This window comes from Magnolia sinica, chromosome 13 (assembly GCF_029962835.1).
Source record: "Magnolia sinica isolate HGM2019 chromosome 13, MsV1, whole genome shotgun sequence".
Classification (NCBI taxonomy): domain Eukaryota; kingdom Viridiplantae; phylum Streptophyta; class Magnoliopsida; order Magnoliales; family Magnoliaceae; genus Magnolia; species Magnolia sinica.
In genome coordinates, this window is record NC_080585.1 from 36365146 (window position 1) to 36500664 (window position 135519).

General features: G+C 39.0%; 1 protein-coding gene across 12 annotated transcripts; it reads right to left on the bottom strand.

Annotated features, from left to right (window-relative positions):
- Nucleotides 1-12132: 12132 nt before the first annotated feature.
- LOC131223581 (eukaryotic translation initiation factor 3 subunit I-like) lies at nucleotides 12133-71873 on the bottom strand. Of its 12 annotated transcripts, none has more exons than XR_009160558.1 (11): nucleotides 71764-71873; nucleotides 71456-71676; nucleotides 66988-67203; nucleotides 66505-66632; nucleotides 63359-63478; nucleotides 63147-63236; nucleotides 34013-34099; nucleotides 33815-33894; nucleotides 29215-29356; nucleotides 21856-22092; nucleotides 12133-12249 (listed from the first exon to the last, which is right to left on the bottom strand). XR_009160558.1 is itself a non-coding variant. In XM_058219017.1 (9 exons), exons 2-9 carry the CDS (start codon nucleotides 71637-71639, stop codon nucleotides 29335-29337), a joined length of 927 nt encoding a protein of 308 aa, XP_058075000.1. In that variant the 5' UTR covers nucleotides 71640-71676; nucleotides 71764-71873; the 3' UTR covers nucleotides 29073-29334. The 12 variants fall into 12 exon arrangements, 2 of the variants coding, with proteins under 2 accessions (XP_058075000.1, XP_058074999.1); XR_009160556.1 differs by having other exon boundaries at nucleotides 12133-12255; XR_009160555.1 differs by lacking the exon at nucleotides 12133-12249 and adding an exon at nucleotides 12257-12578.
- Between the last annotated feature and the right edge of the window lie 63646 nt (nucleotides 71874-135519).

Sequence of the window (135519 nt, forward strand, 5' to 3'; positions counted from 1 at the left end):
GCCAATTAACTATGACAGCGAAAGCGCGATCAATTAGGCAAAAAAAAAGGTTTATCACTCAAGTACTAAGCATATTGATGTTCGTCATCATTTAATCCGACATGTGCTGGAGGAAGGCAGCGTGACTCTAGAGAAGATCCATACAAGTGTGAATCCGACCAACATGCTTACAAAAGTAGTTCTCGCAGTGAAGTTCTAATTATGTTCGACTTCTCTAGGCTTGGCGAATGTTTGATGAAGAAGAAGTGGGCGCGAGAAGCAACAATGAAGCTATGATGAAAGGCGATTAGAGATGATGACGGTAGCGAAGCAATGGTGCATGAAGAATGAATCAATGGTGGAGATTGTTGAATGGATGTCTTCAATTTGTGGGGCATCGATCGATCGACAACCTTACTCGATTGATCAGACCTCCTTAAATTTGGACAGATTGCTCACTGGACAATTTAGACGATGTTCGATCGATCAAACTTTTAGGTCGACCAATCCACAATATTCAAAAAATAACTTTAACTCTCTAGATGTCTTTAGCATAATTCGATCGCTCAAACTAGTGCATACTTGATCGATCTGAGGGAGCTCAATCGATATCGATCCATTGATTGTTCGATCGATGGCACACATGGTTCTGCGTAACTGCATGATTTGTTTCCTATTTCGATTGTAACGCTATAAATATCAAGTGTAATCGGGATTAGGGAATGCTAAAACATTCTTAAGAGTTCTAGAGAGAAAAAGTTTGGGTTTTTGGAGATTCGAGGGGGTTCTCGTCATCGTAAGTGATCCATCTCTTGTATATTGCTTTCATGGTGGATCGTTTGTCGCTTCGTGCCGTGATTTTTTCCCGCGAGGGTTTTTCACGTGAAACCTGTGTATTCTCTATGTGCTTGGATTACATTTGATTTACATTTGATTTCCTTTTGTTTGATTTGAACTTGGGTTTACTTTCCCCTAACATCTACTCCTTTTGAGTTTTTCGTTCTTCCGAATATTATTTTATGGACATTTTCGGCTTAGTCTACACCAGATTTGAGGATCAAAACAAGAGTTTTTGAGTGAAATTTAAATAATAATAATAATAATAATAATAATAATAATAATAATAATAATGAAGCCTTGGTACACAATCTGTGGAAAATACAAAAGAATAAGGTTTCAAAAATCCTTTTATTTTAATTTTTAATTATTACTAGAATCGACTCGAAACAACATTTTACACCCAAATCGATCAAATCATACTTGATTTGTTCTTTCTTCGGGCATTGTTGTATTTTTTTCATTTTTCTATTTACACTAGAATTTTTGGAAATTTTTAAATTTCTTTTTTAACTTTTTTTCAAACAGAAGCCGTAATGATGCATTTAGAGACTTTTCCGACCACATCTACACCAGTTCTAATGATGGAGGTACCAATATTCAAAACCACGATCCAGCAACTAAGATCCCAACTGCTCAATTGGTTTTATTAAGCATGTCTTATCAATCATCTCAATAAGTTTTGTTGTCCATCAAAAATAAGAAATGCTCCACACGGATTTGTACTATTAGGAAAAGAATGGTCAAATTGGAATACCATTTGGCCTGCCTCCACCACTATAAGTAAATGGTAGTTAGATAAAGTCCATGCAAAAATATGTAAATCTACTCCATTGCGATTTCTTTACGCATTTTATAGAAGCTTCTGAAGTTCAAAATCATAGAAGGACCAACATTTACAATCTACCAAGCTATGTTGGAAAAAATTGTGGTGGACGAGGACATGGAAAATGGGGAGATGTCTTGTTTGACATAAATGCATAAAACATATGGTGAGAATTAACTGGAACTGTAGGCTGCAGATTGCGTACTAACGCTGCCAATAGGCAGGTAGCTACTGGACAATGCTATGTGGGGCCCACCATGATATCTGTGCTCTATTCGCACCATCCATCTATTTTTTTCAGATCATTTTAGGGTATGAGACCAAAAATGAGACAGATCCAAATATCAAGTGGATCACACTATAAGAAAACAGTGGTGATTGAATGCCCTACCATTAAAAACTTCCTAGGGCTCACTGTAATGTTTATTTTTTATCCAACATGTTGATTAGATTACAAAGACCTATTTTCCATCCAACATGTTGATAAGATTACAAAGACCTGGACACAAATATCAGTTTCATCTAAAACTTTTATGGCCCCGAAGAAGTTTTTAATAGGGGCGTTCAATCACTGATGTTTCCGGTGGTGTGGTCTACATGAGATTTGGATCTGCTTAATTTCATGCCCTAAAATGATATGGAAAAATGGATTAATGGCGTGGACAAAACAAATACATCACAGTGCACTGTCTGGCAACTAATAGCGTCAGTAGTCAATCCATGTTCCGTACGGTAGACACTAACTAAAGTATCATTAACTCATCAGAGATAATCAACCATCCTTAGTGGCACGGAAGAAATGAAGGAAAAATAGCAGTTTCAAAATTTAAATAGATATGATCACTTGAAGCAACTCAGCATTTGTTGTACCCTATTTTTGTCCATTCTGAAAAAAACCAAGAGGAGAGCGACACGTGGCATTGTATAAGAAATAAATAATGAAAAGATCTTCAAGATACATGGAACGTGTTTTTTTGTTTTTTTTAATTTTGCAGAATCATAACATGTGTAAGTTCAATTTTACACGTCAGTGGGTGGATGGTCAACGGAGTGAAAGGGTTGAGTTACTCAAAAGTCTGGCGAGCGAAGAGAGAAACGTGGTTGAGCAGTCCCAAGTACAAAAGGCGACCAAGAGGAGAAAAGCTTGGGCGACAGAACAGGAATAGTCATAAAAGAAAAACGTAAAGAATGATTTAGAGAAAAAAAATATTTACTATTGTAACCATTGCAATAATGGAACAATGATCTGTAAGAATAAGCTGCATAGTGATCTATCCAAAAGGATGACAACCGCAAGTGCAAGAGTGTGATATAGTTTTAACTTGGTGAGACCGAGATCGAATCCATATAAACTTATATTTGTGCAATTTCTAAAATACTTTATAACTAGAACTAAAACTAAAACTAACTATGAAATTGAATTTTTAATAGTAATAATTGAAACTAATATAATTTTGCAGGAAAACCAATAGAGAAAAATACTAGAGCACCAAGGATCCACTTATAGTCATTTTAAATGTCACTTTCAATTAGATAACTCAACTGAAATCTAAGTCATGTCCTATTCAGCTAAATAATTGTGCAGTTAATTCATCATTCATAAACCAAAATAGATCTGAACATTAATTTATTCAGTTCTCACATAAAGCACCAAAGTATTGATCGCGGGGAATTCAAAGCATATATCGTACCCTTAGTATATGATAAATCAATGGATTTTACATAATAATCCCTTACAAAATAGATAAGCAATCAATCTTAGCTTTCATAAGCATCCAAAGTGTTCATAGTCAACAATGGATCAAAGTAAAAGCTTCATTCAAACCAATATCAATGAATTGTTCAACATTCAAATCAAATAACTTAAATCAAAGTAAATTAGAACATTAAAAATCACTACAAGTTTCACCTCTTAGCCCTAACTAAGATATTTAGCCAACCATAGACATGATTGAACTAAAGTCTTAGAAAAACATGAAAAAAACTTAAAACTAAAAGATTGGCGAGGAAGAACGGCTCCGTAGACACTCTGCTACTTCTTGCTCTCTCTCCCAAACCTGAATCATACTCAAAAAAGCCTAAATCACCCCTTTAAATAGGGAAAGTCGCACCAATTCCGAACTGACTTCGAATTTACGCACTTTTGTTATGCTTCGATCAAACCGACGATTACCTTCGATCGCACTGAGTCCAGCTAAAATTTTCCTTTGGTTGCAGCCATACTTTGAATAGTACCTCTGTTAACCTTTAATACACTGTCGGATGCAATAAATGTGCAACCATTTGTTTCTAAAACCCCCCTAAGTTTTTCTTTAGCTATATGCCATGCCTGACATTACCTAGAGTCTGTACAACTTCGTCAAACATCCTCACCTTAATGGTCTCTATTCCGATAGCCTTGCATGATGTGTCATTGCCCATCAAAACACTTCCACCATCATAGGATTTATCGAAATTAGATACGAGCATCTTAAGTCTAAAATCCAAGTGTCTAAGAGACGACACATACCTAAAGAGACCGAGAGTAGGTCTCCTTCTGAGTTCTCTTCTACTATACTTGACGATTCACCTATGTTCCCTTTTCCTTTGGCTTTTAGGTCATCCTTCCATTTTTGGCAGTCTCTCTTGAAATGCCCCTTAATGCTGCAATAGAAGCATCTGCCCTTTGCATTCGATTTTGTTTTGGACATTTTCTTCTTGTTAGACCAAGATCGCTCCACGAATCGCCTACGTCCCTAACCCCCTTTTGCGACTAACCCTTTCCACCTGAGATTCCCAATCCACCAACTTCTTCGTCATCTTGTTGGAAACGAGCGTTGCGGTGATCTCTTCAAGCTTCACTATATTCTTCCCATACGACAAATTAGTGACGAGATGAACATATGACGATGGAAGCAATGCTAGAAGTAGCACCGCTTTATCTTCATCATTGACCATCTCTTCAAGCCTTACCAACTCGCTATAGACCTTTGTAAATTTGTTCATGTGCTCCAAGAGATCCGATCATTTCTTCAGTTTTAACCCAAAAAGTAGTTTCTTCACAAATAACTTATTTATTAGGGACTTCAACATGTACAAGCCTTCTGGCTTCTTCCACATCTCCAGGGGAGATTCCTCATCTAGGACATTGTACATAACCTCATCCGACATGCACAAACGGATGGTGCTCATAGCTCTCTCCCCATATCGCTCCAGTCATCATCCGAGATATTCTCAGGTTTTGTTTCCAATAACGCCTTGCTCAACCCTTGTTAATCTAGAATATTCTTGACCTTCCGCTACCATAAAATAAAATCGTTCTTCTCGTCAAATTTCTATATATCGAATTTTGATCCTGACATCTTCATTAAATCCCGAATGTCCAAGCTAACGCCCTGATACCACTTTGTTGGTATCACAGGTTAATGCCCTGATACCATCTATTAGAGTAAATCAGCTCCTTATCACACCACAACAACGTAAACCCGAGCCACAACAAACCCGAATCAAACCCTAAGTATTACAAATTCGAATCTAACACCACCGCAAATCTGTGCACTTCGTGGAAGCATGATAAACAAAAATAAAATAATATAATAAAGTAGATAACCAAACCAAAAACAATCAACTACAAAACACATAATATTTTACATGGAAAATACTTGCAGAAAAAAAAAATCACAACAAAAAGCAACAGAGATCTCAAATATAATTAAAACATTTATATCACTCACCTTCTTCGATTACAGGATCGCCCAATCACCCCTTACAATGCACACCTCTAAGAAACCCTAGATCCCTTGAGAAATCTTTCTCAAACCCCTTATAAGTATAAAAAATCATTTCCCTTAGCAAAACCCTTACCCCTTAAGAGAAAACAATCGTATATGTTAAAGTCCTAATCTAAACCGAACTTAAATACCCTTATTTGCACAAATTTGCACAAAACTAATGATCGCACCATAGTCAACCATTGGTTGACTGTGAATCATCACAATGAGGCACGATCGACCCCAGAATTCCACAGTTGATTGTGAACTACACAATGAGTTACGGTTGACCCATAGATTCCCTGGTCAACCGTACTTCTTGCAAAATGCAAGTTATCTGCACAAAAATCTAGGACTCAAAATGGCAAACTCTCTAACATTCTCGCGAGCCCTTATAGAAATATTTCACCAAATGAAGCAATTGCCATTGTGCCCATCGAGAATGAGGTTGTCTAGATCTTTTTCCCAAAAGGCCAAATCTCTTTCAATTCAATGGTTCTTGTCTATCAAGGTTTACATGCTATTGCCAACTAGGTAGACCTAGTATGGTTCAAAGGAAATATTCCTAGGCACTCCATTACAACTTGGAATGTCTTTCTGGGAAGGCCTAAAATGAAAGACTTGTTGCTTGCTCATAATATCATTAATGAAGATTATTGCCTCTTCTGCTCATCCTATAGAATCCACTAAACATATATTTCTTACTTACCCTTACATCTACTAGGTTTAGGAATGAATCCTTTAAAAATCCGCTCTCCCTCAATAGTCGCTCTACCTCATAGTCACTCTCCCTTAATCGCCCTTGTGGTTAATAGCCTTGTGAAGCATTTTGTATTGAACCTGTTTCCACCTTATTGAGCAAATTCCATTTTCTGACCCTTGCCTAGCATATTTGGAGGGCTCATAATAAATTTCAATTTAATTCCACCTCCCTTCCAAATGTTCTCCTTAGGCATATTTTTGAGGAAGTGAGGTCTCGTGGAATCTCTGTCTTGAGACCTTCCATTACAATGATATCTCTAACAAGTATCTCCACAACTGGGAACTTGTCAACTACTATTCATCATCCCTACAAAGTGCCCATTCCTTGTGTTTCTATCCTCCCAGGTGACTCAGGAGTTCATTGGTCCATTGCCTATGTCGAGATTAGCAGCACCACGGTTGGGCTCCCTTATTTTTCACCTGCCTCTAAAATCGCATGGTGAGTAATCTTTGAGGTTGATAATCAGGGCCCAAAGATCAGAGCCTTCCCGTTTTGTTATATGGCCTTCTCAGACTTTCCTCTCCTGTGGTTTCAAGCATTGATTGCAATATCAATAATATCAATCAATCCAATATTATTGGTATCAACAATCAACAATAACAAATATTGCTAGAGTATCTAAAATCCCTGATATCACAATGTATCGCTGGATATCCTAAAATATAAAAGATATTGTGATGTATTGCTCAATATCATCATTGTTCCCTTTGTATTTTTTTAATGTATAGACAATACATGTCAATACTGACAGATATCATCGATGTTGTCAGGGAAATCACAAATGTCTTCACAAAAACTGCAAAATACTCAATTTTTCACATTTTTCCTTCATCCTTCCCGCTTCTAAATACTTACAGGGTGGATTTCAGTCCATCCTGCTAAATCTTTTAGGAGAAAAATAAGATTTTCAAGCCGCAACCAAAATCGAAGTTGATTTAGGGCCGATTTTTATTCGGTGAGTATTTTTGCATTCTGATCCTTTTTTTAACCATACCAAATCAATGCCAAAATATTAGAAATGCTTGATTCTTTATGTTTTGAATGGAAAATCAAGTATTTGAACCTTCGATTTCGAGATTTGAGGATAAGTGGTCCGATTTAGGAGAAATTTGAAAATAAAAATAAACATTCCCTAATTTTCTCCCAAATTTGTTGCAATCTATTAGTCCTAACACGAAATCAAACATTAGTGAAGCCTAATATACTCATTAATGTAGTTTTGGAGAATTTTTTAAAAAATATTATTCTTAATTAAAAAATAGTTAAAATATTAAAAAAAAAATAAAAAATAAAAAAAAAAAAAATCGAAGTTTCACTTCTATCAGTCATAAATTGGGCCCAATTTCAAAATTGTAAGAGCGTATGATGAAATCATCACCGCATACTCTCTAATTTTAGGACTTGGGGTAGGTAGTCTGATTTGGGAAAAAATTGAATTTTCTACAATTTCTCCCAAATTAGATACAATTTTACTGTCCAAACATGAAATCGAACATGTATGAGGCCTGATCTACTGATTCATGTGGTTTTAGAGAATTTTCAACTACACCATAGAGCAGTGGGAATGGAATGACTACCGTTAAAACCTTCTTAGGGTCCATTGTGAAGTTTATTTGTCATCTAACCTCTTCATAAGATCACATAAACCTGGATGAAGGGAAAATACAAAAATCAGTTTAAGAGGCTTATGTGGCCCCACTTAAGCCTTAGATCTGGCTTGTTTTTAGTCCTTTTCCGTAAAATGATATGGAAAAATGAATGGACGGTGTGGATAAAACATATACATCACGGTATGCCCCATAGAGCCATTTGATGGACCGTCATATGTAGATATACCGATTACCGAGTGGGGTTAGCACGCAATCCCACCCGGATTTGGGGGAGCAGATCAGGTTGCGTGGCTAGACTCCCTACTGAAGTTTTTGTGGGTCCACCATGATGTGTGTGTTGTATCCACACCGTCCACCCATTTGGAGAGATCATTTTTGGGTATTATCCAAAGAATGAGGCAGATCCAAAGCTGGAGTGGACCCCACCATAGAAAATAGTAGGGAGAGTGACACCCACCGTTGAAACCTTCCTAAGGTCCACCATGATATTTATTTGAGATACAACCTGTTCATGTGTTAACGCAGACATGAAAGGAGGGAAAAAAATATCAGCTTAATTGAAAACTTTTGTGGCCCTTGGAAGTTTTTAATGGTGGGCGTCACTCTCCCCACTGTTTTCTGTGGTGGGGTCCACTCAAGGTTTGGATCCGACTCATTCTTTGGATCATGCCCTAAAATGATTTCTCCAAATGGATGAATGGTGTGGATACAACACATACATCATGATGGGACCCACAGAACTTGGTGACGTCACTTTAGTAGCGAGACTGGCTATAGCTAATCCGCATCCGAATATGGGGTTTAGCGGACTGCGTGATGTGCCACATGCCACTTACCTTGGCCCTAACCGTGGGGCACACCTTGATGTATGTATCCTTTATCCACTCTGTTCATCCGTTTTTTCAAATCATTACGGGGCATTATACAAAAAATGAAGTAAATCCAATTATCAAGTAGGTCATATAGTAGGAAATAGTGGTGAGTGACATTAATGGGCCAAGAAAGTTCTAGGCCACGTGAGATTTGGATCATCCTCATTTTTGGGATCAATCCCTAAAATGATTTGGAAAAATGGATGGACGGCGTGGATAAAAAACATACATTATGATGGGGCCACACAATACCATCTAATAGCTAAGGGCTATTGACATCATTAGTATGCAATCTAGATCCACCGAGGTGGCTGGGACCCTAACTGTGAGGCCCATGACGATGTATGTGACTACGTTCATGCTATCCATCCATATTGAAAGCTCATTTTTGGGCATGATCCAAAAAATTGAAGCAGATCCAAATCTAGATGGGCCATGGGACAAGAAAAGTTGTAAATGATCATTAAAAGTTTCATGCGAGCTACAAAAGCTTTGTTTTAAGATGATATTTGTGGGGTCTCTTCATCTAGGTGTTTTTTACCTTATCAACAGGTTGGTAAATAAACATTTTGATTAAATCCATGAAGATTTTAATGGTAGTAATTCAATCATGATTGTTTCATAAGGGCAAATGTGTCAAATTAACATATTCCAAACATTTCAGATGTTAGTTAACAAAAGGGTTGTTCTAAATTCAATACTAGTTTTCGACTTCAGATTCAGACTTTAGATTCTGATTTCAGATTCATACTTCAACTTCAGATTTAACAAACAGGCCCTAAGACCTTGTCTATTTGAGTTGTTCTGGTTGGAAGTTGATGGATTTACATCATTAATGAAGGAATGGTGCACTTTCTTACAGATTGATGGAAGAGTTGGGTTTAGCTTATTTTGATGGAAGAGTTGGGTTTAGCTTATTTCAAAAGCTTAGGCTGCTCAAATCCAAAATCAGCATATAGAGGAAGGAGGTCTAAGGCAAGAGGGAGGCAGAGATATACTCTGTTCTTCTTGAAATCCAATCACTTAAAATAAAGGAGGGAGGGGAGCTATCAAAGGAGGAGGAGGAAGAGGGTTAAACAGTTAAGTTGGCCCTTGAGTACAGCAAAAGGATGAAGGAAGAAGAAATAAAATAGAGGCAACACTCCAGAGTGACCTGGCTAAAGGAAGCAAGAAGAACATGTAGTTCTTTCATAGCATGGTTTCAACATGGGCAAGATCCAACAAAATCTCTAGTGTGTTGGTGGATGAAAGAAGGATCAAAGACAAAAATCAATTGTGCAATGCAATAGCAAATTTTACTAGGAGTTGCTGCCTATAGAGAGGTGGGTCTGACCGAGGCTAGATAACTTGAGCTTTAATTAGTTGTCAAAGGGGAATTTGACTCGTTGGAGGCACTGATCTTCGAGGAGGCAGTTGACTCGCTGGGCAAAGATAAGGCACCAAGGCAAGACAGACTTTCCTCCATCTTTCTTCAAGGTCTTTCGGGGGAATATGAAGGGTTGCGTGGTAAACTTTGTCGCATAATTTCTTGAGTGACCTTTTAGCTACTAAGATAGGAACGTCCTTCATTAACATTATTCTGAAGGAGGGTACTGACAGCCTTGGTGACTTAGGTCGATAAGCCTCATCAGTACTACATAAAAATTCTTAGCCAAATTTTTTGCTCAAAGGTTCAGAACGGGTATAGGGAGGGTCATTTCGGATGCATAAGTTGCTTTTGCCATGGGAAGGCAAATCCTGGACAGTGCTCTCATCGCCCATGAGTGCATTGATTTGAGGCATAGAGGGGGCATGAATGGAGGTGCGTGTAAGCCGAATATTAAGAAGGCTTATGGCCACGTTGATTGGGATTTCCTAGACTACATGTTATTAGACCATTTAGGATGTGGGGGAGAAGTGGAGAAAATAAATCCACATGTGCGTTGGGTCGGCTAAGTTTTCAGTTTTAGTAAATGGGCCTCCAAAAGGTTTTTTTCGGGCTTCAAACGCTTGAGACAAGGGGATCCTCTTTCCCCTTATCTTTTTGTGATGGTTGTTGAGGTATTGAGCAAGATGCTAGAGAGAGGATGTTCAGTGGGCTTGATCAGTGGGTTCAAGATAAATCACTCTTACTTCCATATCTCTTACCCCTAATACGTCAATGACACTTCTGTTTTATGATGCGAATGCGAGAAAGGTGGACAACCTTAAAAACATTGTCAAGTGCATTGAGGTGGTGTCTGGGCTAATGGTTAACAGAGCACAATGATAAGGATTTGTGTCTACGGACGAGGTCGCTAATATTGGGTGGGTGCTTGATTGTAGGGTAGGGGAGTTCCCCTCATCCTATCTTGGACTTATGCACGGGCAAGCCAGCTACACACCTATGGGATAGAGTGATAGAGAGGATGGAAGGAAGTTGTCGGGGTTGGAAAAGCAGGCATCTATCTTTGGGGAGTAGACTAACTCTTATCAAAGCTGCAATGGCTAATCTTCTGCCTAGAAAAGCTTAGGAAGGCGAGAAGGGACTTCCTATGGCAAGGGGCAGAGGAAAGGAACAAATTCCACTTTAGGTGGGATGAGGTGTGCCAGCTGATTGGGGAGGGGGGGGCTTAGGAAGGTGGAAGTTATGAACTCTGCGTTGCTCAGCAAGTGGTGGTGGTGCTTTGGTCTAGGGGATGATAATCTTTAGAGGACAGTTATTGCCAGAAAATATGGGATGAGCAATGAGGGCCGGTGGACCAAAGAAGCCTCCTTATATAGGGCATCAGCAGTGTGGAAGGCGCTTGCTAAAATGGGACCTTCATTCAAGGAAGGGATTGGCTTCTTAGTTGGGGATGGGAAAAGGATGATATTATGATATGGAGGAAGGAAAGCTCAGGTCAGTTCTCGGTCTATTCTTTCTTCAAGATGTTGCACGAATTCGCACAAGGGAATCAAGGGGACTGGCCATTTTCTTTTCTTTGGTAATGTGGGGCGCCCACAAAGGGGGGGCCTACGCTTGGTTGGTGGAGAGGAACAAGGTACTGATGATGGATAACCTACAAAAAAGGAATATGTAACTTACCAATGTTTTGTGTGATTTGTACAAGAAATGAGGAGACGGTCAACCTATTTTCATCCTTTGCCCCTTTGCCAAGGAAATGTGAGACAAGTTATTTGATCTATTTAGAGTCTCATGGTTTCTTCCAAGGTCTGTCGAAGAATTCTTTCCAACATGGTCCGAAGGGGAGTAGATAAAAAGAGAGCTCTTTGAGATCTCTCTCCTCCAGCAGTCTTTGGGCTATATGGGAGGAAATCAAAGTGGCGGGATAATAGAAGTGTTTAGGAGGGCCAAGGCAGACATTATTGGTTGGGTTTCATGTATTGACTCCTTTGATAGTTTTGATCTTCCCCCCATGTATTGGGCGTCATTGACTCGTAAATATCCTTCTTTTCTTTTGCAATAAAAAATTTCCATTACCTTTCCAAAAAGAAGACACCAAGCACTTGCTTTGCAATTAATCCAAGCATTGGATCAGGCTCCAACATCCATCGAACCAGATTCTTCATAATCTTGGAAACATCAGGCATGGATCCCATTTAAAATCTGTAACCACATGGAGAATGGCCTGTGCAATTCCCTGTTCGGACTCTGCATCTTAAACCATAAGCTTGTCTCAGGTGGAAAAGGCCTTTTTATTGGCACAGATACGTACATGTAACTCTAGAAAATAATAGTATAGAAATATTTACAGAAAATTCTACATTTGGTGAAATGGAAAAAGTAGCACAATGCATATGGACAAAGAGAACTTCTATTAGACTGAAGCTTAGTAGCACAAAACAGAGGAACACCACATAATAAGATGTAGAGACTGACTTCTGCACTCCATATATCTATATCAGTTCATAATTCCACTGAAGTACCTCTACAGCCATGTAATGTAATATGGACTTCCAACAACTCAGTAAACCTTTCACCTAGAATTTTCAGAATATGGACATTAGAGATGATAACAGTTCCAAATAAGCAGACCATATGTTACTTTCCACAAAATAAATAAATAATGATGAGAAGATTTTTGACTTCTGCTTCTTGTTAAGTGTCTCACATCATGAGCCATTTCCAAAAATAATGAAAATCCTTTATCTGTACTTATAGTTATCAAGGCAGAGTTGGGGCTTCTAAAAAGACTGTCCACAATACAATCCAATAAGGAATGACTAGTTGACTCCAATATAAAGGTGTTGAAAAACACATGTTAGAGGTAAAGAGTATCCTCCAACCACTGTGATGAGTTTCTAACACATGTTATGTCAGGCAAGCTGCCAATGGAGATCAAAACCTCAAACCCAAGGCAGTTCTACTTGGCAACAACATTATTTTTACTTTACGAATAAGTGAATTAGCATTCCAATCTGTTTCAATAGCAAGATATTTTCAAAGTCGCAATTTGAACCTCTCTGATATCCATAACATAAAATTAATATGATTAACAGAGGGATTCTAGCATATGACTTTGTGAACGACCCAAGAAGTCACAACAGCTCTCAGGATTACAGATTCAGATAATTAGAACAAACCATTCAGCTCTCTATACCACCTTCCTTTCTTAAACAACTGCAATGTCATTTTTATTCAAACAAGAAAAGAAAAGGAAAAAAAAAAAAAAAAATCCTCGAAATTTGGATACATACTACACTTCCAAACTGTCAGGTGGTGCCAGAACGGTATTTGAAAAGGCACAGAGAGAGAGAGAGAGATGCAGAAGAACATCCTTTCGAAGTTTTAACTTAACACTTTTGAGCTGTTAGAGATATTGCTGCTATCTCAGGACTAGTGGTCCAAAAGGTGTCCCGCAGATATTTGCATGGCAATGAAACGAGTAAATCAATCATCTCAGTTAAGACATAGTACAATACAGCTTACAAAATAGTCATATGAATACTCGTTTACCTATAACATTTAACTCTTGAAGAGTTGTTTCTCCCATCTTGCATCAATTATCCTGTAGATTTTCTGTGATCGGATATTTTCCTTGATCACCAGTTTTTTTCTCAGTTCATAACATCATATCCAAAATCCTTACTACACCTTTTATCTCCATCATCCATCTTAAGGACCTTCGCTAGGGGCTCTATACCTTTTAATGCATCTTCCAACTTCATAGAGAACTCCTCACAGCTAGTAATATAACGATACTTTCTGTCACACCTTAATGCAACCCAAGATGGGATGAAAAGATCAAAGGAAGATAAACAAAATTGTAGGAAAGAACCCTAAGAATCCTCTAGCCAAATGCTAGAGATTGCGAAACCCCCTCTCGAAGTCTTCTTTGGAAAGAACAACAACAACAAAAAAGAAAGGGAACCCAACTATTTATTTCTTCATGTCAAAAAAAGAAAATACACATCCCAAGTGCAGCCTTACATAGGCATAGCAGAGAAAAATAGTATCCAAATCACATAACCTTGGGTTGCTTTGGAAGTAACTCAATAGACTATCAAATGCAACCAATTTCATATGATTCTGACATTGCTTGGTGCCTAAAAAGTGGCCCACTAGAAAAATGACGAAAATACAAAGAAAATTATTAATTAATTCATGACCAAATCTAACCTTAAAAATCGACATAGAATAATTAAACCCTATAAATTTAATGGCCCCTTCATTGATCCCATAGGCCCACAGTGCAAGCTGATCATTTATCTCATCAAATTTATCATCAGACCGTTGATCTGGTCCAGGTCATCAATCAAGACAATCTGAAAATTTGGACGGGTCAAACCTTTGATCAACCAGCTTGTATGGCCATTTGTTACATCATACCCTTCTCCTTCAGTGTCATATATTTTTAATTTAGCTGACAACTGCTCATATAGTTCAACATCCCTGCTGGAGGAACCTTGGGTCTTGTCAAGCTCTCAAGTCTATGTGCGGAGGAGGCAAAACACAAAATCCATGTCTGCAGTGGTTCTTCTTTTCTTGTGTGCTTTCTCATTAGGCTAAGCAGTCACATGTGATTATAGATGATGGTTGTGATCAACCTACCGCTATCAACAATTTCTGTCACATGTATAATATTCCCTTGTCATGTAGCATTGAATCAATGCAGTGAGTTGGGCAATGAATCCAATAAGGGGTCGTTTGGGAGCATGTATTCAGTGGTAATTGTTGTGAACCAGCAATTTCGGTGTGTTTGGGAGTGTATTTGGCGTGAATTGGATTATTGGAATCTAATTCACACCAAATACATCAAAAGCCCCTTGTTTTGAAAACATAACAAGACCTTGTGATTCCAAATCACATCAATTACAATTCGCACAGATTCCAATGCATATAAAATACATGCTCATAATTTGGAGTGCCTATTTATTTGCTAAAAGGTGGGGAAAAGAATATATGTATATATATATATATATATATATATATATATATATATATATATAAAAGCCCCAACAGTAAAAATCTGAACATTGGGCATCATGCCATCGCATAATGTGTATGCAATGGCATACTCACATAAGCAATCACAAAACCATGGCACAGTATGCGATGGCATACTTTAATTTTCGCATATGTGATTTTGATGGCCCATTTTGCATATGCGGTCGCATATGACAACACTGCACGCAAGAAATAAGCTTTCATTTTCTTTCATTCTCGTTCACAAATTTTGCTTGCGGTTGCATTTTACATATGCGGTCGCATATGACAAACACTGCATGCAAGAAATAAGCTTTCATTTTCTTATGTTCTCGTTGGCAAATTTTTCTTTCTTCCCCTTTATTCTGCAAAAAATTTCAATAGACCCAAATATTTTGTAGTAGTAACATTGGGGGGGTTTTCAAGTATCACCTTGATCATTACCTTTCCGTTTTCTTTGATACTTGCCACCAGATCGTCCTCCACCTCTTCTTTCTCTGGAATATAACGCCTTCCACATCCTCCGTTAGCTGAATTTCTATTATTAGAATTGCCTGCACCACCATTCTCCTTTTCTTTTGACAAATTCAGCTTAATGTGAAATGCGTTCTCAATAGAATTTTCACAGGATCTATTAGTCTATCTTCATGTGACAGAAGAGATCCCGATAACACTCACTAATGGGCCAAGTGCTCAGGTCTTTGGACCTCCAATTGCAACCACAACATGATCATATTTCATAGGCAAACTCCACCAAAAAATTCAACAACCCTTTGATCAGATAAATTTTCACCATAAATTCCTATTTGATTCACAATTTCCAGCACACTGGAAAAATAATCTAGCATAGAAGCACTATCTTTCATATTCAAATTCTCTAACTTTCTACAAAGAGTTAGGGCCTGTTTGGTCCGTGGGATTAAATGGTATGGAATTGTATTAGATGGGATTAACACCATTATTGCACAATGATTGCATGTCTGGGAATACCATGGTATTTTGGTCATCCAATCCCATGTTTGGGATAAAATTCTTGCTATGGGAAAAACACTGGAATAAGCAAAACCCTGTTTGGTGGACCATGGAATTGTAATCAACAAGCCAAATTCACAACGGATGTTGGTCACTTGTACACGTATATGAGTAGAATGCCACATGTAAAGGGCGTATATGGATGGACGGCATGGATAAAACATACGCGTCAATGTGGGGCCCACATGTTTAGTGGATTTCAAAATCCATAGAAATCCTGCATGGTACCAAATGTAATTCCATCCCAACCCTTCCCATCCTCCCCAAACGCTGGATGGAATTTGCACGAGACAAATGCAATTCCATCCCACCTAATCCCATCTAATACCATGCACCAAACACCTCCTTAGAGTTTAACAGTCAAAACCTCGGCATCACCATGGTACTCTTTATGCAAAGCATCCCATGCCTCTTTAAATTTGGTTGCTGCCGAAATTCAAGGGTAGATGGTTTCATCCACAGGTTGGTGGATGAAAAAGAGTGATTTAGGATCCTTCCGACTTCTTTGAGATTTTCTGCAGAAAAATCAGCAACATCATAGCCTTTCTCCACAATTCCCACAAATCTTGTGAGAGAAAAGAGTCCTCATCTTTGTGCTCCAAAAATCACAATCATCAGCTTTGAAAATCAGGATCGTCCATTGAGAAGGATTGATCCCAACGTTGTTGCTTGCCATCTCTCTTCTCCATTTGCTTTAATACCATTTGACACAAATGTGGGCTCAATTCTCTTCTCTATTTAACTGTTAAGATTAATAGAGATTTGAACACTAGACAGGTGAATATTGTTCTCCTAAGATAAAATGATTACAGCAGTACACAACCAAAAAACAAAGCTTCAGTAATGAAGAAAGAGAGTAGAGAAGTATCTTCCTACTCTCTACTCAATGGGAGAATGTAAAGACTTTCGAGCTGAATATCTCTTGAATTACACTTGAAAAATTGAGTTTACAATTCTTTATATGGACTAAACACATTAACAAAAACACCCATGTTTAAGCAACAAACTAACAAAGTAACAAGCATTACACTAATATATCTCAACAGCTTAACAGCTCCAAGACCTGGTTAGGGAATTATTCACCAAGAATTATTAAATAATAACAAGAAAAATACTCCAAAATTGACAATTTCTGTATTAGAGTAAGCTAGCTCCAACAATATCTCACATTGTTGGACCACAGGTTCTCATGCATAGCATTCCTAATATCCGGATCAAGGATGATCCTCTTTAGAGTAGAAGTTACCATTGTCTTCTATTTTTCTTTTTTAAATGGTAAACCCAAACTTAGTTTGCCTTTCAAAAAAAAAAAAAAAAAAAGCCCAAAACTTTTAAAACTGCAAAAAGAAAAAATACAAAAAGGCACAGATGTGATGAGAGATCATCTCACCAGAAAGAAGAAGCCACAACGAGAAGGGAACCAGCCTCCCCTCAGAGCTGAAAAGAAAAACCACAACTACTCATACAAGAGCATAAGAACCAATGATCATCCATCACTTCTGGGTAGTGGACAAAGTAATTTTGTTACCAAAGCAGGATGGAGATCCCACTGGTATACAGGTCAAGGATAGCCCAACTTGCTGCTGGAAACTGGATCTTCTGCTTGAGACTCCTCCAGCATTGTTCTATCTAGAAATATTCTTGCATTTCTTTCTAACCAGATGCCCCATATAAAAGTAAACAAGACCATCATCCAGATGTTATTTCCCCAAGGGTGGGAAAGCCCTTTTGGCCAACCCGCAAAGAGGTCTAAGAGGGATTGTTCAAGGACCAAGGCACCCCGAAAAGGTTAAAGAAATGGCTCCAAATGGCAACGGCAAGCTTGCAATGTAGGAAGAGATGGTCTCCAAATTCCTCACTGTCCTTGGGCATAGCACACCTATTTATGAAAGCCCCCCAACTATCCAATAATGCTATTATCCTCATCACCCCTCAACGATCCTCTAATGCATTTTTCTTCTTCCATTCCCAATGCTCTCTTCACCTCATGTCCACCACATTACTTTACACGAATATCCTTATCTCCATTGGAATATTTTCACAGCCTTAACCCATTGCATGCCCCCATGACAGTAATTGCACATCAAATGGTATTAACTTCCATCTATCAGCATCCCATTCTATCATCCAATTTCCGATTAACTAAGCAGCACTGTTTTTTACATCTCAGATTCTACATCTAAACCTGAATAGTGAATGGGATTGTGCATTGTTGTATTTATAAATCACCACTAACAGCTAAAAAAGCTCCAAAAGATGGATCCAAAATACACGCATCTAAAACAGCAAATGCATCAGTTCATATGTTTGGAATATATACTCCATACATAATCTTAAATATCATCATCATAGCTGGTGTACAGATATTTGATGTCAGCTTTACAAATCTAGTTTCTCCAAATCATTCCTAAGGCATATCCTTGGTAGGTAGACAAACCCTCTATCCATTCACACCACCATGATCTAGGTCCTTTTAGGTCCTGTCATTCTCTTTTCACGCCCTTCAACCGTAATCAATATTCCCTTCTTACCTAAGCCGTTTCAGGTTTTTGTTGAACATAAGTTGTTCACAAGTCAGATGATGGTGTACCTGCATCAAGACCCACCCAAGGGGGTCAGGTTCAGGCTCGAGGTATTGCCAGATTTGAATACCATACCTGAGGTACTGGAACAAATCCGATTAGGTTTGGGTACCCATCAAGTCTAGAGAGAGAGAGAGAGAGAGAGAGAGAGAGATTAATATCTATTTATCATATTAATGTATATATTAAATAAAAAATTAACAGGGTACTGACAGGTTCCGGATTACGTAGCTAGCCCAACCCAATTCTTAAACAAGTCTGAATGATGGACCCAAACACGATCCGATTTTTAAACATTTCCACATTTCCAATTTTAGTATCCAGGTCCTTTCATAATTGGTCAGATATTCAGGTACCTGTTGACAGCCCTATCGGCACATAACCATACCATCTCCATTATTTTGTTTCTTATTAGGTCTTCTCCTAAGCATAGTTTTGAAACTGGGTGACTCAACTAGAGACTCGACCGAGTTAACTCGACTCGGTCAAATTTTGTTCCAAGTCAATAGGAAACTCGCTCTTGAGCTTTCACTCAATAAGGCTTGTCAAGTCGGCTAGGGGACTTGGCCGACTTGATGCGATTCATAATGACTCGAGTCACACAGCGAGTGAACCATTAAAATAAAATTGCAATATGCAAAAGCCAAACCTACAATCTAACGTAGGAGGGGTAACCCCTCTAACCAGCGTAACAAAACACAACTTTGTGCAATTTCTACCTACTTTTAACATATTGAACAGTATATAAATATTTGATTTTTCACTATTATAAACACTTTGATTTTAATTATTACACATCGAGTCAAGTCAAGTAAAGACTCGGTTGAGTCTTTGAGTCAACTCAACCCAACTAGACATTGGCTAAGTTTTCAATTTTTTGAACTATATTCCTGGGTTGCTTCATATTACCTCATTTTTCAACCTTCCTACAATTCACACATCCATCCTCATCTCTACAACACTCAACCTCTGCTCATGTGGCAATCATAATGGCCCTAGACTTTTCCCCAGGTAGCATAGCCAGCCAAAAAGTCTTCTTATAAAAATTTCCTTAGGCAGTCAAACAGTGTTCTCGTAATTTTTTTTCTCTTTTTTTTTTCTTTTTTTTTTTTTTTTTTTTTGAAGATTGAATATATTCAATAAGGGAGCCGAAACAACCCAAAAGCAAACAAAACAAGACCAGCAAACAAAACAAAAGAACAAAAGCAAAAGCAAACCTAAAACCACCATACAACTCTATGTAACATGAACAGACAGCAGAATACAACTTGAGCCAAAGAGGAGCACATTAGCCCAGAAGAGAAGATACTAAGGAGCTATTGCAGAGGCTGGGGACAAGGGACCAATCCTTCAAATCCTGGAAGAGAAGATTTAACCCTTTCAGAGGATGAGGGGGAATCATAAAAGCAGTGCTGATTCCTTTCTCTCCAAATTGCCCAAAGGGTGGCCAAGGCTGCCAAAAACCAGATTGCGCAGAAGTCTTCAAATCACTTCAAGCGAAAAGGAAACTTGGGATTGAGAAAGGCATAACCCATTGATGCTGATATTTGAGCAAAACTGAAGACCAAACTTTCCTTGCAAAAGGACAGTGCAAGAAAAGATGGTTAATGGATTTTGTATCTTCATATCATAGAAGACAGACATTGGGGAGAACCATTCCGCAGCGCTGCAGGTTGTTGACTGTGAGGGCCCTTCCTCTAGCAAGCAACTGAATGAAAGCATGTTAGGGGGAGCACCTGAAGACCAAAAAAAGGAAGGATAGGCCACAGGCAAGGTGGAAGGAGGCGCACTAATGAGAGCCGAGAATGACTTGCATGAGAAATTGCCAGAGGGAGACAAGGACCAAGAGAAGGAATCCATCACCCTTGCTAGAGGACGAGAACCCTGAAGAAGTTTCAAAAGATCCAGCAAAGCAACTGTCTCGAGCTCCATTAGATTTCTCCTACACAGTAGGCAACGGACTCCTAAACCAACAAAGGAGAAGCAGTTAGCCACCGAGATGGAGAGATCATGAGAAAGATTGGCCAAACCAAGGAAATCAGAAACAAGGGGATTGTCTGAAATCCAGTGCTCTAGCCAAAACCTAATCTTGGTCCCATTACCCAAACCAAAGGAGATTCCCTCCCGAACTGGGACTTGAGGCTGCAGATGACTTTCCAAACAGAAGACACTCTATAAAGAGACGAATCCCTGGTGAACCATCAACTATCCACCTTCCTCAATACCATATTTGGAAGCAACTATATCTCTCCACCATGATCTTTCCCTCTGTCCCAAAACACCAAAGCCATTTCACCAACAAAGAAGAATTAACATCAGCTAGGATTCTAATGTCCGCACCCACTTCCAGAAAGGGTTTGTAAACCTCTGACCAGCTTAGGAGATGATACTTGTGGCTGTCAGAGTTGCCATTCCAAAGAAAATCTCTTCTAAGTTTATCAATTCTGCGTAAAATGGACTTTGGGCAACAGAGAAAAACAGTAGGAAGGGAGGATAGACATGAAAACTTTAATCAAGGTGAGTCTCCCTCTGATAGACAGATAACGAGATTTCCAAGGAGACAGTTTCCGCTCCATTCTTTCTAAGAGCACGTCCCAGAGGTGGTTGGCAAGCTTGCCAATGCATAAAGGCCCAAATAGGAGGAAGGAAAAGAACCAGCGTTACACCCGAGCACCTCCATGAAACTAGAAAGAGAAGAGGAAGAGAAATTAATTCCAAGTATTTCGCTTTTGAAGAAATTAATTTTGAGACCAGAAATAACTTCAAAACAGTGAATAACCATCCTTAAATTGGACACAGCCGAGACAAAAGCATCATAGAAAAGCAGAGTATATGGACCACCTAAAAGGCTAATGGGGCAAAAGTCCTTCAAATCAGTGGCACCATCAACCTTAGGGATTCAAACAATAAAAGAGGCCCCCATAGCTCTAGAGAGGGAACAGATTCAGGGAAAAAATCCAAAATAAAATCCACCACATCCTTTTTAATAACATCCTAAAATTGCTGAAAGAAAGCTGAGGGAAACCCGTCGGGCCCTAGAGACTTATCGCTACATAGAGAGAAAACAACAGATTTAATTTTCACTTCTGAGACAGGGGATTCAAGAGCTGAATTATCCTCTGCAGAGGTAAGGGGGAAATCCAGGTTATCCAATCTGGGCCTTGGCCAACTTTCAGCAGATAACAGAGGAATAAAAGGATACTATGTCATCAGTTACCTGCCGATGATCCTCAGATTTAAAGCCATTGACAATTATGCTACTGATCTTGCTTGATTAAGCCCTTGCACCGGCCATGGCGTGAAAATTGTTGGTGTTTTTGTCTCCAGCTTTCAACCAAAGAGCTCAAGACCTTTGCCTCCATTTGATCTCCTACTGCCTAACCAATCTAGCATAATCAACCCTAAGAATGTCCTCGAGAGATCTCTCTTCTTCCAAGAGGGAAGACAATTCCTCCTGCACATCCAACAATCGAGTAGATGTACGCAAGCTAGCAACAACAGCCTCGAGATTGTCCTGAGAATCCTCTCTCCAGTTAATCAAGTTGAGTTTTAGAAGTTTAAGTTTTCAACTCGGAACATAAGTTGGACTACCAGAAACAGAAAAAAGACACCCACTAGTTAGAAACCAGAGAATGAAAGCTTTCCGGTTCAAACTAAGAGAGCTTGAATCTAAATAGCTTAGGACCCCAGCTTTCCTTGACAGAGTCGAGCAAGATTGGGCAATGGTCCAAGACAGGATGAGGGCCCCCCCATTCTCATAAAAATTTCCCTTAAATTTAATAGGAATGCAGCAAGCATGCATGTACACAACACTCCAAGGGTACATCTCCACAGCATCCATCCCAATGTTTTAAATAGCGTATAGCGTGCCGCATAGTGTTCACCCCACTAGAGTGAGGAGTAAGCTACAAAGCATGTAGCTTGCACTACACACCACTTGATTGTTATTCAAAGTTGCACTTGGTTGCAAAATTTTCATTATATTCTACACCAAATAAGACTGAAAATAATGAAATTTAACAAAATTTCTTGATATTTGGTGCAACCAAAGACAACCTATAGAATAGGAAAGGGCAATGAGTAAGTATAAAGGTAAAGAAAGAGCAACAAACTGATTTAATACTGCTACTTATATTATTTTACCAAAAGCATTAAAAGATTAACTAATTTTTATTGAAGAATAGAAAATCGTAATAAATCATTAAAAATATTAATTGATTTTGATGTTGTAGTGAAAAATAACTAGTAATGTAAGCTATGTAGCGTGTAGTGTAATCTATGTAACGTGTGGCATATGCAAAATATCATTTAGGCTACATGGGACTTGAGCTATTTCCATGAACTACGTCGTGTCAAGGCTAAGCTACGCACACACTACATAGCATAGATATTTAAAACAGTGATCCATCCAACCTAATCCTATTGAAAACATATTCATAAATCACCACATCCTTTTGAAAAATAGAGCTAGGTAAAAAAGACAAATCACTTTGAGTATTCTCTTCACGTGTTGATTTAAGTTTTTAACTAAAGGCCCGTCTCTATAACTATCCCCATTAAAATTGTACTCTAAATGCTCCATCTTAGTTCTGTTATTTTTTAAGCCCCTAGAATCTAGAACTTTCCTCCAAACCTCTAATTTGGCATTTGCCTCCTCTCTAATCTCATTGACCAACACATAGATCTGTCAAAAACATGCACCTAGGCACCATATCATGGACGCTAGCTATTATTTCATCAAAAACAAGTTCATAAAAAGTAAGGGACTTTATATTGAACCCTAATGAATGCCCATTGCTACATGAACTCATCGGTCACAACCCATTCGAAATCTTGATATGGCACTCTTTTATATATATATATATATATATATATCTACAATGATGTCCATATATCCTCCCGAGACACATTTCCTCCTCATCACCCACCACATAACTTCTCTAGGTACTCTATCACATGCTTTCTCCAAAATCCATTAAAACCATGAATAGATTCTTCCTCCTCTCTATCCTTTTCCATTAATTGTCTAACTAGAAAAATAGATTTGATTGTTGATCTCCATAGCATGAATCCAAACTGATTATCAGATTTCCTTGTTTCTCATCTTAGTCTTTGATCCACCACCCTCCCAGAGCTTCACAATGTGACTCATATTTTTGATCCCCGATTGTTGATGCAAATTTGTGCATCTCCTTTGTTCATGTAAATAGGTATCATGATGCTTTTACTCCACCCATCCGGCATCTCCTTTGACTACAAATTTCATTCACAAGAGCTTAATTTCCATGGATGATGAGATTGATTAGTGAGATTCATGCATATAATGATGGGAACATTTAGATCATCTCAAGGTTGATAGAAGGGGTGAGCAGATGGAAACAGCTTGGGTGATGAGCAGATTGGGTGATGACCCCAACACAGGTGGTGTTGGGCACTGTGGGGCCCACAGTGCTGTATGCATTTTATATACATGTTGTCCAACTGTTTTGCCAGCTCATTTTAGGGCATGAGCCCAAAAATGAAGCATGTCTGAAGCTCAAGCGGACCCCACCACAGGAAATAGTGGGGATAATGACACCCATCGTTAAAAACTTCCTAGGGCCCGCCATAATGTCTATTTGCCATCCAACATGTTGATAAGGTTACGCAGACGTGAATGAAAGGAAAATATAAATATCAACTTGATCCAAAACTTTTGTGGCCCTTAAGAAATTTTTTATGGTGGGCATTCAATCACCACTGTTTCATGTGATGTCGTCTACTTGAGTTCGGAATTACTTCTTTTTGGGCTCATGACCTAAAATAAGCTGGGAAAATGGATGGACAAAGTGGATAAAACACATACATCATGGTGGGTCCCACAGCACTGAATGGTATTGGGGTCACCACCCAATTTGCTTCCCAAGCATACTAGGCCAAGTATCTGTGCAAGAACCTCTCACTAAACTCAAGAAAAAGATGCCAAACAGGAAAAATTAAATAAGGAAATGAAAAACTTCTATACAATGGGAAAGTGAGATGGTTGATATGTAGGCAAGAACTTGCATACATGGCAATAAGTAATTCAAGATAAACTGCCCAAATTATGTCTTACTTTAGATATATCACGAACCAAAACTTAAGATTATTTGATTAGATTATTTGATTATCTAACCGTAGGATTGTTGGACATTTAAGGGACAATTAAAAATGAAAACCATAAAATAGTCCTGTTTCATCAAACAAGTGTCCACACATCAGTGATTAGGATTGTTCAAGTAATGTGATTTGAGGATTGCGGCTTAGTTGAGAAGGACGTGGACAGTGTTCGAAATATCGGTATCGCACAATGTATCGCACCCTTGGGATACAGATACGTATCGGTTATCACACGGGATATATCGTTTGTATTGCATAGTTTATCGCACTTTTTGGGAAACATGGGGAAACATTGGGAAAATGGTTGAATTTTTTAATGAAACTTTGAGGATTGTTAAAAAGGCCCTTAATACACACTTTTAAATCATAATATCTCAAAAAAAAATATGCACATAATAAATTTCCTTTGTATAGGTTCCTAAGTTATGCGATGTTTAACTAAACTATCGCAACTATTTTTAAATTGAACGGTGTAGATATTGATCCAATATGATTTAATATGATCTCTAAAAATAGATGAACGGTGTAGATATAATAAATACATCACTTTGGGCCCATGTAACTTTGATCTCCTTTGAACTGTTCGTGCAACTGGAGCTCGAGGAGCATCAATGCTCGTCTTTGCACGTCACGGACGCGGATTGCGTCCTATCCCTGCCCGTCTCTAGCCCCGAACGGGCAGTTCTGTGGGTTGGGCCCACCTTGAATGTATGTGATCTATCCACACCATCCATTCGTTTTTCCATCTAATTTAAGGGGTTGAGCCAAAAATTGAATCATATCCAAAGATCAAGTGGACCATACCAGAGGAAACAGCAGGGATAATGATATCCACCGTTGAAACCTTGTTAGGCCCAACAATGATGTTTATTTGTCATCCAACCTATTCATAAGATCGTACAAACATGGATGAAGGGAAAAAATAAATATAAACTTGATCCAAAATTTATGTGGCCCCAAAGAAATTTTCAACGGTAGACGTTCAATTCAACTGTTTCCTATGGTGTGGTCCATTTGAACATTGTATATGTTTCATTTTTGGGTTGAAGCCCTAAATTATCTATTAAAATAGATGGACGGAGCAGATAAAATACATAAATCATGGTGGACCATACAGATTTTACTCAGCACACTAAGCGTAGTGAGTTACTCCGTACGGTAATTGGATTGCGTACTGAGTTACTCAATATGCTTTTATCATACTGAGTAAACTCAGTTGGGCCTACTATGAATTTATGTGGTTTATCCACACCGTCCATCCATTTTTACAGATAATTTTAGGGGTTGATCCCAAAATTAAAGTAAATACAAAGCTCAAGTGGACCATTACATAGGAAACAGTGTGGAATAATGATTTCCACCGTTGAAACCTTCCTAGTGTCTAAAGTAATTTTTATTTGTCATCCAACCTGTTCGTAAGATCACAAAGACATGGATGAAGAGAAACCATAAACTTCAGCTTGATCCAAAACTTCTTTGGCCTCCAAAATTTTTTTAATGGTAGAGGTTCAATCAAACTGTTTCCTGTGGTGTGGTCCACTTGAGATTTTAATTTGCTTCGTTTTTAGGTCAAGCCCTAAAATTATCTTTTAACATAGATTAACAGAGTGGATAAAATAAATAAATAACAGTGGACCCCACACAGTTTACTCAGTACCCTAAGGGTACTGAGTTACTCAGTACGCAATCCGCTACCAGCACGGATTACTGAAGTCACGTCACCAAGTTACGTGGGTCCCACCACGATGTATTTTTTCTATCCACACAGTCCATCCATTTGAACAGATCATTTTAGGGGTGAGCCAAAGAATGAGTCAGATCCAGAGCTCGAGTGGACCCCACCACAGAAAACAGTGGAGAGAGTGACGTTCACCATTAAAAATTTCTTGAGGGCCACAAGAGATGGATGATTAAGATGATATTTGTGTTTTCCATTATTCCATATCTTTCTGGACTTACGAACAGATTAGATCACAAATAAACATTATGATGGGACCTCAAGAATGCTACGAGTTTCAATGGTGGGCGTCACTCTCTCCGCTTTTTTCTGTGGTGGGGTCCACTAAAGATTTATATCTACATCATTGTTTGTGTCATGACCTAAAAAATTATTTCCAAATTAATGAACGGTGTAGATACGACACACACATTACCGTAGGACCCACAGAACATGGACACCACTTTATATGATTGTACATTGAGTAACTCAGTACGCTTAGCATACTACGTAAACTCATGTGAGGTCCACCACGATTTATGTATTTTATCTGCTCCGCCCATACATTTTAATAGATAATTTTAGGGCTTTAGCCCAAAAATAAACCATATACAATGTTTAAATGGGCCACACCTTACAAAACAGTTGAATTGAACATCCACCGTTAAAATACCATTTTTGGCCACAAAAGTATTAAATTTAGATGACTAATAAACATCACTGCAGGGCCCATATGATCTTATTAAATTCGTATTTTCCTTTAATCCACGTTCATATGATCTTATTAATGGTTCCGATGACTGATAAACATCACTCCAAGGGCCAGAAAGGTTTCAACGGTGGAAATCAGTGTCACCACTGTTTCCTGTGGTATGATCCACTTCCCGTTCTAATTTTTAGTATCAACCCATTAATTTAGATGGGAAAACAGATGGACGGTGTGGATAGACCACATACATTAAAGGTGGGCCCCAACTGAGTTTACTGAGTACGATAGGAGCGTGCTCGGTAAACCACACCCACGTCGATCCCCATTTTCACCCCTCCCGCCCCATCTTCTTCATTTTCCCTCTCTCTCTCTCTCTCTCTCTCTCTCTCTCTCTCTCTCTCTCTCTCTCTCTTCTAATTCAAAATTTTTTGATTTTCCACAACCCACGGCATCGGGGTGGGTTGTATTGGTGATATCGGCGATATCGACGATGTATCACATGATGTCGACGATATATCGCACGATATCGACGATAATATCGTACGATATCTGAAGTTTTGGATTTTTGGTATCTTCCGGGTGTTATCGGTGGAGTTTCGTCTCACACTGGTGCGATACCGATAATATCTATCGATATTTCAAACACTAGATGTGGATCACCGCAATGGTAGTGTGTTGATGTGTCGGGCATTGTGGGACCTAACATGATGTATGTGTTTATTCACACGGTCCATCTCTTTTTCCAACTCATTTTCGGGCATGAATCCAAAAATGAATATCTGAAGCTCAAGTGGACCATACAAAAGGAAACAGTAGGGATAAGTACACCCACTGCTGAAACCTTTCTAGGGCCCACTGTAACGTTTATTTGTCATCCAACCTGTTGATAATGTCAGTCAAACCTAGATGAAAGGAAAACAAAAATATCAGCCTGATCCAAAACTTTTGTGGCCCCCAAGAAGTTTTTAATGGTAAGCATTCAATCACTACTTTTTCCTGTGTTGTGGTCCACTTGAGCTTCAAATCTGCTTCATTTTTTTGGTTCATGCACGAAAATGTGGGCGCAAAACAGATGGACGGCATGTATATAAAACACATACATCACGTTGGGCCCAACAGCACCCAAGACATCAACACACCGCCAGTGGTGGTGTTGGCAACACCACCTGATCTGAGTCCTAGTTGACAGTAAGTTCCATAGTTTAATTGGTCTAGTCTGAGTCAATTGTGCCGCATGTACAATTTCTGAGCGCCTACGTATCAGGCATCATACATAGCTGGAATATCAAATAACTTGGCATTTATACCCACCATTATTGATAGATACACCCTCTTTTTCCTATTACAGGTAATAGGACAGTAGAAAACCACTAATCAGGGTAAGAGGAATTGATATACATGCCCACCATTATTAAGAGTAGGAGCCTAATGGTTCTAGGCTCGTCCATCCCAGATGATGAACCAGTACTCATGAACATGCCCAGCCCGCTGGAAAACCACATTGAAAGATGTTTTCGCCCAAAAAAAAAAAAAAATTTAGGTGGGCTTCCAAATTTATGACCCATCTAGACACACTTTCATAAAAGGTGATGCCTAAACAGCGTCTTAAGTCAAACCCTAATTTGTGTTGTGTGTTTGGATGCACTCTTGCATAACCCCATTTCATACCCCCCCTTACCAAAATGGGCGTTGAAAAGCTAACTCTACCAAAAATAATCGGATTGGTTTTGGTTCAGCCAACTGAAAGGCAGGCGAGGTCCTTACTCATGCGTCATAGGTAGACTCACAACAAATGCAGTGAAAATCCACCGTGGAGTGTGTGTGTGTGTGTGTGTGTGTGTGTGTGTGTGTGTTGAGTGAAAATCCAATGCAAGCGTGAAAGCTCCTTCTACATAAGGGCCTCTACGCGAATTGAACATATTGTCGAGCACGTTACGTAACATACCATGACGGGCTGGATCGAGGCCCGGTCCACTTACAGTCAGAAGAAAGAAGAGGCACGTAGTACCTACCAATCAGTGACGGTGGCTGTAAATGGTGGGTCCCTCCAAGGAACCTTTCTTGGCCTTCCTCTTCTTTGTATTTCTTCTCATCTCTGTTCCACCGTTCACCTTTCCTCAAAAACTATTTCTTTAAGAAGCCTTCAGGGAAGCCCTAAAAAAAAAAAAAAAACCTAATGAAAGAGAAGAACAAAACGAGGAAGGGAATTCTTGGGTTTTATGAAGGAAAAGAAATCTCACCCAAATCGAAACGATCCACCTCCCCTGTTGAGGAAATTTCGTGGCAGATGAATCGGAATCTGATCGGACTATTATTTTTTTAAGACAATATATATTTTTTAAAAGATTAAATAAAAAATTACAAAATATGAGTGGATCGTCACATCTTACAAAAATACTCTTAAAACTTTGATAGTCAGGGACGAGTGATGGTTGATACGTATGCACCATGCACGTGGCAAACAAGTCACTCAAATTAAACCGTCCAAATGGTGGGCCTCTATTTAGAGACATGAAATAAAAACCAACAAAATAACATTGATATGATTTTAGACTGGCAGGTTGGTGGGCCTTTAGATGGATGGTTGTGATGAAATATAGCCAATGAACAAATTCAACTCACAAATAAGAGGTTGCAATCGCCCCATCAAATCATCCAGGTTTTTGTGACCTTAACAGCTTGGATGGCAAATAACCATTACACACCCTGGGAAGTTTTCAACGGTGGGCCGTTCAACCACCACTGCATCTGCTTTATGTTTTTGGGTGGACGGTGTAGATCTATAATACATACATCAAGGTGGGCCCCACACTAAGGGGGCACCGTCTTGGGTGAGGCCATGGCCGCACCCAATCTGCTCCCACCCACTGAGAATAAAAACCCTAAAATCAAACCGTCCATAGGTCCCACCGGAACGTCCGTTTGAGCAATTACTGGTCCCACCGGAACGTCCGTTTGAGCAATTACTGGTCCCACTCATCACTGAGCCTGACCAAAGTGGGGCCAATGTCATCCAAGCCGTTGATCTGATTAAACATTCAAACTTGATGAGCTACCTCCAACACCTTCAAGATTGGGAAGATCCTGACCTTTTGTATATTTCCCACGACAAGAAAGCAGTGCAGATGTCTGTATTTGAACATGGTGGCCCATCATACTCAGGTCTCGGGTCATCCAAACATGCCACTACAACCCTACAATCCCGGAAATACACATATTGTCGATTTGGATGAATGGGAGATCCCACCGTGGATAGAGCATGCATCAGACTGACCAGACCGGCCAATCTTAGGCGATTTCTGTGATAGTCGCCCAAGGTCATAGCACAATAGACAAATATAGAACTGACATTTATGGATGCCCATCCTCATGTCACCATATAGCAAATACGGGCTTGCTCAAGTTTGTGCAAGATCAGGACCATTCCTCAGGAAAGGGCCATGGGCACCGTGCCACAGCCAGAAACTCAGGCACAAGTAGTTTATAAATTTCTTTCAACTTTATTTTACCAGATTTTGCAGTTCAATCTTGTAAAGCTTCATAGTTCTTCATGTAAATATCATCATTGGGAGTTGACATTTGGATCAAACACTAGATGCTGGTGGTATCCAGCTTCTCATGATCCTGATCAAACACCAGCTGGGTACTGCCATGGATGGAAGGCCTCCAACAAACTTCATCAATTGGGCAACTCCTCGCAATCAATCCATTTGTGGGGTTATGGGCAATGGCAATAGGTCTCGTTTGGATGGATGGGATTGTTCACTGCCATCTTTAGGTCTGGTGATTGGCCTGAATGGAACGACAATAGCTCCAGCTGAGCATCAAGCAATTACTCTTATCACATGTACATATTTTTAAAAAATAATAAATAAATAAACATGGAATAAATTTTTTTCCAGTAACAAATTATAAAGGAATGATGTCCCTAGTGCTAAAGAAGTGGCCGTTCGTGCAGAATATAGCGGCTCCAGAAAAGCAGCCAAATTCCTGCCTAATTGTGGGCCTGGTCCCAGAGAGGAGGGAAAATAACCGTCTGAATATAACCCCAAAAATCCCTTGTTTGAGGGGGTGTTTCAGTCCCCATTCAAGATGACTTCTTTCCACGCTCTGGTCGAAGATTGTGACTCTGATCCATTACACCCTCCATTTGAAAGATGATCAAAGTTGGTATCTGATAACATTGTGTGTGAAATGTGGCTACATCTTGATATTAAAGTAATCTTGGTCAAAGTGGTGCAACCGCACATATCCGTCTTCACCGCCACTTGAGAAACTATTCAATTAAGAAGAAATGAAATAAGATCACTATATGGTTATCTTTTAAAAGGGGGGGGAAAGGGACTAGAGAGGTATTATATCTAATCCCATTCCAATCACAGTAAAAATGATTTATTGTATCAAGTAAACACTGCCTTACTTAAGCAAGTTCTCTTTCCGTCACGGAGGTGCAAAAGAAAGGAGAACAAGGTTTATCAACAAGAGGATGTATACATTGATGCATGAGTATGTTTATACATGTTTATGAGATGGGGACATCACGCGCACGCACGCCGCCCCCTACGCACGTACGTAGGGAGAGGGAGGGCCTCACCGTCGATCTGGATGGTGATGACTTCCAAGGAGGGCCTCCTAATTAGAAGACGGAGTTTGGTTCATTGAAGTGGGCCCGATAGTAAAGTAAAGCCCATCATGGGATCTCATGATCGAGGCCCACTAGTCGATTAAGTTTATATTTTAGGTTTTGATTATTTATGTTATTTAGAATATCATGAACGCTTTAGATTTTTTTGGTTAGTTTTTGTTTTGGTTTACTTCATCGCCAAGTAATAGGTTGCACACATGGCACGAGTTTTGGGGTATAGGATTTTTCCTATAAACAGGCACCCCTTGTAGTTCTTTTGATTCATTGAAGTTTAATAAAAATTCCTGCAAGTTTTTTTCTACTCTCTGAGTTTCTGAGTTATGGAAAAATTCAAATGGGTACAAAGCCACATCTATCCCCATCCGCCCCTACCCTCTTCCATCCATATATCTCACCTTCTACAGTCATCCTCGCCTCGAATCCATCAGTTTTGCAGCGGATCTTCTCCCTACAGTCAGTTTCCAGAATCTGGCCCCACAGGAGGGTTGAAACTTCGGCGGAGCACCGCACACATCCCGTAGTTCGGATCGCCCTAAAAGTTTGGAGGTTTGGAGCCCACCCCTAGCCGATCAAGGCCAAAGAATCGGTTTCCGGGTGTGGGACCCACTCGCACGTGCGGCCAGGCTAGTGCGCACGTGCGCTAGGCCCTAGCCCGCTGTCCGCTCGCAGGATTTGTCTCCCAGTTCAGGTTTTCTCTTATTTTCCCATTTTCATACCTTTTTTCATAAACCCTAACCCTAAATTGCATTACCCTTAATTTATTTGCCCTTTTTTTTTCACCCTAGGGTTCCTTGAGTTGAAATTAGTGAATCCCTTGGATTAGGGACTGATTACTGTGCATGTGTGGATGATTATTTCTTATCTTTGAGTGTCGTTTGGTTTATAATTTTTATTGATCCGGCCATAACATGTGTAGGCTTGGACCCACATAGATTCCCCTTAATTGAATGTTTGGACTTTCATGTGGGATATGGAATTTGTGTAATTGTTTCTAAACTAACGTGATCTTAAGCCTGAAATCTCGCACATCATATTTGAATTTCATGTCCTGCATCATTATGGGTTTAATGGGTTTAATGGGTTTAATGTTATGTACTATTTCTTACATTTATGCATGCACGAATATGTCTATGCATGTTACCGTGTTTAATGTTATGTATCGTTTCTTGCATACATGCATGCACAAATATATCTATATATGTTAATGTGTTTAATGTTATGTAATGCAAGGTATCTTTTCATATCAATAATGTCCTGGTGTTGTGATAGCATTGCCAATGAAACACTTCAATTTTAGGTTCTCTTTAGAATCCAGATTCATGAAGTTGTCAGGTAGGGTTGCAACTGGGCTGGCTCACCCACTCCCAGGCCAACCCCATCCTTAGGGCCCTTATGTCGTTGGTAGGCACAGGTCCGCCTTGGTTTGAATTTAAGACTTAATTGAAGTAGGTTTGGGTTTTATCTCTTTCCATAGACCGACAGGTTGACCAGGCCTAGGTACAGTTCCTTCTATGTGAGGTTTGGACATGGGTCTTGAGGTAGTATGTTAGGCAAGGGCACCCTTCAACCCAATCCAGATGCAACCCTAATGTCGGTGTCATGACAAATGAGATTTCATCTGAAAACTGATCTCTGCAACAGATGGCAATACTTTCTACAGACAATGCTGGTGTTTCCCCGTACAAGATAGACAAGCCAGTGGCTTTTCTAGAAAAGGGGACAGGCCTCTTAGGGGATCAGCTGCCACAGAGATTGGTGAACCAAGCCAGTAAAGGAAACTGTTGATTATAGGGTATTTTGGCCATTCAAATGCTTCACAGCATTACGGTTTCAAGTCTCCATCCTTTATTCTTCTATCAAGCTCCAACAGATTTGCATTACTGGTGTATTTTGAGATGGAAAAGTGAAAACTGAACAGTATTTACATACTTGTGGGTATCTCTATAGGACTAGGACTGAAAACTTACCTTCTCCCATCGGGATTGAATGCTAGCGCATTTATTGGTCCAAAGTGCCCTTTGACACCCCCGATTTCTTCCTGAAGAATCTGTTAAAAGGCAAATGGAGAAAACCAGAAATTATTATTCTCCATGTGTTGACGAGGCCAACAACAAACATGGTGCCTATACAATGGTAAAGGATATGCATACAGGAAGAGGATTCACCTTGTGGAAGAATTTTGCTTCAAACTTCCCTGCACGACGGTCTGTTGTGGTAACATGCAATGCATCTTGACCGCCTCCAATCACCACCTGGAAAAAAAAAAAAAGCAGGGACCAATGGTAATTCCTAAGAAAATAAGGCAGAGAGATCAAGGTAATTAAACAACAGTTGCGATGCATGAGCAGTCCCATTGCTAGTCCCTCTTACTCAAGGAGATCCAATGCTCCTGTAAGCATTAGATTGTTGTGCCTGAACTTTCTATACCATAAATTGCATGTATGATCTAAAACATTCACTGATGGGGGCAACCATAAATACAACAAGGACCAAAAATCAAAATGATCAGACAATTCTAACCATTTAGAAATGATCAGCATATCATATGGTCCAAAATAACAACCATCACACAATATTAAGGTTCAAAATGGTGCACCAAAAGCGCAGAAGTCCAGTTGATGACTTTTGTACCTCGATTGTTACATGGAAAGCATTTGTCCACCATTGTGATTTATGTTCTAAGAGGAGATGAAATTAAATTGCAGAAATTTTCCTTAGAATAACTTCTCTCTCTTTCCTTCTTTTTTTTCCTGGATGAATAGCTTCAACTATTTAAAAACAAATATATACATATATATATATATATATATATATATATATATATATATATATATATATATATATATATACATATATATATATATGGTACTCTGAGGTCGACCTCATGGGAGCTTCCCATGAGGTCGAGCTGTGTGGGCCCCACCGTGATGTGTGTCGAACATCAACACCGTGCATTTGATGGGTCCCCTTTAGGTTACGGGATATCCCAAAAATCAGCCGTATATGGAACGCAGGTAGGCCATACCATCTAAAACCATGTGAAGACATGCCTAAAACAAATAAAAGCACTTGGTGGGGCCCTCCTGTGTTTTGGTTGTAGCTGAAACTTGGTTTGACCCTCATCCAAGTGGGACACACAATGGATGGGCTGGATTTGTGAACCACATCTCTATGGGCTCAATAAATGATTATGAATGTTTTAATGGGAGGGTAACCCCTCTCAACTGTTGTATGTGGTGTGGCCCACTCAATAAATGATTTTTAAGCCCGTGGCCCCCCCCCCCCAAACAAAAAAAAAAAAAGAGAGAGAGCCACCTGGGTTGACTAGGGACTACTATCAAAATTTAATTTGAACTAGACCACCAGAGGGGAGACCAAATTTCATGGCTTTTTCACAACACAATCCACAATGTCCCATCATCTAGCACTGATGATTGCTCAGGATGCATGAAACTCACTGTCAAATCTGCACCATTCTATTATCAATTCCCTTGATTTATCAAACACTCCAAAATACTAAAAGACCAGGCCCTAAAGACTCTACGATTTTTCTCTAGGCATAGGGAACATACGATTGTGAGGGACAACCTTCCACAAAGCTCCCTAAGAGGATCATGCCAAATTTACCCACCCTGCAAGCAAAATGGTTTTGTTTTTCATGCTTTCTTCAGACAAACTTCTTTCAAGTGTCACATTGATCAGGAAGCCTACCTAGCTCCAGTATTATATAGAAGACATAGCATGTTATGAATCTATGAAATTTGAATTATACTAACAGAAAGTGGTTGTTCATATTATAGGAAATGGATAAGGATTGGAAAATGGTTCGTATTTGTGTTAAAATGTTAAAATATCTTAGGATGCATTATTTATGTTTCCATGAATTACGTTGACATAGACTGTGGTTGGAGAAATAGTTCGATGGCTCCTGCCGATGCTATTCTTTACAAAGTGCCTCTGTACGAAGGTCCCTTTGGTTAGAAGGCAAGCACAGGATGTCAGGATCTTTTATGCGTGAGGTGTATGATAAGGTAGTGAACCTGATACTGGATTTCTGAAAATTGAAAAGAAAGCTTCAGGGCATTCCTATGCTATTGCGCAGATCAAATGGGGAAGAGGTTTCACTATTATGCCATGGGTTTCCATAGCCATAAGCATGAGATGACCTTCTAATTGGCAGGTTCAAACTAAATTTTGAAGGCAGTTTCGTTGGAAACACAGGTCTGGCTGGTATAGATGGTTTGTTCAGATCTCAAACTAAAAGGTTTACTGGACCTTGGGGACAATGTCACCTGAATACTGCAGATTGCAGAAGCCACAAAGTCATTGAAAGGAGCGAGAACTGCCAGCAACCATCACTTCTGGTCCCTGATAATTGAAGGCGACTCTGAAAATGAGATTAAACAGGCCAAACAGGTTCTGCATGCTTGGAGTTTTAGGGCCTGTTTGGTTTACCAATTACAGTAGCAATGTGCTGTAATGTGTGGGGAATGAGTAATGATTATCATTACTATGGTAGTTGGAAGTAAAACAGGGTAGTGGCCATACGCATTACTCGTCTCTCACTCTGCTTCCAAAATGTAAAGTACCTTCCCTGGTTAGATACACTTGATGTAATTTAATCAATGTGTTATATCCACACCGTCCATCCATTTCGCAATATCATTTCAGAACATTTCCCAAAAAATGACGAAGATCAAAAGCTCAAGCAAACCACACTGTGAGCATTCAATCCCCACTGCTAGCTATGGTGTGGTCCATTTCCACTTTGGATCTGCCTCGTTTTTTGTCTCATTCCATAAAATGATCACATAAGGTGGATGGACGGTTGGATAGTGATTCTGAAGGATTACAGTGATTTGACAGTTGGCAAATCCAATCACAGGTAAGATGCAACGATGTGAGTTTTGCACCACATTACTGTGGTAGTCCCCGAACTAATAGGTTTCAGATTTAATAGTTATATTCTATGATATATGTGGTTAATATATCTTCAAGCCAATGGGCTCTTTTATTATGTTTGCTTGTGCTATCTTAATAAAACTCTGATGCTATTCACCAAAGAAATTGAAAAAAATAAAAATAAAAATTCACATCCCTTATTACGATTTAATTATGCAACTTTACTTTGAAATTTTGCAAAATGCCTTGGTACAGATTTTGCAAACCAAAGGGGGAATATGTAGAGTCAAAAAGGTAAAAAAGAAAAGGCATAACTATTGAGAATCAAAGATTCCCGATGTTTCTTAATATCAGTGAGCTTGATGCAGTCTAGTTGAGGAATCAATGAGATCTTGAATTTGATACCTGAAACGCTAGAAAGGACAAAGAACACACACCACACAAGAATTACTTTTTTCTATGGAAAGATGAACCACACGAATACTTTAGAGAGGAATAAAGAACTTACTAATGTCAAAGGCCTGCACTAGATACAAGAAATTGAATAACTTCACAAAACTAAGAAGAAAAGTGTAATGCTTCCCCTTTGTCTAGCTAGGCAAACTGGCAGCTCACCAGTGGGATAAGGGGGTGGAGAGAATCGAAAGAGGCCACCATAAAGCAAGCCGCTCTCCCTTGGGGTTAGGCTTACCCTGATTAAGTCTTCCCTTTCCAATCTCCCTCTCTACTTAATGTCCTTATTTCAAAGTCCTAAGGTTGTTATTGAGCACACTAACAAGTTGAGAAAAGATTTCCCCTAGCAAGAAGGTGCCTCTAAAGGTAAATTTCATTTGCTAAATTGAAAAGAGGTCTGTTGTCCTTATGAAGAGGGGGGATGCTGGAATCAGTTTTTTAAATAGCTACGCTATGTAGTGTGTAGCTTACGCTACGTAGTGGAGCTTAGCCTTAACGCCACGTAGCTTATGAAAATAGCTTAAGTCATGTGTAGCCTACACTACGTGATCATTTGCATACGCTACATGCTACATAGATTACGCTACACACTATGTAGCTCACATTACAAGTTAGTTTTCACAACAACATCAAAATCAATTAATGTTTTCAATGATTTGTTACATTTTTTCTATTTTCAATAAAAATTAGTAATCTTTTCAATGCTTTTAGTAAAATAATATACGTAACAATATTAAATCAGTTTCATTGCTCTTTCTTTACCTTTATACTTAATCATTGCCCTTTTCTATTACTTTAGGTTGTGTTTGATTGCACCAATTATCAGTAAATTCTGTTAAATTTCATTATTAATCAATCTAATTTGGTGTAGAATATCATGAAATTGGTGCAACCAAGCGCAACCTTGATTAAAAATTTAGAAGTAGCGTGTAGCTACGCTACACGCTATGTAGCTTACATCTCACGCTTCAGAGTGAACATTATGCTACGCGTTATTCGCTATTTAAAACATTGGTTGGAATTAGGTGTTTGGAGATGGTTAATGCCGCCATGTTGGACAAGCGAGCCTAGCGTTTTGGGGTGGATGTCTCCAGTTTGTGGAGGAAAGTCATTGCGGCCACATATGCTAATGGATCAGAGACACCTCCCTTTATCGTGCCTCCTCTCTTTAGAAGGTTGTAGTGCGGGTGGCCCCTAAGGTGTTTGATGGCTTCATTTTTGTTGTGGGTAGGGAACGAGGGTGAGGTCTTGGGACGACATTTGGTGCGGGGACTCTTCGCTAAAATCATCTTTCCAGTTTTAGCTAGTCTTTGCCCTATGGCAAACATTTCAATAGCTAGTTGTTTCTCTAGTTTGGACTCTTGGGGTGTTTGGGTTCCACCCTGTCGGAGGGATTTATATCTCTGGATTCGATAAATTGTTTCGCCTTCTCTCTCTTTTGCAGGGGATCTCGACTTCGCTAGCAGTAGAAGATTCTCAACTCTGGAGCTTTGGAAAGTCTAGCAGATTCTCAGTTCGTTCTTTCTACATGCTTTTATCTCGGCCCAAGCATGGGAGAGATCATCATCACACTTCGTATGTTTGGTCTTATGCACTCCTCCAAAAATCTCTGCCTATACTAGGCTTGCTAGGAGGAATAGGATCCTCACTGCATATAAACAATCTTCGAAAAAGATCGATGGTTCTCCCAAATGCTAGCCTTTTATGCTTGAGTGCTAAGGAGTTTGTCGATCATCTCTTCATTCCCTACTCTTTCTCCATAATGGTGTGGTTCAGTATCCTCCGATCCTCGAGTGTCTCGTGGGTAGAGCTGGGCATCGGATTGGGTCCAACTCCACTCGGTCCAGATTATACATGGCCCAACCCGAACTCGAACCAATCCGGGACAGAGTCCGAGCCATCTAACTCGGACCGACCCGAACCCCTGCTGGCCTGAACCGATCCGAGTACAACTCGATCAGGAAAACCGAGTCGGATCGGATTGGGCAAGGTTCGGATCGGTCCTTTTCTGGGTTGAAATTGTACACGTCCAACCCAGATTTGCACACCCGGCACAATTGATGGAATGAGAGTTCGCTATACGTACTTCAAGAACAAATCACATGTCCAACCCAGATTTGTACACATCCAAACCTTGGTCACATTTCAGTCCGGATCTGCACACGGTCCAACTTGGGTCTGCACACCTCTAGCCCAGATCGTACATCCACTTCAAATCGACACATGTTTGGCTCAGATTACACTTCTGGATCTACAATCATCCAGCTCAGTTCACATGTCCAAGTTAGCTTCCACACTTACAATGCAAATAACCAATTTACTTTCTGCACACCAAGAAGAGGAACATACATTCCCTAAATGGAAATGAGCACTCAAGATTTAGGAATTCACAAAAGACGGCAAAAACCCGAGAGAAGAAAAATAGAGAAAGGAAGTGAGAGAAAATCAGGTCCGCCGAATCAGCCTTGTAGAAATCATGGCATAGTGAGGAAAAGAGAGGGAAAAAAGAGGAGACAAAGATAAGTAGTGAAAAATAAGGGACAATGTGTCCACATATCTCCATTCCCTTGCTTTTATTAATGGAGTTTTCATCAATGAAGAAAGTGCCCCCACTAGCACAATGTCCATGTACACGTGCTGTCTCATGCGTCCCACATTATGTACTATAAAATGAAAAAAGAAAATAAACCATGTCTAAAATCAAAAGTAAATAAACCTAACATGCACATACTGACATATAGATTAGGTAAAACTTCCATACATTCAATACACTATACATGATGAATGCCTTTGTGGCATGTAACTAAATGAACCTAGTCCATAATAGTAACTCCATCCTCCACTTCCACCTTCGTCGCCAGATTTTTCTTTCGGTTCTCTTTTTACTGATTCAACTACAGGAGAACTCTTGGCCGACTCCAAGCTGGATGTGTTCAATAAATGATTGTTCACCTCTGCCGAATCGGATGATGGGGATTCCTTCACATCGTCCTCATTCATAGATGTAAGAAGTTTTTTCATACGCTTTTTATGATCCGATTTATACGGGATTTCCAACCGCCTATAAAATGCTGCAAGACTTTTAAGAAACTTTGATGGTTTACTTGTGCCTTTAGCATCATGTTATCTCGGAGGTGGATATTGTTGTCTGGTACTTCTTGATTTGGATGCCATTTGCAAGCTTTCTTTGACAGCCTCTTTATAATCCCGTTCTTCTTATTCCCTTAAAATTCTCTCTTGTTCTTCTTCTCTACTAACTATGGAAGGCCTGGAACCAGAGCCAGAGGCACTTCCTCTACTTAACCCTTCTTCATTTATAATAGGCCTACTTCTATATATTCTTTGGTTAATTGTATTGGTTGTAGTTGCAGGGTGAGGGGTGTAATAAGTCTTCGTATTTAGGTCGAGAATGGCTCTAAATAAATCTCGAACTTCCTTTGGAGCTTTGCTACATGGTGCGGTGTCTCCACCCCGACAAGTCAAATGTAATTTGAGCCGATTTGTTTTGTTGACAAACTGTTTTCCACACAACTTACATTTCAACTTTATCTTTCCAACCTAAGAGTAGACTTGGACTCCATAATCCCAAATATTCATCGATACATCATCTTCCGATGACATATCTAGTGTATATCTGGTTAGGTTAGGACAAGATATATAAATATTAAAAAAAATTTAAGTTATGAATGAACGCAATTACCCAATAATATAATAAGATATTTAAATAACATTATCTAATTAAATAGTACTAATGAAAAAAGTAAAATATTCATGCACCCACAAAATTACAAATAACATAATATAACAGAAATAGAAGGCATCAAAATCATATTGCAGCTGCAGGTACTGTGTCATCAATCTTGTCACTCTCCTCTTCATAGAACTCTTCATCAATAGAGTTCTCTTTCCCCCACATCGGACGCAGCCAATCCTGAGTACGAATGAGCGCTTCAACCGATTCAGGTGTAAGTGAGCTTCTATACTTGCTTACGACCCTACTCCCCGTACTAAAAGCAGATTCTAAAGCCACAGTTGAAATTAGAATTGATAATATGTCGCGTGCCATTAACGAGAGCACAGGGTATTGTAAATTCCCAGATCTCATCCTCTACCACTCCAAAATATCAAAATCATCGCCTTTGGATTTTAGAACTAAAAGATCCTCCTTGAGATAGTCTTCAAGTTCTGATCTAGGCATCAGTATTTGAGTCTCTTTTAGTTGTACATAATAAGAGATGAAATCATCTACCGTGTCTTCTTGCGGTTCATCAACAGCAAAACTAGAACCCACATGAGGAGATCGTTCTTTTGCAGCACACATACAAATTATACAATTCAGTAACTACACCAGAAATCTTTTCGGCCTTAGCAACACCCATCACATCGTACAACTTATTACATATGAAGTCAACCATAATCATCTTGTATTGGGGATCAAGAACGACCGTAATACCCATTACCAGACTACACTCAGACCAATACTTATCAAACTTTACTTGCATACCCATGATCAAGTGTAAAAAGTCCTGTCCACCACAGCTTTTGCGCAAGGCAGCTTTTGCGCAAGGCATCTTTTGCCTTCCAAAGTTCAGGCAGAAATATATTTGTTGTTGGATACTTGTAGCCCGAAAATTTCTTCATTTGAAATGGTCTTTCATCTGAAATAATTAACTTGGCCGTCCATCTGAAATAGATGGACACTGACGGACCCACTCCAGATTGCGAAAATGAAAGTGTTTGTTACCTTGCCACACTTCTCACTTTTTTATAACACTTTGAAATATGTTTCTTCAACGTTGTGGTCGAACCATCTACTTGCTTAGTGTACTGACCCTTGCAATGCTTGCATTGTATCTTCACTTGGCTGTTCTTCAAGGTTACTTCTTCAAAATCTTCCCACACTGCCAACCTCTTTTTCGTTTTTCCCCCAACATGTGACTGTGTGGTACTAGTATCAATGACGTCGACGGGCACCTCTTCATGTTCAAGACCTAATCCTTCATCTTCAAGGATCATCGGTGATGTAATTGACCGACCACCCAAGGCCAAGGACGGGGTATTGGAAAGACCCTCACTTTCCATCTGATAGTTGAAATATACTAAATCATATTAACATTAGCAATCTAATGCTAACAGAGTTATATTAAATCCTAAATTAGTTACCCATCCAAGATTGGATAGAGTGTAATACATTCATATTCTCATTTAAACGTTCGCGCCGAAAATTCAACAGCATCTACTCATGCTTCTCCAGATAAGTTGATCTTACGTTACATTCCAATGCTAAATATCTAAAGCAATGTAAAGAAATTTGACATTGGATACGAAACGGAAAAAACATATCCAGAGAGAAACGAGGAGAAGGACTGCGGATCATGAATGAACATTTAAACAGATTATATGAAAGCATACTATCCAACCTTGAACTATCCAAAAATGGGACAATTTGAGCGATTTCTATGCCACCAAAAAACACCATATCTATGTATGGCCACATAGAAATCCTCAAACAGGTAACTAATTATCTAACTTACAAATCACAATCACAAGTCACAACTATAAGCTAACAAGTCACAATAATAATTTAAGAAGAAAAAATGTAATACATATTAAGCTAACTATATACAATGCACAATAAAGAGAAAAGCAAAAAAGCAATGTAATACAATTAGTTAATGAGAAACCGAATCTAATGTCCTCGTCAATTTCACTAGATCATTTTAAGATGTGTAAGCCCAAAAATAAGTTAGATCCAATAACTTTAATGATATTTTAGCTTAAACAGATGGACTTTCAATTCAAGTTTTCAAGGGTTTTTTTTTTTTTTTTTTTGAAACCTCATAAATCCGAGTTTTCAAGCTTTTCAAACCATGATCAGCATAACCTCATAAATTCGTCAAATTTTTTAACCAAGCAGCTTGGCCTTTTTTTTCTTTTTCCTTTTTCCTTGTATGTGTGATTAAGGGCCTGTTTGCTAGTAGGACACAAAATATGGCAGGGACATTTGCAGCCAAGTTGTAATTAGTGTACCTTTTCTCAACACTTCATTTGTCTTATAGTGCTTGAAGTTTTACATGAGAATCTTTCAAATATTGTTAATTATACTATGGTGTGATTGGTAAAGGACAAACGATATGAAGAAAAAGTTAAACTAAGTGCACCTTTGAATAGGATGTTCATGCATGCCTACATTTTACACTTCTCATTCCCTTCTTAGCTATCAATCCGTCATCAGTGAATTTGTTGAGAGATCTCATTGATTTTTACACTTTTGTTTCACAGCATCTCAGTTCAGAATTGTTGTTCAAGAACCACTTTTGTACTTCATTTATTTTTCTTTCTTTCTTTTTTGAGATTTTGGGGAAAGGGTGGCAATGAGCCAGGTAGCCAGTCCCACCTAACTCAAGTGGGGTTTGGGCCTGCTAATCAAGCCTGTAGGGGGCTGGAGCAGGGCTCAGGCCATCTCAATTTCATTCTGGTGAGGCTCAGCTTGCTATTTTAAGCCTTTACAGGCTTAAGCCCTACCTTCCATGTTGGGACAGATACAGCATGGGCTTGTCCCGGCCCATTGACACCCTGCTTTTTAGTGCTTGATGCACCAAGGTATTTCTTCCACAAAACTTGCATCAGTTCAACTTCTGTTGTAGAAGGATGACAGCAAAACATTTGTGATTTTTAGAGGATTGCTAAGGATGCATACCCAATTTTGTTATTTTAGTACTATATCCATATTTTCTTACATCACTATATTGCATTACGATGTTAGCTACACATTGATTATTTGTCCCAAGTAACCTTCGACTTTGATCAATATAAAGTGGTGTCTTGTAGTTTAATATGTCAAAGTCACTTGAGGTTAAAGTTTACTTTCAGACCTAAAATGCCACAATCTCTAACATCAGTCCATCAAAAATATTTTCTTTTTCTTTTCTTTTCTTTTTTTTTTTTTTTTTTTTTTTTTTTTTTTTTTTTTTTTTTTGTAATGTGCAAAGATCCTGAGAAACCAATCTTTTGCAACTTAGAAAAAAAAAAGTTAACAAGCACTCTAGCTCCATACATCTGGCACATGTACAAGATCCACTGTTCATCCCTTTTTCAATTAGTATTAGCACTAAAGAGAAAAGAGGATATGCTAAACGGTCAGCCTATCAGGCCTACCATAGAAGAGTCATACCCCAAAGTTGCACCACTCAGTCAATCCTAGCAGCTGGCTGGAGGTCTTTGGCTGATTTAACACTGACATTTGCTAGACTCTCCTAACTATCCATTTGTAATCATCAAAAGTCTAATACAATCAGTGTGATTTTCATGGCACAACTCATCCACGGTAGGGTTGTGCAGATGAACAGTCGGTCCTACTCCTACCTGCAGAGCAATAGCACAGATCTTGTACACAAATGCCATAAGCACGAATACACTGTTAATCGCTTGATAAGAAATTTGGATACAAGATCACTTATCTAAAATAAAACATGGGTACATGATTCCACATCCACAACTAAACGGAGCAGAGCTCAAAATAAAATAAAATAATCATTTAAACAATATTGAAGCTAACAGATCATTAAAATAATCATTTAAACAATATTGAAGCTGGGAGTATTTCCAGACCCTCATGCATTCAAAAAAACCAAAATTGCAAAAATAGAGAATCCACCATAAATATAAAAGAATGATAAATTGAAGAAGAGGAGAGGAAAAATTACCTAGTGGGTTCGGATCGAGCGTTGAAGAAGAAGAGGAGAGGAATAAGATCGGGCAGGCGCCAGGCAGCGCTCGTTCGTTCGGGCGGGACGGACGAATGGCCGGACGAGCGGGATATGGGCGTCAAGCAAAGGAGAGGAAGAAGATCGAGCGTTGAAGAAGAAGAGGAGAGGAAGAAGATCGATCGGGCAGCGGCGTTCGTTCGGTAGGGTAAGGAAATCGGGTAAGAGATTTAGGGTAAAAAATATATATATATTTATACTAACCGACTACCAGCTCCGGGTCGGGTCGGGTTATCGGATCGGATCTATCCGGATACACCATTATCCGAACCCAAGCCGAAAAACGATCGGATCTGGATAGATAGACTCGATCAGGCCCGATCTTGGCTGTCGGTTCTGTTCGGAACAGGTCGGATCGGGTCCAAGATGCCCACCTCTATAGAGGAGTGTTCTAAAGGATTTAGACAAGGATTTTACTATGGGTTCAAGTCTAATCTCTAAAACAAGGTAGAGAACAAGTTTATCTTCTTCATTGAGGTTGGAATCCTCTTTCAAGTGATAAATCACAAAGAAGATGACTTAGATCTCATGGATATAGAGGCTAGGAATGTGGAATATGAGTGAGGAATCTCTTAAGTGTCTATTCCACTAAAAGCCCATCCAAATACCCAAGGTTCATATGCCATTTATAGAGGAACCAAGTTCCAGCAATAGGGGGGATGACCATTTCGATCGATCAATCTGAGCCTTTAATCAATTGATTGGGCAATGCATCGATTGATCGTTAGAAATCTCGCATTTAGTGAATTTGTTTCTGGACGATTTAGGCTACATTCGATCGATCAGACTGGTCTATTGATCGATTGATCGAAATGATTTCCGGACAAAAACTTGCTGGACAATTTCAGCTTTGGTCGATCGATCAGGCAGGTCCATCGATCGATCGATCACGTCATCAATCGATGGGAGGTCCGTTCGATCGACAACCCTAGAAAGTCTGCTGTTTTGGGCAGTTTGGTTTATAACAACTTTGCACCTCTTTTAGCCTTGTTATGTTCCAATTTTGGCTCCTAAGGTTATGAATGATCAAACAAGGTTTACCTATAAAGGTGAAGATCATCTAGAAGTTGATGGTTGTTTTGGGTCAAGGGTTAGGGTCACCAATAGCCTTATCATGTTCCAATTTTGGCTCATAAGGCTCTGGCTATGATCAAACAAGGTTTACGTATAAAGGTGATGATCATGTAGAGGTTAAGGATTGTTTTGGGTTAAGGGTTAGGGTCACCAAGGCACTTCATATACCTTTTCTTTACTCCTTGATGCTCCACGTCCTCTTGTGTCTTTGGTCTTCAGCTTCCAAGGGCGTAACTGACTTCCTAACACATGAACTCGTGTGATTGACAAACAAGGTACACAAATAAGTGCACTAATATATCAATCATGCCTAGCATAGAACAAATGTGCAACGAATGATGAGCACTTGTCCCTTTGGTTAAAAAATCAGCAAGTTGGTCATCAGAGTTTTGATATGACATTTAAATGTCTTTTGACGCCACCTTTTACGGATAAAATGACAATCAACCTTAATGTGCTTGTTGTGCTCATGATAAGCTGGGTTAGAGGAGATGTGAATACTAGTGAGATTGTCTCGATTAAGAGTCATGGGAAGAAGAGATGGGAAGGCCCAACTCATCCAGCAAGGTTTCCAACCATGAACCATAGCTTGATATTTGGGTTCATATAACAACAGATTGCATCTTCCTTTTCCATGTCATTACATGTCTACAAACCACAATATAAAGTTCAGAAGTAGATCAGCAATATGAAAGATACCCAACCTAATTTGCATCCGTATAGGCAGACTCTTGCCATTTTCAAGGTAGAGGTGGTGACCTGTTCAGTCAGAGTGTACATTGGCTGAGCACCAAGAAGCCCACTCTTCTGAAGAACAAGAGTATATCCTTTGGGAGATTACAATGTCGCTCCTACGTCTTGCAACTTTAATCCGTAAAATATATAGCAGAGGGAGCCAAGATACTTAATATCAAGCTTCATAATAAGGAGAGACTTCAATGACTGAATGGCTCTAATATCATTTCTCATTTCAATTATGTCATCCACATGGACAATGACCAGAGAAAGACCCATGCCATGCTTAAAGAAAGGCTTATGATTGAGATGACTTTGAGAGTATCCAGACTTTAATATTGCACGACCGAAGAGCGTAAACTGTTTGTGGGGATTGCTTGAGACCATTAGTGGTGTTACAGAGCTTATGAACGCTTTCTCAGCTGTCGGGAGAAAGCCAAGGGCAGGTGTCATATACACTTGTTGCTGCAGATTGCAATGAAAGAAAAAATTTCACATCAAGTCGATGGAGGGTATTAGCAATTGGTAACCAAAGAGAGTAGAACACACCCAGAATTTAACGTGACAATATGGCAAAAGTCTCATGGAAATCAATATCCCACTATGAGTAAATCCATTCGCCACAAGATGAGCTTTATAGTAGTTGACTTCTTCATGAGGGTTATGTTTGATGGTGAAGACTCACTTACATCCGTCTGCTGTTTTTGGGGACGTAACTGAACTATGTCCCAAGTCTTTTTTATTATTATTATATTATTTTTTTGGTCTAGGGCAATGATCTCCTCTAGCAAGGAGAAGAAAAAAAAAAAAATCATCTTATGAAGTGGGAGGATGTATGTAGGCTAAAAGAGTTAGTAGGTATCGGGGTTAGAAGTTTGGGTCCTATCAATGAGGCACTCTTGGGTAAGTGGATGTGTTGTTGGGAGATCTATTAAAAGAGGCTGCTTTATGGAAGGGGGTTATAGTTAGGAAGTATGTGGTGGAGAGGGATGGTGGTGGCCTAATAGCTCCTCTTTGTACAAAGCGGCAGGGGGTATGGAGGGCTATTTTGAAAAGGAAGTAGTGAAGGAGGGGGTTGGTTTTGGGATGGGGATTGGCTTGAGGGTTGGTTTTGGAAAGATGTGTTGTTGGGAGATCGAAAGTTGCAAGATCTATTCCCCAATCTAGTTCGTGTGGTTACGGATTTTGGCATCACAGTTGATTAATGTTCTTCGCTCCAAGGGTCTCACAACTCAGGAGGTCTGACTTTGTGTTGAAGGAATCTTCATTATGTGCAATGTAAAGAAGTGGCGGCTTTATTGAAGCGTCTATGAGGGGTTGTCCTTTTAGAAGAGGATGATTTGGTGAGATGGAATGCAACCAAGTCGGGAAAGTTCTCGGTGAAGAGGTGGTCCTGTCAGCGGTGGGAAAGCGCATTCTTTCTCTCTTTGCTCCTATGGGGCGCCATCAAAGGTGGCAGCTTTTGCATGGCTGGTGATTGGAATAGCGTACTAACGATTGACAACCTAAGAGGGGTTTATATATTGTGAACATGTGTCCCTAATGCTTTAAAGTGACGAGTCGGCCAATCGCCTTTTCATGCATCGCTCGTTCTCTAGGAAGGCCTGGGATAGATTTTTTGGGATTTTCGGAGTAACATGTGTAATGCCTAAGTCCATCGAAGAGTTCTTTAGGCAGTGGCATGGAGGAGGTGTTGGAGTTGTGCGGCAAGTAGTGTTGAGAATACCCCTTCTGGCAGGTCTATGGTCTCTATGGGGGGAAGAAACAATAGATATTTCAATGGTGTTTCGAGGAACTCTAGGGAGTTCTTTTACAAGCGAAATCCAATATTATAGAATGGGCTTCAGTTGTCGCAAATATGTGTGCGTGTAGTCTTTTAGGCTAGGATTGGAGTGCATTGTAACTTTGAAAAAAAAAATAAAAATTATTCTCTTTGTATTCTTTTTGACTTCATCATTTAATTAATAAAATTGTCATCCTTCAAAAAGAAAGAGAGAAAAAATCTCCTCTAACAATCTCTCTCTCTAAAAAAGAAAAAAAAGATCTCCTCTAACATGATATTTTTCCATGTAGGAAGAGCGAGAACCCGACAAACACTAGAAGGGGACTGATACAGAAATATGAGAAAGGCACAAAAACGGTCAATGGCAATAATGAGGTGTTAACTGGTATGCCTACAGGGCTGTAATAGCCGTCATGGAAAAATGGCATGTAACGGCTTGTTACAGGGCCAGAACAAGTATTTATTTATTTTATTTTTAAATTTAAGAAAAAGAAAAAAACAAAGGGTGGAACGTCCATTACGACCCCATATCATAACGGCAATGGTGTGGCTGTTACAACCACTGTTACTGTTATTGAATACCTTGGACACAATATAATGGTGAAATAGAGTTGTAGGAGATAAAATTGGCAATAGGATGAGTATTATATGACTGTTATCCTTTAAACAATGCAATAGGAACATCAAGATAATTGAAAGGTGAAGTCATACTTGGTCTTAAAGCATTAGATTGGAGGGAGCCATTAAGAAGAAGAGTGTTATACTTTTTCTTCTGTCGAACATGTCTTCGAGCCTCCAGGTTGCTAATTAGGAAGAGATTAAGAGGTAGTCAAAAGACCATCAAGAGAAGATGAAGGAGAAGGTTCAAACATAGGAAAAGGTAAGCAAGGAGACATTGAGATTCTCCCTCCCCCCAAGAGGGAGGAATGAGAGACTTCCCTTAAGACAAATAAAATGGAATATCTTGAGGTGACATCCCATTAAGGTGAATTGTTTGCTTGGGATTTTAGTAGAGTAACACTCGGATCCGTTTTGGTTACCGGAACCATCTTTCATTTTGTTGGGAAACCATGGGTGTGTTATTGAGATATGGTGCATTTGACTTGTGGCAATACTAATTCCTTCATTTAAAATGGTGTTAATATCATGTTGCAACCAAAGAAACAGATGCAGCTTACAACGCCAACTCTAATAAAGAGAGGTGGAAGCTGCCAAGCAGATAAGTTCAAAGAGAGAAAACATAGGGAGAAGTGAAAGGAGATGATCAAAGAGAGCAAATCCAAGTATCCATTTTTTCCACATATGCAAGGTTTTTGAGGAACCCTTAAAAAAATGCAAGCTTTTCGAGGTGAAATTATAACAAGCTCAAGTTTAAGAAGATTGGTCCATGCTGAGTCAGGAAGAAGTTGGGGGGCAGTAGTTATAAGATCAAATTGCCAGATGACTTGGATATCTCGTGTACTTTCAATGTGGTTGTTTTGTTTGAGTACCATGGGAAGGTGTCTGACATATAAAGTTATTTCTAATGTACTTTCAATGTGGTTGTTTTGTTCGAGTACCATGGGAAGGTGCCTGCCATGTAAAGTTATTTCTAATATAGACAAACAACTCCCTTACAAAAACAAAAAAAAAAAAAAGATGCTAAACAAGTGTTGTGCATGAAGACTAACTACATCTTCTAAGGCTAATACAGGAGGTACTTGGTGAAATGGAAGGACAGGTCCCATTATTTATGCACATGGATTATTATGACAAATTGAAAAGATTGGATATGGCCTCTATTACTTGTATGAAGCATCTAACACACCCGAATCAAGTTTGCAACTTGGGAGGAATGGTTGCAGGTAGAAGGCCCACAATGAAGAAAACATGTTGAATTTTTGGGATATTTGCTACTGATTTTTTGCCCTAAATTTTAGGTCTACAATTGCTATTTTTTGAGGATGCTAGTTGAAGATTATGATAATTCTTTAAAGATCTTGGGGGTTGATCCTCAGGACTTGCATTATCTATTTTTAAACCATAACATTTTGGCAAATTTTTTTAAATTCATTTTCTATTTTGGACGGATTTGATTGATGTGGAATAAATCAAATGGTTGGGAAATCTTGTTGAAGATGTAATATGGATTTTAGGATGTTCCTTTAGGATCTATAAGTAGTGTTTATTCTAGAAGGTAGAAGCATTACATTTTTATAAAAAAAAAGATGATGCATAAAGGAAAATAGGAAAAAATTAAAAAAATACAACCAAAGGGAAAAGCACAAAATAGAAACCAAGAATCTCAACCGTTGAACCCCTCTGATTACGGAAGCATCGATTGTTTCTTTCCAACCAAATCGACCATAGTAAGGCGAGCAAGGCCAACCTCCATTTGTGACGGCCCAAACAACACCCCCCACCCCCAACCCCCATGACCGAAAAGACAATCGATTGATCTTGGCATCACCCATGAGTAGAGGTGGGCATCTTGGACCTGATCCGGTGGAGCTGACCCAATCCGACCCATTCCGAACAGAATCGACGACCAAGATCGGGCCTGATCGAGTCTATCCATCCAGATCCGATCGTTTTTCGAGTCGGGTCGGGTTCAGATAATGGTGTATCCGGACAGATCCAATCCGATAACCAGAACCGAAATGACCCGGACCGACCCAACCCGAACCGACCCGGAGCCGGTAGTCGGGTAGCATAAATACATTTTTTTTTTAAACCCTAAATCTCTTAACCTATTTCCTTACCCTACCGAACGAATGTCGCTGCCCCGATCGATCTTCTTCCTCTCCTCTTCTTCTTCAACGCTCGATCTTCTTCCTCCTCTCTGCCCGACGCCCATATCCCGCTCATCCAGCCATCCGTCCCTGTCCCGCCTGAACAAACAAGCGCTGCCTAGCGCCTGCCTGATCTTATTCCTCTCCTCTTCTTCTTCAACGCTCGATCCAAACCCACCAGGTAATTTTTCCTCTCCTCTTCTTCTTCTTCCTCTCCTCTTCTTCTTCAATTTATCATTCTTTTATCTTTATGGTGGATTCTCTATTTTTGCAATTTTGATTTTTTTGAATGCATGAGGGTCCGGAAATACTCCCAGCTTCAATATTGTTTAAATGATTATTTTATTTTATTTTGAGTTCTGCTCTGTTTGGTTGTGGATGTGGAATCATATACCCATGTTTTATTTTAGATAAGTGATCTTGTATCCAAATTTCTTATCAAGCGATTAACAGTGTATTCGTGCTTATGGCATTTGTGTACAAGATCTGTGTTGTTGCTCTGCAAATAGGACCGACTGTTCATCTGCAGATCCTGAATGCTCATCTGCACAACCCTACCATGGATGAGTTTTGCCATGAAAATCACACTGATTGTATTAGACTTTTGATGGTTACAAATGGATAGTTAGGAGAGTCTGGCAAATGTCAGTGTTAAATCAGCCAAAGACCTCCAGCCAGCTGCTAGGATTGACTGAGTGATGCAACTTGGGGGGTAGGACTCTTCTATGGTAGGCCGGATAGGCTGACCGTTTAGCATATCCTCTTTTCTCTTTAGTGCCAATACTTATTGAAAAAGGGATGAACAGTGGATCTTGTACATGTGCCATATGTTTTGATGTACTGATGTTAGAGGTTGTGGCATTTCAGGTCTGAAAGTAAACTTTAACCTCAAATGACTTTGACATGTTAAACTACAAGACACCACTTTATATTGATCAAAGTCTAAGGCCACTTGGGACAAATAATCAATGTGCAGCTAACCTCATAATGCAATATAGTGATGTAAGAAAACATGGATATAGTACTAAAACAGCAAAATTGGGTATGCACCCTTAACAATCCCCCATAAATCACAAATGTTTTGCTGTCATCCTTATACAATAGAAGTTGAACTGATGCAAGTTCCGTGGAAGAAATACCTTGGTGTATCAAGCACCAAAAAGCAGGGGTGTCAATGGGCCGGGACAAGCCTATGCTGTAGCTATCCCAACATGGAAGGTAGTAGGCTTGAGCCTGTAAAGGCTCAAAATAACAAGCTGAGCCCCACCAGAATGAAATTGAGATGGCCTGAGCCCTGGTCCCGCCCCCTACAGGCTTGATTAGCAGGCCCAAACCCCACTTGAGTTAGGTGGGACTAGCTACCTGGCTCATTTTCACCCTTTCCCCAAAATCTTAAAAAAGAAAGAAAGAAAAATAAATGAAGTACAAAAGTGGTTCCTGAACAACAATTCTGAGCTGAGATGTTGTGAAACAAAAGTGTAAAAACCAATGAGAGCCCTCAACAAATTCACTGATGACAGATGGATAGCTAAGAAGGGAATGAGAAGTGTAAAATATAGGCGTGCGTGAACATCCTATTCAAAGGTGCACTTAGTTTAACTTTTTCTTCATATCGTTTGTCCTTTAGCAATCACACCATAGTAAAATTAACAATATTTGAAAGATTTCTCATATAAAACTTCAAACACTACAAGACAAATGAAGTATTGAGAAAAGGTACACTAATTACAACTTGGCTACAAATGTCCCTGCCATATTTTGTGTCCTACTAGCAAACAGGCCCTTAATCACACATACAAGGAAAAAGGAAAAAAAAAAAACAAAAGGCCAAGCTGCTTAGTTAAAAAATTTGACGAATTTATGAGGTTATGCTGATCATTGTTTGAAAAGCTTGAAAACTCGGATTTATGAGGTTTCAAAAAAAAAAAAAAAAAACCATGAAAACTTGAATTGAAAGTCCATCTGTTAAAGCTAAAATATCATTAAAGTTATTGGATCTAACTTATTTTTGGGCTTACACACCTTAAAATGATCTAGTGAAATTGACAAGGACATTAGATTCGGTTTCTCATTAACTAATTGTATTACATTGCTTTTTCGCTTTTCTCATTATTGTGCATTATATATAGTTAGCTTAATATATATTACATTTGTTCTTCTTAAATTATTATTGTGACTTGTTAGTTTATAGTTGTGACTTGTGATTGTGATTTGTAAGTTAGATAATTAGTTACCCGATTGAGGATTTCCATGTAGCCATACATAGATATGGTGTGTTTTTGGTGGCATAGAAATCGCTCAAATTGTCCTATTTTTGGACAGTTCAAGGTTAGATGGATAGTATGATTTCATATAATCTGTTTAAATGTTCATGCCTGATCCGCGGTCTATCTCCTCGTTTCTCTCTGGATATGTTTCTTCTGTTTCGTATCCAATGTCAAATATCTTTACATTGCTTTAGATATTTGGCATTAGATTGTAACGTAAGATCAACTTATCTGGAGAGGCATGGGGATATGCTGCCGAATTTTCGGTGTGGACGTTTAAATGGTAATATAAAAGTATTACAATCTATTCAACCTTTGATGGGTAACTAATTTAAGATTTAGTATAACTCTGTTAGCATTAGATTGCTAATGCTAATATGATTTAGTGTATTTCAACTATCAGATGGAAAGTGAGGGTATTTCCAATACCCCGTCCTCGGCCCCGGGTGGTCGATCAATTACATCACCGATGATTCTTGAAGATGAAGGATTAGGTCTTGAACATGAAGAGGTGCCCGTCGACGTCGTTGATACTAGTACCACACAGTCACATGTTGGAAGAAAAATGAAAAAGAGGTCGGCAGTGTGGGAAGATTTTGAATAAGTAATCCTGAAGAACAGCCAAGTGAAGATATGGTGCAAGCACTGCAAGAGTCAGTACACTAAGCAAGCAAATGGTTCGACCACAACGTTGAAGAAACATATTTCAAAGTGTTAAAAAAAACAGTGAGAAGTGCGGCAAGGCAACAAACACTTTCATTTTTGCAATCTGGAGCGGGTCCATCAGTGTCCATCTAAAAGTATGACAAAGAGTTACTAAATTAGTGGATAGCCAAGTTAATTATTTCAGATGAAAGACCATTTCAGATGAAGAAATTTTCGGGCTACAAGTATCCAACAGCAAATATAGTTCTACCTGAACTGTGGAAGGTAAGAGATGCCTTGCGCAAAAGCCGTAGTGGACAGAACTTTTTACACTTCATGACCATGGGTATGTAGGTAAAGTTTGATAAGTATTAGTCTGAGTGTAGTCCGGTAATGGGTGTTGCGGTGGTTCTTGATCCCCGATACAAAATGATTATGGTTGGCTTTATATGTAATAAGTTGTATGATGTGATGGGTGTTGCTAAGGCCAAAAAGATTTCTGGTGTAGTAAGTGAATTGTACAATTTGTATGTGTGTGCTGCAAAAGAACGATCTCCTCATGTGGGTTCTAGTTCTATTATTGATGAATCGCAAGAAGACATGGCAGATGATTTCATGTCTTACTATGTACAGCTGAAAGGAACTCAAATACAGACGCCTAGATCAGAACTTGAAGACTATCTCAAGGAGGATCTTCTAGTTCTAAAATCCAAAGGCGATGATTTTGATATTTTGGAGTGGTGGAGGATGAGATCTGGTAATTTACAGTACCCTATGCTCTCGTTAATGGCATGCGACATATTATCAATTCCAATTTCAACTGTGGCTTCAGAATCTACTTTTAGTACGGGGAGTAGGGTCGTAAACAAGTATAGAAGCTCACTTACACCTGAATCGGTTGAAGCACTCATTCGTACTCAGGATTGGCTGCGTCCGATGTGGGGGAGAAAAAACTCTATTGATGAGGAGTTCGATGAAGAGGAGAGTGACAAGATTAATGACACAGTACCTGCAGCTGCAATATGATTTTGATGCCTTTTATTTCTATTATATCATGTTATTTGTAATTTTGTGGGTGCATGAATATTTCACTTTTTTCATTAGTACTATTCAATTAGATAATGTTGTTTAAATCTCTTATTATATTGTTGGGTAATTGCGTTCATTCATAACTTTAACTTCTTCTTCTTTTTATATCTTGTCCTAACCTAACCAGATATACACTAGATATGTCATCAGAAGATGATGCATCAGTGGATATTTGGGATTACGGAGTCCAAGTCTACTCCCAAGATGGAAAGATAAAGTTGAAATGTAAGTTATGTGGAAAACACTTTGTCAACAAAACAAATCAGCTCAAATCACATTTGGCTTATCAGGCTGGAGACGCCGCACTATGTAGCAAAGCTCCTTAGGAAGTCCGAAATTTATTTAGAACCATATTCGACTCAAATACGAAGACTTCCTACACCCCTCACCCTGCAACTACAACTAATTAAGGAATATATAGAAGTAGGCCTATTATAAATGAAGAAGGGTTAAGCAGAGGAAGTGCATCTGGCTCTGGTTCCAGGCCTTCCACAATTAGTAGAGAAGAAGAACAAGAGAGAATTTTAAGGGAACAGAAGAACGGGATTATAAAGAGGCCGTCAAAGAAAGCATGCAAATGGCATCCAGATCAAGAAGTATCAAACAATAACATTCACCTCCAAGACAACATGATGCTGAAGTAGGCACAAGTAAACCATCAAAGTTTCTTAAAAGTCTTGCAGCATTTTATAGGCGGTTGGGAATCCCGTATAAATCGGATCATAAAAAGCATCTGAAAAAACTTCTTACATCTATGAATGAGGACAATTGGAAGGGATCCCCACCATCCGATTCAGCAGAGGTGAATGACCATTTATTGAACACATCCAGCTCGGAGTCGGCCAAGAGTTCTCCTGTAGTTGAATCAATAAAAAGAGAACCGAATAATGAATCTGGCGACGAAGGTGGAGGTGGAGGAGGGAGTTACTATTATGGACTAGGTTCATCTAGTTACATGCCACAAAGGCATTCATCATATAGAGGGTATTGAATGTATGAAAGTTTTACCTAATCTATATGTCAGTATGTGCATGTGAGGTTTATTTACGTTTAATTTTGGACATGGTTTATTTTCTTTTTTCATTTTATAGTACATAATGTGGGACGCATAAGACACAGTACGTGTACATGGACATTGTGCTAGTGGGGGCACTTTCTTTATTGATGAAAACTCCATTAATAAAAGCAAGGGAATGGAGATATGTGATATGTGGACACATTGTCCCTTATTTTTCACTACTTATCTCTGTCTCCTCTTTTTTCCCTCTCTTTTCCTCACTATGTCATGATTTCTACAAGGCTGATTCAGCGAACCTGATTTTCTCTCACTTCCTTTCTCTATTTTTCTTCTCTCGGGTTTTTGCCGTCTTTTGTGAATTCCTAAATCTTGAGTGCTCATTTCCATTTAGGGAATGTATGTTCCTCTTCTTGGCAGGGTGTCCCGTATCCGTTACGATACAGCCGTATCGGCCAATACGTAACGGTAACGATCGACACCGTTACGCAATACGGGGTCAAAACGGGGACCCCCCCGATTCTGTAACCGTAACAGCTGTTACGAGGCCGTTACGGGCCGTAACAGCCGTTACGGTCCCGTAACGGCTGTTACAAGCCTAGAAAATAGGGAAAAAATAGGGGAAAAAAAAAAACATACCGGTTTTTTTTCTTTCTGTTCTTCTTCTCACCCTACTACGACTGCGGCCCGGGCCTCCTCCTCCTCCTCCCCCTCCTCCTCTCTCTCTCTCTCTCTCTCTCTCTCTCTCTCTCTCTCTCTCTTTCTTTTCGGTTTCCCTCTCTCCCATCTTTTTCATTTCACATCGGAAAAAGAAAATCGGAAGGGGATTTGGCTGGTGTACCCCACACCAGCTATATAGCTGTTGTAGATACGTGTCACACTAAGACGAGCGCTGACACTCCTCGAGCTCCGAGTCAAAGGAGATCAAAGTCACATGGGCTCCACAGTGATGTATTTATTATATCTACACCGTTCATCTATTTTTCAATATCATTTTAGAGCATTACACAAAAAATGAATCGTATCCAAAGATCGTCTGGACCACACCAGAAATAGCAGCAGAGATGATGATTTTCACCGTTAAACAATTCGTAGGCCCACCATAACGTTTATTTTCCATCCAATCTGTTCATAAGGTCAAAAAGACCTGAATGAAGAAGAGGAAAAACAAATTTCATATTGATCCAAAAGTTCTGTAATCCCAAAAAGGGTTTCAATGGTAGACGTTCAATCCCCCACTGCTTTTTACAGTGTGGTCCACTCGATAATTAGATTTGTATTATTTTTCGTGTCAAGCCTTAAGACGATCTCGACGTCTCGTCAAATGAATGGACGGTTTAGATATAACACATACCTCATGATCAGACCCACAGGACTTACTGACGTCAATACACAGGTACACCAGGCTTCCAAAGAAATCGAACTCTCCGGAGTTACGCAACACGCTTTTGTACACGTGCCGCGTGCCCCCACCATAATGTATATATTTTATCCATGTCGTCCATCCATTTTGCCATATCATTTTAGGTCATGATCCAAAAAATTAGTAAGATCCAAATCTCAAGTGGACCACACTATAGGAAACAGTGGTTATAGAATGCTCACCATTAAAATTTTCTTAGGGTCCAATGTAATGTTTATTTTTCATCTAACCTGTTAATTGGGTCACACTGATGTGGATGAAGGGAAAACACACATGTCAACTTGATTTAAAACTTTTGTAGCCCCCAATAAATTTTTAATAGTGGACGTTTAATTATTGTTGTTTCTTATGGTGCAGTCCACCTGAGCTTTGGATCTGCCTCATTAGCCCTAAAATTATTTGGCAAAATGGGTGGACAGTGTGGATATAACACATTCATCATGGGTGGGGCCCAAAAAACTTTGACACTCATGTGCTACACTTCACAATTCGGGTCTCACTTAATTCGGGCCCTTAAAAAATTGTACACGAGACATGTATTAACTTAAAATTTACCAATTAAATTATGGACTATAATTGCTAACTCACAATACCAAAATCAAATTGTTTTAATAGTTGTAATTGTTAATTTATGGACGCTTATTTTTTAAAATAGTGCCTTTTGATTTTTTTTCCATGATTCACTATCCAATAAATGTCCACCAATTCATAAGTGGGATAATGCCAATAAATTGCATGAATTTGAGGCTGATTTGGGGCATGGATTGGTCCTCCAAGTCAGTCCCAAATTGGCAATGCCATCTACCTGAATTTAATTTCATTTTTTTAAAGAACTATTGGGAGAAAGGATATCAAATTGTTAAGTATATAAATTAGATATTTATAAAATTAAATACATGAATTTTGTAGTTAAATTCAAGTTATCTGGTTCATAAATCCAGCAGACAATCCAATACAACTTCTCACCAAAGAGTGGACCGTTACACCACCATAAACATGTTCCAATTTATAAATGAATGCATATTTGGAATGCTTAGAATATTCAGGATTTAATCCATATTTTTTTGGTTTAAAAAATAAAAATAAAAAATTTGCACCGTTACGGGCCCTCTCGGGTTTTTGCCGTCTTTTGTGAATTCCTAAATCTTGAGTGCTCATTTCCATTTAGGGAATGTATGTTCCTCTTCTTGGTGTGCAGAAAGTAAATTGGTTATTTGCATTGTAAGTGTAGAAGCTAACTTGGACTTGTAAACTGAGCTAGATGATTGTAGATCCAGAAGCGTAATCTGAGCCGAACATGTGTCGATGTGAAGTGGATGTACGATCTGGGCTAGAGGTGTGCAGACCCAAGTTGGACCGTGTGCAGATCCGGACTGAAATGTGACCCAAGGTTTGGATGTGTGCAAATCTGGGTTGGACATGTGATTTGCTCTCGAAGTACGTAGAGCGAACTCTCATTCCATCAATTGTGTCGGGTGTACAAATCTGGGTTGGACATGTGTACAATTTCAACCCAAAAAAGGACCGATCCAAACCTTGCCCAATCCGATCTGACTCGGTTTTCCTGACCGAGTCGAACTCGGATCGGTTCAGGCCAGCAGGGGTTCGGATCGGTCCGAGTCAGATGGCCCGGACTCGGTCCCGGATCGGTCCGAGTTCGGGTTGGGCCATGTATAATCCGGACCGAGTCGAGTTGGACCCAATTCGATCCGACTCAGTCCGATGCCCAACTCTACTCATCTAGGTGAATCCCCTAGGAATTATAACATTCCCATGTATTGTAAGAGATTCACCCAACCTCCCTCACATCGGTTACCTTAATGGAGCATCGCATGCAATGTGTTTGATCTTTGAGTTAAAGCACTAACAAGCATCAGCATCAACGATCAGGGGTGCAATTGAAGAGTGGATTCAAGCATGGGAGAGCTTTGAAGAAGCGACTCAAGAACGACGCATCGACGAGGCTTAATTCGACAAGTGTCATGTATGAGTCCATACTCTCTTTCCTTGTATAGGATTGAAGGTAAGAGTTTGTAACACAAACTCGAATAAGTTCTTGTGTAGGACTTAGGTTCTTGTGTAGGGTTGGATTCACCAGACACGAGTGCGTACATGTTAGTCTCCGTGGGAGCCTCTGGCGGGAGGAAACGTAGGTCCTTGGACTAGGACCAAAGTTATTGGTTAGCCGATAGAAAACCAACTAAAGTCTCTTGTGAGAGCCTCCGGCGGGAGTGTATGGTAGGTCCTTTTGTATAGTTGTAAAGGTTAGAGGTGAACCTGTTGAAAAGCTCTTATAGTGAATACTAGTACACTCAAGGAAAGTGTGTCCGCCGGGAGTGGAGTAGGGAAACCGAACCACTATACATGCTTGTGTTTGGGATTAATGTTTGCAATTCTATTCTTACTTATGTATTGATTAGTTAAATTATATGAATGCTTGAATTGGATTGTATATTAGGTACTTAACTTGTAATTCACACATAAGCACACTATCAATTATAGACTAGTTGCATAATTGTCATATCTTGAGTTGTCTGTGTGATTAGACCCACTATTGGCTTGAAAGTCTTAATGTTAATTGACTTAGTTTAAATTGGCATATTAGTTTAAGGCAATTGGGACTTTAATTGATAGAATTTTTTAGTGGTCTAATCACTTACTCATCAAACTATTACCCCCCCCCCCCCCCCCCAAAAAAAAAAAAATCTGATTTTGTAGCTCTGCCAAGCTTATGCGTCCCGTAGTAGACTTCCACGTAATTTCATGATATCCATGCTCCAGCTTGAGTCTCTCCAAAGGGAATAAGAGCATTACTAACGAAATAACCTTATTTCAGCATAATTGGGTTCCGAGCAAATCTCGGAATATGCATCTTTTGATAAGAGAGAGAGTCAAGTTCCTTCATAACGTTTGTAAAATAAGATTCCTATACAACACAATGTGTGAAGCCCACCTTAATGTTGAGACTACATCCAATCAATCCATGAGGTGTACTCAGTGTTTTAAATAGCTACGCTATATAGCATGTAATTTACGCTACGTAGCATAATTTAGCCTTAATGCTACGTAGCTCATGAAAATAGCTCAAGTCACGTGTAGCCTACGCTACATGATAATTTGCATACGCTACCCGCTATAGACTATACACTATATGCTATGTAGCTTACATTACAAGTTATTTTTCACTACAATAAAATCAATTATATTTTCAATGATTTGTTACATTTTTCTATTTTCAATAAAAATTAGATAATATTTTCAATACGTTTAGTAAAATAATATAAGTAACAATATTAAATCAGTTTCATTGCTCTTCTCTATCTTTATACTTAATCATTGTCCTTTCTTATTACTTTACATTGCATTTAGTTGCACCAAATATTATGCAATTTTGTTAAATTTCATTATTAATTAGTATAATTTAGCGCAGAATATTATGAAATTGGTGTAACCAAGTACAACCTTGAATAAAAATCTAGTAGTATGTAGCTTACACTACACACTATGTAGCTTATGCCTCACACTTCGGAGGGATGAGCGCTACGCAACACGCTATTCACTATTTAAAATGGGTGCACCCTTTCAACTTCACACCAAATCCCAAAAACTCAACTCAATGTAAAATAGTTTGGCCACACCACAAGGTTGGGATGGGGATATCGCCGCCACCATCATCATCATCTTAAGTAAGACATGTACAATTAATTAGGGTCAGCTAGATGAATCCGGTTCCGTTATTCCACTCTATCAAGCAACCCCCCCCCCCCCTCGATCAGACCATAGGTCCTCCCCATCCATCTTCTTTTGGGCCTTTCCCTTGCTGACCCTAATTAGTTGGTATAAGGCTTAAATGATGATGATGATGATGTATCTAGAAAGGACCAGAACGGTTTACAACACCAGCTTTACACAGCTGCTTAAAATAACAAAACTCTACCTGGCCCACCATGCATTATATAAATCCACTCCATCCATTAGGTGAGAAACACCATTTGAACCATGCATACAAAAGATCTGCCCAATAAAGATTGATGGGTCATACTAATGGGAACAATGTAAAACTGCTCCTAAAACCTCCTAAGTTCACATGGTTGTCATGGTATGGCCCACCCGATATTTGGATCAGGCTGATTTCTTTTTTATTTTCACTTCATCGTCGTGAGTTACACCTTATTGATGGATTTGATAAAAGATACACACCATGGTGGCCCTAAACATAAACCTATGGTTGGCATCCATGATCCATCCCCATTGTTCCCTGTGGTGTGGACCACCTAAGTTGTGGATCTATCTGATTTTTTGTGACATATCCTAGAATCAAGGAGAGAACCTGATGGCAATGTGACTTTTACATATACAGCATGGTGGGGCCCACAAGCTTGCCATTTTAGGTTTTGCATAAAACAAGTATTGTAGAAAATTCCAGTCCATAAAGAGGAACTGGTCTCAGAGAAAAAAGAAAGGGAAGGATCAAAAGGCCCACATGCAGAGCTTTCTGATGATTCAAACCTTACACGTTGTGTATGGCATCAATCTGTCCACCAGGATCGCGCATCATGAAAGTTGAATGCCTCGAAATCAGGCCAATCCAACCATCATGGGGGACACCATATGAATTTTTAGGGTCTGGTGTTGCAGAGGGTGTGGCCCACGCAATGATTCAATAGCCTGAATCATGAGTCATCCCATCATCAGTGTGGGGCTTACTTAATGCACTGCTTGGATGGCACACATACAGTACAATGGGCCCTACACAGGCAGGTGCCCAAAGGGCCCACCACCGGTCATGTTTGACCATTAGATAAGTGGGATTCATGGTTCTGCAAATGGAGCCCACACAAATATTCATTACCATTCTAGTACAGGAGTAGTCAAACAGGACCTAAGCAGAATAACTAAGTGGTTCACGTCATAGGGCTGTGTGGATAAAGTCATCTAGATATGGTAATTTTATGATGATTACTCTTGTGATGACGATGAGTATTTGGCGTTTCGCAACAACACTGACTATTATAATAAACCTTTGTGAATAGCACTATCTGGTGCCTGGATGACACAAATTGTCATGTGACATATTAACAATAAAATGTAATTCTTTTAAGTTCTTTTTTAAAATAAGCAAATAAGTTAACTGCTCCGTAATTTTTAGTTACACCAAGGTTAGCAATCCGTTTGTTTGCCACATTTTGTAGTTAGTTTTTTTTTTCAAGATTTGCCACGTTTTGTAGTTGTTTTTTTTTAAAAAAAAAGATTTGCCATGTTTTATAGTCCACAATAATGAATTTGAAAATAACTTCAAGGTTATGCCATTCTACTTGTTGCAACAATTAAGAGATGAACACAATGAAACAATTCGTAAGATGCTTGAATACTTACATGATCAAGAAGCGGTGAAATTGTACATGCATTAACTGGCCGTTCCGTAACATATGTCTTGATGAGAGTAAGTGTTCTGATGTCCCAGAGCTAATACAATTGCAAAGAAGCAACAAGAACCAAAAAAGAAGGCAACTCAGTCATGAAACAAAAAAGAAAAGTCCATAAACAGATAGACAGAGAAACAAAAACACTAGCTGATACAATACTACCTTGGCAGATTTATCCAAGGAACCGGTGAGAAAGTGAAACCCGTCTGAGGATTTTGACAGTGACGTGATTGTTTTCTGATGACCAGTTCCTTTGTCAGATTCCTTGAGCAATTTTCCCGTCTGCAAGTTTAAGAGATAAAACTTGAAAATGAGATTAGGAGTTGATACGAAAATATAAAGAAGAGAGCTAGTCAAGTTAGATGCACAAGATTTTTTTATTTTTATCTTTTATTATTGAAGATTAGATACAAAGAGAATGTTGCTTCAACTCAGATATAAGTAAATCATCACGACCAAACCCCTTGTCATTTCCCAAATAGTTTCAACTGAGTTTAGCTCATTACAGAAATATCACTTATTTTAACATGGGATCAATGAAACCAAACGCTTTTGAAAATTGTCCTCTAAAGCTTTTACTTATTCTCCTTAGAGTTATTTTATATTATTTGTTGTATCCAGAGATGACTCCTCATCGGTGCCCTTTACATTTGTTCCTTTTCTTTCTTTCATTAATAAAATTTTGGTTCTCTCTCTCTCTCCCAAAAAAAAAAAAGAGAGAGATAAAATTACAATGAATGGAAAAGGAGAGAAGTTGATTTCTTTAAGAGAGGGATCCTTTAAACTTTAGGGCTTGTTTAGATTGCAAATTACAGCAGTGCGATGTAAAAGCACCATCATTACTATTTTACAACGTTTGTTTAAACACATAATTCGACACATAATTAGACAGTCAAATGCAAACATAATGGGAGACCAGTAAAGGAATTTGTGATCACTACAATTTTACATTGTACTGCAGTCCAAATCTCCTATCCAAGCATGCACATCAGTGCACCTTTCCTGTTGATTTGACATTGCAGTACTGTAAAAGTATCATCACTATGATTTTACCACACCTATCCAAACACGGGAATTGTCAGTCAAATTGCCTGTTTTTCAGGAGAGCGATATTGTAATTTATAATCATTGCACTTTTACTATATACATTACGATTGTAATTCGCAATCCAAATAGGCGCTTAGTTGTTTCCTGATTTAGTTTGGGGTTTCAGTCACGTACTCATTTTTTTCCAAAATAGCAGGGGAACTTGTGCTATAAGTAAAGAATCTTCTTTATTCGGGAAAATGTATAGTCCCTTTTATGTTTATTTACATTTTTATTTTATTTTTTGAAAGGTTGAGATTATATTAGATGGAATGTCTAGATTCTATAAGAACTTAAGGGCCTGTTTGGTATGTGGACTTAGGAGGGATTAAGTGGGATGGAATTGCATTTGGTTCTGTGCAAATTCCATCGGACATCTACAGACCACGGGAAGAAATAGGATTGGGTGTGATGGAATTGCATTTGGGCCCATGCGGGATTTCTGGTGGATTTTGAAATCCACTATATTTGCGGGCCCCACATTGATGCAGATGTTTTATCCATGGGGTCCATCCATATGCATCCTTTACACATAACATTCGAGTTGCATACATGTGCAAGTGACCGACATCAACTGTGAATCTGGTCCATTGATTACAATTCCATAGTCCACCGAACAAGGGTTTTGCTTAATAAGGTGTTTTTGCCTGAGGAAGAATATGATACCAAACATGGGGATTGGATGGTCAAAATACCACGGTATTTCCAGACATGCAATCATTGTGAAATAACGATGTTTATCCCATCTAATCCAATTCCATACCATTTAATCCCGTGGACCAAACAAGCCCTTAAGATTTTGGGCCTTGAATGAAGCCAATCATTTTCATCCTCACTTGGTCAATTTTGGTACCAAATGATGGATTGACTCATCTGAGACCAATGTTGTCAAATCGCATATGCGATCATGTCACATATGTGACTACTTTTTTCTTTTAAAAAAATCAAAAAAATATATTGGAAAATTCAAAAAAAAAAATTGTAAAAATATATAAGAAATTAAGGGAAACTTTCCTAAGTTAATAGATAACTAATGTTACATGTTTAAAATAATTTGAGAGATAAAATCAATTAAACATCAAGTGCTTGAATCTTAATCTTCCAACTTCCAAGAGAGGGAATGTAGGAGGGAGAGAGAGAGAGAGAGAGAGAGAGAGAGAGAGAGAGAGAGATTAAGACCACTTGGAAGTAGGAAATGTAAGAGAGAGAAAGAGAGAGAGAGAGAGAGAGAGAGAGAGAGATTAAGACCACTTGGAAGAAATGTAAGCGAAGAAGAGAGTAAGAGAGTTTTGGAGTGAGAATATTGCAAATGGATGAAGTTTGGAAGCCCTTTTATAAGCAAAAAGTTATTTTTTGCAAATAATAATAATAATAATAATGTGCCAACCATAGGCCAATATGCGATCGCATATGCTGCATGCGATATTGCAAATGGAGGAGGTTTTGTAGCCTTTTTATAGGCAAAAAGTTGTTTTTTATTTTGCAAAAAATAATAATAATAATGTGTCAACCGTTGGCCAATATGCGATCACATATTTTGCATACGTGCCAAATCACACATGCCATGATCGCATATGCGATCTACATATGGATATTCGCATATGCGCATATGCAGTCACACATGAGAACAATGTCCAAGACAGACCACAAACTGAGTAGACCAGTCCAACACAATTCAGATTTGCTTTGAAATGAGTCACATAATTATACCAAGATTTAATACAATGGGTTCATGTGAAGCTAACTCTCTTTCTTCATATGGGTAACCATATCGACATACAAATGGTAAATCTGTGTTTCTGACATTTAGCAGTTTTTTTTCTTTTTTGAGGTTCTTTCCTTGCATTAATAAGTTTATGTGCCGAACAAAATTAATAGGAAAACAAGACCTAACTTGCAATGGTAGTGGTACACACTAAGGGACTGTTTGAGTTAGGGCCTTTTATCATTCAAAATAGAATACTGCTATATACTCAACAGTTTGAAAAGGAGCCTCAAGCTATTTTCTGAGAAAATTATTTCTGCAGATGTTATTTGCATATTCAAGCTTGCACACATTGCAATTGGTGGCACATGATTTCCGCCCTTTCTTCATACGCGTCATAGTGATTGGAGAAATATGAACCATAGTTTCAGTTTCCAAACAGGTGCTAACATATCTATCACGCTTGCCATGGGACAACTTGGGTCTACATAGCACATGATACATGCAAGTTACTTACTTCAGAATCCCATGTGCGGATAACTGCGTCTTCACCACCACTTATAATTGTCCGGTTTAAGGGTCCCCAGACAGCTCTGTTGATCCTCCCTTGGGGGCCTCTGATTGTCAGCACAGATTCCCCAGTCTCTGCAAAATAAAATAACAAGTGGTTTGAAATTTGCCCCAACGGTATATTTTTAAATAAGCAGCTATCACTGCTGAAGACAATATAGATAAGAAACAGAAGAAAACAATAACCAGCAAGAAACAATCAACTCAGGCATCCCAAAAGGTGACGGGCACATCACACCAGCCAGAAAGTGCATGCAATGGCTCCAATCATACACATTAACAAGCTAACAGTAATCAGGTAAACAGAGATATAGATAAGTGTATAGAGATCACTCATAATAGACCATTCATCTGAAGGTTTACAGGTTTGGATGAACAAGTGAACTAAATACGTCCATTCATTTCAATCCAGATGAAATAAAATGCTTACCTTCTGTGGGATCTCTTGAAATGCGCTTCACATGAATGGCTGATGTTTGCTCCATGAATGGATCAGTGGTGATCACAGCCAGCTTGTCTCCAACAGCGAGATCCACCGCTCTCACAGGGGAATCAAAGTTGAATGAGTATAATTGAGCGCCCGTTTGAACATTCCAAAGCTTTGCAGTCTGATCCGCACTTCCAGTTATGAGGCGCATTGAATCCCCTGAATGAAGTGTATGCATATACATTAACAGAGTGCACATCGCACCAAACCAACATAATGACAAAAAAATAATACAGTAAGATGTAATACAAATAACCGCTAAACTGAAAATAGGCTATTACTTCTCTATATTGAGGGTGGAAAAGCTAGATTGCTGCATGTCTCTAGTTCAGGAACCAAATCGCAATGAATACATGTCATCAATCAAAGGAAAACATAGCCATCTGATGTTATATACGGTCTAAAAAATCTACTCAATGGATGGAACATGGCCCAAAAATCTTCTCACTCTGACAATTGCCACGATCCTAAACCTTTGATTGGTGGCTTGAAAAAATTGATGGTTTTGGAAGAGAAACAAATCAACGGTCCACATCCAACTGAATGAAAAATAATAATAATAAATAATGGATGGCTAGGATCTTCAAGTCAAATAGGTTTTTTGGGCAACAACCCATCAAGCAAGCCCATTATTACTAAAGGCCTGTTTGGATGCATGTTAGTTGGGTAAAATGTAAGACAGGTAGTGTTTGGGTTCGGCCGAGGACCTAACCCATGGGACATGGGGAGACCCATAAAAAATCAGAGAGACCTGTGAAGTCTCTCTCTCTCTCTCTCTCTCTCTCTCTCTCTCTCTCTCTCTCTCTCTCTCGTGGGACGTGGGGGGACCCATAAAAAATCAAAGAGACCTGTGAAGTCTCTCTCTCTCTCTCCAATCAGTGTGCAGTAATATTTTTCAAGTCCGCCTTTTTTTCTTGCATTGAAATTGGGATTGGTCTGATTCAATGAGGCCATGACAATGGGGCCCACCTTATGTATTGTATGGTATATCCATGTTGTCCATCAGGTTTGCTAGATCATTTTTGGAGTTGGGTCCAAAAATGAAGCATATCCAAATCTCAGGTGAGCCACACCACAAGAAACAATGGTGATTGAATGTCCACCATTAAAACCCTCCTAGCATAGTGTGTTGTAAAGGCCGTTACATAAAGGTAACAATGGCAACCGTTACACGTTACGGGCTCATAATGGTCATAGTAGCCATTATGGAAAAAATGAACTATAACCACCGTTAACAGCCCGTTACGCCCCCTGTAAAGGCCGTAACAGTCCCATAATGGTCTTTTACGGGGCACATATAGGTTTTTCGAAAGAAAAAAAAAAAAAATCAACGTTGTAAGGCAGATAAAGGTTTTCGGGGTTTTTTTTCAATTAAGAGAGAGAGAGAGAGAGAGAGAGAGAGAGAGAGAGAGAGAGATTGTAAAGGTCGTTACGGGAGCCGTAACAGCCGTTACGACCCGTATCATAAAGGGAACAGTGGTGGCCATTATGGCTACCGTTACCGTTATGGAATACTTTGCTTCCTAAGGCCCAACATAATGTTTATTTGCCATCTAACCTGTTGATAAGGTCACACAAACCTATATGATGTTAAAACATAAATAATAACTTGAACCAAAACTTCTGTGGTCTAAAAGAAGTTTTCTTTATTGATGGGCATTCAATCACTATTGTTTCTTGTGGTGTGGCCCATACTGATGGATGGTGTGGATATATAGAACATACATCAAGGTGGGCCCCATGGTCTAGCCCATCAAGGTGGACCGTTGCTCTTTATATTTTTTTAATTTTTTTATTTAACTATTTGGTAAGCTGATCCATGTGGTTTTTTAGGTGAGCCCAACTATTTGAGGAATTATATGATCCTTGAAACAATGATATGCAGTTTTTTTTTTGTTGTTGTTTTATAGGTGAGGCCTACCTATTTGAAGAAATACATGAGTTAAGAAGATTTGTTGGGCACATGGCACATGTAGAAAATTTAGGTTTTGTTTGGCACATGGCACATGTAGAAAATTTAGGTTTTGTTTGGCACATGGCACATGTAGAAAATTTTGATTTTGTTGGGCCCTAGCCCAACCCAGTGTCAGACTTAAATGTTGTTATATAGGCACGCACGCGCGCACACACACACACACACACACACACACACACACACACACACACACACACACACACACACATATAGGGACCTTTATTTTGATGTTCATGTTGTATATGTACACATATATATATATATGGTACTTTATTTGATTTTATAAGGAATGGTTTGATTTATGAAATGGATTTTTGCAAGATGTGAAGAAGATGATACCACTATGTTTTAGTTGGTTTTTTATACATTGATTTTGTTGGGTTTTCTATTTTGATTAAGGAATTTGACTTTCCTACATGCAAGCCCACCATGGTGTTGGTGTTTGTACAACATCTTTTCCGTCCATTAAGATTATCCCATCACGAAAATGAGACGCCCGAAAAATCAAGTTGATCCAAATATTAGGTAGGATACCCCAAGGAAAACCATGAAACAACACCTAAAAACTCCACATTCATGTGGGGCATCCCATTTTCATGGTTGGATCGTCCTATTTTTGGGGCATCCTATTTTTATGGTGGGAGTGGGACAACCTTGCTAGACGGACGAGATGTCATACAAACACCATGGTGGCCCCCACACACCAACTACTTGGATGTACGACTAGTTGTGTGTGAGCATTTCTCATGTGTGTGTGCGCGTGCGTGCGTGTGTTTGGGGGGGTGAGGTTGAGTTGTGTGGGCCCCACTGTGATGTGTGTCTAACATCAACACCGTACATTTGATAGGTCCCCTTTAGGTTATAGAATATCCCAAAAATCAGCCATATACGGAACTCAGGTGGGCCATACCATCTAAAAACATGTGAAGACAGGCCTAAAACATATAAAAGCACTTGGTGGGGCCCACCTGAGTTTTGGATGCGGCTTAAACTTAGTCTGACCCCTCATACAACCAGGACACACAATGGATGGGCTGGACTTGTGAACCACATCTCGATGGGCCCAATAAATTATTATAAATGTTTTAATGGGAGGGTAACCTTTCTCAACTGTCGTATGTGGTGTGGCCCACCCAAGTCGTTGATTGAGTTGATTTTTAAGCCCATGGCCCACCATGGAACAGTGCATTTGACTGATGGGGTAGATGTTCGACACACATCACGGTGGGGCCCACACAACTCAACCTCATGGGAAGTTCCCATGAGGTTGACCTCATTGTGTGTGTGTGTGTGTGTGTGTGTGTGTGTGTATTAGGCATGCTCACATAAGCACCTTCTTATGTGAGCACCCATGCACACTTTTGCACACGTGTCATGGGCACGAGATTTGAACAGTCCATGTGATGCAGCACCCCATGAACCCCCTCGGAACAACTTTCAGCCTGATTCAAAACTCCGGTGGGCCATAGCAAAGAGAGGGGCAAATCAAGGGAGATAAATGTTTCCTTTTTTCATAGACTTCTAAAGCAGTTGAAGATTTGGTTCAATTTTCTTTTCATGGGTTCTGTTGGGTTTCATGTTCTGATTATAATAGATTAGATTTCATACCATATGTGTCTATTTGGACCTTTGATTGGAATATGGTTGTGTTTTCACACAACATTTTGCTATGTTCCTTAATAATGTAAGCACTAACCAAATAAATGAATAGTTTGAGAGAATGATTCATAAATAATTTTTTTAACTAACGTACTTTGTATAGTTAAAGATGATGTTATTGATGTACTTTGTTTGTTAGATTTATTGTTAATGGTTTTAGTTTTATTCCAATGCTTATATTAAGTTATTACTCCACATTATAAGTATTTTAAATCCTTGGGCCCAATTGAGGAAATTTTTTTACGCACACACCCTCACACTTACCACAATGGGTACTCAACCCATCACCTTAGTGTTGAAACTCTTGTGAGTCTATCACTAAGCCATGAGTACAGACCTGACTTGAGGATTTCTTAATACTTAACGATTGACTCAAATATTCATCTAGATGGGCTAAACAAAATGGCACATTTGGTGCCAAGCTTTTTTTTGTGATTATAACATTTTGGAACGATTCTGTATTCCAAGCTCTGCTTTGTATGAATATACAGCTTCTTACATGTTATTGACTCACAACTTGCATCCAAACAAGATTACTTGTAAGTGACTTTCACTCGTGATTATCTCTACGTCACTTACAACTTAAAGAACTCACAGGCATCCAAACAGGCCCTAAACCATGACCCCAGCTTTTACAAATTACACATTCCCATGCCCAGGGCCACATATAGTGGGAGAATTTTGGGCTACACCACATACACCGTAGGGCCATCAATCCGAGGATCAGGATTACATGGAGTCGTATAATTCTGCTGAGAGAAGGGATGAGAGACTTACGGGAGACGTCGCAGCACCAGACGGCACCGTTGTGGCCTTTGTATGTTCCCAGTCGCTCACCATTGTCGGCGAACCAGACAGTTGGAGTATGATCTTTAGCGCAGGAGAAGAGGAGATCTCCTTCTCTGTTGTACTTCAAGAATGTAAGCGGCCTCTCGTGGCCTTTCATCAAGATGGGCCTCATCTCCTTCTTCTTTTCCAAAAAATCTCAAATCAAAACCCTAGAAACACATAGCTCAAAAAATCAAAACCCTAGAGACCCATGCAGAGCTCAAAAACCCTGGAAAATAAGAAAAGACGCAACTTACGTTCGACCGGAGAATGGATCCGTCTCTCTACCTGAACTGAAACGGGCGACTGCTCCTCCCTTTTAAAATTTAAAAGGAAAAAAAAAAAAAAAAAACCGACTCGAATTGCGTAGCGTAAAACAGGCGGATTACCTGTGACCGCGGGCAACCGCAAAGTAATCCGCCCGGGCAGGGCTCTGTGGGCCCACCGTAATGTAAGTGTTTTATCCAAGCCGTTCCTAGATTTTCTCAGATCATTTAAATCTATGATAAAAAAAAAGAATCATATCCACAGCTCCAGTGGACCACATCAAAGGAAGGTGCAGTGATAATAACACCCACTGTTGGAAACTTTATAAGGGCCACCGTGATGTTCTTTTATCATCCACCTATTCATAAGGTCATTCAGACCTGGATGAAGTGAAAAAACAAATATCAGCTTGATCCGAAACTTTTCTAGCTCCCATGAGGTTTTTAATAGTGGAAGTTCAATCCCTACTTTGTGGTCCATTTAAGACCTGTACCTTCCTTATTGTTTAGATCATACCTTAAAATGATCTGAAAAAAACAATGAACGGCGTGGATAAAATAGTCACATTACGGTTGGCCCCACGGAGCCTTGCCCGGATGGATTACCGAATGGGGGTAGGACGCAACCCGCATCCACAGCTTAGGGGTGTTACCCTAACCGAGCGGAGCACACCTTGATGTATTTGTTTTATATCCACGCCGTTTATCTGTTTTTAAATCTCATTTAAGTATGAGATCACAAATCATAAGAATATCCATTTTACGAGACACTAAAGCTGTGGATCAATCTAATCTCTCTATTTTCAATTCATCTGGATCTTTTTAACATTATCAACCGGTTGAATTACAAATAAACAATACAAAAACCTTACAACGTACCCTTTGGATTTTTCAACGGTGAAGCACTCATTCACCACTGTCTCTTGTGGCGTGATCCACCAGAGATTTGGATTGCATAATTTTTTATAATCTATCCTACGGTGGGCCATAAAAACGTACAAACAGCGTTGATATACATCACATCATTAAAGTGGGCCCTACGGTAGATAACACCCATCGTCAAATAAACAATACAAAAACCTTATGATCGGCTCTTTGGATTTTTTAACGGGGAAGCACTCGTTCACCACTGGTTCCTGTGGTATGGTCCACCTGACATTTGGATCCACATTGTTTTACAATCCATCTTACAATGGGCTGTAAAAATGTATGAACGGCATTTATATACATCACATCATTAAGGTGGGCCCTACGTTCGCAGTAACACCCATCAAATAAACAATACAAAAACCTCACGACGGGCTCTTTGCATTCTTTAACGGTGAGGCACTCATTAACTATTGTTTCTTGTGGTGTGTTCTATTTGAGATTTGGATATGCATGAAATTTTTTATAATTCATCCTACAATGGGCCAGAAAAATATATGAACTGCATTTGATATATATCACATCATTAAGGTGGGCCCTACGATGGCCATAACACCCATCAAATACACTATACAAAAATCTTATGACTGGCTCCTTGGATTTTTTAATGGTGAAGCACTCATTCACCACTGTTTTTTGTGATGTAGTCCACCTGAGATTTGGATCTACATAAATTTTTATAATCCATCCTACAATAGGCTGGAAAAATGTATGAACTGTGTTAATATACATAACATCATTAAGGTGGGCCCTACAGTGGCAGTAACAACCATTAAGCCACCTAATTTACGCCCGGGCACAACGATATCTCTGTGCCCGGGCCTGTGTGGGGTTCATGGAAATGTCCATGACAAATCCAATGCATCCATCTGTTTTAAAAGACCACAATGGGCAGGATTTTAAAAATCAAGCGGATCCAAAACTCAAGTGGCCCACACTAACAAAACAGTTGAAACAGTCCATTAAAACTTTCCTTAATCTGACCATGATGTTTACATGTCATCCAAACCGTTCAAAGAACTTTAACCACTAAGATAAAATGTAGTAAACAAATATCATCTTGATACAAAACTTCTGTCACCTTTGGGACTCAATCCCGTGGCCCACATTAGTTTTGGATCTACCTGATTTTTAGAATATTATCCTATCTTAGTCTTTCAAAACATATGGATAGAGTGGATTTGTCACATAAATCTCTACGGGCCCACACAGCACCAAGTGCATGGGGAATTTGATTGCTTACCAAGTAATTCAGTAGGCTAAGGCTCCATTTGTTGAATCTAAAGTCTAAAGACAGAATTTGAAATCTAAAGCCTGAATCTAAAATCTGAAGTAAAAAAACTTGTTCAATAATTATAGCTGAAGTCTAAAAATTAAGTACTAAATTTGAAACAAATTGTTTGTTAACAGATATCTTAAATGTCTGAAAGATGTTAATTTGACACATCTGCCCATATTGTTTGGAAATGTTTTATAGTATAAAAAATTTATTTTTTATTAAATAAAAATAAAATCATTATATTTAATTCAAATAAACTAAAATACTTAATAAAAAATTAAAATATCATCATAAGGCCCTCAATTCCTCTTAGCGGGAAGATTGTCACTATGTGTTGTATAGGATTGAACACCAGTAGCAACAAAACCTTCAAATAGGGCCCACCTTATATTTATATACTATCCAAACTGTTTATAAGGTCATTTCCAATTGTATGAAGTGAAAACATATTGATCCAAAACTTCCATAGCTTATTTAAGTTTATTTTCCATCCAACATGTTCATAAGGTCACAAATACCTGTATTAAGAGGGGGAAAAAAATCATATTGATCCAAAACTTCTGTGACCCCAAAAAAAGGTTTCATTGGTAGACGTTCAATCCTCCGCTGCTTTTTGCAGCTTATTTTTCGTCTCAAGCTTTAATATGAGCTCGCCAAATGGATGGATGGTTTGGATATAACACATACCTCATGATGGGAACCACATAACTTGCTTCCCTCAATACAACAGCTATATAGCGGGTGTGAGGTACACCAACCAATCCACATCCTACTTGTGGATTAGCTACTGACAAGTTGAATAGTGAGATTCGCTACCAAAGTGATGTCATCAAGTTCCATGGACCCACTATGATGTATGCGGGCCCACTATAATGTATGTACTTTATCTACACCATCCATCTATTTGGAGATTTAATTTCAGAGCATGAGTTAAAAAATGAGGTAGATCCAAATATGTAGTTGACCCCACCACAAAAAACAGTGGTGTTGAAACGTTCCTAAGGCTCACTGTGATTTTTATTTGAAATCCAACCTATTCACAAGTTAACACAGACATGATAGGAGAGAAAAAACAAATATCAGCTTGATCAAAAACTTTTGTAGCCTATTTAAGTTTTTAATGGTGGGCATCACTCTCCCTACTTTTTTCTATGGTGAGGTCCACTAGAGCTTTGGATTTGACTCATTCTTTGGATCTTTACCAAAAATTATATTTCCAAATGGATGGACGGCGTGGATACAAAACATACATCATGATGGGCCCACATAACTTGGTGACTTAACTTCAGTAGCGAGTCTCGCTACTCAACCTGTCAGTATCCAATCCACGTCCGCGGAAACAGATTGGCTACTCCCCTGCTACCGGCCATGGCTGATAGTCGGTGCTATGTGGGCCCCGCCATGATGTATGTGTTTCATCCATCACATTCATTTATGTTTCTAGATCATTTTATGATATGAGACCAAAAATGAGGTATATCCCAATCTTAAGTGGACCACATTACAGGAAAACAGTGTTGAATGAATGTCGACCATTAAAAACTTTTTGGGGGCCATAAAAGTTTTAGATCAAGCTAATCTTTGTTTTCTCCATTCAACTAGGTCTTTATGACCTAATCAACAAATTAGATGTCAAATAAACAGTACACTGGGCCTTAGGAGAATTTTAATGGTGGATATTGATTGCTTACCTCTAAGTGCAGAGGTTCGTAAGTAGTATCCCGTGAATACATGATCGATCCCACAGGGAGATGAATTGTGAGAAGGAGAAAATCAAATGCAAAACAAACTAAGTAATAAAAACTAAACTGATGATTTGATTTTGAAATTTTTGAATAGATGTAATTCAACTGAATAAAATAACACCCAAGCTTCAAAGTTCCACACATAGGTTAATGTTCCAAAATCATGATGACTTGGATAACACAACGAAGATCTGAGCACTATGGTCAGCCTAATCGGAAAATAAAATAGTTTAAATATTTTAATAAGTGATATAAAATATTAGAAAATCCTGGATTTGCACCATTGATATATATTCTTAAGTGTTAGTGATTTTAAGAATTCAATATCAATGACATAATGAAAATCAAAGAAATATAACAGGTTGAGAACCTCTCCTATCTAGGAAATCTGATTGATTTAGGGTAAGTCTATTCATCAATGTGGATCTCATATGATGGAAATATATGAATCTCACAAGAGGATAAAAAAAAAACCTAAATAATAGATAACATACATACACCATTCTTCTCATCATTAAAACAATCAATCATCATAATCTTAAAGAATTATTAAACCCATGTGCTTCCCTTCTAGCTTGGGCTAGAAGGAACTTAGAAAAATATAATTAAAATAAGAAAGAAAAAATAAGAAGAAAGAAATAAATGCAAATAGAAAAGATCTTTAAAAAAACAACTTATAGAACTTTAATAAAATTAAAAACTCTTTAAAAACCCTAATTCTTGCTTTGGGATGCCTTGAATGATGCTTAAGAATGCCCTAGGAAGCCCTATTTATAAGTAGGGAACTCCAATTTTCGTACAAGGTTGAAAAACCCTAGAAACCGTCTCATATTTACGTTGTTTTCCAAAATATACTTCTCGCTACATAGTTTTGTTAAAATAGTCTTTATGCTACACAGTTTTTCAAAATAGACTTTAGAGCTTCAGAATATACTTTTTAGGACGATTTCAGGATTCTTCAATTCAAATCTTCGATTTTCTTCATTCTTCACTTGGTTTTCTTAGATATTTGGCATGTGAATTCTGTAATCTTGATCTCCTAAGATCCATCCCTTGCCTTGGTGATTCTTGAGCATCAAATCCATGCTTTTTAGCACCTTTTTTCAATTGAAGCTCTTAAATTCACCTTGCAACACATACATGAGTAAAATATAACATTAAACTGATTTATGTTCATAAAACTAAGATGTAAATGGAAAAAATTATGCAATATTTGAGTCTCAACACACCCCCCAACCAGCATTTTGCTAGTCTTGAGCAAAATAAGAGAAGAAAAATAAAAATAAAAATAAAAATTAATTCTATAAACAAAATTAAAATGAGAACAAAATTCTACCTACACCACTTTCGCAGGTAATCTCGATTATATTTAGCATTTACAATAAGCCTTTAAACTCCTAGGTTTCCTCTAGTAGACGAGTTATAGTCTTGTGAGGGTTTCTAGAAATGTTACCCACAAACATTGAAAACATGAAAAATAGTTCAACACTCAGAAATTTATACAATTATGCATCCATTCATCATATGAATTCCAAAATAAAACAATACTTACTCTAAGTCTGAAATTAGTTAGAATCTCAATTTTCTAATCCATTACATCCCTGAGTTCAGAGACCTAATTAAAATTTAGAATAGTTATAATCCAATTTCCTTAGGTGCTCCATGATACTAGTCTAACTTCGAGAAATATGCATGTTTCCTATCCTAATTCCTTTCAATCATCCCAAGAATATGAAATCTCCAGTTATCTTATTTTCTTCATGACATTTCTTTTTTTATCATCATATCCTCATTATTATAGACCAACCTTAGATGAAGATTCTCATCGGGTTTGCTTCATAACATAAGGTATCGTACTTGTAATGGTAACAGCAATGGATACTTAGGTATCCTAACTCCGGATTACTGACATGATTGCTATGGTAATTGCATTCATGCTTTCTAATAAAATTTTCTTTTTCCATCATTTTTTTCTTTCATTATTCTCACTTTTAAGCATATATCAAAGATACTAGTTCATTCAACCTTGTTTGAATCAAAATTTGTTATTCTAGTTCACATATCATATTCCTTAGTTAGCTAGGGTGTATTGTGAATTCAGTACATCAAATTACAACTTACTTTAAACTAGTGATTAGATAATTCAACTCAAGTCTATAATTTTCAGTTATCAAATTTCTGACTACTATCAACCTAGACTAAGTATTAACTTTGCCTTTGGAATTTGTAAAATACTATGTTCACATTCTTGTATATAAAAATATTATTTAAAAATGTTGAAAAAAAATTTCCTCATAAACCTAAAAAAATAAATTTAAACTTAACTGAAACCTAAAAATAATAAAAATAATAATAAAATAAACTGAAAAAAAAACCTTCACATGGATGACTATCTACACCCCCCATCTAAAATCTACATTGTCCCCAATATAATGATAATGTAATGCAGAGAACAATAAAAATAAAAGAAAGGGTGAATAGTACTTACCATAAAAAACTCACATGCTATGTGACACTAAAAAGAATTGAATATGATACAAATTCTACAGAAATACTCCGTCAGACTAAGAGCATTATTCTGAATATTCTAGCTTATGAAGAGGGAATAACTCCTCTCCCAAATCAAAGTTTTCTACATAAGGCTTCAATTCTGACCATTAACCTTGTACACATTTTAACCTTGTACACATTGCCATTACGTGGATTCTCAATTTCAATAGCCCCATGAGTATAGACATTTTTCACAATGAAGGGGCCTGTCCATCTTGATTTTAATTTTCCCAGAAAGAACTGGATACGGGAATTATACAATAGGACTTTTTGCTGAGGTTCAAAATTCTACATCAGGATATTTTTGTCATGAAAAGCTTTGATCCTCTCTTTGTAGATTTTAGAATTTTCATAGGAATCTCTCCTCAGCTCCTCTAATTCATTCAACTCTAATTTTCTTTGTCCACTTGCTTGGTCCATATCAAAGTTTAATTTTTTTATTGCCTAGTAGGCTCTATGTTCCAATTCCACAAGTAAGTGGCAAGCCTTCCCATACACCAATCTGTATGAAGACATTCCAATCGGGGTCTTATAAGCAGTCCTATAAGCCCATAAAGCGTCGGATAGTCTGAAGGACCAATCCTTCCTATCTGGCCTTATAGTTTTCTCTAAAATGTGTTTAATTCTCCGATTAGAAATCTCAACTTGCTCACTCGTTTGTGAGTGGTATGGGGTGCTCACTTTATACTTAACGTCATATTTTTTCATCAAAGCCTCAAATGTCCTCTTACAAAAGTGAGACCCACTATCACTAATGATGGCCTTTGGAGTTCCAAATCTAGGAAAAATATTTTTTTTGAGGAATCGTATAACCACTTTGTTGTCATTGGTCCTACTTGGAACTGCCTCAATCCACTTTGAGACATAGTCCACACCAACCAATATATAAAGAAATCCAAAAGAAGATGGAAATAGGCCAATAAAATCAATACCCCAACAATCAAAAATCTTCAATGGTAAAATTAGGGATAAAGGCATCATGTTGCGCTGAGACACTCTTCCCAACCTTTGACATCTATTATCACGCCCCAAACTCGGAAACCAGGCTCAAAAAATTTTCGATCATCGAATCCGGCGCCGATAGCCTCCGTAGTGCCCCATTCTCGGATTCCGGCACTTATATGTCAGATTCCGATCCTGGGATCCGTCAAGGAGGATTTTCCAACGTACATTTATCTCAGAAGAAGTATAACCATAAGTATACCCAAATCACAAAGGCAACATCATCACCACATCCACTAATATAAACATTTGAATACAATGCTGAAAGGGAAATACGTATATTGAAATCAAAGCTCCATAGGATAGTTACACGGTCCAAGCTCAACGCTGCTGCAACCTAACGCCACCTATATGCATTTATCGTGTATAAGCTTACAAAAGCTTAGAAGGTGGTGAAAGTGTGTACACAAGATAAGTGTCAAGTATACCATAAAGCTCATAAATCATACATCATAGGAATAAGCGGAAATACTGATAAGATCATTAATCATACGATATCAGAGTAAGCGAAAGTATGTGGGTAAGTCCATGAGTGCTATTAGCCGTACAAAGGCTATGCGATGCAAAACTTAATAAGACAATAACAAATGCTGAGGATGCAATGCAATATGCAAATCCTGATGAGCCACGAATACCATCAACCTCATTTAGGCCATATAAATGCAAAAAAACATAGTAACCCAAAATGCTAAGTATTTCAGATGCAATGTAATATTTGGTGCGAATGAAATGACCATGCTGGAATGTGGAGTCGAGATGATAGTACGTAGTATCACAGGCTACGGGGTCCACCACAAGGGACTTCTATCCAAACCAGTCCCATACCTAAATTTGGATAGTCCGACTTAATGTGGTAAACTCTTGATCTCAGGTTAGTCGCGTGCTCAACCAAAATCCTGGCTATACGAAGGTACACGTAACAAATGGTTATACACCACCAGCCCGAGTGGATAGTGAATGAATGAATGAATGGATATGCAATTCCTACTCAATAAGTCCATATATCAGCATGGTTACTCTTTGGAAAAATCACCGGCGTCTATTACACTCGACACCTACTGCCTCCTCCCTAGCTGCACAGCCCAGCGAGCGGAATAGACCTCACTATCCGCCTGACCAGTAGTCTGCCAATACCTACTCGGCTCGTCAATAGCAGACTCATTTACTAGTTGGTCATACTCAGCCTAGCTTATAGCCTCCTCACTCGGGCGGATAAGGCCACACCCCCTCCCAACCGACCACGACATAGTGGGAGACGCGGCCTACTGGTATTCGGCACTCGGGTGCTCATGTTCCACTCGGTCTAGACAATGAAACACATCCTGGCCTCGGAGATTCTGAAATTTTCACCCAAGGACATCCTAAGTGCCCACAGTGCTAGAACCAAGTATTTCCAGTGTTCATTTAGCCATCCATGATGTGCCTGTGAAGGCCACGGCCCTGATCTCACTAGGGTGTACAATGATCAAGTCACATATATGTGAGATGCATGAGTCACACTATCTAGTCATGCAACAACCCTGCGCGTACAACGCGATAATGTGGGCACTGTCTCATAAGGAGTCCCGTAAATAGTCTACCTAATGGCGTATGCTATGATCAAACATTCCTCATATCAAGCATACATATGATGCGTATCGGTATGAATTATGAAGTTATACTAAGCATGTTACAAAGTGATGAATTATCAACAAGTATGGACCTATCAATGAGCCCTAAGGAGAGTTACAATGTGGACATTTAACTAACATTGTACTTACAATGTGGACGTCAAACCAACATTGCTCCTAAGGCATAGCCCGCCATAAAGGTCAACACATAACCCACGGTGGAATCACATTCAATGGACCTTATGTACATCCCATTGGGCCTTAACCCACGGGCCTCCAATACATCAAACGGGCCTCATAGCTCGGGCCTCATATATATCAAGGTGGGCTTCAACAACGGGCCACAAATACATCAAGATGCGCCTAATCACATGGGCCTCATATATATCAAGGTGAGCCTCAACAACGGGCCATAAATACATCAAGATGGGCCTAATCACATGGGCCACATAAACATTACAATGGGCCCCGACACATGGGCCATAAATACATCACATCGAGCCCCACCCATGGGCTGCATATACATCACAATGAGCCCCATTACATGGGCCACACTAATGGGCCACAAATACATCACTTAGGCATCATCAAATGGGTCTTATGTAATATGGATGACGTGGACATAAAACATATGGATGGCATAGATATAAAACAGATGCACGATGTGAATTACAAAGGATGGCGTGGATATAATACATACACCATGGCAGGCCATATACATCAGGGCCCACCGTCCTACATACATGGATGGTGTAGATATATGCAACACATCAAGGTGGGACCCACACGTGTGGGTAAGACACTTACAACACGTGGGTCCCAAACAGATGAACGGTTAGATAAAACACATACTCCATGATCAGACCCACCTCTGTCACGACCCTAAATCTAGTGTTGGTAATCCATGATTACGGGACACTAAATTTTGGTTGACAGCCTCCGTGGAACTCCGATTTTGGGACTTCCAACTATCACATCCTAAGTCCCATAAGCAGGGCTCCACAAGGAGGATTTCTGAATGTAAAGACAATGAGCATGTATGTCTCAAAATTTCATCATATTCAACATATAAAAGTTCATCATATTCAACATATATTATTGTGTACAACTGAGCACATCAAGGCAAAAACAAAACATAAACCATGTCATATTTACTATACCTGATGTACATGTTCAGGGTAGTACAAAAAAAAAATACACTGATATGTATAAAACAAAAAGGATAACTAGAATCTGTAGCCTCTACTCCTGCAGCTCCCTACTCTCACCTGTAACAAAAAAAAGAAGAAAGGAAAGCTTGAGCTACTAAGCCCAGTGAGTGCGCGTGTGCAGTGAAAATGTATGTTTCATATCATGCTCCTCTAATGCACATGCTTTCTGGCTTGATAACAATAAAATAAAGATACAATGCCTACTCTTGCACCATTTCCATAACTTTCCACATTTCTGAATTGGACACCAGGGTCTAAAACAAAGGTGGGACTCGCATATGATTACTACCCACTTGTGTAGACTTTTCCACCGTAGTCAACTACAGAGGTGGGACTTCATAGTTCACGGGCTGAACTAGTCTAACCCACTTGTGTTAAACCTCACTATCTGCTCAACAGCGAGAAGTAATAAGTCGCCTGGCAAAACGATAATGGACAATTTACGAGCTCGTCACACACAACCTATCTTTGCTTGTCCATAAGCAGGTCAAGTCAAACCTCTCAACCAATCAACACGAGTTGGTGGGAGTCGCTGCCTACTTTGGTATTTCGGCATTCCAGCACTCTGTTCTTCCACCCGGTCTAAGCATTGGTTGCTCCCAATGGTACCAATCAGGGTTTAGGGACTTTCACTCATGGACCCTCTAATCATGTCATGTCGAACTACACATTTCCGGTGTGGTGTCCAACGCAAGTTATAACAAAGTATGTTTCATTGCCTTTACAATTACCATACATATAAGTCCACATACAAGCACAATATATCATGGTTTTCAAGGCAAACATAGAACAACCTTCCTCATGTGGTCTCCTCATACATTTAAGTTCTACATTTAACTTCCTCATAAGGGTCTCGTGTAATACATCATGTATCTACACGGTGTCCATACTCATTATAGACACATCATGTGTCGCACCACAACCCACTATGATCACCATATCATGATATGAATCATTCACTCTCAAGCATACAATGATACAACAACTACGAGTCATGCATATGATATGCACATGACTTAGCCAATCTAATTCCAATCCGAGATTTATTTTGCTCTAAGACTTCATGCTACAAGCATGCTTTTTCTCAAGAAGTAACTACATGAAAAAGATGTAGGACATTTCTTTGAAACAATTTGTCAAACAGATAGCGGGCGGATGTAAGGGACAAAGAGAGAACCCGTTAGAAATACGTATGCCTTTCATTTAATCAGCCATTAATAACCTAGTCAACTAACGTAGAAAATCCACTTTCATCTAATCAGCCATAACCTAATTAAGAAAGTCCAGCAAAAACCTAACGAATTTAAATTAGCAAAGCTAAGTCTTCTATAGGGTTTTGAAAGAAAATCAGCACAGGGTTTTGAAAGAAAATTAGCAAAGCTAGTCTTCTATAGAGTTTTAAAAGAAAATCCAGCAATCTATTAACCCTAAATACAACTCCAGTGAAAACCTAACCCTAAAACAAACAATCCAGCAATTATTTAACCTTAAAACAACAATTTTTACAAGTTTCTAACCCTAAATGAAATTCCAACGAAAACCTACCCCTAAAACAGAAAATCCAGCAATTCTTTAACTTCAAAACAGAAATTTCAGTAATCTTCTAACCCTAAATGAAAATCCAGCGAAACCCTAACCCTAAAACAGAAAATCCAGCAATTGTTTAACTTCAAAACAGAAATTTCAACAATCTTCTAACCCTAAATGAAAATCCAGCGAAAGGGTTTTGAAGAAAACCTCAACGTACACATATACGTGCTCCTAATCTATACACTCACCTGGAACTATCAAAGGATTGACTTACAATCTCAGCTTCTATTTCCTTTTCTTCTTCTTCTTCTTCTCAACTTCACATTTAACAAGAAAGAGTACTAAAAAATAAAATCCTGCAAGAGGGTTTTCATATGTGTGGACTTGAAATTGGTTTTAAAGGGTTATGGGATGTGTTGTGATGATTTTCAAAAGGTTAAGCGTATAGTAGCAATATAACAATGTTATTTAAGTAGTTGGAACTAACGTATTCCAAGGAGTTTAAAAACATCGAGGTCATTTGAATATATTTGCTCAAAATATACATGTACATATCTATGCATAACTTACACTCCGGGTGTCCTATTGACATGCCGTTTTCGCCATTAACTCCGTAACTCGACTATGGTTACAACGGTTAGGCTCTCGGACCTAACGGATTTTGAAAACTCGATGGTATGGCTCCACCAGATAAAATAAGGATATAACTGTCATTTCTAAGATTGTTTAATTTTAAGTCTATATCTTAAATTCAGACATCGGGTTGAAATACGGCTTGCGGCTTGATAACAGAACAACATTATGATTAAGTCAAAACATTCTCGAGGCCAATGGACCTATAGTCAACGGTTATCCAATGTACAAACCAGATTTCGGGGTCATGAGTCTTACAACTCTTCCCTCCAAAAAAAAATTTCGTCCTCGAAATTTAAAAAAATATCTAGTTATAACAGTACAATACAACAATAACTATATCATATTTATACGTACCTAGGAATCAAATAGATGAGGGTAACGACTGCGTATCTCGGCTTCCCGTTCTTAGGTTGTTTCTTCTACAGAATGATAACCCCATTGGACTTTAACTAAGGGAATGACTTTAGTACGAAGAACCTGTTCTTTTCTATCCACGATACAAATTAGCTGCTCGATATAGGATGCATCTTCCCGAACTGCTAAGGATTGCCAGTCAATAACAGGTGTTATTATCTTCGGATCACATTTACGAAGCATCGAGATGTGAAAAATATTATGAACTCGAGATAATTGGGGTGGCAAAGCGAGACAATAAGCTACGGTGCCAACTTGTTCAACAATATCAAGGGCCCTATAAACCTCGGGGCTAGCTTTCCCTTAACACCAAATCGTACTACACCTTTCACTAGTGAAACTTGGAGATATACATGGTCTCCCTCGATAAACTCAAAGGGTCTGCGCCGGCGATCTACAAAACTCTTCTGTTGACTTTGAGCTGTAAGCATACATTGTCGAATAAGATCAATCTTTTCAGACGTTTTCTGGACAACATCAGGACCTAAAAGCCATCGCTCACCAATCTCAGTCCAACAACTTGGGGACCTACAAGGTCTACCATATAACGCCTCATAGGGTGCTATGCCAATAGTAGCCTGAAAACTATTATTATATGCAAATTCTGCTAACGGCAAGTGGTCGTCCCAACTACCAGAGAAATCTAAGGCACATGATCTGAGCATGTCCTCGAGAATCTGGTTAACTCTTTCGGATTGCCCATCTGTTTGTGGATGATATTTTGCACTAAATCTTAAAACCGTCCCCATTGCTTTTTGAAAACTCTTCCAAAACTTTGATGTAAACCTCGGATCTCGGTCAGATATAATCGACACAAGTACACCATGTAATCTAACAATTTCGTTTATAAACAAAGCTGCGAGCCAATCTGTAGACCAAGATATACATATAGAAAGAAAGTGAGCTGTCTTTGTTAAACGGTCTACAATAACCCATATAACATCATGTCAACGTAAGGTTCTTGGTAAACCCACAATAAAATCCATAGTTACATGTTCCCACTTCCATACTGGTATCTCCAAAGGTTGCAATTCCCCTGCCGACTTTTGATGTTCTGCCTTTACTCGTTTGCAAACATCACACTCTGATATATGCCTAGCAACTTCACGTTTAATTCCAGTCCACCAAAATTGCCTTTTCATGTCCTTATACATCTTCGTAGAACCTGGGTGGATAGTAAACTGAGTACGATGTGCCTCATCCATAAGGGCCTTCTTCAATTCTGGGATATCTGGAACATATAATCTGCCCTGAAACCGAAGTCCACCATCCAAACTTATTTGCTACTCTGGTTGACTTTTTCCTATTATCACATCTTTACAAAACAACGCCCATTGATCAAACTGTTGGGCTTCTATTACTTGGGATATCAAAGAGGGCTGAATCGTCAAGTTTGCTAATTGTACAACTGAGGACTGTAGAGTCATCTCAAAATCAAATTCAATTATATCTTCTACCATTTTTCACTCTCGTATCATCAATTGTGCCACTTGGGCCTGTGATTGACGACTTAAAGCATCCGTCACCACATTAGCTTTTCCTGGGTGGTACTGAAGATCAAAATCATAGTCTTTCATCAATTCCATCCAACGTCTCTGCCTCATATTCAATTCTACTTGGGAAAAGAGGTATTTCAGGCTCTTATGATCCGAAAAAAGTTCAAATCTAACCCCATACAAGTAATGCCTCCATATTTTGAGGGCAAAAACTACCGCTGCTAACTCTAGGTCGTGTGCGGGATAATTTTGCTCATAAGGCCTAAGTTGACGAGATGCATATGCTACCACCTTGCCCTGTTGCATTAGGACACACCCCAAACCGATAAGCGAGGCATCTGTATACACAACGAATCCCTCACTCCTAGATGGAAGAGTGAGAATCGGTGCCGTCGTAAGACGAGTTTTTAGTTCCGCGAATGCCCACTCACAGGCTTCACTCCAAACAAACATTGCATCCTTTCGAGTTAATCGAGTCAGTGGGGCAGTTATACGAGAAAATCCTTTAACAAAACGTCTGTAATACCCTACTAGACCTAAGAAACTTCGAATCTCAGATGCATTCTTCAGATGTTTCCATTGCAAAACTGCTTCAACCTTAGCTGGATCAACTGAAACTCCATTCTTTGAAACTGTGTGCTCCAAAAATTTCACTTCTTCCTGCCAAAACTTACATTTTTCCAGTTTAGCATATAGCTGGTGGGCAGGAAGGGTTTGCAACGTCATCTCTAAGTGACACTCATGATCTTTCCTTGTCTTTGAATATATTAAAATATCATCAATAAAAACAACAATAAACTGGTCCAAATAAGGACGGAATACCCCATTCATCAACTGCATAAATACTGCAGGTGCATTAGTCAGACCAAATGACATGACCTGAAATTTAAATTGTCCATAACGAGTCACAAAAGCTGTCTTCGGGATATCTTCCTCCCGAACCCGAATCTGATGATACCCAGACCGTAAATCTATCTTTGAGAAATACTGCGCACCACTCAACTGATCGAATACATCATCTATTCTTTGGAATGGATACTTGTTTCTAATCGTAACCTTATTAAGTTCTCTATAATCGACACACAACCGTAAAGAACCATCCTTCTTCTTTACAAAAAGCACAGGCGCTCTCCAAGGTGAAGTACTCGGGCAAATAAACTCCAACCGATGTAATTCATCTATCTGCCTTTGCAACTCATGCAACTCTAACAGTGCCATACGATAAGGGGCTCTAGATATAGGGGCAGTGCCAAGGATAAGATCTATTCGAAACTCTGTTCATCTAACGGGTGGTAAACCTGGAATTTTCTGAAAAACATCTGGAAAATCATGTACTACCAACAACTGTTCAATACATACACCTTTGGACCCATTATGAAGATAGGACATCAAGGTCTCTATAAACTTATCTTTAGAATCAGCCACAAACTGAAATTGAAGATGGTCAGGTATAGAAAAGGTGATTGTCTTAGCGGTACAGTCCAACACTGCATGGTACTTGGATAACTAGTCCATTCTCAAAATCACATCATACTCTAACAACTCCAAAACATAACAATTGATTAGAAGGGCATACTCTGCTATGTAAACAGGACAGTCCTGGCATATAGAACTCAACACCATTCATTTCCTTAAAGGAGTCAAGAGCTCTAATCCCTTGGTCATCGATGTTCTCAGCAATTCCAACGACTGACAAAAACTATCTGCAATAAATGAATGTGATGCACCAGAATAAAAAATGACACGTGCAAAAAAGGATGATATTACAAGTATACCTTCTATGACTCCTCCTTTAGTTTGAGCATCTTTCTTCTAAATTGCATACACACGAGGTTGCGTCTGAAGGGGTAAGGGTTGTCTACCTTGCTGCCGCTGTGACTGTTGTTGAGACTGTTGTTATTGAGGCCTATACTGTGTCCTATATGGTGGCCTTTGCTGCTGGGGCTGCTGATGCCTAGGTGATTGATATGGCTGCTGTTTCTGCGGATTGGGACAATCCTTTTTACGGTGCCCTACACCACCACAATTATAACAGGCTCCGAAAAACTGTCGTTGAGGAACAGACGATGATACTGGGGATCTGACATCAGGTCTAGCTACAAACTGTCATTGAGGAACAGATGGTCCTACTGGGGGTCTTACATCAAGTCTGGCTACATTATCATATCTGACGGTAGGCCTCTTTGGGGATGAAAATGGCTGAAAACTACTACCACTCTCTGAAATAAATCTCCTTTTCCTTTGTTGATTAGAAGTAGATGGATGTGTACTTTGTTGTTGGTTCCAATCAAACTCAAAAAGTTGTGCCTTCGCTATTACTCCCTCAAGAGTCGACAACTCAAACCCTCTAACTCGAGATCGTAAACTAGGACGCAAACTATCCTCAAATTTCCTCGCCTTTAAATCATCAGTGGCTACTAAATGTGGAGCAAAACGAGATAATTTTATAAAACGAGCCTCATAGTCAGTAACAGACATCTCACCCTGAACCAGAGAATCAAATTTATGTGTTTTTTGACGACGAACAGCTACGGGGAAAAACTTACAATCAAACTAGTCTTTAAATGTGTCCCATGTCCACATAAAATTTGGATCTACAGAACAAACAACTGACTTCCACCATTGTTCTGCCTCTCCTTGCAATTGATAAGTCGCTAAGCTAACACATTGCTTGGAAGTACAACCCATAGCTTGAAAAAGTTTCTCTATTTCTGACTTCCATAACTCGGTTGCCATAGGATCTGGCTTGCCAGAAAAATAAGGTGGATCTAGACATCTAAACTCCATAAAAAGAACACTGGCCCGCTCCCGCGCTGATGTCTCAGGAGTATAACTAGGTCGCTGCTTTTGATTAGCCGTTATCGTTGACATAGTCTGCAACAGTTGTTGAAGTTGTGTTGCAGGAATAGGTATAACTGGATTTGGAATAGATTTTGATGTAGATTGTGACTTAGACTTGGGTTGTACTAGAGGAGTCTAAACAGATTTCGACGTAGATTTTGACTTAGATTTAGGTTGCATTGGAGGAGTCTGAACAAGATTTTTTTAGCCGGCATCCTATAGATAAAACACCGAATTAGCTTAAAAAGAACTAGGAACAAGTAAACTGATACAATATACACAATAGTAGTCCATATCTTAAATTCAGATATCAGGTTGAAATATGGCTTGCAGCTTGATAACAGAACAACATTATGATTAGGTCAAAACATTCTCGAGGCCAATGGACCTATAGTCAACGGCTATCTAGTGTACAAACCAGATTTCGGGGTCATGGGTCTTACAAACTAGGTTGTTGGTCAAACAGATAGGCGGTAGAGATGTAGAACAGATGAACGGCGTGACGTAGAACAAATGGACGGTATGGATACAAGGCACATATGTCATGGTGCGCCTCATGCAACACCATCTCAAGATGGTCGGTTTAGATTAAAACACATATATCATGTGGTCCCACGCCCATCAGTTGGATGGACGACGTGGGTATAAAACATGTACATAATGGTGTGGCCCACTGTCCAGCTCACGATCAGACCCACGAATTTGCTAACGTTAATACAGCAGCTATATAGCTGTTGTACACTTGCCAATCCTCTGCCAAATATGGTGGGTGTGTGTGTGTATATATATATATATATATATATATATATATATAAAATTAACACTGTCAGAAGCTAGATGTATATATACATGTATATATATATAATATCAACATCAACTACAGCCTGCCCACGTCCAACGACCACCGTCCATTGGACTGGACGGTGTGTACGCAAGAAACGTACATCAAGGTGGCCACGTGGTGTGGGGTCTATGTCCCCAGCAAGGGACGGACGATTAGGATAAAACTCATACCTCATCGTGGGGTCCACCATCCCAGTCAGCGGACGATGTGGATAAACATAGACCCACATGGCTTGCTTACGTCATTTACAGTAGCTATATAGCTGCGTGAGTTACACTAGCCAATCTGTTCACGAGGTGGGTTCCCACGTGGGGCCCACCATAACGTTTATTTATCATCTGACCGTTGGTAAGGTCACACGGTCCCGGATGAACATGATAAACAAATTTCATAATGATCCAAAACTCCTGGACTCTAAGGAGTTTCAACGGCAGACATTACATCCCCATTATTTCCTGTGACGTGGGCCACTTGAGTGTTGTATACGACTGATTTTTGGGGTGGCCCACCGCCCCAAAGGGGCCTACCAAATGCACGGGGTTGATGCCAAACACACATCACGATGGGGCCCACGACTGGGACCCCTGCCCACCGTCTAAAGCAACAGGACGCTGCTGCGCGTCCTCTGACAGCAGCAGCAGCACCTGCTGCATATGAATATGTATTTATTATTTTTTTAAAAAGGGGGTTTTTCTGAGGTTTTTCATGCGTGAGGCCCGCATCGGAAGAATCCACCCTGCCCACTAGTTTCTACAGTCTATAACAAATCCATTAAGCCCAATATTAGGCATGTTTCGGCCTGTAGAAAAATTTAAGTGAATTTAAATGGCGAAAATCACTATTTTCTAAGGTATGGCCCACCAGTTAGTCGGATCAGCTTCATTTTTCGGCTCAACGCCTAAAATGAGTTGGGAAATAGGATGGACGGAATGGATTTGATCCTTGCATCAAGGTGAGACCTACATGAACAACCTTTCCCAAAAGCTTTTAACCAAAGCTAATATTTGTATTTCCAAGTTCACGTCCAGACGCTGGACTCTTTTTGGGCATGCAAATAAATCATTAAGGTGGGCCCTGCATAGGTGGGTCACCACATGGCTGAGTGGTGTGGAACATACACATATATAAGTGGGTCCCACCTACAAATGACTTGGATCAAATACCTGCTTCATGGTGGGGTCCATCTGGGTGGGCCACACAAACACATCATCGCACACCATAAAAGAAAAAAAGAGAGAGAGAGATAGACACTCACGTGTGATGGAGGGACCCCGACACTATGGGCCCTCCTATGCAATCAATCATACATCAAGTGGGTCCCAATACATGTGGGCTCACCAAATCAAACATCAACGGTGGAGATTACTTCTCCACCAAAATGGAAGGTCTAGATGACCTCTTTAGATCTAGGAAAGTAAACATTATGATGAGGTCCATGGAGAATGGCCCCATCATGGAATGATAATGAAAATGAAGGTGGGCCATCGGCCACATCAAGGGTCCAAAGTGAGATCCACACCATCAATCGGTAGGCCTCACTTGGCCCATCATAAAAACATGAAAATCTAACTTATAGAAGCACCCACCATTCGATCTTCTTAGTCCATTGGAAAGCCAATCTCCTTATGCTTCACTTTGATGGTGGAAGATGAGAAATGAATGGCTAGGAGGATGGTTTTTGGGGAGGGAAGCGGGCCACACAAAACCACTTTTCTCTCTTAGAATGGCTTGGACGTCCACCACTTCCTTAGCTGGAATTTGTGAAGAGAAAGAGAGAGAAAGTGAGAGAGTTGTAAGGGAGAGAGAGTGATGGATGTGAGTTGAGTGATGGATGTGAGGTGAGTGATGGGTTGACTTGGTGGTTGCTTAACTTGTGGAGAAAGAAAGTATGGGTGCTTTTGTACTTGACATGAGGTGATTGATTGATTGATGGGACATGTTGTAGAGATTCTCTTGGGATTGTAAAAATGCGGCGTTTCTTCGAAATAAACGTCGGCCCACATCTCCTAGCCAGGGTATCGGATCGGTGCGTAAGACGTGACATTGGAACCGCGGCGACGGTGCGGTTACAAAGGTACAAGTCTCGGATTAAGCTAACTTAAATCTACAGGATATGACTTAGGGTCGCACGCAAACATCGATTATAGGTTGCGGATTGCTGGACTTCGACGGGAAGGATCGCGAGAGTCGACGGAACAGTACGGACTAGGATACGGGTCTTACATCTATCACAAGCAATACAGAAAGCATGGGTGTCTTTAAACATTGTGGGCTAGTAAAAATCACACTGTAGGATTTTTGCAGTGGTTTTCTTAGCAGAAAAATGGTCACTACATGCTTTCATGTGATAAAAGGAAATAACACTCTTAACTTTATCCTCTAGGACACAACGTCTAAAAATCTGATCAGTCCTATATTTATATAAATACGGGCCGTCCCAGAAGAAGTTCCTAACCTCAGTTTCAAAACGCTTCCTATCTTAGACTTCCAATGATATGACATTTTTTCCCGTTACAAGATAGTTCACTATATCCACATACCAAGGCAATTTGGAGATTGCAAATAATTGTTCATCAAAAAACGTGTCCCAGATATGCATCTCCTCAGTGAAATCATCTAACACCAATCTAGAAAGGTGATCGGCCACTACGTTTTCTACTCCTTTCTTATCTTTTATCTTTAAGTCAAATTCCTGGAGTAGGAGGATCCATCTCAAAAGTCTCGGCTTTGCATCCTTCTGAGATAACAAATATTTCAAAGCCGAGTGGTCCGTGAAAATGACCACTTTGGATCCCAGCAAGTAGGACCTAAACTTATTCAAATAAAAAACTACTGCAAGTAAAACTTTTTCAGTTGTTGAGTAGTTCACTTGGGCCGAGTTTAGAGTTCAACTCGCATAATGAATAACATAGAGCCGTTTATCTTTCCTTTCACCCAAAACAACCTTTATGGCATAATCACTTGTATCGCACATTAGTTAAAAAGGAAGTGTTCGATCTAGTGGACGCATGATAGGTGCAGTGGTAAGAAATGATTTAATTTTATTAAAGGTACTTACACACTTATCTATCCACTTAAATGGAACATTCTTTTGAAGAAGATTAGTCAAGGGTTTAGTAATGGCACTAAAGTCCTTGATGAATCCTCTATAAAAACCTCTATAAAAACCAGCATGCCCTATAAGTGATTTAATATCTCTAACAGTTCGGGGGAAAGGTAGATTAGTTATGATGTCGAGTTTTGATCGATCTACCTCGATTCCATTTTTGGAGATAACATGGCCCAAAACAATTTCCTTTTGAACCATGAAATGACATTTCTCCCAATTTAAGACAAGGAGTTTCTCTTCACATTTAGACATGACAAGAGATAAATTGTTGAGGCATTCCTTAAAACTACTCCCAAATACAGAGAAGTCGTCTATGAAAACTTCAAGAAACTTCCCAACCATATTTGAAAAAATACTTAACATACACCGTTGGAAAGTTAATGGGGCGTTACACAATCCAAATGGCATCCGTTTGAAAGCAAATGTGTCAAATGGACAAGTGAACGTGATTTTCTCTTAGTCTTCCAGGGCTATCTCTATTTGGTTATATCCAGAATATACATCAAGAAAACTACAGAAGGAGTGACCTGCTACCCTCTCTAAAACTTGATCAATGAATGGTAGAGGGAAATGGTCCTTCTTTGTGACCTAGTTCAATTTTCTATAGTCAATGCAAACACGCCAACTAGCGGTGACACGTGTTGGTATGAGTTCATTATTAAAATTCTGTACAATAGTTATTTCGAATTTCTTTGGGACTACTTGAGTTGGACTCACCCAAACACTATCGGATATTGGGTAGATGATTCTCACATCCAATAATTTGATCACCTCATTTTTTACCACTTTCATCATGTTTGGATTGAGACGCCTTTGAGGTCATCTAATTGGTTTGGCGTCCTCATCGAGGTGGATCCGATGGGTGCATATGGAAGGGCTTATACCCTTGATATCAGAAATGGTTCAGCCCAAGGCTCCTTTGTGGTCTCTTAGAACTTTCAACAATTTAATCTCTTGATCCTTCTCTAAAAATGAAGAGATCACCACAGGATAAGTTTTATTTTCACCTAAGTATACATACTTAAGCTCATTTAGTAGTGGTTTTAAATTAAGCTTTGGAACATTGATTGGTGATGGCAGAGGTTGCTAGTCCTTGATAGATAGGATTTGAGTGCGCAGTCTCCATTAGTACATACCAATGTCATGGGTGGTAATGCTCTCATTATCATCACAAATTTCAGTAACACTTTTTCTAAATTAGAATTTTTCAAGTCCTCAATGACTTGAATCAATTCCTCAGTCAGATTAAGTTCCAATTCCTCTTCTTCTATCAAGCAGTCCATGAAATTCAGCTCATGGATCTCATTATTATCAATGGGTTGCTTACATAGATTGAAAATATTTAGCTCTAGAGTCATATTACCAAAAGACAAGTTTATCATTCTATTCATGCAATTTATGATTGCATTTGAAGTTGATAGGAATGGGCGGCCTAAAATGATGAACTTGAGTGCTAACATTTACACATGGTTCAGTGTCTAGTACAATAAAATCTAAAGGGAAGTAGAATTTCTCCACTTGGACTAGCACGTCCTCTAAAATTCCTCTTCATACCTTAATAGAGTGGTTAGCGAGTTGGAGTGTAATTGTGGTTAGTTTAAGCTCGCCTAACCCCATTTGTTTGGAAACTGAATAAGGTACTAAGTTGACACTTACACCTAAATCTAGCAAAGCATGCCTAATTTGAAAATTTTCAATAATATAAGGAATAGTGGGACTTTCCGGGTCTTTGTATTTGGGTACGGCCCTTTGTTGAATGATAGCGTTCACTTTTTCAGTAAGGAAGACCTTTTTGTACACATTTAATTTCCTATTTACAGTGCACAAGTCCTTGAGATATTTAACATATGATGGAATTTGTCTAATGGCATTAAGTAGAGGAATATTGACATTAACCTTTTGGAGCACATCCAACACCTCTTGATATTTCATGGGGACAGTTGGATTTTGAAGTCTAGATGGGAACGAAACTGAAGGCTCATATGACTTAGTCTCTTTATCCTTTTGCTGTTGCGGCTCTTGAACCATAGCCGATTCATCATTTTCTTAAGACAGTGGCTCATCCTCCGGTATTTCTACCGGTTGCATTATCTTGTTATAGACCTCTTTTCCACTCCTTAAGCTAATAATGGCCTTAACTTGTTCATGATGTAGCTCACTTGGATTTGAGACACAATGAAATGTGTATTTCTAGGGTTTGGCACAGGTTGAGAAGGAAGGATGCCTTTTTCCCTAGCATTTAGTTGAGTCTCAATCCTAGCCACAACTGTTTTTAATTCCTGATTTGATTGGATTAGAGATTGATTCATTTGAGCTTGAGAGTTCATAAATGCAGTCAATGCATCCTCCACAGATTTTCGCTTTGGTAGGGTTACATATGGTGCATTGTTAGGTGCCCCAAAGAAGTTGTTTTGTGGAGACATTTGAGGTGCATTGGGCGCATTAATTTGTGGTCCATTCCTCTAACTAAGTTTAGGATGGTTACGCCAATTTAGATTATACGTGTTTCTCATTGGTTGCATAATTAACATTTGGTAGTTATTTATAGCATTTGCTTGATTATGCTTATGCGTGATATTTTGTACAACTGAGATTATTGGACAATCCTTTGTGTCATGGTCTATACCACTATAAATGCTACAAAAATTACCTAAGGAAGTGTTTGCTTTAACCATATCAACCTTCCTAATTTCCAAGGCTTCGACCTTTCTAGCCAATGCAGTGAATTTTACATTAAGGTTGTCTTCCTCTCTTAGGACATACATCCCCGCTTTCTCTCTAGGAATGGGTCTAATTTGTTCTGATTTAGTAGAGATATCCCATGTCTGCGTATTCTCTGCTAACATATCTAGAAAATCACAAGCCTCATTATGATCTTTGTCAAGAAAGGTTCCACCACACATCACTGACGGGTATCCATGGTGAGCCCTTTTCGGAATGCATCAATCATGTGCTATGGTTCATAACCATGATGTGGACAAGTAATTAGAAGGTCTTTGAAGTGCTCCCAAGCTTGAAAAAATAGTTCATTCTCCTTTTGGGAGAATGACATAATTTATTTTAGTGCATTTGTTTTGTGCTCAGGAAAGAACTTTTTCAAAAACTCTCTACTTAAGGCTTGCCATGAAGTGATGGTATTAAGTCTTAGAGAATTGAGCCATGCTTTGGCCTACTTTAGAGAAAATGAGAATAACCTAAGCTTAAGTACATCCCTATTGCCATTATTTACTTGTAACGTTGCAATTACTTCCTTAAAGTCCTTAAGGTGCAAGTAGGGGCTTTCATAATCCAAGTCATGAAATTTAAGAATTAATTGAATCACACCTGGTTTAAAATCGATGTTCCCTGTGTGAGCAGGGAACACTATGCAAGATGGTAAAGTTGATCTCTCAGGGTATAAATGTTCACGTAAAGTCCGTAGTTGATTTAACACATTCACATGAACTTCATTTTCATCCTCAAGAGGAGGATTTGGTTGATTCTCTCTGTTTTGATTTATAGTTGGATCTGGCAGATTTGGATTATCAAATGGGTCTGCCATGAAATCCAAGTGATGTTGAGTGCCTCTTCTAAGTGAATGATCAAGCCCTGGAACTAGTCCGCCTTCGGAGGAGAGTCGATTATTTTGATCCCTACTCCAACAGGACATAAACCATCCACACCACACAACAAATACCACTAATTCAAATAGTAAATATGATACTTAAAATAAAAATAAAAACTTAACCAACAACCCATGTGGCAAGGCCGACCATGAGGGTTCAATCCACAAAGCAAAATAAATCAACAACCCAGGCGACAGGGCCGACCATGAGGGTTCAGTTTACAAAGCAAAAATAAATCAACAACCTAGGCGGCAAGGCCGATCATGAGGGTTCAATCTACAAGGTAAAATAAATCAACAACCCAGGTGGCAAGACCAACCATAATGGTTTAGTCCACAAAACAAAAATAAATCAACAACCCAGGCGGCAGGGCCGACCATGAGGGTTCAGTCCACAAAAAAATAAAAAATAAATAAAAAGGTAAAACTAATGCAGAAATTAAACTATGCTAATCTGGAAAATAGATTCAGCAGATACTCTTTGTGATCAAACAACAACTGTAGGACAACCATAGCACTTGGGTGATAAAATCCCAAACAGGGCAACCTTATGTCATAGTTAGTGCTTGAAAGACCCAATTGAATTTATTTTCAAAGAAAAAGAAAAGAAGAAGAAAAAAAATCTACAGAAAATTTGGAGGGTTTAGAAGAAAATTTACCTTAGCTATCTTGCACAGATCTGATCTATCTCAGTCTCTCCCCGGCAATGGTGTCAAAAACTTAATTACTTGCCTCCAAGTGTAGAGGTTTGTAAGTAGTATCCCGTGAATACAGGGTCGATCCCATAGGGAGATGAATTGTGAGAAGGAAAAAATCAAATGCAAAACAAACTAAGTAATAAAAACTAAACTGATGATTTGATTTTGGAATTTTTGAATGGATGTAATTCAACTGAATAAAATAACACCCAAGCTTCAAAGTTCCACACATAGGTTAATGTTCCAAAATCATGATGACTTGGATAACACAACTAGGATCTGAGTACTATGGTCAGCCTAATCGGAAAATAAAACAGTTTAAATAATTTAATAAGTGATATAAAATATTAGAAAATCATGGATTTGCACCATTGATATATATTCTTAAGCGTCAGTGATTTTAAGAATTCAATATCAATGAGATAATGAAAATCAAAGAAATATAACAGGTTGAGAACCTCTCCTATCTAGGAAATTTGATTGATCTAGGGTAAGCCTATCCATCAATGTGGATCTTATATGATGGAAACATATGGATCTCACAAGAGGATAAAAAAACAAAACCTAAATAATAGATAACATGCATACACCATTCTTCTCATCGTTAAAACAATCAATCACCATAATCTTAAAGAATTAACAAACCCACGTGCTTCCCTTCTAGCTTGGGCTAGAAGGAACTTAGAAAAATATAATTAAAATAAGAAAGAAAAAACAAGAAGAAAGAAATAAATGCAAATAGAAAAGATCTTAAAAAAACAACTTATAGAACTTTAATAAAATTAAAAACTCTTAAAAAACCCTAATTGTTGCTTTGGGATGTCTTGAATGATGCTTATGAATGCCCCAGGAAGCCCTATTTATAAATAAGGAACTCCAATTTTCGTACAAAGTTGAAAAATCCTAGAAACCGCCTCATATTTATACAATTTTTCAAAATAGACTTCTTGCTACATAGTTTTGTTAAAATAGTCTTTACGCTGCACAGTTTTTCAAAATAGACTTCAGAGCTTCAAAATACACTTTTCAGGATTCTTCAATTCAAATCTTCGATTTTCTTCATTCTCACTTGGTTTTCTTGGATATTTGGCATGTAAATTCTTCAATCTTGATCTCCTAAGATCCATCCATTGTCTTGGTGATTCTTGAGCATCAAATCCATACTTTTTAGCACCATTTTTCAATCCAAGCTCTTAAATTCACCTTGCAACACATACATGAGTAAAATAGATTATTAAGCTGATTTATGTTTATAAAACTAAGATGTAAATGGGAAAACTTATGCAATATTTGAGTCTCAACAAATATCCAATCACTATTGTTTTCTGTGGTATAGTCCACCTGAGATTTATATTCCTCTCATTTTTGGTATCAAGCCCTAAAATGATCTTTAAAAATGGACGAATGGAATGGATGAAACACATACATTATGGTGGGGCATTTAGAAGTTTCATAGGTTAAAAGTTGATTTTGTATTGAGAAGACAATTTAAAGAGAAAAAATTACCATAGTAACTTGAAAAGGGCTAATTTTGGAAGCAAAATTTTTTGCTTAATGAAAAATTCTCTGCATTCACTATTAAGCCAAACTCCTATCACTGAAAGCATTCAGTGAATAACCACTTAGTGCTTTCCTTCCCCATCATTAAGGACGCATCAACAAACACCACTAAACATGGAACATTTTCCACGTTAAGTGCAAAAATTCAGCGTTAACAAACAGGCCTAAGGGTATTGAGTAAACTGTGTAGTCAGCAAGTGTACTACACCAGAGGAAATAAGTGAACTTTTAACCTTGAAAATATTTTGATAGTTACAGAAGTTTTGGATCATGTTGATATTTGTTTCTTCCTGATGTAGAGCGGGTCGTGGACACTTTCATATCCAAGATGGATCAGAGATTGGCTGATCAGAGGCAAAAGTCATCAAGAACGTCAGAACCTTAAAATAGGCATATCCCGCAAAACGGAATTACTCAACGTGCCATATATGATTTTGGTGTAGGACAAGCTACTTTAGCTAACCAACCCGGCTATGCCAGGTTGCCCACGTTGAATTTGTGAGATTCCATCATATCTACAATCGAATTCCATGTTTAATTCCGTTGGGCTCTTTGCAGATCCAAAACCTCACGACGGACTCTTTACATTTTTTAATGGTGAAGCACTCATTCACTATTGTTTCTTGTGGTGTGGTCTATTTGAGATTTGGATCTACATGAAATTTTTTATAATCCATCCTACAATGGGCCAGAAAAACATATGAACTGCATTAATATATATCACATCATTAAGGTGGGCCCTGCGATGGCGATAACACCCATCAAATATACTATACAAAAACCTTATGACGAAATCTTTGGATTTTTTAATGGTGAAGCACTCATTCACCACTGTTTTTTTTTTTTGGTGTGGTCCACCTGAGATTTGGATCTACATAATTTTTTATAATCCATCCTACAATGGGCGGGAAAAATGTATGAATGGCATTAATAGACATCACATCATTAAGGTGGGCCTACAGTAGCAGTAACACCCATTAAGCCACCTAATTTGTGCCCTGGCATAGCGATATCTCTGTGCCCGGGCCTGTGTGGGGTTCACGGAAATGTCTGTGACAAATCCAATGCATCCATCTGTTTTAAAAGAACACAATGGGTAGGATTTTAAAAATCAAGCGGATCCAAAACTTAAGTGGGCCACGCTAACAAAATAGTTGGAACAATCCACCATTAAAACTTTCCTTAATCTGACCATGATGTTTACATGCCATCCAAACTGTTCAAAGAACTATTACCACTCAGATAAAATGTAGTAACAAATATCATCCCGATACAAAACTTCTGTCACCACTGGGACTCAATCCTGTGGCCCACATTAGTTTTTGATCTGCCTGATTTTTAGAATACCATCCTATCTTAGTCTTTCAAAACATATGGATAGAGTGGATTTGTCACATAAATCTCTATGGGCCCACATAACTCCAAGCGCATGGGGAGTTTGATTGCCTACTAAGTAATTCAGTAGGCTAAGGGTATTGAGTAAACTGCGGAGTCTGCAAGCATACCACACCAGAGGAAATAAGTGAGCTTTTAACCTTGAAAATCTTTGGGGAGTTACAAAAGTTTTGGATCATGTTGAGATTTGTTTCTTCCTGATGTAGAGCGGGTCTGTTTACACCCCAAGTATAGGGTTGTGATGTAGTAATAAACTCAGTGAGACCGAGGTCGAATCCTAAGGGACTGAAACCTGTACGTAATATGAAATTAAGTAGAACTAGAACTAGACTAAGATGAAATCTAAATCGAATGAAATTGAGGGAATAATGGAGAAATATTTATCTAAAACTTGAAGAAATCAGAGGTAGAAAACTAGTGATTCAGAGGATCTACTTGTAGAGATCAGGGAGATTTTATGCCTACTTCAAGAACTTAACTGGACTTAGAGTCCCATCTTCATCCAGTTGAAGGGTGTAACCATGAAAATCGAGCTAAACTTTCTTTGATATAGTTTTCAAGAGATGAAAGATATATGAATTAGAATGGATTCCATCACCAAATCATGCCCAGGAGATAAAGCAAACAACAGAGTTAAACTAATTAACAACCAATCGTAAGATGTATAAAAGTTAGGAAGGGTTCCGTCATCCAACCATGCCCAGGAGATGATGGTGAACAACAAGGTTTCCTGACATCATAATCAAAATAAGGAAAGGAACATGCTCAAAGCTATCGCAGACCCATTGTAATTTCAGTCACAACAGACCATTAAAAAATGAGAATATTCCCCATAATTAAACAAAATTCAAGATCAATTTAGTTTAAACAAAAGGTTCAAACAAAAAGTCTCCCCATCATGCTACAAGCTTCACTTCTTAGCCCTAGCTAAGAGGTTTAGCCAAACATGTTTATGATTAGGCTAAATCTCAAATAAACATAAACAACAATTAAGAAAAAGAGAAGAAAAAGAACTCTTTGAAGCTCGCCCGTGCTCCACCCTTTCTTAGCTCCACGTTCACCTTCCAGATATCTCTTTTTGTGCCCAACTCTCTCTTCTCTTTATAGCTGTCAAAGATGGTGGAAGAGGTTGGCGTATCAATCCTTACGTAGCTGCTAACTCCCCTGCGTAAGTCAATTTACGAGTCAAGAAGCCAGCACACGCAACTCCCTTCTTACCATGCCGATCAGCGAAACAACTTTCATGTCTTGATCAGATTTTTCGTCCCTATAAGATGGACAGTGCCGATTTCCAATCACCTTCAAGACAGGGACCCACAGAGATCCGCAATCACCAACACTCGAACATAGTGTGAATCGCGCAAACAGTGTGTGGGATTTTGCGGTGTGGATGCATTTCTATCCCTGTTGATATAGATGGTGGAAAGGGCCTCGTCTGGTTGGTTTTTCATCCTGATCAAGATGGATGGACCGGATCATCTTGCAAGATCTTGTGAGTGACCCACAAGGGCCGTCCGCAAGCTCTATTTGCCCAACAGAGCCTGCACATCTCGCTGTGCATAACCCGTGGGGCCCACACTCCCTGATGTTTGAGAAATCCACGTTGTCCATCAGCTTAGTCTCAAAAAACCATTCTGAGATGGTCGGTTTTGTTATCAGACTTTTAAAAGTCTTCAATACTTGGGGCTGCTCAACCGGTCGAGAGGTTGGCTCGACTGGTTGAGGGTCCACTCGATCGGTCAAGCACCACTCGACTTAAAGTCCAGCGTGCTACTTATTTGGGTGTCCGGAGCACTCGATCAGTCGAGGGGATGGCTCGACCAGTCGAGGGGGTTCCTCGACTAGTCGAGGCTTCAGCTCGACCAGTCGAGGTTAGGTAGATTCGAGTCCGGATCTTGTGGGGACTGTGGAAATCTGAGGTGGTTTCGCAAGGGTGCGAAAGGAAAGTTTCCTAAACTATAAATAGGGGTCCCTAGGGCTATTCTAATGTATTCTAAGGTTTCCTAAAGGTATTTTAAAGGGTTCTAGGGTTATTAAAGGGTGTAGCAAGGGTGAGATTCGAGGTTGTTTGAATCGGGTAAGTCCTCTCTCTTTATAATTTCTTTTCATAGTGGAATTTTGTCGCTTTGTGCCGTTGTTTTTTTTCCGAAAGGGTTTTCCACGTTAAATCTGTGTGTTCTCTTGTGTTTGCTTGGTGCCATTGTATTACTATTCTAGATCTAGATCTGTGTGATTCGGCAAGTACAAAACCCCAATAGGTTTTGGATTACTGCTGGCGTGGCCCACTTGATTTTCCATTTTGCCGTCCAACCTGCGTTTGAACAATATTTTCCTGTGTGTGCGAGCATGGGGTTGGAAGAACTTCCTGTGTGCAGTCGGTTTGACCTTCTAGAATGAATGGACAGTCTGGATTGACCGCGTGATCGAAGGTGGTGGCCCACTTATCACCCCAACCGCAGGCTCTGTTTCAAACAGAGAACGACAACTGCTGTTTTTTAAATTGTAGTCGACCGACTTCACTGGCTGGGTGCACAGTGGTTGTGCACCAACTGTGCACTCACACGCATGAATGTGGGGTCCACCTTGATGTGAATGAGAGATCTGATTCGTCCATCCTTTTTCTCCTCTCATTTAAATTGTCAAGACAAATTTTGAAGCATATCCAGATAGCAGGTGGCCCAAAATCAATAGTTTATGGGTTAATTTGTTTGTTGGGCCACTTCCACAGGGATCCAGTGACTGAAACTCGACGTGTACAATTAATTTATGGTCCTCAGACTAGATATAAAGTTTCAAGCCGAGCAGATGGTGGGAACCCTGTGATCTTGCATTCTGGATGATTTTCAGGCCCGTTTAATGTCAATTTATTGATTTTCTTTGATCTCTGGCATGTAAATCCTTCGATATCGGTCCCTTGGGGTCCGTCCCTTGCCTTCGTGATTCCTGAGCGTTAAATCCATGCTTTTCGCACCCTGTTTCAGTCCAAGCTTGTATATAGACCTTGCATCACAAACACCATTAAATTAGGTCGTTAAACAATACCATGTTCGTAAATCCAGGCAATACTGGGGTCTAATATGCAATATTTGACCCTCAACAGGGTCGCAGACACTTTCATGTCCAAGATGGATCAGAGAAGGCCGGATCGGAGGCGAAAGTCATCAAGGCCATTAGAACCTTAAAACAGGCATATCTAGCAAAACGGATTTACTCGACGTGCCATATATGATTTTGGGGTAGGACGAGCTACTTTAGCCAACCAACTCAGCTATGTCGGGTTGCTCACGATGAATTTACGAGATTCCATCATATCTACGGTCGAATTCCATGTTTAATTCCGTTTTTACTATAAATAGTAAGTTTTGGTTTGATTATAACTCTTCATCCGTTAGGCTTTAAGAGTTGCACGGAGGATAACTTAGGTAAGTCATTAGGGAGTTTTAGTTATAGTTTAATTTTATTGATATATTCAACAAATTTATTTTGACTTTCTAGAATTATTTATAACTTCTATTTTTCCTCGTGGATTCGAGAAGTCTCTCTGAGGAGTCCAAAGAAGTTTTGTGGATTCCAAGTAGTTATCCCCTTAATGAAGATGGTGATCGACTTTATCACGTTCATCCCTCACTTCCCTTCATAGGTAGATGTCGGTGTAATTTTATAAACGGGTTAGATGACAAATAAACATACCCGTGAGCCCTAGGAAGGTTTCAATGTTGAAAATCATTATTCTCATTGTTTCCTGTAGTGTGGTCTACTAGAGATTTGTGCATGCTTCAATTTTGGGATGAACATGCTAAAATGGATGGACAACGTGGATAAATCACATACACTCACACGTGCTAACAAAGTTTACTCACTTAGTATGATAAAAGTGTACCGAGTTACGTAGTATCTAATCCATATTTGGCACCAAGGTCACCTACAAGCCACTCCCTACACAGTAGGCAGAATGGGTACTACCTCCACCAAGACCTAGCTAGAGACGGATCATTTTATTCAATTTGTCCAACCATTTTAAAAGATCGTTTTAAGGTATGAACCCAATAATAAGTAAGATCCAAGGCTCTAATGGACAACACTATAGGAAGCAGGGGTGACAATAATCCCCACCGTTGAAACCTTCTTAGGGTCCACTTTAATGTTTACTTGCCATCCAACTTGTTCAAAAGGTCACGTAGACCTGAATGAGGGGAAAATATAAATATCAGCTTGATCCATAACGTATGTGCCACAAGCAGTTTACAACTGTAGCCATTCAATTCTCACCGTTTCCTATGGTGACCACACTTGAGCATACTGTCTACTTTATTTTTGGTGTCATGTTCTAAGATGATTCTTTCAAAATTGATGGACAAAAATAGATAAAACGCATGCTAGATACTCCCCCCCACCTAAGTGTGTTACACTACCAACCTCAATGGTGTGTTGGTGTCACCAAGTTATGTTATGTGGGTCTATTGTGTTTTATCAAAACTGTCCATCTATTTTATGAGATTTTTTTAGGTCATGAGACCGACAATGAGGCAAATCCATACCTCAAGTTGACCAAAAGCAGTAGGAATTGACGCTTACTCTTAAAAACTTCTTAGGGACCACAAAAGTTTTTGATTAAGTTGATATTTGAGTTTTTTCTTCATCTAGATTCATGAAACCTTATGAATAGGTTAGATGACAAATAAACATCATAATAGGCCTGAGGAAGGTTCAATGGTGGGAGTCATTGTTACTATTGCTTTATGTGGAGTGGTCCACTTAAGGTTTGATTTTCCTTATTTTTAGACTCATGCCATAAAATGATCTCATAAAATGAATGGATATTGGGTCCTTACTCTTGCTCGGGTGTAGACTCTTAGGAGTTTCAACTCCCGGTCAAGGGTTCGAGTACCCATAGGTGGGGAAATTCCACCAGTGTGAGTGTGTGCAGTGTGTGCCCGTGTGTAAAAAAAAAAGAAAAAAAAGAAGAATGGATATTATGGATATAACGCATACATCATGGTGAGGCTTACAGAACTTAGTGATGTTAACGCACACAATCTGCTTCCCGAACACAGCACCCACGTCCCACCTCTGTAAGATGATGAGGTGGGAAAGCTCTAGCTATGAGCCCCACTATGATGTATGTGTTATATCCATCATTTTACCACATCATTTTAGGGCATGAACCAAAGACAAGTTTGATGGGGTGACTCTTAATTAGCTAGCGTCAAATATCTATGGATCCATTATGATGTATAGCCATTTATCCATTTTTTCACCTTATTTTAAGACATGAGATAAAAAATCAAGTATATCAAAAACTCAAGTGGACCACATCACAAGAAAACAGTGTAGATTAAGTGCTGCCATTGAAAAATTCTTGATGGCCACTCATATTTTAATTTCCCTTCCTGCGACAGGTTGGATGGCAAATAAACATCATGGTGGGCCCTAGTAAGATTTCAATAGCAGCCATCATCATCCCCAAAATACTGAAACTCTACTTGGCCCACCATGCTTTATATCTAAATCAATTTCATCCATTGGGTGAGAAACATCATTTGAAGATCCGTCCAATGAAAACTCTGATAGCTTGTACCACCAATAACAATGTAAATCTCCTCCTAAAACTTGTGAGTTCACATGGCATGGCCTACTTAATAACCAGTACAGGATAATTTTTTTTGGCTGGATGCCGGTAAGTATAGATTTGATGAAAGATACACACCATAATAGCCCCACACGCTAACTAATTGTTAGATACACACCGTAGTAGCCCCACACGCTAACTTATTGTTGGAATAGTCCCCATTGTTCCCCAAGGCGTGGACCACTCAAGTGGTGGATCTCCCTGGCTTTTTCCAACATGTCAGTGTGGCTTTTGCATATAGAATATGGTGGGCCATATGCTTGGCCATTTTAGGCTATTAGGTGTCGTAGATTCAACAGGACCGTCGCAAAGGGCTACACTAACGGGATGACCATCTGCTACCATCACTGTGCTCACTGTTGATCTCTTTGGAGAGGACGCGGATTCCATCCTACCACCGCCCGTCTCTAGCCCCGAAAGGGCAGTTCCGTGGACAGGCCCACCGTGATGTATCTCTTTATCCACGTCCTACGTCCCTTTTATCATATGCGTACGTCCGTTTTATCATATGCATGAACCTAAAAATGAAGCGGATGGAATGCTAAGGGCATGTTTGGACGGGCCAATCCCATGGGATTGGATTGTATTAGGGTAGATGGCAGCCATTTTAAGGTAACGATGGCTGCATCAGTGGATTGCAGGCAATCCCATGGGATCCATATATCCAGAGATTTTACCACCGAGTCTGTTCGGGATGCTTGGGTAATCCCGGGATTACGCCCGGCCAATCCCTTCCAACCTGTCCAGCCAAACACTTCCAACCTGTACAACCAAACACGTCCCAGGCAAAATAGATGGGATTAGGAGGGATTGGGTGGATTTTAGGGTAATGATGGTGATGTCAGTGGATTGCTAGCAATCCCATGGGATTGCTATATCCAAGCAGGAGTTCAACTGGTCCGTTTGGCACGCCCGGCCAATCCCAGGATTGCTCCTTCCAATCCCTTCCAATACAATCCAATCCCTTTTAATCCGCCTGTCCAACCAGGCCCTAAGCTTACTACAAAATAATAAGCTTGGGTGCATTTAATGCTCAGAGCATTAAATGCAAGACTAATATGTGGTGTGCTCCGTTTGAATTTTATATTTGCCTCATTTTTAAATTTATGTATTAAAATGATACGAGAACAAGGATGAACGGCATGGATAAAGCGATAAATCATGGTGGGTCGGCTCACAGATCTGCCCATTCGAGCTAGAGATGGGCATAGTACGCAATCCGCGTCCTTTCGAGAGCCCCATCATCCACGTTACAAAAGGGACTCCATCATAGTCGACTCTTGCATTATATGTAACCCAAATTTACTAGTTGGTCACGTTGGATCTGCTTTATTTTTGAACTAATATCTTAAAATAATTTGATAAAAGAAATAGACGGCATGGATCAACGGATACATAACGGTATCCTCCCCATGTCTGCCCGTTGGTGGCTAGAAACGGCCGGGTCAGACGTAATCCACGTTGGAGGCAGGTATTACCCTTACAGTACGGCTCACCTTTATGATATGTTCTGTATCCACTCCGTTCATCCGTTTTTCCACATCATTTTACCACACGTTACATTAAGCATATCCAAATCTCAGGTGGACAACACCGCAAGAAACAGTGATGATTGAACACTTCACCATTAAAAACTTCCCAAGGCCCACTCAAGCAGATAAGTAATGTTTATTTGCCAACCTAAGGTTAAACAAAAGTGGATGAAGGGAAAATACAAATATTAGCTTGATTGAAAACTTTTGTGGCTTATAAAAAGCTTTTAATGGTCATTCAACACTTTTTCCAGTGGTGTGGTCCAACAGAGTCTTGTATCTTTCTTAATTTTTGGAATAGCAGCCTTAAATGAACTTTAAAAACGAATGGACGGCATGGATATGAAACAAATTCATCAAGTTGGCCCCCACATGGTAACGGTAACAACTAATCTCTGAGCTTTGTGAAGAAAGGATGGAACGAAGAAAGATGATCGGATCTGACCAAATTGTTCAACTTGGCCAGATGGACCCATTTCATGGGCTTGATCGGGAAAATTCACCGGTTTTGATTAAATCAGATCACATGATGAGGGCCCGGAAGGCAAAGTCAATGAGCCAACCTGTCACAATGATCCAACCCGAATGGACTTGATTGGGCCTGACTTGCCACACACAGGCTCAACAGGCCTGAAATCGGCCCACTCAGCCGAAGCCAAATGGGCCGGAATTTCTACCAAAGGCATAGTTCCAAGAGATCCCAGCCATCTTAGTCATCCCCAGCAAGAAAGAGCCTGATCAGCTCTAATGAGCAAGGATAGATGTGATGAAGAGGGCCCATTAGCGAATCTGACTATCCTTAATCATGCACACTCCAAAGTACATCACAACCATTGATATGGAGGGCGCTGATTAAAACGAGAAAATCATGGTGTGCCTCGTGGTCGGTTGGGCCCACCACATCGACAAACGCAAAGTGTAAGGTATGCATGCTTAGGGGCAGAAGAGGCCAAAGATGAGTGGGCCTACTCAAGTGCTCTTTATAGAAATAGGGCCCACATTTGGTTTGTATGAGAGAGGAAGATAGGCCCAATTGATCAGACCGATCACATCTGTAATGGAGTTTGATTATTCTGCTTGAGTCCGATCAAAATGGTGAATGGGCCAATCATTTCATAAGGGTCCAATCAACACGGTGAATGGGCCCGATTAACTTGTCGTAGACATCCCACCCAGATTAAGAGACTACTTTCTAAAATCTGGCTCAATTCATTCAATCAAGAGAGGTAAAACATGAAAAAAAAAAAAAAACCGTAGCTAGCAAAAGATCAGGAGGTGAGCAGGAGGAGAGAGGAGCCAAGAAGGGTACTAGGAAGAAAAATAGTGAGATATCATCTGGAAGGAGCCTAGAAACTGTAAAAGGAGTTGAGGGGCCGCTTGATCAAGAGGAGAGAAAATGGAGAGATTCTGCAAAAAATAGGGTTGAAATATGAGACGTCCGACCATCATTTTCTTTAGAAAATATGGGTGTTTGAGGTGCGTGATTGTGGGCCCAGCTAAAATCGTGTCGTGCCTAATTGTCAAATATAGGCACGATCGGCCTTATGAGCACCCAATTAATAAATAAAAGAAAGCGAGGCCCGGTGTAAGGTCATTTCCCAAACGTGCATACATTCTTAATTTCATTGAATAGTCAGGATGATCCGACTTAACCAAAAGATTGCTATAGGCCACACACTCAAGGGGGACCCACCATCTACTCAGTGTCTAAAAGTGAGAATGAACACATGTTTAGAATGATCCACCACTATATTAGAACAGTAGATCGATTCAAACATTAATCATAAAACAGTGTTGATCACAGAAATCACTATTTGCTACAGTAGCAACCTGTGTTATAATATTTAATCATTTGGGAGTATAATGCAAAATATTAATTATGTGTAGTTACTCTACTGACTTCCTTTAATATGTCCTTTAATATGGTTCTAATACCATTCTGTCCCATTTTGATCGTTTCTAATAACTCTATAGATTAATTAGTTTAATAATAATAATAATGTATAAGATGTCTACTATTTTGAATAAAATAATTAATCCTACTGATATTATTATAGAAAATAATAATATTAAAATGGCTATTAGGAAAAATATCATTTTTTGTAATACAAATAACAACAATAAATTCCACACCCTAAAAACATAAAAATAAAAATAAAAATACTTAAAGGAATATAAATAGGCATTATAAAACTTTTAATAATGAAAACTTCTCTTAATAAAAGGATTACACGACTTTCTACAAGGATTGTAAATTAAATACTTACAAACTAAATTTGTTTGGAAGAAATTATAAGCTTGTGAAGATACATGATGTAGGGTTACACTGTAACGCCTCGGTTTTCGAGACCGAGTATTCAACTCGTTTCATAAAAACCTAGTGTTAACTGGTGATCAACTCAATCAAATCAAAGTGCGATTAATGGAAGTAATCGTAGTACAGATATAACCCATCTCAAAATGACTATCCTGAGCCACTCAGCTGGGACCCATATACAAAATTTCAAAATGTAATTGTTCAAAAGTAACCATAACAACTAGTCTATTAATTTAAGCCATAGTAGGCAGCTGCTTCCTGATGCGACTCCTCGTCGTAAAACTCCTCTTCAATGGTAGTTGACTTCGGGTCTACCGCACGATCATCATTACCTGTACCTTCCTCCTTTGTACGGTTGAACATTGATGAATGAGTGACCAACTCAGTGTGATCTCCCCTCAAGGTTACACACCGCCGCCCTAAATAAGAAATAACATAAAACTTAGAGGCAATCTAAAACATAGCAAACGCAATCTTATTATGTGCATGGATGTGTGAATACAATCTTCGTCCCGGGAATGCACATCTATGCGGAAGTTGGGCTCGTCACCCATGCAATCATCGACCTAGGAAAATCATCCAGTCAGACAAATACGTACATCATGTACGATAACAATAGATGCTGGTCTGTGACATGCATGCATGATTAGCCGACCATTATTAATTCAGTTACAATCAGCTATTTTAAGTAAACTTAAGGTCACTACAGGGGCTCGACACCAGCGTAGGTCGACAGCTCGGGAATAGGTCCTATACTACCATCCTCGGCTTATGAGGCTACCGCCTTAGGGTGTGTATAGAACCCATTAACACGTGGCTAATCAATTCTCAATATTAGGGAACTACCACCGTATGCTGACTAGGAATGAAATATAGAAATTATTAAATTCAACGACTAAAGTAAGACGGTGCGTATGGATCAATGCGAGTAAACAACGGTGAGTATAAACATGGTGTGGTTCACTCCACAGTCAGATAACTGGAATCACTCCATAGATGGTGAGCCTCATAATTTAATTTTCACTAATTATAACCTCCATGTTGAGGGTCTATTCATCACATCCGTTTCGTTACACCATAAACTCGGACTCTCTTTTAGTAGGAATTTTCATAGAGAGGTTTCCATCATTATGTGACTTACAACCAATATAATCATATGATACATAAAGACATAAACATGATTTAGTTATAAAGATATAGTTCTAGCACCACTAATCAAATGCTTCGGTGAATCTAGTAAGTACTTTTAGATAAGATAATCATGAATTTCTAAAACATGTGATAATGGTAAACTAATCGAAGGACCAGATCCATGATCGATGATAAAAAAGGTTAGAGATTTAATCATTTTCAAAATATCTGTTCAATAGTCAACCAATGGCTAAGTACAATTATAATGCATATATTTAAGCAAACAAGTCGAATGATTATCCATTCCTAGTATATCATTTGCAATTGCCAAGAAAAACTATCTTTAATCTAGTTTAGAGATGGAGAGTTCAAGGGGAAGGAAATCATCACCTATGGACCGTAGTCCATTTCTTGATTCAAATCCCCACGTGAAGTTGGTGGCTCCAAGTCACTCAAATAGTCCCTTAGAGAATTTGTATGTAGTAGATAATAACTTCTAATAATATTGAAGGTTTTGTGGGGGTTAAAGGACCCATGAGAATTACTTGGGCTTGCTTTAAAGCGGCTGAGCCTGCTAGATCTTGCCCTTCAAATGGCCCAGATTTGGGCCCAAGCTTATTGTTGACTAAGGCTGGACTGGGCCTGTCTTGGCCTAGTTATCGGGTTCACACATAGGCCCAAGTGGGGCTGGCCCACCGCGCTGTATGGTGAGGCCCACCGTGGTTTGGAGTGTGTCCCACCTGCAGTATGCGAGGCCTGAACTTGCACAGGCCCTTAACCTGTTTGCTATGGGTGGTCCATTTGCACCACATAAGGTGCGACCCATCGTTATTTGTGGCCCAGCCCACTGAGAAGGTGCAGTTTGTGCATGAGTGGTGGGCTGATGGTCTGGCCCACCAGTGTTACGACCAAGTGCGGCCCGCTGGGATACCTCCTAAGTGCGGCCCACCAGTTGTATGGTGCGGTCCACCAACTGCAAGGGGGGGTGTGGCCCACAAGCTAGATGGGGGGTGCGGTCCACCTGCAATTGTGCAGGCTCGCCTACTACCACCATGAGGCCCACCTGCTGCTGGCGTGAGGCCCACCTTACTGTCTGATGGTACAGCCCACTGATTTGGGAAATCAGGTGTGGCCCACCCTGATGCTTGATGGTGAGGCCCACTGATTTGGAAAATCAGGTGCGGCCCACCCTCCAACTCTACTTTCACCTCAGTTTCATGGCCTATCAAGGGCTTAATTGCTGCTCGGATTCAGTCCGACCTCGGCCCAGATTTTGGCTGCTTTTAGCAGTGCATTCAGCTGTTAATCTTAGCCATTTTCAGGGAGGGCATTCAGCTGTTTTCAGGCTGATTTTTCAACCATTTTTCATCAGTTTTCTAGCCATTATCAGGCTTGGATTCTAGCCCGTTTTCAATGTGAACTCAGGCCTGATTTTTCGGCTCAAATCAGGTCTAGTTGGGGCCTCATTTCAAACCAAACCCAGGCTCTATTTGAGAGTTGATTTTAGCTCTATACAGAGACCACTCACAGGCCATATTCATCCTTAGTTTAGGGCCTAAACAGAGCCCGTCTTTGGCTCTGTCCAAGCTTTTGTACGATCAAATTTTCGGCCCAAAACGTGGCCTCCAATATGGCTAATGTTTATATAAAAAAATGAAGAAGAAAAATAGAAGAGAAAGAGACAGATTTTGGGCCATTTTTAGCTTGATGCAGGGCCAGCTGAAGGGTATTTTCAGCGGAGTTCCCGGCCTGCCTTTCATCTCGAACCAAGGCCCCATTTGAGGACTGTTTTAGCTGAGAGTGGTGGCTTGACACAGCTCTACCTAGGGCCTCTTAGAGAGGCAGAATCAGTCCAGATTTGGAGGCCATTTTCTAGCTTGGTTCAAGAGCTGATTAGAGCCTGACTTTGGTATGAATTTGCAGCTTAGTTGGAGCACCGTTTCGGCCTCCAACATGGCTGAAATCAACTTAAAAAGAAAGAAAGGGAAGGGCGATTAGGTTGTTACCTAACCCGGTCTGTAGGGTGGCCCACGCTCCTCTTCTCTCCCTCTTTCTTTTCTTTCTCACTTTCTCTCTCCCTTTTCTGGTGTGGAAGCAGAGACTAGTGCGATTAGGTTGTTAGCTGATAAGGGCCTGACTTTGGTCTAGATTTGCAGCTTGGTTGAAGCACTGTTTTGGTCTTTAACGTGGCTGAAATCAACTTAAAAAGAAGGAAAAGGGAAGGGTGATTAGGTTATTACCTGACTCGGTCTGTAGGGTGGCCCATGCTCTTATTCTCTCCCTCTATCTTTTCTTTCTCACTTTCTCTCTCCCTTTTCTAGTGTGGAAGCAGAGGCTAGTGGTGTTATATTTATAGGCATGGAGAGATGTTATCAACGGTTGGGAAAAATCTCTCCTCATGCAACGGTTGTGATCAAAAGATGGCTTTGCATGGGGCCCATCCGAGTTTGGGGATTGATTGCTAACATCTTGGCCTTCTTGAAAATACATCCCTTGCGTCTGGTGGGGCCCATCTCGTGATCAAGGTTAGATGAGTCATCAAGGAAGATGACCCATCCACTAATGGTGGATCGTTGATCAGGGAGTTTTAGGGCAATCCGGACCGTTTTGTGTCGTATAGATAGGGCCCATAAGCAGTGTGAGGTCCACTTTTTGGATCACAGATGGGTATCTTGATCCATCTCACGAGAAAACTCCATTTTCTCCTCTCCTTCTCATGAGATTAGATGGGTGAGTTTCTCATTTCGTACCGCCCTGTTGGGAGGGCTAGGATGGTGCCACGTGGCCCCATTGGTTGGCCAGGGCAGTGCCAGCCTATCCCAAACAAAAATGAAAAATTTACTTTTCCTTCATTAAGGTTTTCCTAGCTATTTTTGGCCATGAAGAGACTCTCCCCAGCTGGCTCGTGGAAGGCTTAAATCCCCTTGATAATGGTGGTGCTGGCTTGCAAGAGAAGCCACCTGACGGTCCTCTCCTTTGGATCTTAGTCACACATGAAGGGATTGGATGGTTCAGACTGATCTCCCTCGTCCCTTTGCAAGGGTCCAAGACCCTAAACGGTTTTGATCAATGGACCCTCACGAGTGAAATGGATGGTTTGGATCGTCTGGAAAGCACCCCAGTTGGCCCACTTTGGGGCTTGAAGCCTCACAGTTCAAAATTTTAAAATAGGCGGGAGAGTTCTGCTCCTTTGCAAAGAAAATGCTGTCAATGACCTGTTGACTGTTTTGTCTAGTCTCGTGCACAACCATATAGGGTGCACACACACCGCGTGTGAGATGGTTGTGTCACATCTACTCTGCCCAATCATCTTGGGGGTCCTACTGGGACATCCTGGCCTGTTTTGGGTTGATGATGAGGTCTAGGTGGGCCGTTAAACACCTTTCGGGGTTGTGTCCAGCCCCTATACCGTGATCCGATGGGCAGATGCGTCCTAGATTTTGTTTTGACGGTTGAAGTGGTTTTCAAGGGTTTTAAGTACCCAGTTGTCCATTTATTAATCCTCGAAGGTTGACGGTAGTGTATAATGCTAATATTTGTGGCCTACGAAAATTTAACTTGGAGTGATCAGTTAAACTTACTTACTTAGATGATGTAGGGTCCCTGTCAGCCTCTAGGCATTGCGATGGATGGCCTCAATGCTATTTTGGGAGTCCATCCTGCATAGTTTAAGTTCAAGTAGTCTAGTTAATGGGCTTCAGTTTTCACAAATACGGGTTTAAGAGGTAACACCCATGTACCAGAGGTATGAGGTGTTACATACACTTCTTTTATAGGGATTGGGTTAGTAGAAAAGGTTAAAAGTTGTGAGTAAGGATGACTAAGTGATCGAGAGGTTGAGTGCAGCCCCTTCTATGGAGGAAAGAGCCTTATATAAACCGCGGATTTGAGTTTGATTAAAGTCCGGAAGTTGCTTAGAAGGTACTGCAGATTTGAGCTTGATTGAAGTCTGGGCAATTATTGCTGGTTACTATAGTACTTTCGTGCTGCTACAGTGATTGCTATAAGAATCTTGTCGGTTTATTTTCTTATGGAACTGACATCTGTAAAATATTGCTACAGTTGATTGCTAGAGAAATCTTGTCGGTTTGTCTTCTTATAGAGTTGACATCTGTAGAATATTCTTTAAAGATCATTGATGTTATAACTGGGCTATTACTTTTGTCATTAACTATTAATATGATGTTACTGTTACAATTGTGGTATAAAATTTATTTCATAACAATCATCTTCATTTTATTGCAAATAATGAGTACTTGAAACATGAGAGTGATTACCATCCTGGTTCACTGACGTTCTCGATACAATTTTGTTCATGATGCGAAACGATTGTGGCGGGATTCTCATAAAGCAGCAAAATGTAAGGACAATCACAATGTTTTTCTCAACTTTTCTGATATGTGCAAGTTATTTCTTTTCTATACAATCAACTTATGCTAACACAAAGGTAAGTAACTAATATGGATTGTGCCTAGCCCTTCTAGGATGGTGGGTAACTATCAATTTGTCATTCAATTGCACACAACCTCTACAAATGATGGACATTTATAGACACACCACCCTAACATACCATGCACACAATCTTGAATCGGAACCGATGGCTAGCCCTAAAACCTGAAACACATAAGAAACTCGAAAATCTAATTAGGAATCCAATCACCTAAACCTATGACCTAATTCATAATAAGGCACAAGGACCCTGCAAGACCACTAGAACTTATTAAAAAATTTTGGGGGTGCAAAACTCATTTTGTATGAAACCATTTGACAAAACAGGATCCAGTGATGAACATTGGAGACCATCAAAGAACTACAAGTGTGTCTAAAATAGGAGTGACACTGGTGGCAATTCGATTGCCATCCCTATCAACATCACTCTACAGATTGTGCATTAATCTCTAGGGTGGTTGTACAAGGATTTAGTCTCCTGGTAGCAATCTAATTGCCACCCAAGAGTAAAATAGTTAATTACTCCTATATGGCGAAATTACAAACTTTACGACTTATAAAGCTAACATAGGGGTGCCACATGTCCTCTAGTGAATCCATTCTCTCCACTTGGAATTTTCACTCCTTAAGTTCATTCTTATTATAAAAATCACATGCCTCCTCTACAAATATACCTCATCTCTCTCATTTCAAAAGCAGAGAAAAAGGAAAGAGGGAGGAGAGAGAGAGAGAGAGAGAGAGAGAGAGAGAGAGAGAGAGAGAGAGAGAGAGAAGGCTCGAGTATTGGTAAGGAGAGTATGGTGAAAGTGAGAGTGAGTGTGTACACTTTCAATCATCCATCTAAACTATCCACCCAAGTCATCCATCCCAATCGTCCATCCAAGCCACCCAGTATAGCCCATATATAGATTCAAGCCATCAAAACAGTTCAAGTTGATTAGAGTAGGGTCGAGATTTGAGATCCATGATTATCTCCTCTTAAGAAGAGTGATGCCACTCTCTTTTCTTCCTCCTGGATTGCTACACGTGCAGCAGTGATCCAACTGTCCTTTAAAAAAAAAAAACTTTCTTTACATTGTGCATTAATGTAGAGTAGGTTGCGGACAGTTTCATGGCCAAGATGGATCAGAGAAGGCCCGGTCAACGATAGAAGTGATCTGGACCGTCAAACCTTAAATTGGGCATATCTCGCAATTCAGAATGAGTTATCGGATATAAAATATATGATTTTGGAGTAAAACGAGCTACCTTAGACACCCAACCCAACTATGTCGGGTTATACAAGTTAGATTTGCAAAATACCATCAGATCAACGGTCATTTCCCTATTTTAATTCTGTTTTTACTATAAATAGTAAGTGTTTGTTTAATTATAACTCTTCATCTGTGGGGCTTTAAGAGTTGCGCCTAATGTGAAAAGTGCTTAGAATAATTAGGAGAACAGCTTGGTGAAGCCAAATAGGGCACTTACTATTTTTAGCTAAAAACCTTGCGCACTAGTAGACATCACGACCATCTATAAATAGTAAGTTACGAATTTTAGGAGTTTTAGTTGTAGTATGATTCTAAAATTTCTCTCATTGATTAGTATCCTTATTTAAAGGTTGTGAACTCATTTATTTCATTTATCAATGAAATTATGAATTTTGTAGAATTTATTTACATTTTTCTTATTTTTTTTCTCGTGGATTCGAGAAGTCTCTGTGAGGAGTCCAGAGAAGCTCCGTGGATTCAGAGTGGTTATCGTTGAGGAAGATGGTGATCGACCTCATCACGTTCATCACTGTGTCAATTGGTATTAAAGCAAAGACTCCTCTCGGGTCGATGGCAAATAACGAAGGTATGAACCAAAATCCTGTAGACGGTGATTCAAGAATTTGCTATCTTTAGGAAAGAATAAAAGCTTTCCACTAGGAGAGTCAGTTGACTATGCAACGGCTACAGGCAATCCTCGACCATCTTGTGGATACGATACTTCTACCCCGAGTCTTAGGCGATGCTCCACCGCTTGTGATTACTGTACAACACAACCTCGATTTTCGTAAAGCACTACTGATGGTAAATCATAGAGCTACACCAGATGATTCGAGTTCTAACGATGATGAAAGCTTTGCCCAACGACCAATCCATGGGGTTGATCATCTATATCGTACCAAAAGAGGTTATCGAGGTAAGACTGAACTTCCTAGTTTTAACAATCTATTACGCATAGAAGATTTCCTCGATTGGTTAGCCGAAGTAGAACGATATTTTGATTAGATGGATGTGCCAGAGCAAAAAAAGGTGAAATTAATAGTGTTTAAATTAAAATATGGTGCTTCTATATGGTGGGAACAATTATAACTTTCACGTGCCCTTGAGAATAAGGCTCCCATCTCATTATGGCCATGGATGGGGCACCTTCTTCGATCACAATTCCTTCCTAGTGATTATGAGCAGGTACTATTCAAGCAATTCCCGACAGAGGAATTGAACCGTTATCGACTACACTGAAGAATTTCAGTGATTAGCAACTCAAAACGACCTGTCAGAAATCGAATTTTAGAAGGTAATACGATTTATAGGTGGGTTACGATCGACGATTCAGGACCGAGTTCAGATGCACATAATTGGGACCGTGGATGAAGCAGTTCAATTGGTAGGTAGAGCAGAAACGCAACTTGCAAGAGTTACTGGTCGGCCCTCTCCTTCAACTCGACCCCCATGACGGGTCCCACGCATGATCTAGTGCTAGCATGAGGAAAAGAACTAGTAGGAGAACGTCTACAACCTCGTACAACCGCAAACCGTGATACGGGGAGCGGCGAATTTAGGCGTCAACGTGTAGCACCCATAATAGCGGGCTCGAGTAGGATTCCAAACCCTTATGGTCAGTTAAGGTCGAACAATTGTTATCGTTGTGGTCAACCAAGTCACTTATCAAACACCTGTCCTCAACGTCCCGCAACACACTTAACCATAAACGAAGGAGACACTAAAGGTGAAGCTGTAAAAGAAGACCTTGATTTTGATGAACATGAACGAGCCACTGAGGAAGGAGCAGATGGCGATAAATGGATGGGCGAGGATCATCGCGAATCTCTAGTTGTAAGGCGATTACTGTACACCCCATGGAAGGAATTACATCCATAACGACACAATATATTTTGTACGCAGTGCACCGTCAATGGTAAAGTCTGTGATGTAATCATAGACAGTGGTAGTAGTGAAAACATCGTCTCAAGAGTGATGATGGACAAATTGCGGCTACCAACAACAAAATATCCTTCCTCGTATTTAGTTGGCTGGATAAAAAAGATGAACGAGACCAAGGTAACTGAACAATGCACTATCTCATTTTCAATTAAATAAATTATAAGAATCAAATACTTTGTGATGTGGTTGACATGGAAGCATGTCATATGTTCATGGAGGAATCCACGGAAACAGGTGAGGTATATGCTGTAGTGGTAAAGGGCGAGAAATTGGAACCCTCAAACATTCCTCCAAGTTAATGATTATTGTTAAATGAATTCAAAGAAATCTATCCTGAAGATTTACCTGATGGATTACCCTCCACGAGAGACATCCAACATCACATAGACCTTATCCCTTGGGCAAGCCTGCCCAACCACCCTCATTATTAGATGAGTCCGAAGAAGTGTGCGATACTTCATGGGCAAGTGAAGGAATTGATTCGTAAGGGTCTTTTGAGAGAGAGCATGAGCCCATGTGCCGTATCGTTGTTATTAACGCTAAAAAAAAAATGCGAGCTGGTGTATGTGTTGATAGCCGGACAATCAATAAAATTACCATCAAATATCGGTTCCCAATACCACGGTTGACCGACATGCTCGATACGCTAGAATGGGTCAATGTGTTCTATAAGCTAGACCTGAGAAGCGGGTACCATCAGATTCGTATCTGAACCAGTGATGAGTGAAAGACGACATTCAAGACCAAGGAAGGGTTGTATGAGTGACTTGTCATCCCTTTCGGTCTATTGAACACACCAACCACTTTTATGCGTTTGATGAATCAAGTACTAAAACCATTCACTGGCCAATTCGTGGTAGTATATTTTGATGACATCTTGATATATAGCCAAGATGAGACAGAGCACAACGAACATCTCGGGTAGGTGCTGCAGGTCCTACAAGTTAGCAAGTTGTCCCTGCAATGGCCAAGCTATATTTCCTAGAGGGGGGTGAATAGGACTATGCCAAATTTTAAGATAAATACAGCGGAATATGAAACAAAGAATAGATAGCTCTATACACCAATCACAGTGTAGGAATGGAAAGCAACCTAAAATAGAGAAAATAGAAACACAAATTGTTCCAAGGACAACCTTACACCAAAAACCAAAGTTTATAGTAGGACAACCTTATTTCTAGAACAAATAGAGAAACAAAAGCACAACGTAATAAAGAGATAGCAAAAATATAATGCTAAAATGTAAATCTAAATTATTACAACATTCCCACTTGCTTGAAATGTAAAATTTACAACATTCACATCCACACATACATTCCACAATTCTGAATGATAAAAGATAGGAAATATAAATCACACATCCACAACACAAAGAATTATAGTGGTTCGCCTGTGTATTCACCAACTGTTAAGCAACAGCCACACAGAATACTACTCCACTCCTAATATCCTCACACAAGGGATATTAGTGTTCACTATCAAATAGGTTTTCACAGGTTCACCCAAAACCTTCACAATTGTGTCTTTTTTAAAGGGCTTACACAATTCAAAAACCCTCACTTTTGAGTTTTCTGACTCTCCTTAGATAACCAACAACTTTGAGATTTTTCTGGCTTAACCTCAAATAAAACTAAAACAATGTAAATTACACAAATTGTAAAATACCTGATTTTCTCCTTCGTTGTAGTAGCCCAGAAGAACCAAGTCGGAGTAGAGATTTGAATGTCAAGTTCAATGTCCAATACTCACTTTATAATGGTTCTAAGTTCTAATAGATTTTAAATTAAAACAAAAGAGCTAGCTCTAATTGATTTTGATTTCAGAAAAAGGAAAACAACAATTCCTCTTTTCAGATTAGATTGGAATGCAAGAAACAAAATCAATTAACAAAGCTAAAGAAAGAGAATATTAGATATGTACACTTAGCTTAAATGGAGCACCAACTTATCTCTCAGAAGACCGAATTAAATTAACTTAAAAATAGATACCTCCTGAGCTTGAGTTATACGTAGTTGTTTGGGTGCCGCAACATTGGTGACATTATCTGATTCAAAGAGAGTTTGTTCTGTATACTGACCATTAAGCATTAAAGTTTATTAATAGTCAGACTAACATGAATCGTATGCATGCTAAATGGGTAGCGTTTTTGCAGGAATTCATATTCGTTCTGAAGTACAAGTCAGGGCAGCAGAACAAGATGTTGATGCACTTAGCCATTGTGCATCACTACTTGTTACAATGAGCAATGAGGTTGTCGTCTTCGATTGTCTCAAGGAATTGTATGCCGATGACGAGAACTTCAAAGATTCTTGGATGAAGTGTTAAGAAGGTCATCCCAATGACCTACATATATAGGACAGTTTCCTCTTCAAAGGAAATCAATTGTGCATTCCCTAAAGATCTATTTGGGAGCAGATTATTCAGGAGGTACATGGAGGTGGCTTTGGTGGATACCTTGGGCGAGACAAGATGCAAGCTCTTGTGGAAGAGAGGTATTACTCGCCGTAATTTGTACGTGATGTGGGAAAAGCAGTTCAATATTATTATAATGTCAGACCTCCAAGAGACAATCTCATAATACGGGCTTCTATACCCCTTTACCTGTGCCTTACGAACCTTGGGAGGATTTATCTATGAATTTCGTACTTTGTCTCCCACAAACGCAATGCTACATGGATTCGGTGTTTATGATGGCAGATAGTTTCTCCAAGATGGTGCACTTTATCTCATGCAAGAAGACTCTTGATGCAATACATGTGATGAATTTATTCTTTAGAGAGGTTGTGCGGCTACACAGGGTTCCCAAGACTATTACTTCTGATAGTGACACGAAGTTCATTAGTCACTTTTGGCGGACTTTGTGGACTCGATTCGATACATGATTTCAGTTTAGTGGCACCTACCACCCACAGACTGATGGGCAGACCGAGATTGTGAATCGTATGTTGGGATACCCCTTTCAATGTATTTTAGGAAAAAAAATCGAAATAATGGAATTTGACATTGTCTCAAGTAGAGTTTGTATTCAACAACATGGTGAACCGCCTGATAGGAAAATTCCTGTTCCAGATTATTTACGGACAAGTGCCTCGCCACACACTTGACTTGGTCTCTTTACCCAAGCTCCTAGGCATGAACATATAACAGATAGGATCATGGGCATTCATGTGGAGGTGCAGACCAAGCTACATGCCTTGAACGAGAGGTATAATGAGCAAGTAAATAAGCATCAGTGACAACAAATGTTCGAGGTGGGCAACTGCGTTATGGTCCATCTGTGTAAAGAAAGATCTCCGACTAGGATGTATAACAAATTAAAGAATAAAAAGATTGGACCGGTACCAATTATCCAAAAGATTAGTGATAACGCTTATGTTGTTGATCTTTTATATGACATGACAATCTCATGGACTTTCAATGTCTCGGACCTGACCGAGTATCATGAACCAGAGTAGGACGAGAACTCGAGGACGAGTTCTTTTAAAGTGGAGGGGACTGATGTAGAGCGGGTCATGGACAGTTTCATGGCCAAGATGGATCAGAAAAAGGCTCGGTCGATGACAGAAGTGATTCGGACCGTCAGGCCTTAAATCGGGCATATCTCACAATCCAGAATAAGTTATCAAATGTAAAATATGTAATTTTGGGGTAGAACAAGCTACTTTAGCCACCTAACCTCGCTATTCCAGGTTATACAAGCCGGATTTGCGAAATACCATCAGATCGACGGTCGTTTCCCTATTTTAATTTTGTTTTTACTATAAATATTAAGTTTTAATTTGATTATAACTCTTCATTCTTTAGGCTTTAGGAGTTGCGCCCAACATGAAAAGTGCTTAGAATAATTAGGAGAAGAGCTTGGCGAAGCCAAATAGGATACTTATTATTTTTGGCCGAAAACCTTGCGCACTAGCTAGTAGACATCACGACTGTCTATAAAAGGTAAGTTTATTATTTATAGTAAGTTGTGAATTCTAGGAGTTTTAGTTATTGTATGATTCTGAAATTTCTCTCATTCCTTGGTATCCCTATTTAAAGGGTTGTGAACTCATTTATTTCATTCATCAATCAAATTATGAATTTTATAGAACTTATTTATATTTTTCTTGCTTTTCTTTTTCTTTTTTTTTTTCTCGTGGATTCGAGAAGTCTCTGTGAGGAGTCTGGAGAAGCTCCGTGGATTCGGAGTAGTTATCCTTGAGGAAGACAGTGATTGACCTCATCACGTTCATCCCTGCATCATGCATTTCCTTTTTCGTACACCCTTGCTCCATACTCAACTGACACTTGCATGTGTATCAGCAATTAATTATTATTTGATTTTTCTTTTTATTTCTTATTTTCTTACTAGTCTGTTACTTATTGGCTTTTTTTTTTTTTTTTTTTCTTTTTTCCTTTTCTTTTATAATTACTATTTCCTCAAGTTCCTATTGATATTGAGACATCATTTCCCCAGTAGTGTCTTGAGTTGATGAGTAGTGGTTCACTAAACGGCTTAAGAATTTATTCTCAGCTAGTTAGTTAAATAAGATCATCTGTACTTTAAAAAATCTTTGAAAATCTTAAAATCATATAAAGTAAAGACCGCATGCTTGCACAGGTGAAAAATGGTGCATAACCTTTTTCTTCTCTGTCATTGAAGCCCTTAGAATCTTTAGCTGCAAAACATCCGGAGAGATAATTTTAGTTGGATATTCTCTCCTTCCCCACCCTAAAGTAATTCTAGAGTGCCCATCTGGCCATAGATTATAAGTTACACGACTCCATATCAAATGGATAACCAGTCTTCTCCAGCCAACACCACACCTTTCCAACCAAAACTAGAATAAATCTCCAGGCATTCCATGCCACTGCACGGCTCACTTCGGAGAGCATTCACAGGCTCATGGCCTAAAATGAGCTAGCAAAATGGATGAACAGCATGAATAGAATACATATATACATCACAGCGGCCCCAAAGTCTTTACGCTAGAGAGCCGTGTGATGTTGGATTCATCACGCAATCTGCGTACCTATTTAACTATTCGTTTGTACAAATTGGACAAATGACTGTTTTATGTTTTAACCATCCATTTAATGGCCACATCAATCAGATAGGTAATCTGCTCATTGTGGTTTTTGGTTTATGACCCACTACGTTGGGAATTACAATTTGTACAGCATGGTTTGCTTTAAGAGGCCAGATACAGTACAAACATATCTCCAGTGCAAATCTACATTTGAGGCCATCATGTTGTTTTAATGATATCCATTTTGTTCATGTTATGTGCCCTCTATTTTCTCCTTGGTACCAATAATCTGGTTGATCCAAAATTCAAAGGGCCCCACTGGAAGGTCCAGTGAACTTGGCCATCAAAAACTAAGAGATTGTATGTTGGATCCAATGTGTTTTATATACCATCTAATCCGTTTGTAAGATGTATCGGACCAAGATGAATGGAAACCAAAAAATCTGGCTATTCTAAAACTCAGGTGGGGGCATAACATGTGATTTTAGAGGTTTTAGGAAAGATTTTACATGGTGTGGCCCATTAGAGTTCAGGAATGACATGAGTTCTAGGACTAAAAAAGAATAGGATGGGGCACACCGGATGGATGGGTTGGATGTTGTTAAAACATCACAATGAGCACCACACGTAGATTTGCACGTTAATCGAGAAAAGTTTGCATTGGATTCATATATTTTTTTTTGAGGATCTTGACCGTACCATCTTGGTAGGGTCAAAATCTCTAAATCGAATGGAAGTTTTAAGTATTCTTAAGGTAGTCATCTAACAGGTCATAAAATGTTTTTTAATGTAGAGTGGGTCATGGACAGTTTCATGGCCAAGATGGATCAGAAAAGGCCTGGTTGATGACAGAAGTGATCCGAACCGTCAAACCTTAAATCATGCATATCTTGCAATATAGAATGAGTTATCTGATGTACCATATATGATTTTGGGGTAAGATGAGTTACTTTAGTCAACTGACATGCTGAATTTATGAGATCCCATCAGATCGATGATCGAATTCCATGTTTATTTCCATTTTTACTATTTTTAGTAAGTTTTAGTTTGATTATAACTCTTCATCCGTTGGGCTTTAGGAGTTGTGTCTAACATGAAAAGTGTTTAGAAAAATTAGGAGAATAACATGGTTAAGCCACATAGAATACTTAGTATAAATAAAAATTTACTATTTATAGTAAGTTATGAATTTTAGGAAGTTTTAGTTATAGTTTAATTCTTAAACTTCTTCCAAGTCTTGATATTTCTATTTAAATGGTTGTAGGCTCATTTATCAAGGATCAATAAATTTCTTTCATATATTTTAAAATTATTTCTATTTCTTTTCCGCGCGGATTCGAGAAGTCTCTGTGACGAGTCCAAGAGATGTGGCAGAAGCTCTTTTTGGGCATGCAGAAGGCCCAACTCACGGGGCCCATATTGATGTTTGTGTATAATCCATGCCGCCCACCCTTTTTCCATGTCATTTTAGGGCTAGGGTCCAAATATCAGTCTAATTCAGAGCTAATGTGGGCCACATAATAGAAAACAATGGTGACAGTGTCACTCACTGTTGGAACTTTCTAGGCTCACTATTATGTTTTTGATTGTTTTAACCAGTGGACAGATTTGCATTGACAAGAGTGCCATCGTATAATAGTTTTCCACGGTGGATATACTTGCCACTAAATGTCATTGATGCCACATTAATTAAGATATTTAGCAACGAATCAATCCGCTAGTAAATACAATTATGCAGCGGATATGCCACAGTAAGCTAAACATCCTTTGTCTGTGGATCATATATAGAGGCGAAACTTTTTGCCACAATAACCACGATAACAACAGAGGATGCCTTATTTGCGATTATACATATGTTGATAGATGTTATAGTGGCAGATAGGCAATCCACTAGTGATCCGCCGCGAGATGTTTTAGCAGCGAATTTTGTCATATAAAGTGGTAGAAAAGTCCACTTTAGACTAGGGCTAAACTAAAGCAAGGCAAGAGGAAGCAAGATTGTGCTATAAGTAAATGGTAAATTGATAGCCGTGCTTGGGGAAGAATATCCTTCACACTTATTTATGTTGCTGAAAAAGAGTCTTAAAAATGATTTTCTTATGCATTTGGAAGTGTTTGGGTTGCAATCTACAAAAGGAAATCTCTTGCCTTATAGTTTTTTCATTTAAAACTATAAATCAAATGTAAACTCTTTTTCAACCAGTTAGCTTTTGAAAAAGAAAAAAAAGAAAAGAAAAGAAAGAAATAAAGAAAGAAATGATTTCTCCCTTATTTGCACTTTCCAAACAAGTGCAAATGTCTTGTGATGTAGAACGTGTCACAGATACATTCCTAGCATGGTTGGGCCAAAAGAAGATGGACCGTAAATTTACCATAACTTTTGATCTGGGTATCATTACGGGGCGCACAACCTATCAATCTTTACTGAAACGGGCCATCCGAGGTGAATCGACCCACAAAGTGGGTTGCATCTATTTGTTTAATCAGAAAACACGCGCTTTCAACTCAAAAACGAATTTTTAGGAAAATTTTACTATTTTTAGTAATTCTGATTTTTAAGTTTTTTTTTCTCTAATTTTTGAGTTTTAGATTTTCTTCTTTTTTAAAAATAACTTTTAATTATACTAGGACTCTTCTAGAGAAAGTTTATTTGGAATTTTTATTTATAGAAATTATACATTAGAAGAGTTTTATTATAATTAGGATTTTTATTAAAGTTAGAATTTTGCCATTTTTGGTAATTACAAATTTTAATTTATTTTTTCTTTATTAATAGTGTAAGGAGACACATTAGACGATTATCAATGCATTGATCAATTTCAAATTTATTAGAATTTATTTCTATTTTCTACTTTCTTTCCTCGTGGATTCGAGAAGTCTCTGTGAGGAGTCCAGAGAAGTTCCTTGTATTCGGAATAGTTATCCTCTCGAGGAAGACGGTGCTCGACCTCATGTCCTTCCCTGCGTCAATTTGGTATCAGAGCGAGGTTTCCCCTTGAATCGATGACTTTTAACGATGGGTCGGGCAACAATCCCATAGGCGGTGCTCTAGGGAATTTACCTTTAACGGCTGTAGCTTTCAAAGCAGCGCAACGAGAGAATCGACAAGCTATGCAAGGGCTGCAGGCTTCCATCGACCACATGGCAGATCACATAGTAGAAGCCTTAGGAAAACTCCGTGTTCCTAGTGGTGATCCGCCACCAAGAATTGTTGACACTCGTAATCACTCTGATCACAGGATGGTACGAACAGTGAACCACAAGATCACTCCTGAGAATGTGGGATCCAATAACATGATTCCACAATATCCTAGACGAGGCAGTGATTGGATGGATCGAGAATTCAAGATGAGGGTCGATCTTCCTAACTTCAATGACCAACTTCACATTAATGATTTTCTTGATTGGCTTTCTGAAGTTAAGCGATTCTTTGAATATATGAAAATCCTTGAAGCAAAGAAGGTTAAGCTTGTGACCTACAAATTGAAGGGCGGATCTTCAACTTGGTGGGAACAACTTCAACTCGAGCATACGAGACAAATGAAAGCACCAATTCGCACGTGGCAGCGGATGAAACAGTTATTATGCATGCGATTCCTCCCCTGAGATTACGATTAAGTATTATTCCAACAAAACTAAAATTATTATCAGGATAATCGATCAGTAAAAGGTTATGCAGAAAAATTCTATTATTGGTCCGCGAGAAATGACCTCATCAAAACAAAATCATGACAGGCCAAAAGATTCATCAGTGACAAACATGTGGCCTCTATAGGAACATAGAACTAACCTAAGACTTCTAAAGTAGAGGGACAATATCTTATAACTGAACAGGTCTTTGTTAAACAATCTGAGGAAACGGGAAATATATATCCATTAGTTGAAAAGAAAAAAATATGTGGAGCCTGTGAATATCCTAGATGATTTGGAACCAGTATCGCAGGAGTTTAAGGGGGTTGTGCTCGATGAACTCCCTAATAAATTACCTCCCATACGAGATATACAAAATCACGTTGATCCCGTCTTAGGGGCAAGTTCGCCTAATTGCCCATATTATCAAAAAGAATATGAGATCTTAAAGGCAGATGTGAAGGAACTGATCGATATTAGTGAAGTCAAGGAAAGCATAAGTACATGTATTGTGTTAGCTCAAGAGCTTAATACCAAGTACAAAAAAATGGCTAATGAACATCGGTATCAAAAGTTATCTCAGACTCATGTGCCAAGTCTCTTGAGTAACTCGAAGACGAGTTTTTTACAAGTGGAGGGGTCTGATGTAGAATGTGTCACAGATACGTTCCTAGCATGGTTGGGCCAAAAGAAGATGGACCGTAAATTGACCATAACTTTTGATCCGGGTATCGTTACGGGGTGCACAACCTATCAATCTTTATTGAAACGGGCCATCCGAGGTGAACCGACCCACAAAGTGGGTCGCATCTATCCGTTTCATCAAAAAACGCGCGCTTTCAACTCAAAAATGAATTTTTAAGAAAATTTTACTACTTTTTGTAATTCCGATTTTTAAGTTTTTTTTTTCCTTTATTTTTAGAGTTTTAGATTTTCTTTCCTTTTAGAAATAACTTTTAATTATACTAGGACTCTTCTAGAAAAGTTTATTTGGAATTTTTATTTATAGAAATTATACATTAGAAGAATTTTATTAGAATTAGGATTTTTATTAGAGTTAGAATTTTGCTAATTTTGGTAATTATGAATTTTAATTTATTTTTTCTTTATTAATGGTGTAAGGAGACGCATTAGATGATTATCAATGATTCATTAATCAATTTCGAATTTATTAGAATTTATTTCTATTTTCTGCTTTCTTTCCTCGTGGATTTGAGAAGTCTCTGTGAGGAGTCGAAAGAAGTTCCGTGGATTCGGAATAGTTATCCTCTTGAGGAAGACGGTGCTTGACCTCATGTCCTTCCCTGCGTCATCTTGCCAAATAAACTGAATGCTTCCCTTACCTTACCTTCGATCCAAACATACATTCAAATATTGACAGCTAGGGGTCCTTACTCTTGCCCTGGTGGTAGACTCTCAAGAGTTTCAACACCTGGTCAAGGGTTCGAGTACCCATCAGTGGTGAAATCCCACTATGGCGTGAGTGTGTGCTTGTGTGTAAAAATAAAAATAAAAATAGGGACAGCTAGCCTGCACAGTGACTATGGGAAGGTGCATAATCAATATACTCGGGTCCAAATTCCCTGGGAGATCCCAACCACCAACCACCAACCACTGATCAGATGGCCTTTTTTATTTTTTTCCTTTCTTTTTGTTGAATTTCAATCGTTCATTGTTTTTCCATCAATCATATTAATTCAGTATTCAGAATATAGGCAATCTACAGTCGTCCAGGAGTTACATGGGTATGTTCGTGTGTCATCATGCTATCCCTTGGTGAAAACATTTGTTTGAACACCCGATTCAAGTAAGGAGAAATGACTTTTTTATTTTTATTTTTATTTTTTAACTTTTAAACATAATATAAGCTTTTCAACATTATCGTCACGCTAACCTAAAGTCTAGAGCTTGTCCTCGGACCAACCCAAAACAAACACTTTTCTACCTTTGAAAAGATGTCCCACCATTGACATTCTAGAACAATTAATACCAAAAATCTTTTCCTCTTTTGACGTAGACTAGTGAAAACAAGCAAAGCATGAAAAGTATATAAATTGTAACGATATCTCTAGTTTTAAGCATTTACATTTAGTGAAATATTTCAAGACTTGAACCTTTCAGACTTGAATTATTTCTTACATATCATTCTTTTGTCTCTTGATTTAACCAGTCGCTATGTTGGTTTGTGACCTAATTCCAATTCTTTCTGAGTTTAAAATAAAATAAAATTTAATCAACAAGTTTCAATTGTTCAAATGACAAGTCGCTAGTTAAAACTGACTATTTAGTTATTAACTATTATTTATTAAGATAAAGAAAGAATATGGGATTTTCAGTCCATTTCACTATTATGGTGATTGATAGCCATGTAGTAAATGGTAAGGAAAATGAATGACACAAAAAATGTACCTAATATATATTCAGATGGGCTAATTACATCCACCTCAATGTAGCTTTTATATTTTCTCTTATAAAACCATTCCCTTGGATTTGCTAGATTCTCACAAGATATCATAATTTAATGAAGATAACTCCATGCTAATAGCATATTACAATCATAATAAATTATAATTGGTGGGACTAGTTTGACCCAAAAAATGTTTGTTAGCAGATTTTTCATCCATTCAGCTTATGGGAAATTGATCATAGGCTAAAAATTCTGACTCTATAATAAAGAAGGAAACCATTGCTCGTTTCACACTACACCTGAAATGAAGATTTACTCTTACTGTCCACAGAGGGTAAATTAGCACCTGAATTATTTGGGGTGCACCATGTTCCTAGTTTGAAATCCACTCCGTTCATCATGTGAGGCTCCTATGTTTTACCATGTTTAACTTAGGTGGCCATACCACAAGGATAATATAAAATCACAACTAATTCCTCCAAGTTCCCAGTGTGCTGTGCATGAGTTTTGAATCGAGATGATTATTCGAGTGCCGGTTCATCCTGGTAAGGCACACCTGATGAACAATTTTGATGGAAATGTAGTGGTGTCCCCTTTATTGTTCCTTGTGGTGTGGTCCACCAAATCTTTGGATTGAGCTGAATTTCACTACAGTGTCTAAAATCAAGGAGTGCAGCTGATAGGTGGTGAAATCGTGCGCACTACGGCATGAGTGTGTGCGGGTGTGTCTGCGTGTGTTAAAAAAGGAAAAAAGAAAAAAGTGCAGCCGATGTATAAAGTGAAAGTAATACCTATAATATGGCAGATGTACCTATAATATGGCAGATGTACAGAGCTTGGTTATTGTACGGGGAGATGGATATTGAGAGAGAAGAATTCTTTCTGGGTTTGCAAAATTTACGATATGTTGCTTAATGTAAATGGTAGCTGTAGTTTAAAATATTCAAGGTTGCGAAGTCAATTTCCGTCGGTGGTGGGATCCAACAATCCTACTTCATGCTCAAACACATCCTCCCTTGGATGGTGTGTAAAGAAAAATCTTTCTATATAATATATGTGTGTGCAGGAGAAACTCCAACCGGTTGGATGTTCCCACTTTAGATTTCGGTGGTTAATTAAAAGTAATAAATGCATAATAAATACCAGATGAGAAGATTATTTGGGGTTGGCGGCTCGGGTGAACGTGGGGTGTTTATGTGAAATCCAACCCAACTATGTGTCACCCCATGCTAGGTTTAGAGCTAAGAATCAATCCCATCCGTTGTTTAGGTGGACCACGTTATTGGAAACAGTGTATTTTGTTTTAAGAGCATGTGAGAGTTTTTAGGGAAGCAGTGTATGGGGTGATACTTACCCTCCAAAATTTTCTTGGTGTGGCATCTAATGATTGGAATGGATTTCATACAATTACCATGATGGGTCCTGTAAAAATCAAGGGTGGACGTCTCTCTCCGAACTAATTTTCTTGGTGTACCCCACTTGATCTGCAAGTCAACTTGGTTGTTTTGCCCCAATGCGTAATGTGGGATTGCACATCTATTGGTCATAGTAGATCTCACATATACATTACGGTGGGTCCTAAAAAATAATCAAGAGTGAAATACCAAAAATTACTTAAGCAGGAAATGTCCGCCGCGATGTTTTCCTCTTATTTAGACCTGTATGCCACCCTTGACTTTTTACATAGTAGATCTCACATATACATTACGGTGGGTCCTAAAAAATAATCAAGAGTGAAATACCAAAAATTACTTAAGCAGGAAATGTCTGCCACAATGTTTTCCTCTTATTTAGACCTGTATACCACCCTTGATTTTTTAGGGGGCCCACTATGATATGTATGCAAAACTCACTCTGACCATTTAATGTGCAATCACACACTAGGCATAGGGACAAAACATCATACTGATTAGTGTTTCAGGTGGCTTACACTGAAGAAAACAGTTGGAAGAAAGATGTCCACTCTTGACTTTTACAACTACGACTACCGTGATGATAATATGAAATCTACTCTAATCATTAGGTGCCACACTAAAACTTAGGCCCGACTGTGATTCTATTAGCCCCACCAAGGCAAATAATTTGGAGAGTGAGCCTTACCATTTACATTATTTCCAATTGTGTGATCCACCTCATTCAAGGATGTGGTTGATTTTTGGGCACTGACCTAATATGGGGTGACACACATAATGGTAAGTTGGATTCACATAAACACAACGGTGGAGTCCACTTGAGCCGCCTATCCCTTTTTGTGAAATAACTCCTCGCGGTTGGTGTTTATTATGCATTTATTTCTTTTGATTAATCACCAAAATCCAAAATAGGTGGACATATCCAACCGTTTGAGCTCGAGAATTTCTATTATATATATATATATAATATTATATTATATTATATTATATTATATTATATTATATTTATTGTGTGTGTAAACACACATGCGGCACATTTTTTGTGTGTATTGTGTGTGCAGTGTATTGTATGTATTGAAAGTCTCATTAAAAAAATTCCCTATCATCCAAATGGACATTCTTTTCTTTTTCTTTTTTTTTTCTTTCTGTCATTATTCTTTTTCTAGCAGTATATCATTGGTTTTTTTTTTTTTTTCTTCTTTCTTAAGAAACTATTTATTACTCAATGATGAAGAGTTATTATTTCCAAATCTATGAGATTTGAAGGCAATATCTCCACCGTGAATTTACCTGACCAATTATTTGGATTACCAAATTACAGGTCTGGCTTGAATCTGCTAAAGCCCAAAGGCTATTAGGATTATAGAATTTCTTATGGAGTATTAAATTAACTATTGATGAACATTTGATAATAGTTTGGGATGCACCCGTATCCAATTGGAGGAATACACGCTATATCCGGCAGATCTAAAACTTTAGAGGCATAATTCTATTATTACTACATTATATATTCCTTTCATCTTTCATTAACATAATCTAAGTAAGAAAGACTCATGATTCAATTGGTGCCTCTCATGTGAGGGTCCCGAACATGTTGTAGAGATTTTGGCAAAACGCTTGTTCTTGAAAATTGTAACTTTTAAACTTGATTTTAGTTTATTTTTATTATTATTATTTTTAATCATATACATATGATTTTCATATTTTGATGATGATGTAAAGTGCTTTTCAGTTTGATTTAATATGTCTTCCACTATGATAGGTTTTTTTGTCTTTAGTCATCTTATAGAGATGAATATAAATAAAAAAAGATTGTATTTTAGTATTCTTTAATCAAAATAACATGTTACCATATTATTTATGTTTGTAAAGAAAATCAAATATTCTTTTTATTTTTGCTTTGAGATTTTATGAAAAAATTCCTCTTAAATATTAATTTTATCATAAAATGTCATTAAATTTTATTTTTACCAAATCATGCTCACTACTATATTAGTACGGATAAAAAGACATTTTCACTCATCTATGCTCATCCATGTCCACTCATGTGGGACCGGTTAGAGTGGAATCCACTGCCATCCCAATGGTTTCCTGCTAGGTAAGACTTGTAAATAGCTTTGGTGACATAAAAAAGGAGTTGGTTGCATGGGGTGGGATCCCTTTTTCAAAATCCACTCCGACCATTGTGTATGTGACTCATTTTTGGGCGTATGCCTCAACACTCATCCCCATCTGTAATTCAACTGTACCATACGATTGAAAACATTGTACACTTGCCATCCAAACTATTTCTCTTGTTGTGGCCCACTTGAACCATAGGTTTTGATTTTTGCGCCCTACATCTAAATGTTTTGGTGGCATCTAATGATTTGAGTGGATTTCACATAATCATCATGGTAGGCCTAATAAAAAATAATGGTTGATGCCTCTCTCCCATCTAAATCACGGATTAGGATTATTATTATTATTTTTTGCCATGGGCCTAACATGAGATCACACGTTTAACAGTCAGGGTGAATTTCACATACACTTCACTGGTGGGCTTGAGTGTGCATCCCATCTTTTTTTTTTGAAAATATACTAGGGAAATCTTAAGAGTGGATTGCCTGCTGCACCTGCACTATCGGGCCAACCATAATGTATGCATTTTATCCACATCATCCATCTGCTTTGCCAACTCATTTTAGTGCACAAGACTAAAGATAATGTAGATCCAAATCACCAGTGGACCACACCAGGGAAAATAGTGGGGATTGAACGCCCATCATTGGAAACTTCTTAGGGGCTATAGAAGTTTTGGATCAAGCTTAAATTTGTGTTTTCTCTTCATCCACGTCTGTGCGTCATTATGAACAGGTTGGATGGCAAATAAAATATCAGGATGGGCCCTAGGAAGGTTTTAATTGTGGGTGTTCAATCCCCACTATTTTTTGTGGTGTAATTTACATGAGCTTCAGTTATACATCATTTCTTGGCTCATGCACAAAAATGAGCTGGACAAATGAGGAACAATGTGAATAAAATACACACATCATGGTCGGCTTTGAGCTTCGCCCCGTCGTGCCATGTGATAACCCTGTGGGTAGGTGTTGCATTCCGTTTTTGTAAATCTCGTCTCAACACTTGTAGATTTTTATGAGGCCAACTATAATGTATATATGAAATCCACTCAAACAATTAGATGTGTAATCCTACTTTAAACACATTACTAGAAATTCAGGGTTCCAATGAGCCATACCAAAGGAAATAGTTATAAGAGAGGCATCCTCCATTGATTTTTTATGGACACTATCACAAAAAAGATACAAACATTTAGACGTTTGTGATTTAGGTGGAACACACTAAGGGAAACATTTTAGAGGATGGGCATCATCCAGTACACTGTTTTCAATCATACGATCCACCTAAATCACAAATGAAATTGGATTTTAAAATCTACATCAAAATCTGAATTTAGGAACCAACAAGTAGATTGGATTTAAGAAACACATCAAGTTACGATCCATGCATGGTCTCTTTTTGTAGTCCTAATTTCCTTGCAACCAGTATAGTTTTTGGTAAATCATTGCAAGGGTATATTAGACTTTTCATCTACTCTCCTTAAGTTTCAAAAATATTTTTGGTAAATATGGTAAGTCAAAGGACGTTTTTGGAATATCATTAACTCTTAAATAAATTTCAGGTAATAACCTTATTTTTTTAAAAAAATAATAATAAATGACAACCTGATACCCTTATGATATCAAACCTCTAATAGATACAAGTATGAATGCATATTCCCAACTATTCATTGGCCCACATGTATGAGCATGTACCCGAGCAGCGTACCTAAACTCGACCCCTCGACAAAACCTCACTCAATAAACCTGTGTTCGTTGCTCATCCAACCTACACCTGGTCTTACAAACCCTGAAGCTGGACCCCACATCACCTCCACCCCATGGTAGATTCCGTACAATGAAAAAAAAACAAGTAACCCTAATCGTCAGATTTTCGAAATCGGATTGCTTACTGAGTTACTCAGTACGATTTACTCTATTGGGCCTACCGTGAATGTATGTTGTTTATCCGTGCCATCCATCCATTTTTACATATCATTTTAGTGGTTGATACCAAAATTGAAGCATATTCAAATCTCAAGTGGACCCCATCACAGGAAACAGTAGGAATAATGATTTCCACCATTGAAATCTTTCTAGTACCCACAGTGATGTTTATTTCTTATCCAACCTGTTCATAAGATCACACTGACATAGATTAAGGGAAAACACAAATATCTGCTTGTTCCAAAACTTCCGTGGCCCATAAGAAATTTTCAATGGTAAAAGTTTAATTCACATGGTTTCCCATGGTGTGGTCCACTTGAATCACATTGTTTCCTATGGTGTGGTCCACTTGAACTTTGGTTATGTTTCATTTTTAGTCTCAAGCCCTACAATAATCTGATAAAATAGATGGATGGAGTGGGTAAAATAAATAAATCACGGTGGACCCCACTTCCGATTCCAGCCTTAAAAAATACACTGAAGAAGAAAAAGGTCAAAAGGTTGGTAACTAGTAACTAACATTCAAGGGAAGATGTCCAT

What these genes read in the sequence shown, in the direction of transcription:
- LOC131223581 (XM_058219016.1), bottom strand. Translation starts at nt 71,639, where the DNA reads ATGAGGCCCATCTTGATGAAAGGCCACGAGAGGCCGCTTACATTCTTG. An exon ending in TTTCACCGCTTCTTGATCAT is followed by an intron (nt 34,100 to 63,146) that starts GTAAGTATTCAA and finishes TTTTTTTTCCAG; the next exon opens with GTGGTGATTGGAGGCGGTCA. An exon ending in AAGCAAAATTCTTCCACAAG is followed by an intron (nt 33,895 to 34,012) that starts GTGAATCCTCTT and finishes GCCTTTTAACAG; the next exon opens with ATTCTTCAGGAAGAAATCGG.